Here is a 123,052-nt window from a genome sequence, read left to right as displayed (position 1 = left end):
TAATGTATGTGTGAATATGTGGAAAACTGCATATGCGTTACCCGTGTGGCGTAGGACACATGGGGGCCGTTCGTGTGTGCTGGCACGAAGGGTCCAGAAATGGATATTTATATCTATCTCTGTGTTCTTTTGCAGGAAACTAACCATGTTAAGCGTGTTATAAAATCATTGATCGTAGGAACGACTAGTCTATATATAGGGAGAGAACGTAATTGTGCCACCGATTGTCCTCGTATACCATAATTTGGTACTTGTTTGGGTGAGAAACGCTAGAACGTGCATGCATCTTGGCATAATCTTGAGTTTGATTGATTGTCATGCTTGTCGCGTCGTTTGCTAAAATGTGATGCTTTTACCTTAAGGTTCCTCTAGATTTTGTGTTGTTAGTAGTGAGACCTATACAATCTGCTAGTCTGACCCTGGTTGAGAAGATCTTTCTCAGCGGCTTTGGATCATGTGAGAACTTTTCCAGTAGATCTTAGCTTGTCATTCAAGTCAACCTCTTGATTCATGTCTTGGACCAATTCCAACAAAACCACTATTACTTTTCATGGCAAAGCCTTGAATTTGCCAACAAAGTCTTTCAATCCATCGTTCAATGATCGGCCTATCATTGATTTCGTAATCTATATTGTTGGCTATTTTGATTCTAACACCGGAACTTTGTACATTCCATTCTTGCTCAGTAGTTTTGGATAAATTAAAAAAAGTTTATGACAAAATAACTTTTTGAATACAGTCATTGCAACAATCATGCATCACGTCATTGGTCAGTGCATGGTGTTGCATCATCGTCGAGAATCCATAGATTGACTAACGGGAATGCGTTCGAGTGTAACATCGTGGGTTGTCTTGGATTCCCTCTAACCTATCTTGACTCTTCTGGCCTGTTGGGTTGCTACTCTTGTTTTCTCTTGTGGTGGTGTTTAGTTGCATGACCCTGATGCCGCGACGGAACCTAGGGCCTCATGTGTGTTGCAGCCACATGATGGAGCCACTAGGAGCGCGCTGGTGTCTCGGTATATGTGACATACCTCACCTCAATCCATTCTTATGCAACCCTTACTAGTGTCCTAACTTCTAATACTTACTCAAGGGTATGGGGTTAACGCGAGTTTAGTCACGAGGGAACAGTCATAAGACGCGTGTTGCATTGTGTGCATCGCAAACTCACGTGTGTATGCATCATATTTTATGCATCTCATACATGCATACATCAAGAGCATCATCATTTTTGCATCATGGTGTATGCATCATTGGGCCAGCATCATGGCAAATGCATCGTGTCATATGCACCATTTCATCCATCATTTTATTGCACTGGCATTGCAATCATCCATCTCTAGGGTGCATCATTATCATGGCTATCGAGCATTTGCACTCTGAGTTGGAATATATTTTGTCATTATTCCTTGATTGCATCGGCATAAATGGGCATGTTTTGCAACTAGTATCGTGCAACTCATTCAAATAATATAATTCTGAGCAAGGATGTTCCGAAATTTCCATTTAAACCCATCTTCCGTGCTATCCTCACTTGTTCTCCCAAGCCTTGTGCTGAATCTCACCGACATCCGCTTTCTTCATGTCATGATCTCAGCATTGTGAGAACTGACCATCTTGTCTCATCATCATTCCTTGTTCGGTTTAACTTTTCTTTTAAGATCTGAAAACCTTATTTTGACTCAGTTATCCTATCTAGCTGAAGAACCGTGTACGAAACGAGTTTGATGCTTTCTTAAAAACGATCATCGTCATCAGGAGGCGTCCCTGGCTGCATGCAAGGAGGAAGTTCCTTTCGCTTTAGTGGCAAAATCCTAGATCTGGAATGCGTTCGTAATCTTTGGAGTTCCATAAATGACCCTGATCAAGGTTTGGAGCTAGAAATCTTAAACGCAGTGCTAGTTACGGTTGTTTGTGTTGTAAAAATCCAGGATCTAAGCGTCCTGTAGACATTTTCGTTGACCCGCTTACCCTAGCCAAGTTTCACCAAGTGCTTGTCTATGTCTGTGGTCTGCTCATGTGCCTGATGGTCAAAAGCCATACCTACAATCATGGTGGAACCTCTCTGTCGCTTATTCTAAGGATGAGCTAGTGCAATGCTAATCTCTTTTTCTACCTTGGCGTCAGAATCGTTCCCTTGCGAATCATACCATTGCTTTATCAACCAAATCTGTGGATGGTATCTCTATTTTCTTATATGGGTCATGCTTGTTTCATCTCTACTTTCCTCAGGCATCTGAATGGTTATTGGGCTTGATCTCATGTTGCTGTCCAACCGGACCAAATGGCATGTTGATCGTTTATCAGATAATTTCGTCGATGGACGCAAGCTGTATGTGAAGCTTAAGCAAGAGTTTTATTTCCTGCAATCTGTGGCAGCTAATCTCTGTTGCTCTCATGTTATGCCTCCATTTTTTTTAGATCACTTCTTTGCTACCCCTCATTCTCATAATGCTCATCCATGCATGCTCCATCTGTGCAACCAGGGAATTCTCATCAGTGGTATCCTCAGTAATGGTGTAATGATTAAGGACTGACAGTGACGCGATGAAGCCAAGAGCCTTCTCTGAGTGATCAACACATGGTTGTGCTACTCGACACACCCTAGGATTGAGGTTGCTAATCATGATCCCTTGTACAACTATGTCGGTGTGCTATCTCCTCGTGGGCATTCCCCACATCTATCCTTCGCTGTTCTGCCTAGAGATCTCTATACTGGATCTAAATCTAGTGAGCCTTTCTACTGAAGTTAATTCGAAAGAACTGCTACTGGACGACCATGTTAGAAGACTGCAAGAGGTGGTAGACAAGGGATCCTAGTTAATCTACCAAAATGATCAGGCAACATATGCCATCACCGTGGGAGCAAGAGGGCATACAACGCGTAAAGTTGGAGAAGTTACCAGTCGGACAAAATTGTGGGAGATATCGAGTTTCTTACACTTTGCTTCTTACACTTTCTTTAAGTTCTCAATCCTTATCTGCAATGACCCCTACAATCAACATCGATCTTCTCTAATGTGACTGTTTCCTGCCGCTTTTGGTGGTTGATCTATTCCTCTCTCCTTGAAAGTCTTTCTTCTGAATCTCGGGACGAGATTCTTTTAAGGGGGTAGGGTTGTAACACCCCAGGTGTTAATCACCTGTAGTTATGGTTAATCGTGTATTTGATATCGTGGTTAGCACTAACCTTGCATGCATAAAATCTTTTAATTACATTTTTTTGCTAGCTTGTTAACACATGAAATGATGACTAATTTTCAAATCCAATGACACATGCTTTAAAAATAATTTTTAAATTCTTGCTCAAATAAACTTTTGCCTAAAAACAAAGTTGTAGAGTTTGGAATGGCGAAAAACTTTCGTGTTTATGGTTTTTCAAGTTTCAGTACAAAAATTTGATGAAAACTTTTAATTTTGCTTTGAATAGGACATTAATGCTTTGGTTTTAACATTTCAAATTTTGAACCATGATTTGATCTTCAAATAAAGTTTTGCCTAAAACAAAAGTTGGAGGAAATCAAATTTTGAACAACTTTCATTCTTGGAATTTTTCGAGTTTCTATATGAAATTTTGAGTTTTGGACAGTCAAAATCGAGCTGAGTTTCGTTGAATCATTTTTTTTTTCTCCCGGTGTTTATCTGCTCCCTTCCGCCACCCATGGCCACGTGACGCGCGGCGAGCACCTGCTCGCCGACGTGCTGTGCGCGCCACGCGCCGGCTCCCGTGGCAGCCTGGGCACGAGCCTTCGCGACCTCCCCGGCCTTATCCTCTCTCGGCATCTCTATCCACTCCCTCTCCCCCTTCCAGTTCCTCCCTCCTCTAGCTTGGTCGAGCCGAGCAGAGCCGCTATCGCCGCCGCTCCGGCCATCCTGGGCCACCGCGCCTCGATTCACTCCGCGAGGAGCCGCACCACATCCACCCGCACCTCCTCCCGCAACCTCAGCTCCCGGACAAGCTCTCCCCAGTTGGAATCGACACCCCCGCCCACCGGTCTCCATTAAAGTTTCGTCGAAACTCAGGCCGTCGCCGAACTCCATCTCTCGGCCACAGTTTCCACCAACCAACGGCTAGAATCGACTCCTCTCGACTCGCTGAAGCTCGTGCTCTCCACGTTCCATCGCGTTCCACAAGTTTCCATGCTCGTTCATGGCGCCGCCACCACTGCCGCTCACTGCTCCCGCCGCCGGCGCCTCTCCGGTCGCCCCCAACCCTCAACGAGACCACCCAGAGGTAGCTCTCGTGTCCCTCATGCTCCCCACCCCTCCCCGGCCGCCGGGATGGCCTCCTCTTGCTGGTACAAAGCTCCCCGAGGCTCTCTGTTCCAAAAATCGCGACCAGGGGCTCCACACAAGAATTGGAACAAGTCCAGGGGGTTTTCTGCGAAGTCTATGACTCATATGAATAGTGCTGCGAAGGGTTCCTTTGTAATACATTGGCTGAAACTTTGAAAAATCGTAGTAAATCATAGAAAAATCAGAAAAATGCAAACTAAAATTTGTTGGATTCCTTGTTCTAAGATCTACAACTTTCCTTGCAGGTTGATCTTAAGTTTCTAAATAGTTTTTGCTCTAGTTTAAATGTTAGTTTAAGTGGTTGCAAGCTTTGAAAATGCATAGTAAATAGTAGAAAAATGGTAAAAAGGTAAAACTAGTTGGGATAGCTTTGTTTTGACATGTATAACTTAGTAAAAATATTTAAGCTGCTGGTTGTTTAATGTTTCTGTGATATTTTGATTTAATCATGAATAATGCTTGTTTTAGCTTGTTTATTTAATATCTGCAGTTTTGGAAGCTGAAAAATTATGAAATTTATTAAATAGCTTACTCTTTGCATGTTTAGTTCACTGTAAAAATTTCATGTCCAAAACCTATGCACATGTGTGTAAATCTATTTTTGTTCAGCTTGTCTTGTTTAGGCTAAAATAAATGCTTTATGTTAGAAATAAATGTTGGTAATTTGTTTTTACACTCTTTATCAGTATCTTGTCATGCTAATTAAGTTGTGCTATCAGGTTCTTGCTACATGACAAGTTTTTATATTTATATGGTTCCTAGATATAGTTTTTCTTTTGTTATTGCTAAGAAATGTCTTCCTGCATAGATAATTGCGGCAACTTGTTTTGTTCATGTGCTAACCTTGTGAAATCATTTAGAACTAGTATGTTGGTGGTTTTTATAAAAGTTGCTTATGTTGGCTTGTTAGCTAAATAAAGTCTTTAGTTGCTCTCTCGTGCTTTGCTTACCATACTTGATGTTCCTTGCTATCTTTCTATGGAAGATTTGAGTAGTATCTAATTAAACACCTTTTGGTGCTTAAATCGGTGTGGTGTGACTCGGTTTATCTTGTATGCCTTTTAAATGCCTCGTGTGTTGTTTTCTTTACGTTCATGCATTTGCATCGTTGCATATCATATAGGTACGCTAGATGTACGACGCGTGGAGCTAAAGGATAAAGTCGGAGCCGAACCCGAAGATGATGTTTGGTTGACATATCCAGAAGATGGATGGATGGATCCCGATGTGCACGACCGAAGGCAGGTGCTCGTCAAGCGAGTGTCATCTAACCAACACTAACTAATTCAGTGTTAATCCCAGGCAAGCCCCGGAGCATAACCCTTAACTTCAGTATTCAATGTTTATTTATATAATTATTGTGCATTTACGTTCTAGGAGTTGATGGGAACCGTAGATGCATGATCCCTAGGTTTCCTCAGTTACTCCACTAGTGTGCAGGTCGTTAGTATTGCAATGCTTAATTAGGGCTCGGTAGAAGTCGAGTGATTCCTGTCACTCGCGAGCTATAGGTCCTGGTTACTTATGGAAAAGTGGTTTGAGAATGAATCTGTGAGGAAAGAAAAATGGAGACCGGGCGGAGAGGAATTGGATTATGGATATGGAATGTTTGGAAAGTGGACCTCCGCCTGTGTCGATTGAGGACCGTTCCGTTGTTGGCAGTGCTGATCGAGGATTGAACAGTACTAACCACATACCGGAAGTAGGAGGTAGTCGAAACCGGTAAGCTGTGTACCACCTTACAGCGGTGATTTGAATTCCGCCATGCTACGCTGGGCGTGGGAGTTGGCGGGTGTTGGATAGGATGCCGCCTCCGGGTTCTCCGGGAGTTCACTGCGAGGGGCCCATCACCTGGGTTTTAGCAGGCGTAGTTCAGATGCCGTGGTAATGTGGAAACAGTTGACGCGCGTGGCCCGACAGGGCTTGCATGTGTCGTGTGAGTTAGGTCCACCTTGCAAGGTTAAATCGGATCGATTCGCCGTGACTCGCGGTTATGAGAGCCTTGATCTCTTTGTCACATCGTAGTAAGAAAAGGGAATGAAAGATGAATGGAAAAGATTGGTTTGTGAGTTACTGAAGAATAATCTGCTCCACCATGTGTGCTCTAGATGTTTAGGCGAATTTAGTTAATACTCGCTGTACTAAATGGAGCTAAAATATTGAAAGTAAGGATTCACTCCTAGCAGCATTTCAGCAAAAGAACTCCAGAGCCAAAAAGCCTGGCATGTCTAGATAATGGGCTAAGTATACCCAACGTCGGGTAAGCCTTGCTGAGTATTAGTATACTCAGGGTTTGTTGTCACCCTGTTTTCAGGTAACTGCTGCTGGCTGGAGCTAACCAGGATTCACATCGGTGGGCTCGATGTGACGTCCTCACGTCATCGTAGTAATCATTGTTTTTCTGAACTCAACTTCTAATTAGTTTCCGCTGCATTTTGAACTCTGATATTTTACGTAAACTTGTGTGTAAAACTCCGCTTTGTAAATTAACCTTGAGAACTTTGTCTGCTTGTAATCATCTGTGCTCGTCATCGTGCGAGACTTCTAGTGTTTTTCGATCCTTAAACCGACAGACGTCCGGATTACACCGTTTTAAGTGCACAGTAACTTGATTAACCATTAAGATGATAGTTAGCGCACTTAAGCCGGTTTAATTTGGGCGGTCCTGTTACAATTAGATGATGTATATTCTGCAGAGTAAGACTTGCCATCTTTCGGACCACGGTCCACACTCCACAATCACATATAAACGGCAACTGGCACTGGGAACCTGTTCAGTTCCTTACCGAGCAGAAAATCTTCAACTAGTATGTCGGGTCTGACTCCTGAGTGGTCCATGAGCGTTCTGTACGTAACCAAAGCGAAGCTATAGAGTGATTAGCGGGTGCTAATGCACCCCTAAAAATGGGGGAAAAGTGATTATGTTCAAATTTTACCATAATTGCACCCTCAACTTAATTCTATGCACACACAAGTGTACCCTCCAATTTACTCTAGCTTCGCCACCAATGGCAACCCCCGCCCGTATTGTGTTGTGTTGATGGCCCATGGAAATCGTACAACAAACTGATCCGTACACGCGCTACGCCACGAGTCTCTCTAGCAGTACAAGTGTACAACACTGGAGACCAGTACGCGCGCAAGAGAAATAGGTCGCTGAAAACCTACAGGGCATCCATGGCAGTAAACTGATTGTAGGTGCATGATCTCATTTTATTGTGAAACGGTTTACCAGGTGCAAAGCGGCCATCTCTACAAAGGCATACATAATGGAAATCTGGAAATACACTCGGTATACAAGGGCGGGAAAAAAAAAGCCTAGAATCCTGCGCACGCCCACGACCAGACAGGCATGCATAATCTAAAGGATAATTCAATGGTCCCTCCAATCGCTGCTCAGAACGATGATGAACCATACTAAGTCAGGTGCTGGATCTTGCGCTTCAGCCACATGGCCCGCACATCGCCGCCAAGAGAGATGAATATCTCCCGATTGCCCGGCAGCAGGAAGACGTCGGGGGCAACTGACTTCTCCACCTGCGACAGCTCCACCATGCCATTTAGGATCTGGACGCATTTCGATATGCTGTAGCTGTCTTCATGCTTCGGTAGCTGCCAGTCATTGTTTGAATTCTTGTAGTTTGCTGAGTCATCCATCGCCCGGTCATTGCTATTCCTCTTGTTGGAACAATGCCATGACCGGGGCAGTGCCTGCCACTGCGACACAGCCTGTGGGAACACATGTCTGTCTCTGCTTGAGGCTCTGAGATGAGGTGGGGTTTGGTGGAAAGAAGACTCCTTTGAGATAGGTGATTGGAGATGCGGTGAACGCTCCACCACAAACTCATGCTCACCCTCACTGTGATCCAAGTCTGCACCGGTGTATAGATAGCGCTTACTATCTTCAGCCATTATGCCTTCTGCAGTAGGGAAACAAACATTAGCTAGTAAAAAATAATAGCATTACCAAGACATATTAGGGGCACATACTGATAAAGGATTATTTGAATAATTAGAATAGTCTGAAAGTATTCTGTATGTACCATTTTTTCCAAAAGGATTCTGGCAATCGTCACAGCGGCAAAACAAGGAGCAACCAGTCCCGTCCTGTTCATAACAATGAGTTTGGTAATCATGCCGCACATAAAGATTAAGGAAAGCATTTGAGCTCAAGATGAAACCTGATAGCAATCACAGTATTTCTTTAGGCAACTTGATTTCTTGCAGTTGCAACCTCGCTTTGGTGGAGTTGAAGAAGATGAATGGTGAGCATCTTCCTATAGGTGTCAGAACAAAGAATTATAATTCAATCAAACAGAAATTTAAACAGTTTTGACATCATTGAGTTAGGAACTTATGATAACAACCATTGCTTCAGCATTTGCCTCAGATCTCCTATTAATTTTCAGTGACATACGCTTCTGTCTTGAAAGCAGCACCTTGCGCGTAGTCTGAACTGTTTCTGCATATGCATCTTTGTTGAAACATGGTTGGCATCCACACTTTTCAGAACAATAACCACCTCCAGCAAAACATGGGCAATAACTGCAAATGCAAATGATGATAATATCTGATTGAGATTCACAAAGCATTCTTGTACTCCTATTACATTTATCACAGTGATCCAGAAAGTCATGGTGAACACACATCATGGGGACACCTAGGAGCCCATCTAGGCAACAGTCAGCAAATGAAAATAGCAATAGTAAATAATGGCTAACATTGCAAGAAAATAAATGAATACATATTACATGGCAACAAATTAGGAAATTGAGCTGCAGAATTTTAGTGCAGATCAACCTGTAAGCTCTTTAGACATGGATTACTAATATTACAATAGCTCTATATAACCAGCAGGATTCCACTTTACATCTGATGCATTCCACATGGCTGGGCCTATAAGTAGCCCGAACTGGCCAGAAGAAGACAAACCCTAAATCACCTCCCTCTGGCTCACCCCAAACAAGCTGCCGCCCCTCGAGAGACAGAAATGTATGGGATATTGGGATAGGATAGACACATAGGCGTGAGCTTGCCAGATACTGGCAACCATCCAAGTGAGTGGCAAATTTTGGAAAGCTTGATTTAGGCATCAACCAAACACCTAATTTTCCATCATTTTAGCATAGCAGCATTTCAATCTACATAGTTTGTTGCAATAGAGCAGTAGAACAAGAAGATACTAAATGCACCTTAAGAGGACAATAATGACTTCCACAGTAGCATTTGTAAGTTGATCCCATAGGTATATGTAGTGCTATCTTGAGTTCCATGGTTCAAAGTAGTACAAAGTTATCAAACACTAATGTGCAACAGCGCAAGCAGACGCTAAAAATATTTTTCAGCATGGGATTTTGCATTTGACTTTGAGAACACTGCTAAAACTCACATTTCGCAGATACTTGAAATTTGCATTGCCTACACAATCAGATGAAACCTTTGAAAGAACTGGACCAGAGAACTAGACAAGAAGCTGTAAAAATTTTCCAACTTAAACCAATGATTATAAGATACTAAACTAGCATCATCCCGCAATAATCCGCTATCTCTGTTGCCAAAATGGATGAAGATCGCATAGTACCCAGCATTTCGTTCCCAGCTCTCCCCTAAATTAAACGGCTACGAATTTGAACCACGATAGGAAAAATAGACTCCACCCTCAGACTGACCAGCAAAATCGAAACAAAACCGAGGAAACAGTGGGTTTCTTACAGCTTCAAGCATCTGGACTTCTTACAGGCGCAATGCTTGCACCCATTCCCATCCGCGGTTTCCTCCAGCTTCTGCCTGCTCGAGCACAAAACCCCTCAAATTAGAGGACATGAGATCCCCACGACATGCCCAAATCGAGAAACCAAAGCTCCCAAGGTCCGGGGCCACCGAACCCTCACCGCTTGGGGTCCGGAGTGACTGTGACTGCGAGCTGGTTCATGCTGCTCGGCTCCACCTCGGTCGCCGCCGTGGCGTGCGTTGGCAAGTCCCTGGGATCCATAGCCGCCGGGGGTGCCGCCGCCGGCGACGGCGACGGCGGCTTGACGGAGATCGGGGTGGCCTCCATGGGAGCACGAGAGGGGGGCGGGGAAGGGGTGCGCTCACACACGGGTCCGTCTGGGAAGGAGGCGGCCGCGGCTCCCCTCTTTTAGACTGTGAAGTGGGCCCAGTCGCCGGCCCAACCTTGTGGGGTTTGTTCTGGGTTTTGGTGTTTCTCGGAAAGGTTTTTGGGGTTTTGTTTGCCTTTTTCTTGCTGGGTTTGGGCGTTTGGCTTTGGAATCCGCATGGTTTTGGTTTGATAGTTTATTATCTTTTAATCATGGCAACGTATCTAGTGCAAACCAAGGATTTCGTGCAAACCCGTGCAAACCTACTAAACAAAGTTTCAAAAAATTCTGAAAAAAATCATGAATGTGCTTCTCAGCTTACCTCATCTATATATAAAATTTCATGGTCAAATTCGTCTTACTCTAGAAGTTACAAAAAAGACAAATTTTCTGACAACAATAATGGTTCAAATGCATCTCAAATTTGTCTTTTTTGTAACTTCTAGAGTAAAACGAATTTGACCATGAAATTTTATATATGGATGATGTAATCTGAGAAGCACATTCATGATTTTTTTCAGAATTTTTTGAAACTTTTTTTAGTAGGTTTGCACAGGTTTGCACGAAATCCTTGGTTTGCACTAGATATGTTCCCTTTAATCATTTATGTTTCTGCCTTTTCTCTGGTTGGGTTCAGTTTGTTAGAGATTAGTTTTGGATTTTTCAAACTTGGATCCTTTACAACTTCGTCCTTTCAATGGATGGTTTAGTTAAGTGAAGATATTATTTTGGAGTATTTTTTCCACTACTTATTTGTGGCAATAAAATTTCTCAGGAACAAATTTTGATGGATTTTAATAATTTGTTCTATTGTAACTTGCATATATATATTTTACTATATGTGCTACTTTTAAAATATGTGAGGTGACATTTTATTTAAGGATAGCTCTATAGTCATTGAGCACAGCATGCTAAAAAGGATTCATAAAGCACGAAGCGTAATTGCTTTCCAAAAGATTTTTTTATCAACACGTTGAAGTATAATTACCACAGCGTCAGCTAGTTCTTGTAAGTCAAATTTGCTGCAACCAGAGATGTTAAGGCCACTCTTCCTACTTCCCCACAAAAGGGCATGTGAGACTCAATTCCATGTACAATCATAATACAGAAAAAAAATGAAAAAAATCGAGGTAATCTCAAATAGGGTGATCATTTTCAGAAAGATGCATTCTTCAACAGAGGTAATCCCACCTGCAAAAAAGAAAAAAAAAACAGAGGTAATCTCAAAAGATGCAGGTTTACATCCAACAAAATGCTATGGGTCTCATCTTTTATGAGAACCCATCTGTTTCATCATATTTTGCAACCCATTTAGGCCACCCAGCTGATTCAGCATATTTGGAGGAACCGCATTAACTAGCGGCTTTAAGTCACGATTGTTAGTTAATGGTCTCTTGATGTTCTGGAGCGGCAATTTGCTCCACATTTTGGCAATTCGCTTGTGCTCCTCCAGCATGTCCACCACTTCCTTGACAAGTCTGCCCGATCCCCGAGCGATACGGTTGATCCGCGACTCGTTTATCAACTTTGGATTCTTGTTGTCAAGCTCTACAAGTAGACAACAAGAGTCAAATAAGTTCCAGAATACATGTCCAGCCTGGTTACTTAACAAAAAGTCTTGCGCTAGCTCACCTTTTTCAGTCATGGAGTCCATGATCGTCATGTACCGCTTAATCTTTGCTTGACCTTCCTTTTCCTTTCCTTTTTCAATAAACTGGGCACTAAGACCAGGTATCATAGAAAAGAGCTGCAAAATAAAATTAGATTATTAAGAACGGTTAAAATGTTATAATGAACTAAAATCTTGTATGTGCTTAGTATAGTTCTTGATCATGACACAACAAACAAATTTATTCAAGATCAAATCAATAAAAGGATAGCTAACCTGCCCAAGAGGACCCATATTTTGGAGATTCTGGAACATCTCATACAGAAGTCTAAGAGTGAAAGCTCCTTCAGTCAGCTTTGGCAAGAGTTCATCAGCTGGCATAACATCTTGGATCTTGTCCATCAAGCCAGACAAGTCTCCCATGCCTGATAAGTACAATGAAGTTAGGCAAACTAGAAAGAAGAATTAAATATTGCATGGTATATTCAATTTACTCTACTGACCTAACAGGCAACTAACGAATGGTTTCACATCGAAGACTTCAAAATCTGGAATATGCTCTCCAGTTCCAATAAATATGATTGGGCTTCTTGTAGCTGCAACCCTGGAAGAAAAAAGAGACAAGGATGTGGGGGGGGGGGGGGGGGGGGGGGGGAGCTATCAGAATCTTCTGCCTATTTACTCGTTAAATATATACATAGGAAACAACACAAGTTGGATTATGCAATACAATAAAGAGTAATACTCACGCGCTAAGTGCACCCCCGCCTTTTGCATGCCCATCCATTTTTGTAACAATAACAGCACCAACAGAAGCACTCTGTTTAAATGCTTGCGCCTGATCAAATGCAGCCTGACCAATACTACCATCCATCACAAATATCACTAGGTTTGGTTTCTGCATACGGAAAAAAGATTCAATTATCATTAGTGTTCCAAACGGCCACAACGAATATAACGAAGATTATGGAATTGGGAATACCGTAGCCTCTGAAACTTGGCGCATTTCTTCAAAAAGAGCAGCTTCCTGCTTGTGACGTCCACTTGTATCTACAATAATGAGATCACACTTTTCTTTCCTAAATCTATCCACACCCTCAACAGCAATTTTCACAGGATCTGATTCAACGTAGCTGCAAGAACAGAATAGCTCATCTCTGTAAATTTTGGGTGCAGATTTTTGTAATAATAAATATATTTGGAAGACACTAAGCACCTTCCGTAGAAGGGTATTTTGGCTTTTGTTGCATTTTGTTTCAACTGATCAAAAGCACCAGCTCGGAATGTATCGGCACAAACAAGTGCTGGATTAAACCCTTTGCGCCGATAATAATCTGCATACTTTGTACAAGTTGTGGTTTTTCCAGAACCTACAGTAATGAACAGTTGATCAATTTTTTGTTAAAAAGAAGCGTCTATATTGCGTCATAAGAAAGAACACGACAAAATGATAAACAAAAATAGTGACGTTTTAGACATCTAAACAACAGCCAACATATAAACTTGACTACTATTTTGCTGCAGAGTATTGATTAAACATAGCAAGAACATACAAACTACATCTCCAGACAAATCTACTCTCGTATCGTTTTCATATATTCAAACTTCACACGTATAAGAAAGTAATTCGTGACAAGAGATATAAGAGGCAGCAGAACGGAGCAAGCGATTAGCCAGGTGGATGATACTGACCCTGCAAGCCGACGAACATGACCACGCTGGGCTTCCCTTTGCTGGGGGTGAAGGCCGGCTTCCCTGGATCCAGCATTCTGCATAGCTCACCGACGACGGCCTGGAGAGAGAAAAAAATCGCAAGAGAAATCAGCCTCCATACCCGCTCTGTTAGCAGCTATATATTAGCCCCCGGCCGGATTAGGGATTTAGGGCTCGCGAGGGATCGTTCTCGATCGGGAATATATGTAACGCACCTTGTGTATGATGCGGCGCTTGTCGGTGCCCGCGGCGAGCGCGTCGAGGTTGACGGTGCTCTTGATGCCGGCCTTGACGTCACGCACCGTCTCGAAGCGGACGTCGGCCTGCAGGAGCGCGCGCGAGATCTCGTTGAGGCAGTCCGCGAGCACCTTCTCGTCCACGACGGTCGCGCCCTTCATCCGCGCCAGCGCGCGGGCGATGCTCCCGCCCAGCTCCGCGAGCACCATCTCGGCCGCCGGCGAGACGGTCGGTCGGTCGGTTCGATCAGCGGAGCCGCGCGCCGCGGCGTCTTCTCTCGAGGTTGTTGCTCGCCGACGCCGTCGACAGAGCCACGCGGCGCGGCGGTGCGATCAGGCCGGGCGTGATGAGATGGGGCGGGAGGCGCTTTTGGGGCGACGTGCTTCGGTCTCGGTGGTGTTTTGGGTCTCTCGGTCGCGGCGGCTCCGGTGCTGTCGTGACAGGCCCGGGCGGCGACGAGCGTGCGTGGCGAGGGCCAGGTGCCAACGGAGATGGCCGGGTTTCAGCCGCTGGATCGAGCGACCGCGGCGGATCGGAAGGCGCGGATTTTGCGGTTGCGACTTGAGTTGAAAGTAGAGGTGAGGGGTACGCGTATATATGGAGGTCGAGGGGCTGGTGACTCCTGCGATGACCAGGAAATATAGGACTCGGTTTCCGTCGAATATACGTGTAGCCCAGTTTCCGTGCGGGTCTCGGGCTCTCGGCCGCCGAGTCCGTGCCGTTTTCCCGATGCGAATCTGACAGGGCCTTCGGGTCTTGACCAGGGTTGACCAAACCGGTGGGAACCGGTTCGGTTTGACCGGTTACCGGTCAAACCGGTCCGGCCCGTTTTCGGTTTGGATCGGTACCAAACCGATCCAAATTCAAAATTCAAATTTAGACTAAAAAATTTTCTCGAAAAATTTTCTCAAAATTTTTTCTCAAATTTAGAATAAAAAATTCCTAAAAATACTTCAAGGTGCGACGAATCTAATGGTGTCAAATTTTCTCAAAAATTCGTTTATTTAGTATAGTTTGCGGGGATTTGAAGTTAAACAAAAAAACATGCATACAAAAGTATACAAATACAATGTAAAAGTAGTAAAAAAGGATTGGAGGGTTCATTTAGACTAAAACATATTATACAAATATTCATTTAGTATACTTTGCGGGCAATTGAATTTAAACAAAAAAAGAAAAAAAATTGAATTTGTCCGATTACCAGTTAAACCGACCGGTAAACCGGTCTAACCGGCCGGTATACCGGTACGAACCGGTTGTACTGCGAAATTTGAATTCAAATTTGAATTCCACCAGTACCGACCGGTTTCCGGCCAAACCGGACCGGTATACCGGTATCGGACCGCACCGGTTTGGCCGGACCGGTCGGTAAGTAAAACCCTGGTCTTGGCTTTCCCGGCCGTACGAGGTGAGCGATCCGACGCACCGCGGCGGCCCGCATCGATCAGTCGGGTTTATATTCGGAATAACGCAACCGAGTTTTCAATTTCGCATGCGCACGGCTCTTTGCACGGCTGTGCCACGGCCCACGGTTACCAACAGTGTGTAGCCCACGGTTGCCAACAGTGTGTAGCCGGCCCAACCGAACAACATGCAGGTAGGGTTCAACTCGCCTGCCATTGTTAGGAGTGGTGACCTCTTTACAGTTTAACAAGGTCTTTAAATTTTTTTAACTCAAAATAAAATTGTATAAGATTAGAACCTGGCCCTTTTAAAACCCGACTCTTGAATTTTTTTAATTCAAAATGTTGAACCCTTTACCACCTCTAGCCACGGTGCCACCCCACACACACGGCGCTCTCAGTCACCACCAAAGCATCCGGTCTGCTTCGGCGACCTCGCGCGGCCTACCGCCGCGCCGTGGGTGGCCCGCTCGTACGCCTCGCGGCACCGGCGCTCGCAACCGGGCTTCTGCGGGCCGGCGCGGCACTCGTGCAGGCACTGGTCGCGCTCCCGCTCGGGCCCCTCCTGCTCCTCCTGCTGCTGGCGCTTGGCGCGGCCGTACTCGTCGCACTGCCGCAGGCAGTACCTGCCGCGCGCACTGCCGCCTGCACGCCGCCACCTCGGGGTCCACGCCCTCCTCCCGCACCTCGCCCGCGGAGGCGGCGGCGTGGAGGAGCAGCAGCAGCAAGGGCCAGTTGCCACTTATATACGACGAGGGGTCTGAGACGACAGATTACCACGGCTGCAGATGAATCGGGGCGATGTGCTGTTGCCAGTTGCCACTTATATACCTGTACAAATGTGCCATGTTTAAAGATGTAAGCGAGTGGTGAGGTCAAGCGAGCAAGAACTTGGCCTGCATCTGCATGGCACGCGCGTGTCCCCGCACCGCTTGGTACGTGGAGACGTTGCAGACGAGTGTTGGCTGCCGGATTGAGATTGAGTGTGGTGTCTGTAGCGGGGACTTCCATTCCTGAAAGCCGTCCATCACAAAATTGATGGTCAGATGACTCAGATCTACATAAACAGAACAGTATCTGTGCAACAGTATTTTTCTACTGCAGCTGCTACAATACTATAGGCACAATATCTTTCCTTGTTATTTTAGCACCAGTTACGTTGTGACTTACTGAAGGTTTAAATCACTGAATCCTCCTCCTCCAGTGTTGCCATGACATCCAGTATGATCCATCTCTCCCGGGCCTTGTTGTACTTACTACGGTGAGTGAGGCCCCTTTGACAAGGCTCCACGAGCGACTTTAAAACCGGACTGCCAAATGGGTGCAGCGCAAAGCGCTTCTAGGGGGTGTGGAGGACAGTCGGAGCCCTTTTACTTAAGGATATTTGTCAGAGCTCCGGCTCCTCAAAAAATGACTCCGGCTCCGGCTCCTCAAGTGGAGCGGCTTCTCTGGTGGAGCTGGAGCCGTTTTGCAAACCGTTTGACAAAACAGCTTCACCTGTTGGAATGAGATTGTAAAATATCTAAATTGCCCTTCCCTATATTTTTTTTACCCTTTTCTTCTTCTTTTTTTTTCTTTTCTTTTTTCTTCTCCTCTCCTTTCCTTTTTCTTTCCCTTTTCTCCTCCTCTCCTTATCCATTCGCCCACCTTATCCCGTCGCCTTCCTCGCGCCTCCTCCCGAACTCCGCCTGCGCCGCTGCCACCGGCGTTCGCCCGCGCCTCCTCCTCCGCGGCGGCGGCCTCGCGGCTCCTCCTCCTCCCACGGACCTGTGCCGCCGCCGCCGCCACCGGCGGCCTTCGCCCGCGCCTCCTCCTCCCACGAGCCCGCGCCGAGACCTCCCGAGCTCCGCCCGCGCCTCCTCCTCCTCCACAGCGGCCTTGCGCCTTCTCCTCCTCCGCGGCGGCCTGCCCCTCCTCCTCCCACTGGCCAGCGCCGCCACCTCCCGAGCTCCGCCCACGCCACCCCCGCTGGCCTTCACCCGCGCCTCCTCCCGGCGGCCTAGCTTTGGCCTGCACCTCGCGGCCCCTCCACGAGGACAAGGCGGTCCGATGGGTGGGGGAGCGGCGCGGAGCTGTGCGGAGCCACGTTTTCGTGGCTCCGCCTCCGTCGATGGGCTCCAGAGAGCGAGTTTTCGGGGGCTCCTCCGATGGAGCCGCCTCCCGGCACCCGTTTGGGAGGGCTTCGCCTAGAGCCGCTTGCGGAGCCGCTCTTGGAGCCCTCCCAAATAGGGCCTAAGTGCTCAGACGACTGAGCCGGCGGAGCTAGATATGGTTCCACATGTTCCAGCTCCGGCTCCCCTGGCGCAAGAAGTCCTCCAAACACGGTCTGAATTACTGGGTGACCTTTGCTTCAAAAAAAATTACTGGGAGACCCTTCGGTGCCGGGAAACTTCAGTTCCGGAACTCGAAGGGGTGAACTCTTTTTCTGAATTTTTTTCGGGTGCATGCAGCAGCAGCAGACCCCCACGGTACGGGAACGATCCTAGAATCCTGTCGATTGCTCTGCACGCAGCATTAGGTCTCCCGGCCCTTGTTGTACGTGCTGGTACCGACCTGTGCTAGCGAGCTTCTTTTCACATCATGACCAAAGGTGGCCATCTCGGAACGAAACACATCTGGAGGACCATCCCCGTGCATCGGAAGTCTTCTCAAGGTTAATGATCTCATGGGATCGGCACCGTGCGAGCTCGGCCGCACCGGAATGAACAGCGCTTTTTTTTTGTGAAGAAAGGAATGAACAGCGCTCGCTGGTTGCTTTAGCATGCATCCGGGCACGCTCATGCCTCCGCCCAGGCAACCAATTAACCAAACGTCCAGCGGTTGCATCCCAGACTCCCAGAGCCTGGTCACGGCTTTCGCATATGCAGGAAAGCAAAACCGTGCGCGGCGAAACAGCGCCCTCGCCCTCACGTGGCGCCGGCAGTGCGCGCCTCAGGCAGGCGCTGGTCGAGTGGCCAGTGGCCACCCGAGCTGTCGGACGCGCCAAACGCGCCACGGCGCGGCCACCGCGTGCCTGCCCCGGCCCGTGACCCCCCCCCCCCCCCCCCCCCCCCCCCCCCCCCGCCCGCCGCGCGCGCGCACATGGCCTGCGCGGCCCCGGCCCCCGGCCCCGGGCGAGACAAACTGGGCCCGTACGTCTCCGTCGAGGCGTCAACAGTCTCATCTCTACCGAGTGCAAGCGCCGCGCAGGGCGCTGTCCCCAGGTGCCCGCCGCGCCCCCGTGACCGCGGCGCCGCGCGACGTCCCAGAAGACGGGCGGGCGGCGCCGGCTCGTCGCCCTAAGCAAGGCCGGCGCGGGCGCGCGATCGTGCACGCGCAGGGCTGGAAAAAAACGTTGAGTCGGATGGCTCCAACTCCAACATTCACTTTGCTCGCGTGGCGCCTGGGGGCCTCCCTCCCTGCATGATAGATGCTGCCCTCTCCGGCGAGAAGGCCCCGGTGTCGCTCTCCCCCTCGGGCCCTGGGTCCAGCCACCGGGTGCGGTGCGCGCTATTCGACGAGCAAGGAGGCAGTGACAAGGCCTGCGGGCATGGCGCATAGGGGCCGAGATCTACGGCGGCACAGCCAGTGCCCAGTGATGGCGATGGCTGGGATCTCGGCCGGCAACGTCCAAGCCGGGGCACTGGCGGTGCATTCCCGGCCGGGGATAAGCAAGGAAAATCCTTTATAGGAGAGGAAACCGAATGCGCATGTTGCATGGTCATTGAACTTACACGGTAAGTAAGGCTGTAAGGGTGAGCAACGGACCTCAGGGGCCAGAGGTGTTTGTATCAAGACGGGGATCCTTGAACAATTCTCTCGTCCATGCATTCCTTCAGAAAATTTCGTTTAAAAGAAAACGAGGCCTTGAGCAAAAGAACCGTAGCACAGAGACTCTTGTCTGGACATAATACACAAGCTGCTACCCTGCCCAGTGCCCAGCGAAGAAATAGCATACGATAGACGTGACAGGAGTAAAATTACCAGTTGGAAATTCTAACGGGCAACCTGAGAATGCTGGCTATTAGGACTTTGGGACCAACATGTCAAGTATATGAGACCCTAGTCAATAGTTTTTCAGGTATAAAAAACCATAAACCATCTGTGATTGCTTCAACGAAAAAAAAAAGGTCGCTTCATAGATCATTGTTTAGGCGCTGAAAACATGGAGGAAGAAGTACAATCAAAAGAAATGGAGGCGGGAGGCGGGAACCCAAAGTTTTACTGCATTTTCCAATCGAGTACAGGCTTGTGCTGCTATTCGTACCTTCATCACAGTTACGGCCATGTGAACCAGCAGCCATCGACGCAGATCGTAGGCCTTCACCAGCTAGTGCACTGCCCAAGATACAATGGGCCTGGGCAAATCCCGAAATTTCAATCATCAATCAGAGCTAAGCAATACAATCCAGAGGAAAAGACAAGCTGTCCAATTTTTCCATACAAGTAGCAACCTAGTCCTGAGAGCTGAGGCCCCAATTGTTCCCCTGCTGGTATCTATTATCTCCCTCTCCCTCCTTGTTATTGCTTTCCGGCTCTATTTCTACACTAATGCTGCCTCACGCACCTTGCTTTCATGAGCACTGAAGATGGACATTGAATCGATGAGGTGTGCTTGCTGTGGCCTGAAAGAGGACTGCACCCAGGAATACATAGATAATGTCAAGGGCAACTTTGGAGGGAAATGGCTCTGTGGCTTATGCTCAGAGGCTGTAAGGGATGGACTCGGTAAAGACAGCAGCAGCCAGGATGGAATTGAAGAGGCAATCAAGGCTCATATGGAATTCTGCAGGATTTCGCTGTCAAGCCCAGCGGTCCGGGTAGCTGATGGCATGAAGGAGATGCTCAGGAGGTCAGGGGGCAAGATGAGGCCAGCAACACTGTCAAAGGCACGCCCAGTGTAGCAAGGTAGGTAAGAAGCTTCACAATTGAGGACTGTCAATGAAGATGTTTTTAGTCGCCTTAAGGTGAGTGCATTGATGTGAGAGTCTCTAAATCTACTAAATGTTATCTTCCTATAAGTTTTATATATATATATATATTACGAGGCAGCATGTCAAATGTAAATATGAGCAATCTTATTAATCTGAGGTTTCAAGATTAGTGCATGAATCAAGTGGCATCAACAGGAATACAACTTTTTTGAGACAACATTTGTAGATATTTCATTTTTTTTCTGTTTCCACTTGCTTCTTCCTTTCCATATTTCTTTGTTTTCAAGTCTAGAAAAATCATTTGGTGGCTTGTTTATTTTATTCAATTGGTTCTGATGATTCGTATTCAGAAGCCAATTCTTCCTTTCAGTTCTCGTGGCGTGGAGAGCGAACAGTTATTTTACTCAGTTAATTAGAAGCTTTCTTTTTTTTCTTACATAAAGAAAGTCAACATGAGGATTGAGGAGGCCTGGATAATGAAAGATGTGCATCACATGGTAAAGATATAGTAGCACTGAAGTATATAGGGAAATGTTTAAATTGAGGGCACAAGTGTTCCGAGGATTTGTAAATTTGGAATTTGGTACTATAAGGCATAGTTCAAACGAATGAAAATCCAGTCAGAATAGTATGCAAGCATAACACTTAAATTAGCACTGCTTATAATAGTAAGAATAAACATACTCAAACTTGCCTCAAGCAAGAAGCAACCTCATGATCTGCTTGCACTGACATCCTTAACTATAACTAGAACAGCCCTTGTCCTGCAACCAAATTGTTGTCATTAGCATTTGCAATTTGCATGATCAAAAAAGCCATGGACTCAGAAAAGATAATCAATGGATAGCTATCCCATTTTTTAAAGTGTACAGCTAAGGGCTAATGAATCGCCATGTTTCGAATATTTCAAGGTTTTCGTGCTATCAACTGTATTGAGAAATTATGAATTTAGGTGGACACTAGAATAGTAATTAGTAATTCCATGCACTCCATTCAAAAAGAAGATCAAACTGAAACTAATTTGATCAGATCAAACAAGTTTTTGTTTGCCTAAGAAAAACAAACAACTATATTTTTTATTTGTGGTGTGTACTTTCTTATGATCTTAGAATCTCAAGATATTCACTGAACTTACTGAGCTCATCTAATGATATGCTAGCAGCACTGTCCCCAGATTTAATCAGACGAATCTTGCCTGCACATAGAATAGTTATAAAAAATAAGCCTTTGGCACAATAGAGAGAGACAGAAATAGAGAGATAGTTGGACACTACCATACAAATAAATCATATTTGAATCAGAATCAGAGCTTAATGATTGTTAGTGCATAAAAAACAGTTCTTACTACCGCTGAGTTAACTACAATAACTACTCATACAGAGTTCATTTTGACTAAAAAATGTTACTAGGAAAAGGCTGAAGCTGAATGTTGAATCAGCATACCATCACGTCGTACACATATCTCAGGTATGTTTCTGACTTGATCATTAATGCTGTCATTGTAGACCCTCGTTTCAATATCACCCTCAACATAGACTGCAGAACTGACATAAGGGAAAAGAACAAATATAACAACATTCATGGCGAAAAGGACAAATATAGATGTATCAGAGAGGAAAAGAGGATCTTTTGATCCAAACCACATACTTCTTCACCAGCTTCTGAACAGCATAAGCACCTAGGTGGTCATTATGAACAGCTATTCGATGCCACTGAGCTGGCTTCGGTAAATCCTCGGGCCCAATTACCCTCTGGTCAAACATGCCACCAGTTCCAACGGTAAAAACGGTTACTGTACGCCCATTCCTTAAAATTTTTTGCACAGGCACTTGTCCAACTTTGCCGCAGATGATGGCCTAGCAAGAACCAGAACAGAACTATACATGTAAAATTAGGCTCCTCCAAACCAAAACGAAAGGAATAACTTTTTTTCTTGAACATGAAAGGAATCACTTCAAATAAATATTATAGTATTTCCATTTTATTTATGTTCGATACCCTGTGGACGCCGCGGGATCCCCAGCCCTTTTTGGGATCTACGCTCTGGGGCTGTAGCTCTCTCTTTGAATCTGTATAATCATCGTCAAAGTCCATATCACCCTTCTCATCAAGGTCAGAAAAAGAGACAGTAGAACTCCAAGCTTGAGATTGTCTGCAGAAAACTGCAGAGAGAAAGGTTCAATATAGCTTGTACCTCAGTGCAATTGTATATATCATAGAGTGATTGATCAGTGTATCACAGTTACATATGAGGTGTAGTCTGAAAAAATAATGATGAAACAAATACTACCAGCTGAAATCTTTTGCTGTTGCAAGACCATCCTCAAGCCTTTCAGCAATCCAGTGCTGGCATTACTCATGGTGAATCTACATGAATAGAGAAAAGGAGGTTAGAAGATATAATCACAAATGCAATATTGGGATTTTCTTGCTTCCCTCCTTGAACCTAAAGAAAGCACTAGAGCAATTTTGTTCAAATTCTCACTTTAGCATACTATTCTTCAAAGCTTTTTATGACCTAATGTTAACAGTAAAAAAAGGAACATGACAAAATGATACATCAAGATACCAACTGATCATCTGAACACCATGACTAGAATGATGAGAAATTAGTGCACAGAAGCTAAAAGAAGCTTTAGAACAACTAGATGCACCAAAGTAAACCTTATATATGAATAGTTGAATATTGTGGACAGACTATAAACAACAGAAGACAAAATGGTAAATGTGGAGTTCAATCTTCCTGCTTCGATAAACCTGGTGTAGGTCATTTCTATCCTCAAAGTGATTAAGTGACACATATTTTCATTGAACACTTATTCTTTATCAAAGCATGGACTAATTTTAGGAGTTATGTAACTAATAATGGGAATACATACAATGGCTGACAATCACTGCGTTCGGCAGGCTGGAGCTGGAGGCTGGAGCTGGAATGGTGTGAGAGAAAAATACTGTTGGGCTGGCTGGAGCTGGAGCTGGTGGTTGGAGTGGTGTGAGAGGAAAATACTGTTGGGCTGGAGCAGGGGCTGGCTGCCGAACACAGTGAAAATGAATCCAGTCACTGCTCAGGAGCCATTGTTTATTAAACAATTATGGAGGTAAGACCTGATTGCAAAGTGCTTTATTGCAAGCCTTAACAGTTTCTACTCCGGTTGAACAATATACCTAACACACTATTGACATCCACTTAGTTCCTCCAGCTTTCCGGAGGCAATCCTTCTAATATAAGCTAACACAAATTACACAGATTAAATCTCACTGCAATATCCCTCCAAAAGAAACGGCACAGGCATGTCATCAGACTAGAATCCTGCATTCATTTCCACAGGTTCTCTATCTCTTCTTCTCTGTAATCATCCAGAATCCATGCCCAGTTGTACATTTACATCAAGGCAACCTGGTCACTCAAAACGAAATGTCTACAACCTTATGATGGGATCATGAAAAATAGTCGCAACCACATTATCAAAAAGCGCTTAGACAGCATGCTGGGACTAACATTTACACGAAGGGAACATGCCATAGATCAGATGTCAAGGATAGGCCATTGAGGCATATGAACGAACACCTCTCATGCATGGTGCATAGCAGCTGCCTGCTGTGTCGTGAGCAGGGGCGGACCCAGCATACGACACGGGTGTACGTTTGCAAACAAAATTGAAGTTAGTAGATAATATATTGTAACTGGATGCATATCCGAGTACAAATAATTTTGTCAGGGTTTGGGGTGCTCCGCCTCGAAAAGCGGAAGGAAAGAGAAAGGGAGAACATACCTGGTGGATGCTCGTCGCCGGCAAAGGGCTGGGCGAAGAAGTGACAAATGTCGCCGCCGCTCGCCCAGTCGTCGCTCAACCTGGTAATGGTTTGAGATCCGGACCATAACCACCCCAAATTAGTTACTACTTTGCTCACTGATCGAACCGCACCACACCAAACTACACACCTCAAAAACCGATCCAAACCAATGTTTCAAACCAAACTCAAACCGAACCATATAAGAGTTAGAGTCAATATGCCATATCACAGATCAGAATCAGAAGTACACCTTACAGTAATACATGGTGTTAGGAACACGCAGAATGAGGGGCTAGCAACCAGAGTGCGAGATCGAGCTAGGAATCCATGAGGCTAGCAGGATTCTTATCGATCCATGGGAGAGGGGAGAAGTATCCAGTGGATCTACGGACAGACGGATGGGGAGCTTCACCTTGCAGACGATGTGGAGCTAGTGCCGGAGCAGCAGACCGTAGTTGCGGTGGATGCTGCCGGCCAGCGAGTTCTCCACGAGGAGCACGACGCGGGCGGAGATCCAGAGCTCCAGCTTGAATGGGTCGCAGCTTGAGTACGCCTTGCCGGCAGCCTTCTTAGCGCCCGGCATGTCCTCCTAGTACGCCATGCGCAGCTGCTGCGCTGCTGCCGCCGTTGCTGAGCCGATGAGGACGACGGATGAGATGACGGGATCCATGAGCAAACCAGCCCAGACCGGATTGACCCACTTAAATCATGAATCCAAACCGAACCAATCCATTACCTATCTCAGCCCGATTACCACCAAACTGGTTGGCCCAAATGAAAAAACCAACCCATAAAACTGGTTTTGGCCCAACCCATTAGCAGATTGAGTCGTCGCCGCCAGGGAAGGAAGAGCAAGGACGAGAGAGTCCGAGAGAAGGGAAAGCCGGAGAGGGTTCAAGAAACAGACATAACCTGAGGCCCTGAGCTGAGGGAATCAGATCCTCTGCAGTCGGAACATGATCCTCTGAAGTCGGGGTCGCTGGTGCTCAAAAAAAAAAAAGTCGGGGTCGCTGACTTCACCCTCCAGTCATGCGATATCTGCCGTCCAGCAGGAATCCTACGATGCACCCAGATTGGCTCGCAAGGTGCTCCCTACGCTCGCTCGGCTCTCCTGCCCCAGGCTCGGCTCGGGCCACAGGAGGACGCGCGATAGCCGCGCCCGACGATGGGCTGATTGAGGCGAACAGGACCGGGAGTCCCCGCCGCACGCCGGATTCCTCGCTGCCGGCGTCGCGGACGGCGGGCCGCCCAGCGGCAGCACCCGCGTGGCCACCTCCGCCGGCTGCGCGAACGGCGAGGCGCCTAGCGCCAGCAGCTGCGTGGCCCCTGCGATGGCGGCGCAGTCGGTTGGCCACCCCGCGCAAGCACGCATGGCCATCGGCCGTGCGGACGGCGTGCGGCCCAACGGCAGCTTATCTTGCGAAAGTCAGTCCACGGCGGAGCTCCCAGCGCCAGCAGCAGCGTGCCACCCGTGGCGGCGGCGCGGCCGGCGAGCCGCCCAGCGCCAGCACGGATGGCCACCGGCGGCGGCGGACGGCGTGCGGCCTAGCGGCGGCCTCTAACCATTGCGAATTTGCGATAGTGGAGACAGCTCCCTGAATTGTTTCTGACAATGGTTGGGGAGAAACTCAAAAAACTCTAGCTTCTGCTTGTTTGTGCAGAACGACAATGATTCGAGAGCATGTTTGTGCAGAACTCAAAAACCTCTTGCAAAGCCTTGACACGAAATCAAAAAGTCCTCCCGTCCTCCGGTAGATCCATGGATGGGATGCCGCCGCCGCCGAAGACCGCAACAAACGGAAGGGGCTAGAAAAATAGGGGTCTGGAGGAACAATGGAGGGGATGGGGGAGAAAAGGAATGGGGATTCGACGCTGGAGAGAAGTGAAGAAGATGGCAGCTGGCTACCGCGACGGCGGCGGAGGTCACGGCCGCGACGGCGGCGGAGGTCACAGCCGCGGTCGCGCCGGAGCTCGAGGAGGCGGTGGAGGAGCCAAGAAGCTGCCGCGCGGGCTCGGACCTCCGGGCGTCAGGAACCTCGAGCAGCTTGATGCAGGGGCCAAGGAGCAGTGAGCTGCGACGGCGGCGAAGGTCACGGTGGCAGAGCAGAGCCAGCGAGAAAGAGCCAGCGGCCAGCGTGCAGGAGAGCCGCGAGAAAAAGCCAGCGGCTAGGAGAGCCGCGCGCGAGTGCCAGCACTAGAACATCGTAGGATCACGGGTCCACGGCTGATATCTCGTGACGGTAGAGTACAGTCAAGAAGCCCGACTGCAGGAATCAGATCGCCTGACGTCGGGGCTAGAGACTGCAGTCTGCAGTCACGCCAATCCCACCGCCTGCCAGCAATCCTACGGTGCCTCTCACGATGCGAGCCGAACCAGCGTCGGGAAGGAGAGCCATCGTGAGAGGAGCGAGCCGAACCAGCGTCGGGAAGGAGAGCGTCATCGTGAGAGGCACCGTAGGATTGCTGGCAGGCGGTGGGATCGGCATGACTGCAGACTGCAGTCTCTGGCCCCGACATCAGGCGATCTGGTTCCCACTTTCCATTACTCAGACAGCGCCAAATCTTTGGCAATTACAGACTGAATACAAGGTGGAATGATGTCCAATCTTGGATCATCATCCAAGGAACAGCAGCTACCTAATGCGGCTAGGCTGTGCGCAGCACTGTTTGCCGTCCGACAACGGTGGGTGATCCTCCATTCGTGGAAATTCATGGCTAGTAGACTTCGTAGCTCTGCCACAAGATGCGTCATTGCACTCAAATCATACTCATCAGAGTAGACTGCCTTCACGACTTCCATGGCATCCATCTCAATGATCACCTTGCCAACAACACATTCAAGCGCCGCTTGTGCTCCCTGCATGCAGGCAATAATTTCGGCTTGCATGGGGTTTAGGATAGCCTCCAGTCTACCTCTTCTAGCTGTGACAACATCCCCATCCGAGTCCCGTAGAACGCAGCCCCATCCTCCCGATGCCGATTGGTGATTGAACGCCGCATCGCAATTCACCTTGACGTGGTCTGGAGGTGGCCGCTCCCACTTCTGCGACACTCTGCTGTGAGACGGTCTTGCCGTAGCCTTCTCCTTCTCCTTGCTCGCGGACCAAGCTGCCATATACACCTGGATACCATGAGCCAGGTTATCCGCATCTCTGCCCTTCTCCCCTTCACGGATCTTGTTACGTTCATTCCAGCAGAACCATAGGATTAAGCAGCACTTCAGGCCGGTCTCCTTCTTCATTGCCGTAATCGCCTCTACAACTTCCCTTGCTGAGGTTTTGGCAGCTAGCTGCATTCTTTCATTTTCCAAACCAAGGAACCACCACACCCAGGCCACCGTCTTGCACTGAAAGAACAGGTGAGCTCCATGTTCATCCAGGCGCTGGCACACAACACACTTCGTATCAACTTCCATCCCCTTGCGTTTCAAATTCATACGGAGAGGATGACAGTTATAAGCGAATCTCCATAAGAAATGCTTGATCTTTGGTGCGCACTCGAGGTCCCACAATTTCTTCCACATTGCACTAAAACCCTGATCAGGAGATGAGGCCGAGCCGCCGCCCTTGGAGCTGTGACAGACCCGCCGAGTTAAAACGTTTAATTAAGCGTAACCACCATCATTTGGCGTATTAGCTTAATTAAGTGTAACTTGACATGCTGTTTCCAACCCACAGGCCGATCAAAACACAAAGTATCGCACGAAGGCGAGCGCAGAAGATACCAGCATGATAAAATATTATAAAATAGAAAAATAACATTAAGGCTTTTACAAAACTGTTTTAAATTTAAAATTTGCAAAAAGAAATGACAGCATGGAAGAGAATCTAACTTACAGAGCATTTTTACTAGAGAATAAATAAAACAAACTAAATAATTCGAGAACTACCGAGACGTGAAGATAAGGCGCCACATCGAGCCCACCGATATGACACCTAATTAGCTCCTAAACCTGAAATAGGGTAAACAACAAACTCTGAGCAACTAATACTCAGCAAGACTTACCCGACTATTGGGTATACTTAGCCCACATATCTAGATATGCAAGTCATTTGGCTGGTGGTTTATTTTGCAAAAAAAACATCTAAAAGGTGGATCCTTATTTTCAATATTTTAGCTCCAGGTTCTATATAGATTAACTATAATCTAATATTTGCCTAAACCAACTAGAGCACACATGGTAGAGCAAATATACTATAATTCAAAGTAACTATCATCATAAATGTATAATCTATATTCCATATTGTATCACTACGATGCGGTGCTGCGATCAAGGTGCTCATATCCGAGAGCGACTGGCGGCGAATCGATTTGATTTAACCTTGCAAGGTGGACCTAACCAACACGGCACGCGTATGCCCCGTCGGACCACACGCACCAACCTTTCCCCTCCCCGCCTCGAACTACAGGAACCAGCCCATCGACATATGGTCAGCCGAGCTCAACGTGAGACCACCAAAAGTAAACATATGCATCCCATCTCTCCGCGACTACTCGACTCGCCCCAGGAGTTGGGTGCGGGTTCCTGTACTTTCGAAGAAAAGCAGTACTCGGCTTACCGGTTTCGACTACCTCCTACTCCCGGTATGCGGTTAGTACTGTTCAAACTCAATCACAGGGCTAGACAACGAACGGTCCTTAACCGACACAAACGGGGCTAAACATTCCCCGCCCGGTCTCCAATTCCTTTCCTTTCCTGTATCTTCCAATATTCTATATATTCAATTTATCGAGACATCCTATATCTCGCGAGTAACAGAAAATTACTCGACTCTAAACTATTCTATATCTCGCGAGTAACAGGAAATTACTCGACTCTAAAATATCCTATATCTCGCGAGTAACAGGATATCACTCGACTTCTACCGAGACCTATTAAGTATAGCAGTGCTACTGACCTATACATACTAGTATAAGGCCCAGGAAAACCTAGAGATCATGCAACTAAGGTTTCAAACAACTCCTGAAACGTAATGCACAAGTAATAAGCATACATAGTGATTCATAAATTGAAATAGTAGGACATGCACCGGGGCTTGCCTGAGGGTAACACTAAGTTAGTGTTAATTTTAGTAAGGTCTTGGGCCCTTCCGACCATTGGGCCAGGTCTTCAAGGGTCTTCACAATTCCTTCTCAATCCTGCTTCGCTAGCTCTTGGGCTTCACGGCTACGCCTGTTCCACAGTCACGAGATCGCATGCACCGGAATCTACATGTGTGCATATGCATATGCTATGGGAGAATGCATATATGAATTACATATTTACAAAAATAACCCATAACTGAGGAGAATTGCTAATGATTCGGACCAACTATCCTAACCCTATCCGCTCAGCTGCTGCCACACCGGTCAGACCGGTCCAAATTACCCCAAGCACACTACCGGTTAGACCGGTCCCTCCGACCGGTTAGACCGGTCCTAACCGAGCAATGTCTTAAGTATATATATTGCAAGCTACAGCTACTAGACTCTTTCTTTACTCAATCAACCTCGGGGTGAATTCAGAGAAGTAATACATAGGAAGCTAAAATAATTAGACAACTCTAAGAGATTATTTAAAAGGATAACCTTAATTGATTGGGAAATATGCTAGTTTAGGTACAATTCATAATTAAGTACTAACTTTTCATATAAGAAGCTAGTTCTTATTACTAAAACTATTTTTTAAGTCTACTCATGATGAACTTAACAATTAAAAAGCTACAAACTCACACATCCGGAGACTCCGGGTTTTAGCCCAGATTGTCCGGCACACATTTCTGGAGTATCCGTGCATTCTAATGATGAATAAAAAATTTTTAGCATAATACTACACCGATAAAATATTTTAATTGTACGCGCCAATATCTTTCTCAAACATAAACTAGTTATTATCTAATAAACATACTAGTACACGGATACGTTGATTACCATACTAAACAATGTTTTCTAGACTTGTAACTTTTACAGCAGATTACACATTCCTAAATCGAACTACCGCCTAAATTCCACAATTTTCGGATTAACAGATTGACATAAACAATTTAAATAAACCTAAACACCATTTAAATTCTAACAAGGGTCAAAAAGGACAATTGACAAGAATAAATATTTTTCCCATGTAGATATAGATGCAACCAACCTAACAAAACTAGTTTGATATTTTTACCATTTTTCCTTGATTTGTTAGACAACCTACAAGTTTTTGCTAATTGAATAAAAAAGCTCCCACCGGTCCGACCGGTATATACAACCGGTTAGACCGGTCGGAGACGACAGCCATGACACCGGGCCTTGGCCGGCGGTGCGGCGAGAGGTTCTCGCCGGCGACGAGGCTAGCCAGCAGCAGGGTAGGGCGCGCGCGACGGCCGGGCCAGCGGGGCGGAGCCGGCGCGCACAGCAACGCGGTGCAGGGATGCGCGCGTGCAGCTCGCAACGAGCAACAGCATGGCGATGGCGGCGACACCATGAATCGAGCGTGGAAACTCGCGGAACGCGCAAGAACGAGGAGAGCACGAGCATTAGTGCCTCACCTAGCTTCGATTTGAGCCGGTGGACGAAGAAAATGGTGGCCGGAGCTAGGAGTTCCACGTCGAGGTGGAGCTCGATGGCCATGGATGGCTGGCGGCCGGAGAATCCTTGTTTCCCGGCCGTGCGGCAGTCGGGGCTCATGTCAGAGGGGCTGAGGAGGAAGCTAGAGAGGTGAGGGAGCTTCGGTTGGCGGCGATTTGAAGATGGTGGGGCGGAGGTTGGGGATTTGGCCGGCGGGAGCGAGCTGCTCGAGCTCGCTCGAGGAAGAAGAAGGAGGCCGGGGAGCTGAGCGTGAGAGAGAGAGAGGGGGAAAGTATCAGGCGGCTGACTCGGGATAGGGACGAGGACGTTCGACGCCGGGGATGGCCGACGCGTGGCGTCGCACGCCGGCGACGATGCTCGAAGCGCGGCCACCGGCGCAACCGGTCTGACCGGCCGGCGACACCGGTCCGACCGGTCAGAACATGGGGTGTTACAGGAGCTGTCTTGAAGCAGCTCCTGTCTATACACCTTGTATGCACTTTTAACTGAGAAGAGGCCTTTTTTGTCATAGTGCCAGGCTGCAACATTACTCATACCGCCATGAATTGGAATAGCAACAATCAATTTTGCATCCTCCTCCCAAAAAATTTCCTTCACCATTGCAACATCCCACCAGCCTGAAACTGGATCCATCAACTCCGACACGGAGCGCAAAAGGCACGCCCCCCTTGGAGTGATTGGTTTCCGGGTGCCATCGCGAGGTAGCCATGGGTCGTCCCAAATGTTCAGGCTCTCCCCATCACCCACTCGCCATATCAGCCCCTTCTTCAGTAATTCCACCCCCTTGCAAATGCTTCTCCAAGCATATGATGCCCCACTTCTAACTTTTGCATCCAGAATGTTTTTGCCATTGAAGTACTTAGCCTGGAAAACTTTAGAGCAAAGTGACTCCGGTGTTTGTAGGAACCGCCAGGCTTGCTTACAAAGCATCGCCATATTAAAGCCATGGATGTCCCTGAAACCGAGCCCCCCTTCCTTCTTTGGTTTAATCATGAGCTCCCAATTGACCCAATGAATTTTATGCTTCCCTTCTTGCTGGTTCCACCAATATCTACAGATCATGGCACTAATATGGTCGCACAGAGTTTTTGTGATATCAAAACACCCCATAGCGAACGTCGGGATGGCCTGTGCAATAGCCTTGATAAGAATCTCCTTCCCAGCCCATGACAGAAATTTTTCTTTCCATCCTTGTATTCTCTTCCACACTCTATCCTTCAAGTATTCAAAGATTTTTGTTCTTGAGCTGCCCACGAACACAGGGAGACCCAAGTATCTTTCATTCATTGTTTCCTTCGCAATTTCCAGGATATTCTTTACCTCACTCCTCCTTTCCTCTTCAGTATTCCTGCTAAAAAGGATTGCTGATTTCGACTTGTTAATCATCTGCCCCGAACACTGCTCATACACCTCCAGGATGTGACGAAGGTGACTAGCATCCTCCCCCTTTGCGCGAATCAAAATCAAGCTGTCATCGGCAAAGAGAAGGTGAGAAATACTAGGAGCTGCCCTGCAGATTCTAACTCCAGCGATCAGGCCATCCTCTTCAGATTTGTGCAGTAGGGCTGAAAAACCTTCGGTGCATAGAAGGAATAGATAAGGTGACAAAGGGTCACCCTGGCGCAATCCCCTCTCTGGGCGGAAACTCTCAGATAGCTCTCCATTTACCTTAATGCGGTAGGTGACAGTTGTCACACACGTCATAATGAGTTGCACCCATAGTTCACAAAACCCCAGTCTCCTCATCATCGCTTCCAAAAATCCCCATTAGACACGATCATATGCCTTGCTCATATCAAGTTTTATTGCAGCATAGCCCACATTCCCCTTCCTCTGGTTAAGCAAAAAGTGAGTCATCTCATAAGCGATCAGTATATTATCAGAGATTAAGCGGCCAGGTACAAAAGCACTTTGATTTGGTGTAATCACATCAGGTAGAATGCTTTTCAATCTATTAGCCAGAACTTTCGAGATTACCTTGTACACCACGTTGCAAAGGCTTATCGGACGTAAGTCCGTTACTTTTTCAGGACACTGCACCTTCGGGATTAAGGCAATGGTAGTATCATTCCAATGTGCTGGCGTATCACCCCCATTCAAGACCCCAAGAACCTCTTGAGTTATCTCAGGACCCACAATCTCCCAGAACTGTTTGTAAAAAACAGCGGGCATACCATCGGGGCCTGGCGCTTTCAAATCACCAATAGCATCCAGCGCCCTTTTCACTTCTTCAGGCGAGAAGTTCCTAGTGAGCTCATGATTCATCTCCGCAGTTACTTTGGGGGACACAACTTCAAGGAGATGTTGTATGTCCCCCACAGTACCCGCCCTGAAAAGCTGCATAAAATGGTTAGCAATAAAACCCTGCTTCTCTACTTCCTCCGACACCCAACCCCCATCCTCCTTTTTTAACCTACCAATTTTGTTTCTCCTTCTCCTCTCCTTACACCAATTATGAAAAAAAGAAGTATTTCTATCCCCCTTCTCCAGCCAATTTACATGGGCCCTTTGTTTCCAGTAAATGTCAACTTGCTCCTCAAGTTTATCCAGGCGATAAGAGAGAACCGCCTCTCTCTGAACCGTGATATCCGAAATGGGGAGCCTCCTGCATTGTTCAATTTCTTTTCTAAGTTTTTTCAACCTCTTCTCAAGATCCCCCAATACATTACCACTCCAAGAATGTAGACTACGAGCCACGTTTTTTATCTTCCCCATCACCGACCCTCCTCCAGCTCCGTGCTCCTCCCAGGCCTCCCTTATAACACTCACACATATCCCCCCAGCCCTGCAGACGGCTGCTTCCCCCTTGCCGCCCTCTTCTCCTCCACCACCACCGGAATCGATCCGAGCCTGATATGTTTAATCTTTTGGAGACCACAATAGAGCGACTCCACAGCAGCAGCATTAACGATAGATTTGGAGATGCACATATAAGAGACCGATTTAATTTGATGAATGAAAAGAGAAACTGAAAAAAGAAGTATATCCTAACATTTAGCCTTATTTTCTGAAAAGTGGAACGTTTAGCCTTATTATTTTGTGCTTTTTTAGCTAGTGTGACAAAGCAGCTTGCTAGCTAAGAAAAGATTCTAGCCTCCCGCTATATTATATTTTAGCTAGTGGATACATATCAAATCCTCATTGTGATAACCCTGAGCACATTCATCCAGCAATTCACACTCTTACATGTGGTTTCAGTTCTTTTTCTCTTTTCTGTAAACAATGTGTATCCAGCTTATACATATCCTTACAAACCATGCCTCTCAAAGCATGCAAAGGAAACTGAATCATCTCATGTTTACAAACATGAAGCCTGAGCTACCAACAGAGAGCTAATGTTTTCGCATGTCAGGCCAACAGGTTGTCAGTATCTCTCACTCATAAAACTACAGATAAATGGACTTGCATCTTCAAGCAGCATCAGTATCGCCTGTGGATTTCTTGTATTCAGGCTTGAGCTCATGCGTCCCCTGGTTCGGTCCTCGTTTGTTGTATACACAGAGATCATTCAGTATCTCCTTCAGGAATTGCTGCGCAAAGTTGAGGACAAACGATAACTGCATGAGCTCTCAGAGGACAACAAACGAAAAATCCATAATTGAAATATGTTTGTCATAGCATATGCATTTCCTTACAAAAATACAAAAGATCCCAGAAAAATACCTCCGGCTGGTCAGTTTCTTGCACTAGCGCCTTTAGTGCCCAATTAGGCTGCCTTTCAAAAAGCTTGAATATAATATTTTCCATTTCCGTGCGATCCCTACGAGTTCTTTTGACATCAGATGGTTTGGCTGGTGTTTGCTTCTTCTTCTCCTGACAAGCAAAAAATGTGCAGGTCATGAGAAGCTATAGTTGATATTTGATAGTCCAAGATGAAGAGACTGATGGCATGATTGAGATTGACAATGTGATGGAAGATCAAAAGGAAGCTTAAATTCAACAATACAAACTGTTTCCCAAGCATCCACCATATAGGTAACATAAAAATATTGATCTCCCTCATTAAGGACAACAGCAAAATGTATAATTTCTAAGCTGTTGAAGTGCAATACGAAATTACCTTTGAACCAGAAGGTATTAGACCGACCATGCCGGGCATTGGTCTCATGCTCATGCCGTGGTCATTGTCAAGTACCTACAAGGTATCAATACAAGGGTAAACCACAATACTTCAGAAGATCTCATAATAATGAAGTACAACCATCAAACCACTCCACCTGCACTTGTCTGGATTTAACCATATATTTCTGTGTTCTTTCACGGCATAACTTTCCATAGTTCACCAAATTATCACTGTGTGGTTCCATGTCAAATTTATGCTCAACTTTTCCTTCACATGAAAGTTTCCCTGCAACAAATAGGGCACTATTGGAAGAACCCAAAAATCATTCAAGAATCAAAAACCAGAATGGCTGGAAAATTGTAACTTCCCAAACTGGTTACAAGCAGTAAACCTGCATGCGAACAGTTACTAGTAACACCTACCTGATGCCAGCTGATTATTTAAAAAAGAAAAATAATTAAATCAATCTGGAAACAGTTAGCTCAGATAACTTTAACTGTTTGAGTGAAAAACAAATGACCTCATTTTCCTATTTCTTTCTATACAACTTTCTTAGAAGATAAGTAAACATGCATAGATTATGTGAAAGATTCTGAGCATCAGCGTGAATTCCCTATAGCATACATAGAAACCTACTGTGAACCAAATAATCAAGATATATTATAAAACATAATAACGGCTTAGCCACATTTTTGTTAGACAAATGGTAGTTGCGCGTATGCATTAATGCATAAATCACTACAACACAAAAGGTAATAAAAAGGGGAGAAGTTTGATGAATTTCTATCCCACAAGAATATTTCGAAAATGCAGCCGTAGCATTCTTGTAGAAAATGTGCAATACTAAACATATGCCATACACATAAATAGTTTGGCATACTTGACTGTTTCCACAAGATTACAATTGTACATGTGCCAAAACAACATCACTGTCTAATTATAATCATATAGGTACAACAAAGAGTTAATTGACATCTTACATGCAAGAACAAAGGCAAATCATGTCTATCTGAACAGTAAACTTTGTCTCCAATCATCCACAGAGAAGTGTGCAGTAAAGCAGTGTAAAGCTGACGAGGTGTGAATTTGGATCCTACCTTGGTTAGATTCCGAGAAAACACACATGGGCACGAAATCTTGGAACATGTTCAAAGAGTAGCTTTTAGGTGTATTGCCAGTGTTAGTTTGAGCCAACTCCATCTTGAACTGTAATTCCAATAGCATGATGAAGTTCAATAATAGGCCCCAAAAGCAAGAGATGATGAATGAGAAACAAACACAGAATGAGCAGATATAACACCAGGGAACGCCTGCTACAGGCAACAGCTATTCAAATTAAACATCTAAGGATTTGTAATCACTCAATGCAATTTGCAACAAGACTGGAGTACTGTTCATAGTGTATGTAAACTGCAGAGACTACACTATCAGCTCAAATGGGAACACTTGCTTTGCTTGAATATCAATTTAATTCGTGCCACCTCCTACAACAAACTACAGTCGATTCCACCTCTTGGTCTTCCTGCCAAATATACAGTTCATCTGGGTACTCAAAACCAATCCTGGAATCTGAAAGCAAATTTACAGCTCCCCGCTCCAGTGCTTAAACCTATGCACATTTTTCTCCTGCCCTAGAGTGTCCAAGTACAAACACCTAAATCATGCGATTCACTCAATCAGGCACGCGATTTGTTCAAGTATGCGCTTTCAGTGTGGCGGCCAGTTAGCCAACCACAACAATTTCACGAATTCCCCATCCAGTTTGCTCGAGCATATTCTACAAGTCAAACTTGAAGCACAGAGGGCGGAGGGGACGACTGAGGTGGCTTGCCTGGAGGGAAGGCTCTTGCTGCTCTTCGCCGCTGGGCAGGTCGAGGGAGAGGACGACCTTGGCGACGACGGGGTTGGGGTTGGCGGCGTCGGAGGAGGACGAGGCGGAGGCGGCCTGCCAGGCGCGGGAGACGACCGGGGGGCACTTCATGAGCCACACAGAGCGGTCGGCCCGCGCCGTCTCCAGGTACTTGGCTTCCTCGCCCATCGGGTCGTCCCGCCGCCGCGGCGCGATCCCCGATCCGCAAGCGCAAGGCCCTCGCTGTTCCTCAGAGGTCAGGACTGGGAGGCGGGGCGAGCGGCGGCGCTAGGGCTCGGGCTCGGCGCGCGACGGCCGATCTGACACTGCGGAGAACGAAGGCGGAAAGCTCGGGGCTAGGGCTCGGAGAGCGGAGTGGTAGGTCAACAACTCGGCGGGGCCTACATGTCCGCGTCAGGTTCATTCGCGGAACCCACTGGTAGTGATCGGTGCCTGAGAGCGAAGGAACGAGCGAGACCGCGGAGAACGGCGTGACACGGCACGGCGGCCGCTGACATGTGGGCATGTGGCCGCGGCTGGCCGGGGTGGGTGTGGGTGCGCACACGGTTGGATTAGACTCGAGCGAGGTCGTTAGCAAATACCAAGGCCGAGCCGCGCGTGCGCGCGCGCGCACGCGATGGCCGATGGGGCCGGTGTGCAGAAGCACGGCAGTTTGGCACGCGGTCGGCAGCCTCAGCTGTCAGCTCCGGCTTGAAGCAGCACGAATCATACATCTGCACGCTTTTTCGGAACAAAAGAATTGCGTCGGCACATGCTCTGCTTGATGGCCTAAAGATGTTTGGAGGAGGAATCTTGCTCCCTGGGTTTCCCCGGATCCGGACCTGGCTATCCGGGCAGGTGACAGGTCGAGATAGGACTATTTTTCCCGCTGCCACAGCAACCGATCACGGCGGATCCTCCGCGCTCCAGGTTTGCATGCGCTGTGTTTACATGCGAAAATTTTACGAAAAGTGTTCCTAAAAATCATTGTAGTATTTTTCGTTTTTATGTGGTAAATATTGTCCTACCATGGTATAACTAGGCTCAAAAGATTCATCTCGCAACGTACATCCAAACTGTGCAATAAATTATTTTGTTTACCCACATTTAGTGTTATATGCATACGTCATTTGCTATATTTAATATTTCGATGTGATTTCGATGTGACGAAAAGTTTAGAAACTTTGGAGTAACTAAACACAGCCATGGTGCCGCGGTGCCGCCACCACTTGCGGCATGCGTTTAATGCTGCTGGCGAGCGGCGCAACAGCGGCAGCCAATCGGCAGCGAGCAGGGGCAGATCTAGCGTGGGGGCTCAAGCCCCCCTACCCCCAGAAACTCCATGGAAAGTATAGGCAAGAAGGAGGGAGAAGAAGGGGAAAGAAAGGAGGGAGGAAGAAGAAAAGGGGGCTGGAGGAAGAAGAAAAGGGGGCTGGAGGAAGAAAAAGAGAGATGAGTCCCCCCAAAGAGCAAATCTTGGATCCGCCACTGGCAACGAGTGGCACAGCAGCGCAGCGAATGGGAGCAGCCCCGCGCGTGCCTCCGCCCGCTTGCGTCGGCGTCTGGCGATACGTTCGCTTACTTCTCTCTCCTATTTTCTCTCACACACCTAGGATTCCGCCGGTTCCCCGTTCACTATAAAGTCATTCACAGTGTTTGGCACCCATCAAAATGCTAGGGATAACCACCTCATGCCTTAGTAAAGTTTGCCTTTTCTCTCTAACGTTTAGCACACTTTCTCCTACCAAAATCTGGGGCCCGCAACAAATAAAAGGAGGAAAGAAGTTACTGCAGTTGGGCGGGAGGCCAATGGCAATGGAAGATGAAAGAAAAAGCACAAGTCCCATCAATGCTGCCGCAGTAATATTACTTCTTTATTCTAGAGCACCGGGAGCTTATTTTTGCACCGCAGCTAAGCCTTTAGCTCTAACACCTATCCACCCCGTTCGGCTGGTGGACAGCCTCCAGCCTCTACAGTATTTTCCTCTCACACAACTCCAGGTCCAGCCTCCAGCCACCAGCCAGGCAACAGTGTTTTTCTCTCACACAACTCCAGCTCCAGCCTCCAGCTCCAGCCTGCCGAACAGGGTGAACTTTTTCAACGTTTGGCAATACCTTAGCACCTCAAAAGATTCTCTTAGCACTCTGTTTTCTTCAACACTAGAGCTGCCCTAATATTTGCTCTTAGGCCTTGTTTAGTTCCCACCCCGTAAACACAAAAATACAAAATTTTGTAAAGAAATCTTACTAATTTGAAGTACTAAATGAAGTCTATTTACAAAACTTTTTACATGGATGGACTGTAAATCACGAGACGAATCTAATGAACCTATTTAATCCATAATTTGCAACAGTAATGCTACAGTAACCATCCGTTAATTATTGATTAATCATGGATTAATTAGCATCATTAGATTCATCTCGCGATTTACAACCCAACTGTATAAAAAAGTTTTGTAAATACACTTCATTTAGTACTTCAAAATTGGTAAAATTGCCTCGAAATTTTTTTGTCTTTACACGCCGACGAACTAAACACGGCGTTAGTAAAAAGAGGCCCGCGGATGGCGCTCACCTGACACTGCGCCCCGAAGGCGCGACAAAGGCGGTGCCGAAATCTAGAACTGTGGAGCCCAACAACACACCCGGGGCCCCACGACCGGAGGCCTGGGCGTCGGCTTCGTGGCACGCCCTCTACCACGTGGATCAAGCGTGCGCCAACTGCCTGCAAAGAGCTGAGCTGCTGCGCCGATCCGTTATCCTTTTCCCACTTGATCCGTATCCATCTCAGCTTCAAACCCCGGCGCCGGCGGACCCCGAGGGAAGGAGCACCGGTGCTTTAGGGCGTCCCCAATGCTAATAAATAGCACTAATTACGTGGTTAGAAATGAGAGATAAAAGAAAAAACTATTTTATACTATTAGATTCATACACTCCTCTCATATGTTTTTGGGCTACGTGAAATATATCAGCTATTTGTTCATCGCTAATGACTACTCTCATTCTCTTATTTTTTTTCATTGCCACATCAAATTTAGCGAGCTAAACAGCTAAACATTGCGAACTCCTTGCTGTCACCGTACATGGTTTGCCATGTCCGCACGAGTGCACGGGCACTGCGGCGGCAGACAGGCTGCCAGCTTGCTTGACAAGTCCACCACTATACTTATTGGTTATTACTGCGATGCTTATCTCGCGGCAAAGCTCGAGCTTTACCCGAGCCCTACGATTCCAGACGATCATCACGCCAACACTGTTTCAGGGGCATTATACTACGTTATCGTCGCGTTAATGCGCATCCAAATCCAAGCTGAATTCGTTGCCTCTCCTCTCCGCTCCCGTTGTTTTCCCGCGTCCAAAGCTTGTGGCCTCGGCGACTGACGGCGCCCGGACGGCGAATCGGATCGAAATCGAATCGACATCGACCCCAGCTGGTGGGGCCCCGCAGCACCCGCCATTGGCCGGCGCGCTGGCGGAGGCGGAGAGCGTGTATAAACAGGGGAGCCTCTCCCACCCGGCGAAAGCGAACGCCGAGATCTTTAGCGCTCATCCATTCCCCCTCCATAAGCAGAACTACTAGCCAGCCGCTCTCGTCTCCACCCGCAGGTTGCGGAGGCCAAGTTGCAGGGAGGGCGGAGAAACAAACTAGAAAGGATGGGGCAGCAGCAGCAGGTGGTGATAGTCGGGGAGGAGCACTGCGGCGGGGAGGACCGGGAGCTGACGGTGCGGAAGACGACGCTATTCACGCCGGGGGACGGGCTGGAGGCGTACGACCACCGGACGGGGGCGCTGGCGTTCCGCGTGGAGACCTACGGGCGCGGCGGGGCGTGCGGGGGCGGGGCCGCGGCGGGGGACCTCGCGCTGCTGGACGCCGAGGGGGAGCCCGTGCTCACGGTGCGCCGCCGCCGCCCCAGCCTGCACAACCGCTGGGACGGCTTCCTCGGGGACGGCGCCGCCGCGGGCGGGGGCGGCCACCAGAAGCCCCTCTTCTCCGCGCGCCGCTCCTCCATCCTCGGGGCCGGGACCGGCGCCGCCGCCGTCCTCGTCGACCTCCTCGCGCCCGGCGCCACCGGGGAGTTCCACGTCGACGGGTCCTTCCCGCGCCGGTGCTGCCGCGTCGTGGCCTCCGCCAGGGCCTGGGGCGGCGCCGACGGCGAGGCGGAGGAGGACGTGGTGGTGGCGGAGGTGCGGCGGAAGGTGGACGAGGACGCGCACGTGGTGATGGGGCGGGACGTGTTCGTGCTCTGGGTGCGCGCCGGCTTCGACGCCGCCTTCGCCATGGGGATCGTCCTCGTGCTCGACCGGATCACCGGGGACGAGGTCGACGGAGATCTAGGAGAGGACCCCCTCGAGGCCACCTCGCCGGCGTAAGCTTTGCCTGGAGCTCCCGCTCGCGTGCTCCGCCTCTGCGTGATGTAGTAGCACACTTTACAAATACTACTACTTCTTTGGTGCTTCGTCTTCTTCGTCCAAGTTTGGATTTCTCATCTCTGGCTTGTGAATCGAGCTTGTTGTACCTTTGAGCATGATGTGAATTATCCTTTGACGATTCGGTGGCCTCATTTTTCTTACATTTTCTTGACCTTGGATCGCCTCGAAGAAATAGTCGCATCACGATTTTCTGGTGGGTGATCCACCCGAGTTGCCTCCATCCGAGGTCAAAGGGTGGAAACCCTGCTTGTGGCAGTGAAGTGAAGCTGGCTCTTGAAGTGTCGAGCCGAGAAAATGAACGGTCTTTTTACGTGGGTGGCAATGAACGGGCTGCACAAATGCTGTCGACGGCAGCATCGCGTCCCTTTCCCCTTTCCGCTATGAACTGGGCAGATGAGACGAGACGAGACAAGACAATTGACGCTCGAGAAAGCTGGAATTTTCTTTTCCTTTAGAGAGAGTAAGTATATACAAATAGCAACATCAACATATCCCGTCCAAAAGCGTAGTGATGCTAATCACTAGCGTATCAGAGGCGACGTCAGATTCCATCTGCCATACGGGTGACAGGTTTCTGAATAAAAATGGACGAATACTTTGTCCCAGGGAACGAAATGCCCCTTCAATGCAAGACGTCGACAAAACTCCAGAATATGCCCCCACCCCCTCAAAAAAAAAAAAAACTCCACGACATGACAATTGGCTGCAAATATCTACTTGTAAGAAATGAAATGAAATGGAAGTATCTTTGGAGCAGTTCTACACATATCATCTTATCGGCGAACTTTTTGTCCACCATCTAACAAAATTGACGACAAGCAATGAAGCTACATGCCTACATAAGTATAGATTTGTACATTTTGTAAACCTAATGAAGTTATAATGTATTTAAAGTACCTTTGGAGCAGTTCAACACATATCTTATCGGCACAATTTGTTCAGCGACTGACCAGGAAAAAAGAATGTAACAATAAATAATAAGAGGCATGCATCTCGTGCATCTCAACTATACAGCTTTTCAATGCCAGCATATAGAAACAAGATGATTCTGCTGGCATGTCCAGAACACACAGTCAAGAAAGAAACTTGGGGAACCCCTTCTATGTCAAGAATCAATTTGAATTGCAATTCTATGTCAAGTGAGAGGTTTGTTTCTCATAACCTACGAGCCACCACTACTGTTGATGCCAAAGTAGATGGTTTTGCGATTGAATGCGTTTATAGCATAGTCGACACGGATCTGACCTAGGTCCGTGTTGAAGTGAAGTCCGTATCCAAATCCAACACCAAATCCTTGTTTCCCTTGCCGTAGAGCTGGATTGCCTGCAATCAAGTGTAAACAATCGTTGATGGTATAAATTCTATGGGAATGAATTATCTGCCGTAAGACCATAGAAATTACAGCCTCTGACGATAATAAGGCACAGTGAAGTTAAAAACTGCATGTTCCATAACTAAAGATAAGTACGTAGTCATCTATTATCAATCATGTAATTTTGCCGTATTTCTGTAAGTGCCGTGTACTATACAACACATTGATGTCTTTCATGCCAATTATTGGTTTTAGTTCAATCTGGAAGATATCACATCTACACATTTTGACAAAAAAAATCTTGCAAGACATCTTGATTATCACATAGAGCAGGGTGAATAATTTATTTCAGCTTCTGGTGAATTGTAAACTTTGCGGTCCCTGCCATGAATTCTGATTACGTAAAAGATTCTAGTAAAATTTTAAAAAAGAAAAGAAACAAAATTGCACAGAAATTAAGAAAAACGCTGTTACTTTCCTGGGAATTATTCAATTAATCTCAAGTCCGTTTTGAAACAAAGAGAAATTAGTAAACTAGTATACACAGAGGAAGCAACGCCCACGCCCTTACCAGGAACATGACGAGCAGATCCCAAGTCACTGCCACAGTCCATGAAAATAGAACCCTCGAGATGTTTAGCCTTCACAGAAACATAAGTTTCAATACTTTGTTTTCAATCCAAAGAAATATGGCTATTCTGAATAATAGGCACAATGAACTGATGTTGGTGGAGACACTTCCATGGAAAATTCTTAGTGAGAGTACTAGCTTTGGCAACATGAGCCTAAGTGCTGACATTTTTCTTCAAAACTTTTAGTGACCATTGTTTCTCTCGAGGTAGAGCCTGGTTGCTGATTTCTGATAAACATATATTACAATTTTTTATCCCTGATCTGAACTTGCGATTAATTAAAAGATTCAAGAAAGCTTCCAAACTTTTTCCAAACAAAATAATAATAACGATTCCACAGCTGTGTGATCAGTTCTTCAGTAGTGGCGTTGCAGGTAGCTGAGAAAGCACCACCGCAACTTACAAAAGTGTATTTCACATTCAATGAATATCATCAAAGAGAAATCAAAATATAGATATTACACCACTCCACATCAATGAGGGTGAGTGTTATGGGGAGGCCAGAGGGCCAGCCCATATATCCTTCACAGCGCAATATTAGATAAGTTCATTGGTTTGTTAGGATAATTATCAGGTATGACAAGTCATTTGAAATCAAGCAATGAAGAAGAATTAATCCCCAACTCTCCCCAACAGTCTAGTCTCCCTCCAAGCCGACGCACGGCTAATCTTCCTGGTAGTTTTTGCCCTAATGATCTTAGGATCATAACAGGGAGTACCCAGAATCAGCCCTTGTCTAGTGCTCTAAATAGTGTGCCACGACAAAGGAGTGATGCGTAGAAACACCTCTCAGAATTCAGATGTCGTAGCATAATGCATTAATCTTCAAATGATCAACATGAACTACCACAGAACACTAACAGGCCTTCAAATATGTATCACATGATTATCTCAGAACATGCAAACATGTATGATGTATCATAGCAAAAGGGTGCCTAGCCTGATTGGTTAGGTGGCCTCGGCAGCACTCCTCAGGTCCTGGGTTCAACTCCCGGTGGGAGCGAATTTCAGGCTGAGGTTAAAAAAATTCTCTCGCCTGCCTACACGCCAAAGCACATGGAAATAGGTCCCGGCTCACCCCGGCCCGCTCTCACACGGGTTACGGTATGGGTTACGACGCCCCTGTGTAAGGGTGGGGCAGGGGTTCGGGGGGTTTCTCGACCTGTGTGAGAGGTCTTCTTCTTACATTAATGCTCGGGGGCGGCTTGCCCCTCGCAGGCCGAGTTTTTTTTTATGATGTATCATATGATAAACTACAAAAGGAACCTGTTAGACCTAAAGTTTAAGAATCAAGAAACCGCACAATCATAAATAAGTATTTGTGAATTGCTAGAACAAGCTGCAACTTCATTTAACTAGTCAAAAGTAAGCGCTACTGCTTCTAAGTGCTGTTGCAACTGCTTCTGTTCATCTTTCTTTAATATGGTTCTCATTCACCTTTGTTCTAAGTATCAATGTTTTGAAGTGGTATAAGTATCAAACCAAAATTCATAATGTAGGCTGTATCTATTTTACATACCAAGGGAATCGTATATTCACAGTTAGCAACTAGACATAGTCTTCCAGAACCAACCGCGCCCTCACCGTAGCCTCGGACACTACCAAGTCCACCTATGGCAAAAGCTTGATATGGTGCCATGTCCCCCACAATAGACCCACCTGTCAGACTGTAAGATAGAGAGAAATAAAGAACCATCAGAGAAGAGCATTCTAGCGAATGAATAGTGGGGGCTGCATTACCTGGTAACCAAAAATGTTGGGCCCAACTTAATGCCTTTTGAAACTGCACATTTAACTCTATTGAAGGTCAGTGATTTTGGTACAAGTGGCAATCCTTGTTCCATTTGGAAGTGAACCTACCAATAAGAATTATTGTGTAAGGTAGGCATTACGTTAGAAATTGCATCATAAAGTAGGCATAACTTACTTTTAAGAAGCTATTATCATTAACATCTGCATAATCAGATTCTTGCTTCAATATGATCATGTTGTCATGGAGGTTACCACTGCAGGACAAGACTATTAGGTATTGATAAGCACTTAAAGTTATATTTTTTTTAAAGCAATCCCCTACAGAAAATGAAATCATCACCTGCAGGTCAGAGGAAATCCATCGTGGCCTCTGGCAATGGAGCGGCCCTGGTTATTAACAGGCCGGATATGCTGCCGGGAATAGGCAGCAGATAAATATTTTTTTATAAAATGGTATTAACGCTAAAAAACGTATTTCAGTAGAGGCACACCTCAAACTTAACACTAGTTCCAGAAGTCCAGTTTGATGTTGCTGGTTCATTAAGCTCCAAACCAAATGACAGCCGGCTAAGGTTTATCCCTCTGCTCCCTGATCGTGTGAAGTTATCAGCCGGGAACCCATGGACTGCAACTTCTGGTGTCATTGAGTGCTGATTGCTCAAACCATGGGAAAGTGAGAAAATTTGTGGAGAGTCATTCAGAAGATCATTGTCGTGGGGTTTCTAGGGGTACCCACAGCCGGGTGGCGGAGCGCACCCGCCTATTCCCAGTGAGGGAGTACTCGGGGAAGTACTAGGCGATGGGGCTGAATCTACGCTAAGACAAGGACTCAAGAACACACGATTTAGAGTGGTTCGGGCTGCCGGAGCGTAATACCCTACGTCCACTGGGAGATGTATTGTTCTTGGTGTGTATGAACCTATCCTCTGCTGGCCTTGGCTCTTTTGCCGCCTGAGGTTTTCTAGCGGCGCCCCCCCTTTTATAGATCAAGGGGGAGCGGATACATAGGACGTTGGTGCCCCGACAGGTGGGCCCAACGTGACTGTGGCTACAGTGGTAGCGAATCTTTCCTCCGATATGCACACTGCTGCTCTTCTGACTCAGGGGGGTCTTTTCTTGTCCCGTCAGCTAGGCGCCCGTTGGAGTAGCGTAGCTTGCGGCGTGGCCTGCTGAGGCTATTATGCAGCGTCATAATGGGCGAAGCTGAGCCGTCGTATCCATCTGTTACGGCAGACTGGCAGACGCAGTATGGGCGGCGCCAGCGGCTCCACTGCCTTGGTAATACGCGATCAATAGTATCCCCTGGTCAATGAAACGCCTCAGCTTCTGCTATATCAATGCAGACGTTCACCTACCGCAATAAATGCAATGGTGGGTGAACGTTGGTATGGAAACCCAAACGGCCATGTCTTGCAGACACGTGGCGGCCCCGGACCACCCCGACGCGGGGCGTCGATCTCTTCCCTTAGTGAGGGGTCCGGTTATTATACAGGGGGTCCGGGACCCCATGAGGGTCCGGGACCCCGCGGGGGTCCGGTCTCCGTGGGAGGTCCGGAGCCTCGGCTGCTCGCACATGAGTTCCTGCCTCTTCCGGGACACGTGGTGTCTCCGGACCTTTCCCAACTGTGGAACGGTCCGGAGCGTTGCTGGGAGAACAGGACTCCGGACCTCAGGGGTCCGGCTGTTTGGATGTAGTTAAGGATAACTACAAGACCCTTGCCCAGACACAGCAAGAGGGGGTACCCCAGTCCTGGGGTACCGACAATCATCAACAATGTAGGTTTCCCGGTGCTTCAGCTTTACTTCAGAAAAGAAACTTAAAAGGATAGCCTATATAAATTGAACACAATGCCAACCTGAATCACAAATGATTGCTGTGACAACCACTCAGGCCTTGGGCGCCTAAAGGCAACAACAACGTTGGAATCATTGATTCCCTTATCCAATATAACATCCAACTTCTCGCTTCTCCCAAAGAGGCTTGGGTGTTTGAGTGAGATCCTGCAGGCCAAACTCCAAAACTCACAATATGGTAGTAAAATTTCAAGCAGTAATGAAGACATATACACACATACACAGAGAGATGAATAGGCATGACGCACAAATGCATAGATCTAATACAATGGCAGAGTGAGAATCTGCACGTGCATTAATAGACAAGACAATGACGCACATAAGCAAGAGCGTGCAAGCACAAACATGTCCAAAGCACCGAGAACAAAAGACATATGCACAGAGATAGGCAGACACCAGATCCTGTAGTCTAAAGTGCCCATAAACGAAATTTACCAACGAATGCAAAACCTAGACAAGCCTACCTTCCAACAATTTGTGCTAGCGCGACGCCAGAGCTCCTGAAACCACCCAGAACACGAGAACGTCAGGATCCGAAAAGAAAAAAAAAATGAAGGCATGCACACACGCGTTCGAGCTCTCCCTAACAGGCAAAAGACCGAGCACCTGAGGGGCGGCAGCAGCAGCGCCTCGCACAACATGTGGGTGAGGTCGAGTTGCATATCCACCTTGGCTGCAGCATTTCCACGAACAGGTAACCGACTCCAGCATATTACGCGCGCTTAACAACCCCGACGAACAAAAAAGACAAAAAAAAAAAAAGGAAAGAGCAATGACCTTTCCCTGCGTTGACGCTCTGCTGAGCTCCCATGGCTGCGGGCGCGGGGAGGCACACCTCATGCGAGCTCAGGCACGGCGGCGCTCCGCGCGATGCGTTGAGAGGGATTTTGAGCGGGAGGAGAGGAGGCGGTGGGGGCCGTGGGTGCCTTGCGTGGGGCAGGGGGAGAAGTGAGGCTGTGATAGTGGGATTGCTTAGGTGGGGTTCCAGCTATAAAGCGCGGCTTCCTCGAGTTCTCCTGGAGCGGATGCCTTCTCTTTATAAGAAAGAAAATTCACCAATCTGTTAATTTTATTTAAAACTTTTACATTTTTTTGACGAAACAATGAATAGGCACGCATGCTCACATAATATTAAAAAAAATAGCGTCATATAACTCCAAAATAAATAAAAAAATACGACCATAACGAATCGAAAATTCGAATTGGATCATAAGCTTTGAATTATCTTCTAATTTATGTTTTCTTCGATCATATATCTCATCCTTTCTATTTGCCATATGTGATGTGTTGAATATCTCATATTTGCAGAGTACATGATCTATTCGCCCTCAAGGGATCATATCATACTCAATCCGCTACAAATTATAGGTCTTTTTAACTTTCTGTGTACATATATTAAATATACATACACCTAAAGTAAATTAAATCTAGATGCGGTTATTTTAGATCGAAAGAGTTACGAACTTACGATATTTTGTAGCCCACTATTTGGTGAGAGCTCTAGCTCTAGTATTGTGATCTCTAGTAGTCCCAAATAGTAAAGCTAAAAATAATAACTTCATCAGTTCCCAGTGCATTATTATCGAAGAGAAGTCGGTGTAAAGGTCGTGCCAAATACACAGCTCTACAAATATTAGTCTAGCATGAGTGGTGTTTATACGATGCCCAAACATATCGAGCTTAGGTTTTGACTGCACCACGGGTGCCGCACCATTTATCCACCGCATTTTTGGCGAGTCGCGGTGCAAAAAATTAACTGTGTGCCGTTGGCGAGATGTAACGAACACCATATCTTTACCTTCTTGACGTCTTCCTATTTTGATCATGATGACTATAGGATTTTACACTTACCAAATACATCTGTGCGAGGAGATCATGATTCTCGAGACACTCACCAAATTGGTATGGATCAGACTCATGTCTCACCTGCTAGAAGCACATGTCTACTATATTTAGCCAACAAAATCTATTAACATTTATGTATGCTATTGAGATGGCCATCGGAAACTAAGTGGTGAAGGAAGCGATTGCGATAGCACCACAATTCATCGTGGATCACTGCATGAGCTAGTGTGTATGTCTTTGGAGAAGATTATTGTACCATGATAGATAACAACAGCTAAAACTATGAGATAAAGAGAAAATTACCATAGAAAGAAAGTAGAATATGCCAACATACAACTAGCATGTAGCATAGCTACTGGGATGAATCGAAATGAGCTATTTATATCTATGGTGAACATCTAGCAAACCAAAGAAAGAAACCTAATAGAGATAGGATTCGGCTATCCATTTTGAAAAAATCATGAATCTATGGCATGCTCTTATAAGGACTGCTCGTGTTTTTAGTGCTCCTTTGTTCATACAATCCTCACCTACACATATAATACGTATTGTTAGTTTATAAAAAGATGCTAATTAAATTAGATATAATCAAATACTGTTATTTGCCCATTACTCACTGTTACATGATTTTGAATTTTATTATGATGACTGACATATATTCCATATTCCCTCCATATTGCAGAGGAAGCCGTTTCGGACATCGATACGGTCTAAAAAATTAACTTTGATCACTAATTTTTTACTATAAAAATTTATAAAATATAATTATCATATACTTTCACGAAACTACATTTCAGAATGAGTCTACTTATACCACTTTTATATTTTCAAACTCAACTTACAAAAATTTATTTATAGTCAAAGTTTAAAATGTTTGATTTTAAGATAAACTCAAAATGACTTTTTTTTACAATACGGAGAGAGTATTGTTTGACTGCCTGCGAATCAAGCAAAACTGTACACCAACATTTGCATATCAAAGATACTCCCTCCATTTCAAATCATAAGTCATTCCAAGAATCTTGGAGAGTCAAAGTTTTTCAAATTTGACCAAATTTATATGACAAGATAATAATATTTATGATACCAAATAAGTATCATTAGATTCTTTATTAGCTAGTGCATCTATTTGATGTCATAAATCTTTATATTTTTTTCTATATTTTTGGTCAAATTTTGAGATGGTTTGACTTTTAAAGATTTTTAGAATGGCTTATAATTTGAAATGGAGAGAGTATAGCTTAATAAAAATGGAAACGGCCAAGCTTGCCGAATTTTCTGGGTCTCAATAGGCTCTACCTCTACCAGCTCTGGCAACCGCGCGAGCTATCACATCACACCGAACCGAACCAACTCTTCAGTCCCCTTCTCCTTCCGACCCCGAGGGGAAAAATCGGACAACTCGGGTTCCCTCCCTCGTCTCTCCTCTCGCGTCCCCTCGTCGCCCTCCTGCTGCCCGATTCGAGGGCGCGCGCCATCCCCACCGCTCGCAGCTCGCCTCGCCGGCCGCGCCAACCCTCGAGCTCGTGTCGGGAGCGCCCAGCTTCTCCACGGTGGCCGTTCCTCGGCGGCGCCCGCTGGTGGGCGATGCGATCGGATGAGTTGGCGGCGGCGGCGGCAGCGCTTCGTGGAGCGGAGGAGGAGGAGGGGGGCCTTGTGCTGTCCCGCGGCGGCGCTACCCCCGCCGCGCCCGCCCCTCGGAGCCGGTGATGGCCCCGACCGCGGAGCCACCTTCGCCGCCGCCGCCGCGGCGCCCCCGCACGGGCCCGCCCCCGGGGCTGAAAAACCTCGGCAACACCTGCTACCTCAACAGCGTCCTCCAGTGCCTCGCGTCCACGCCGCCCCTCGCCACGTTCTGCCTCGCCTCGCGCCACTCCAACCTGTGTACGGAACCCTAGCGCGACCGCTTTTTCCCTTAAGTACTTGTGTTTTCTCAATTCGTCAGGCGGTTGATGTTCGTGTAGGTTTGTTTGCTTGTAGGCAAGAAGGTATTCCCGAACAGGGACAAGGAGTGTGCATTCTGCGTGCTCGAGCGCCAAATCGCGCGGCTTCTAAGGGCAGATGCAGGGGCACTCGACTCGCCAGCGAAGATCATCCGCTGCATGCCCCTGTTTGCCGAACACTTCAGATGGGGGCGCCAGGAGGATGCGCACGAGTTCCTCCGCTATGTCGTAGACGCCTGTCACACTGCTGGTCTCAGCATGCACAAGCGGCTACCTGCGGCAGTTGCCAATGGAAACTGTGGTGAGGAGGAGGGCCGGGGGCAGGGTACATGTATGATTATGAGGGAGACATTTGGTGGGGCGCTGCTCAGTCAGGTGAAGTGTCTTGTGTGCAAGGTAGAGTCAAACAAGACAGACGAGATAATGGATATCAGTCTCGATCTACCTGGGAGCAGTTCTGTTGCTGATGCCCTTGCCCGCTTCTTTCAGCCGGAGATCTTGGAGGGTGCAAACAAATATAGTTGCGAAAGGTATCTTTTTAATGGAACAAATGAGGTTACATGTATTGTTGGATTTTTCACAAATCACATGTTTGGGATGCAAAAGCCTTTCAGGACACTTTAGGCTTTGTTTGGAAACATGATAATCCCCTTCAACCCATAGGTATTGGTAGGGATTGAGGTGGAAATTAGTTCATTTTCCACTGCATTCCACATGTATATACTGTAGGAATTATCACCAGCCGCTTTTGCATTGTAATTAACTAATTATCCCTGTAGAAAAAACTTAGTTTGAGCCTCTTGAAATTCACCTGGCTACTTTTTAGAGAAGGAAAAGCTTACTGCAGTTGTTGAAATTTTATACATATATACATTTCACACTGAGGCAAAAAAGATCACATATAACCTCGGTAACCTCACCTGTATATGCTTTCTTAATAAGACAGTTGGTAAAAACACACCCTATTGTTCTCTCTGGATTAAATTGAAATTGTCAAAATATAAAGCAGCTAATGTCAACTTTAGTATTTGTTTCCAGTATATTTAAAACTTACTTTGCTATCGCCTTTCTTGATGCGATAACAATTTCCTGTGATTTCTTTTCATTCATTCATCCAGATATGTTTCTCCTGTATTTCCAGTTCCTAAGTTCCAAAATCCAAACAGGATTTAACTCTGATTTTGGTTATGTCAGGTGTAAAAAGCTCACCTCAGCACGGAAGCAAATGTTTATACTCAGGGCACCTAAGGTGCTTGTCATACAACTCAAGGTTATTGATACTCAGTCATTTATGATGTTTTGTTTTGGAGAAAAACTTGTTCTTTTTTTTGAATATGGTTAGGAGCTGTTGCTGATGGTCTGTGTTTTTTTTTAATAATGCTGTTAGAGGTTTGAGGGGATAAATGGTGGAAAGATCAACAGGAGTATAGAATTCAAGGAGGCCCTTGTTCTTTCTGACTTCATGTATAATAAAAACCAGGTAAAACATGAAATTTGGACTGCTTAATCTTAGAATTTTCCTTAGGCATCCAAAATTTTAGAATGCAGATATCTGTGAAACTTATTTATTCACCTGTAGTGGGTTGCTCATTGAGACGAAACCACATGTTAGCTGTTTGTTTGATGGTTTTTTGGGTATGCTATAATTGCTGCCATCAGTTTGTAGTTTGTTCGAGGACTATCACAACAACAACAACAACAACAACAACATAGCCTTTTGTTCGAGGACTATGTTTGCAATAATTTTGGATCAAATTTCTTTGAGTTAATTGCAGCAAATTTCAAATTCCGATGAACTTAAAAAAAAGATGCACACAAACTAGTTTATAATAACTTTGTCTAATATCTATGATATTCACTTCTGTGGATTTTGTCTGAGCTAGCCATTAATTTTTTGAGCAAACTATTTGCTTAGGCCATGAACTTTATTTGTAATTGTATTTAGTCCTTGTGTGTGAGATCTAATTATCGAAAAATTGAGTTACAAATCTTTTTTAGCACTAAAATGGCTCTGCTGCATGGGAAAGGGTATCCTTTCACCTTGAGCCCTAATTTTCTGTCCTCTGTTTTGATGTAACAAGCTCTTATCTTTGATTTTGTTTTTGAGCTATTTGCAAGTTCTTGTGCAACCATTTTGCTTCTTCTATTACCAGCGAGAAAAACCACAAACTCCTTCCGTCCGAAAATGTGAGGTCTTGGACACAATACGGTTCCCACTTCCCGATAGACTCAAATCCAGTGATGCTATGTACATACGGCCAATAGTTTTCTTTTTTTCTTTCTTTTTTTCTTCCATAAAGGTTATATATTTGTCAAATTACAAAGCTTCGACTGCATGCTTTCTGCATAAATTTATGAACAGCAGGAGATTGAATAACTTCTTCAATCCTGGAAACTGTATACTTGCTCATTATATCTTAACTAAGTAGGAGTATATTCGTGCTCATTGTTGCTACCCATGCATGGGATCTGGTTTAATTTGGTTTTAGCATTCATTATGTGGTGCCCCAGAAGGATACTTTTTGGTATTTAGGATCGATGCTACAAAAGGATGGTGACATTGATGAAGATGTTAGGCATAGAATCTCAGCAGGCTGGTTGAAATGGCATCAAGCTTCTGGCGTCCTTTGTGACAGGAGGGTGCCACAAAAGCTAAAAGGTAAGTTCTATAGGACAACGATTCGCCCGGTGATGTTATATGGTGGTGAATGTTGGCCTACAAAAAGGCAACATGTCCACCAACTGAGTGTAGCAAAGATGAGGATGTTGCAGTGGTTTTGCGGGCACACAAAAAGGGATAGAGTCCGGAACAAAGTTATTCGGGATACGGTCGGGATGGCACCAATTGAGGAGAAACTTACCCAACATCGGTTGAGATGGTTTGGACATATCCAACGGAGGCCTCCTGAGGCGCTGGTGTGTAGTGGGGTTCTAAAGCGGATCGATAACTTGGGACGAGTCAGTTAAGAGAGACCTTAAGGAGTGGAATATCTCTAAAGAGGTAGCTTTGAATAGGAGCGCTTGGAGACTAGCTATCAACATGCCTGAACCGTGACTTTTGTTTCTTTTGGGTTTCGTCTCTAGCCTACCCCGACTTGCTTGGGACAAACGGCTATGTTGTTGTTGTATTCATTAGCCGTTTTCTTTTGGTTCCTACTTTTGTACTAGTACACTTAGTAGCCACCGAATAATTATTGTATTTAAAGACTTGTATTTAAAGACGACAGTTGAGCTATATATACTTGATTATAGTTATCTACAATTGAGCTATAGAGCATATTACTTATTGATGCAGCTCTAGGGAACCAATTTTTGTTTTGGTTAACCATTTTATGTATTTTGTTTTGGTGATAAGTCAAGTTGAATTTAGGGTTGTGGTAAGAGTAAATATGAGTGTGATAGGGGTCAGATGTCAATATGAGTGTGGTGAGAGTAAAGTTGTCATGGGCATTGGGTCCACGACGATAACTAGACCTAGGCTATGCTTTTCATGGCCGCGATCTATGTCTTCTCCGGCGAGGTTTTCCCCTCTACCGCAGGCTTGGTTGTTTAGAAGAGATAGAGAGAGAGATTAGATTGGTTGATAATTCATTGCTTGATTAAAAGAGATACAATCCCATCCTTATATAGATGGGCTGATTTGACCCTTAAGAAACCCTGACTTAACCCTTAAGAAACCAATCTCTAAATTTAAGGAAATAATAAACCAAGCTAATCTAATCTTTCCTAATATCCTAGACCTATTACTGTTCATGTCGTGAACAGTACTTCCTACCCACGACAAAAGTCACGTAATGAACAGGTTCCTGTAGAATTTGAATTTCCCCTGTTGGGACTTCTACCAATCTGCCGGTGCTTGGGTGCCTCTTACACTATTAGTTCGTTATGCATGCTTGTATCAAATTGCTTTCTGTATTAGTTGTCAGTTATTTATCTCTTATACTGGTTTTGATACTCATGGTCATTTTTACTTCACGAAACTGTCACCAAAGTACGTCAGTCTAAATCACGACTCAAGGCCATCTAGTTTCAAGGATTTTTTTTGACTAGTTAGGTCTTGTGTGTATCATTTTGGCATAGCATTGGTAGGAGGGTACAAGAGTATCAGAGAGGCGCAATGGCAATGTGGACTGTGAGATTGCTTTCAGGGTTTTTACTCACTTGAACTATCTTTCTCTGTGTTTGATTGTGGATCACTCAAGCTCCTTTGTGAATTATTTTGCTTTGTTGTCTGTATGAATGTATTAACATTGCTGATTTGCTAATTGTACATTGTACCATTACTGTCTGTAATAATAAAATTTTCATCTAGTCCAGGCATGATGCTTTTCCATGTCTTTTTTTCGTGCATATGTTACTCATAATATCAACAATATTTCATATCAGTTATCCCCCTTGATTGATTAAAATATGTATCGCTTTGCATGGAGCTGCAGGATTCACAACCAGCATATAATCTTTTTGGTTGTATCGTCCACTCAGGGCTCTCCCCTGAGTCTGGTCACTACTATGCGTATGTTAAGGTAATAAAGTATTCAATCAGTATTTAGGTTCCTTTGATCCTTTTTTTACATCTATCTAAAATATGAGTAACATGCATTATCTACAGGATGCTGTTGGTCGATGGTTTTGTTGTAACGATTCTCATGTCTCCCTATCAAGCTCTCAGAATGTTTTGTCTGAGAAGGTCTATATCCTATTTTATATACTGAATTCGAAAAATCAAAAGCCTAGTCCAAATGGTTGCTCTTCTACTGCAGCTAAACCTTTCAGCACCAATGGAAATGGCATATCAAGCTCCTCACCTAATGAGACCTTGAAGATACCTTTGGTAAAACAAAATGGTTCATGTTCTACCAAAGGTAATGCCCTGCTGCCCCTGAAGAATGGCAAGATTGCATCAGGTCCACTTATCAAGCCAATTCACTTTAAGAATAGTGGGACAGAGAAGGTTAAGTCAAATGGCAAAGAAAACCTGCCTTCAAAAATGAACCCAGAAGTTAATGAGAGTGCTATACAATCAGAATCAAATGGGCGCAAGACTGGAAAATTTGCGGAACCCAGTAAAAAGGATGCCGATGGTACTATGTCTTGTGGAAAGATTGATGATCATTCAGAAAGAATATTGCAGGATGCAAATGGAAATGGCCACTCGATTCGTTCCCAATATCTTGGCGAGGCAAGTAATGGTAATGCCACATGTGCTCAACAGTATTCTGAGCAGTCATCTGGTGCTGTTACCTCTAAAAGTCCAGTTTCACACCATGAAGAGTCTGCTAAGGTAAAGGATGTGGTGAATTCATCCAAAGATAGCGTGCACCTGAAACGCCAACATGAAGAAGACAAGTTTAAGGAAGTGTAAGCCCTTCATCGATGTTTTGTTACTTTTGATATATCCTTCCATGAAATATGATCATCCATTCCTTCCAGTTGCCTTTTGCACTTTGAAGACATTAGCAACTTCCAAGTTCAGTCATGTACTCATTATTATTTGATCCTTTACAATGAGAATTTAGAATATATTAACATTGAGTTATCCATACTTCCTTGGTTTGCACATAAAACTTTGTATTTTGAACTACTAGCATCTTTGTTATTTTTGTAATTCAAATGATGCAGGAGAGCTGGGTGTCATTGTGTTAATAGAGGATAGTCTGAAGTCAAGAACTAGTAGCATCTAGGATGGATAGTTGGTAAATGCTGGAAAGCTAGCTGCTGCAGAACATGATTCATTTGAGCTTATTTTGAATTAGTATCAAGTCTAACTGTGCTGATTTTTGCATACTTGCATTGGGCTTAGATGTTCGTAGATGTAGGAGACAACTTGCCCTAGTGTTCACTGTTTAGCAATCAGACATGAAGGCTCTTGCCTCATCAAAACCCTATACCTAATCCATTAGACATTTTTTAGTGATCCATGTATGAATTACTGTGTTACCATTTTTACACTAGCTGCGGTCACACACTCTTTTCTCCCATTAGATGTATATGCAGACTATATCTTTGTCTGATTTGTAATAATTTTGTAATACTAATGACATGTTTTGTTTAAAAAAATCTAGGCTTGTTAAGTCAGCTTCTTCTGAGCTTCGGCTGTCTGTTTGGGTGGATGATGTCTCCAATTTTATGCGCTCACTAAAGAGACGGCGAATTCAAAACTCAGGCATTCCTCAAGATATTGATGCAATGAGGTGATGTGCTTTTCTGTTGTTAGTGGAAGAAAATATCTTGTTTTGATTGCAGGAAGTTTGCTTTTTAAGATTCTGTAGTTTTCCTTAGTTTTATTGTATATCAAAGTTCTTGGTTGGATTAAATACTCTCAAGATGTTTCCAGATTCATGTTCTAATGCTATGCTTTTATCATGCAATGCAGGAAGCTGCTAAAGTCAGATTCTGAAAGAATATTTAGGTCAAAAGTTCCGGAGTCACTGGTGGAAAGTCTAATTCAACGCCTGAGATCATACTTTGAGGGCATATATTCGCCACATGCTTAATTTTTTCATGTAGTTCTTCAGAAGCCACTTAGGTATGCATCTTTATTTTTTTGGTTGATACAAAGAGTATGTTGTGTGGGTTTCTATAATTGTTTAACGTGGAAATACTTGATTGCCCTGATACTTGTCATTCTCCTTATGCCTGATCACCATTAAATATTCTGTTGCCTTTTATCCCTGAAAATTTAGGTGCCAATTGGATCTTGGTGGTCAACTATCCAGCTCCTTGCGCGGCTTATTTTTGAGGACATTTTTGTTTTTCTTGCTGAGTTTGAGACAAGGAGCGGCGAAGTTTCATGTACAATATCCTTTTTGATGCTATTCCCCATGCAATAGGCACCGCCTGGATCCCCCCCCCCTCAAACCAACCCACCCCTGGTATAAGGTAATATAGCTGGCAGATTAAAGCATGATTTGCCATGTTTTTGACCCTTTACAAATGAACTTTCAACCTTTTCAGGTCCTTGATTTTGGACTAAGTTCATTTGTCGGGGGAACATTTGATAGAGACATAATGTAAAATTTTGGTGTAATCTCCGGATGCAAATTGGCCTGAGAATATACTCGAATTTTGATAATTCTGATGGTACGCTAGTGGAAAATTGACTAGGGAAATGGTTCGTGCGTCTCTGTTATGAAGTTGTGTACTTTTGGTATGTCGTCATGCTCTTGAACCGCGCCAAGACGCAAAAATGCCAGTCATGTTGAGCACGAGGCCGAAGCTACGATCTCCAAGGACGCAGTGTTTTGTGTTTCAAGTTGATTCAAAGCTTATTTTAGAACATTTGTCGTTTTATTTCTTTGTCAACGTTATTTGCTCTGGAACCGCCCAGCGCTGATGCGTTTGGAACAATAGCGTAGCCATCAGGCATTTGTTCTTGCATGATAACTTGATAAGAGAGGACAGCAAATGATTCGAGAGGTGAACAAGTGGAGAAGTGGGAAGAATAGTTCGTGTCTACTCGTGGAATCGTTGCTATAGTTAGCGTATCGTTTTCGCATTCGAACCGAGCCTTCGCATCTGTACCTGCTATCTTCTCAGCAAAAGATGCCGTTTGTGATCGATACATGCCCGGGTGTTAGATTGAAATAAACAAAGGGAGTGTTGTGGGCGAGCCTGAATCGGTTGGAAGTTCGGTACGCCGTACCCGTACGCCTACCCCTTTTTTTGCGAGAACCCGTACGCGTACCTTCAACCAAACCAAGAAGTGTACCGGTGCCATCCGAGGCCGCGCGAGCCGCCTGATCGGCTGATCCCGCGCCCGACGGCTCAGATCCAACCAGCCGCTGTCCGTCGAGGCGTCGGCGCCGTCGGCGACGACCAGACCAACCACCCTGACGAGCATCACCCGGGTAACCGTTACGCGTGAGCTGTCATGCTCGAGCTCGGACTAGGCAGCGACCTGTACGCTCGACACCGCCAGGACGCGTCCCACCGAACGGCCGGTCCGGCCGCTCGTCGCTCGCGTCCATGCCACTACGTCGTCGACTGGTGAAGGGGCGTGAGCTGTGCGATGCTTGCGTTTGTCCTCGCAACTCGCGAGCCACGCCCGCGGCAACGGCTGGAGCTCGTGCCACCAGCCAAACCCGTGATTCCTTTTTTTTGGGCAATTGAAGGCACACCATGTTGCACCACGACACCACGCAAGGGGAAAAAAATTGTTTGGGGCCCAACTGGAAACCTAGAGGTTTCATTCGGAACTTTTTGGCTCTCTTAAAATTTTTTGGAGAACTGCCACATTTGCTCACCATTTTCCAATTTAAAACGGGCTGATTAAGAAGCCACTCTAACAAGATTCCGTTTGGATGGAAAGAAACCCGTCCTGCTAGCTCTGCGTGCGAGGTCGCCGTCAACCGCTATCGCCTTGCGAGGGAGGAGCAGAGCATCTGAGCTCTGCGCTGGCCGCTGGACTGCCGGAGGCGCCCGCGGTGAGCCGGTGACCACGAGACCGCGGCATCCTTTTCTCAGCACAAAATGACCGGAAAACCAGCCGCTTCCGCCCTCGTTTTCCGCACCCGCACCTGCGCTGCGCTGCTGCGGGGGCAGCGGCGGCGGGCCTGCGCCGCGGCAGAGATGTCCCCTCCCGCCACCGCCGCGCCACCGCCACTGCGCTAGTCTAATCAACTCCCTCTACGTCTCGAGTCTCGACACAAAGCTGCCTGCCATGCCGCTCCCGGAGGAAAGGAGAAATTCAAAGTCCAGTCCCACACGTCAGTGATCCAAAGTCACTATGGTTGTGTTTAGTTGCAAAAAAATACAAAAAATGTTTGCGCAAAGTACTGTAGCACTTTGAATCTTTATGCATAGGCTAACAATGCTTAAAAGATTCGTTTCGTAACGTACATCAAAATTATGTAATTAGTTTTTTTATTTATCTATATTTAGTACTTTATGCATGGGTCATTTGCTATATTTAACGTTTCGATATGATTTCGATGTGACGAAAAATTTAGAAAGTTTGAAGGAGTTGGGAGTAACTAAACACAGCCTATGAAGTACTGCAGACGAGGAGAAGGGAAGGGCATCGGGCATCAGACGTCGCCCCGTCAGTACCGTGCGTGGAGCACAGTGCCCACCCACTCAACCCAGCACGTTCCCGTCTGGAACCTCGAGCTTTGAACTATTTTCAGATTGCCCCAATAGACAGGAAGAAGCCCCAAAAGACATATTCTCTCTGTCCTGAAATGTAAGATATTGGAGAGTTTAAAATTTGTATCTAAATGTAAAGCATATTAGATCTTTTAAAAAATGATAATCTCTTTGAATTTGATGCTAGTTTTGTAATGAAATCAATTGCGGTAGATCAGGAGAGTAAAAAAGATATTCTAATCTTCTTAGTTTTGGTGTAGGTAGAACAAAAAGACATATTAATAAGGAGTACAAGCATCTTTTCTCTATCTCCATAATCTGTCTAAAAAAACTTAGAATACCATGCGTTCCATGACAGAGGGAGTAAATCATCAATTATTTATGAGTAAATGTGAGCATATATACTATATTAAAAACTGCTATGTCCATTCATGATGATTTTTGAAAAAAAGTCTAAATTACTCCCCTCAACTATAGCCAAAGTCTGGATAACCCTTTAAACTATTATTTGGTTCATTTTACCCCCCAAACTATACCATTTGGTTCAAATTACCCCCTAATATAATTTGTCCTTTTCATTTCTCCATGCATAACTGGAGTTTTAAGTTAAAATTTTACAACATAATAGTACACACCATAACACATGTTAAAAAAATAAATTATAATTTTTTTATCATTATTTGATAGGTTAGAATATTTAATAATAAATTAATCATTGGAGTTCAAAATTATATGGAAACTTTTTCTAAATATGCATTGTGATGTCTACTACTATCCTGCAAAATTTGAAATTAAAATTCAACTTGTGTACGGAGAAACAAAATAGATAAATTGTGTTATGAGGTAAAATAAACTAAATGACATAGTTTAGGGGATAAATTGAACCAAGTTATAGTTTAGGGGGTTATCCAGACTTTGGCTATAGTTGAGGGGAGTAATTTGAACTTTTCCACGATTTTTTGTGCTTCTTTTAATGGATGCCAGCTTTCACGCTCACTTTTAACTCAACCTATCTTGCAAGAAATTTGTAGTCTCACAAAAAATATTCACTTAACTGAAATTTATGACTGCCTTTGGTACATTTCATGTGGAGAAATAGCTAGTTCTTGGCCTTACATTAGAGGCAGTCAATTTCAAACAAAACTTTATCCAGGCCCGAGTGTTTAAATTCACAATAATATATGGTAATTTCAGGGAGCTCCTCAGCTCCAGGGGTTTCTCATCTTCCCAAACAAGAAACTAGGAGCAGACAATAGAGTGCGAGCCGACCTCCTCCCCATCTCTCTCTACTCTCTCTCTCTACCGCTCCTCGTGACGTCGCGTGCCCACGTCTCCCACGCCCCCTGTCCCTACTCCTCCTCCTCCTCCAGATCCGGTCTCCCCAGCCGCCGCCGATGTCCGAAGATCTAGCGGGATCCCGCCGCTGGCGGTGCGACCTCGGCGGCGATGACCGCTGGCTGTCGGGGGCCGCCGGCGACGACCACTTCGACCGCCTCCCCGACGCGCTCCTCCTCGTCATCTTCAACCGCATCGGCGACGTCAAGGCGCTCGGCCGCTGCTCCATCGTCTCCCGCCGCTTCCACGAGCTCGTCCCCCTCGTCGACTCCGCCCTCGTCCGCGTCGACTGCGTCATCCCCGACGAGCCCCCCTCCTCCTCCTCGCCGTCCGCGCCGTCCTCCCCCACGGCCTCCGTACGCGCCCGCGGGGTCTTCTCGCAGATTGCGCGCATCGTGCTCGGCGGCATCGTGAAGCCCATCCAGGCGCTCGGCCAGATCCTCTCACCTGCCCACTCTGCCTCCGGCTTTTCAGCATCCTCCGCTTCCTCGTCGTCATCCTTCCCCCCATCTTCGACGTCGTACTCGCCGTTGCCTCCTGGGGACGTGTCACACCACTCGCCCTCGGAGGTGCTCCGCTCCTTCAAGGAGCTCCGCCACCTTCGCATTGAGCTTCCGGCGGGTGAGCTTGGCACGGACGACGGCGTGATGCTCAAGTGGAAGGCTGACTTCGGGTCCACGCTCGGCAGCTGCGTCATCCTCGGCGCATCCTCGGCCTCGCCGTCCCCTGCTGGCTCAGATGGCGCGAGCACAGCTCCCTCTGTTGACAGTGGCCGCAGCGAGCCTGAGGAATGTGACGATTCAGGAAGCATCCCGGAATCCTTCTATACAAATGGGGGGCTGAGGCTGCGGGTGGTGTGGATAATCAGCTCGCTGATTGCAGCAGCAGGGAGGCATTACTTGCTGCAGCCAATCGTTGCTGACCACACAACGCTGGAAAGATTGGACCTGACGGATGCAGATGGGCAGGGAGTGCTCACCATGGACAAGTGCCAACTGCAGGAGCTGCGGGTGAGACCGGTATCATCATCTGCGGCCTCACACCGGACCCTCATGCCGGAGCTTAGCATGTGGCTGTGGTACGCACCATGCATTGAGCTGCCTGGGGGGTTGGTGCTAACTGGTGCGACTTTGGTAGCCATCAAGCCGAGCGAGGAGGCAACAAGGGACATGGTAGGGAATGGGGCTGCTACGGCAGCCTGGGTTTTAGATGCATTCGAGGAGCCATACAGAACAGCAGCGAGGATGCTTCTCAAGCGGAGGACTTACACCCTTGAGATGAATTCATTCTAATCCATAGAGGAGGTGGCATTTTGGAAGCTTCATATATGAGAGGTACACTTCACACTAAACTGAAATTTGATGTTTGCCTGATTTTTGCTTGTAGTTGCTGTTCTGTGTATCAAGTAAGTATTCTTGTGTTGATGTGATACGAGTCGATTACAACCAGATAATCACTAGAAACACACATTTGTGTAAACGTGATGAGTCAAGGTATCTTTGATTGGATTTATGCCTGCCTATGTAAGTTTTTGCTTGTAGTTGCTGTTATGTATATCAAATTAAGTATTCTTACGACGTCGTGATACAATGAGTCAATTACAACCAGGTAACCACTAGAAACACACATTTATGTAAACATGATGAGTCAAGGTATCTTTGATTGGATTTATGCCTGCCTATGTAAGTCTAGCTTGTGTTGTATCTTAAAAGTAAAGTATTGCAAATTTTGTGTTTTAGTTTACTCAGGTGGAACTAAGTGTCGGGTGGTCAGGACTCAGGGCCATTGCTGCCTGGACACCCATGTTCCTTTTTTTTTCCCCAAGTCAAATGCCAAGCACCTGTGTCAGATTTTAAGTGGTATTTGGTTTGTAACTATTTTTTTTTGGCTGAAACGAACACACGCACGTGAGTCGGGCACCAACACCCACACCAGTGTCTATGTAACACTGGCCAGGACTGTTCAATAGCCATCCTATTAGGCACACCTCCCCTGGCCACACAGCAGCTCCTTGTAAAGGCCATATGGCAAAGCACAAAAGAGCAGAAGATCAAAGGCCCTGGGCTGCAAAGAAGTACATGACTAGCTATTTCGCACAAATCCACAATTCATTGGCTCCTTATGACAGTTTTATTGCTTCACCATGCTTTCCACTGGTCTGCTCACCGACCATGCCGTTTCTGGATGCTGTGAGCATGCATATTTGTTGTGATCTCTGTGCAAATCAACTTTGTTAAGCTAACAGTGTTTCTGTGCATTTCTTCATAATTCAGTTCTGTTCAATATTTAGTTTTGCATATGGATTATTACGAAATGTTCTTATTAATCATTTGCATTTAGTCTGTTCCTGGTTCTGCTATTGTACCAACTGCTAAGTGTAGGTATTCTGCTTCCTTGCTCATTTTAGCCATCCAGCATCCATTAATTGACTATATCACTATACAATGACCCTTCATTCTGATTCCTCTTTTGAAAGCTTTCTAATCCAAGCTTTGAAAATACACCATTTTACCTCTCATCCCCACAGAATCTTACAAATCTTAGATACCCCTTGCCAGTAGTCCAGTGGCGACTAATGAACAAGCCATCAACCGGTTTCTTGGAGATATAGATATATTCTATAATTGAAAACATCTTCTATTGCAACTAAAAATGTCTCCTTTTTTGGGTAATAAGTAAACAGGTCTTGCTGATCAAGACCTTTATCTAGAAGTAAACAGGTCTTGCTGATCAAGTTTAATTACTTTCCCAAATCCCTTGGGTGGTTGCTACAGATGCATTTGGGTGTGTTTGGGTTGCGTTGTTGTGGTTGGACTGTCACAATCACTGGATCAGAATCTGGCCTATTCTGTGGAATGCAGCTGTTTTTATACATGATTATAGCTAATAAGAGGCCCATCACGGTCTCACAGATTGCCAGGCCACTACTGGTTTCGAGTTATCCATTAAAAGGACAAGGAAAATTAGATGTTCGAAGTTTGTGGAAGTCAAATTTGTGTGTAGGGTAGACAGATGGACTGCTCAGTTTTAGAAAGGATATAGTATTTCAATATCTTTCAATCAAGTGGAATCATCAGTATGGTTCAGTGGTCCCGTAGCCTATAGAGCACATGCATGCTTTTGCTGCAGTTAAGTGATTAACTATTTTCTACAGATTTTCCGAGTAATACGATAAACCTTTTTGCCCTACAATTTATTTTTTCAGTGGACATTGCATAGCAGTCACCTAACTTCATTAGATTTACTCAAGGACCTTCTGTTTTGTGTTGTAGTGAATAGTGGGAAATTTTCTTTGTGATGGGATTAGATTAGGAAGGGACCACCTGATGTAAGCTTTGTCAGGTTGTTCATGGGTCCTATGGAACTCTTGGAGCCCCCAAAATAGTTCCAAATTGATTTTAACAAAATTTATGTTTCAAAAACATCAAGTTTACTTCAGTTAACGTTCACTACCATGTTAACTGATAAAAATATGCATGACTAAAATACGCTAAAAGCAAAAGTTGATGGATGCTATATTTCCATGATGCATATATAGTTGTTCCAGCAGCGTTATAAGTTAATATGTTATATGTTTAACATGGAGGTTTTGGCGATCAGCATTGCAAGTTTGGACACCTTTAACACCCGATATAAAATTATCACTTCTGACGTACTATTGAAACCTTCTTTTCGTTTCAGGATGTTATACCTACAAGGGTCATTTCTGGCTGCCTTTTTATACCCCAATCTGCACTATTCTGGATGTGTTCCAATTGTGTTGGATGCATTCCTTTCCATGCTGAGGATCTGCCAGCATTCAAGCAAGAACATGGATGGAAATGAAGAGAATCCGGGCGTTAATTTATCGATGCTGGAGTAGAGAGGCAAAGCCATTGTTGAGCTGGTGTTTGCTCTGAGGGAACTCCCTTATCACTGAGATCAGATGTGGTGGCATAGATAAATTTTTTTTCTTATATGTATCCACATCAAGGAACTAACCTTATGTAATTTCTGCTTTGGATCGCACTGCTTATTTGCATAATAGCATCCGATGTGCCCTGTAAATCAACATGTGTCATGAGTATACTCATAGATTGGACTGGAGTTAGCAAAAGCTGAAAACTGGTGATAGTACTTAAAAGAGGATTTGCAAGTGTTTTAGACTTGTATCGTAATACTGCGAATCTGGAAATGCTGTAGCCTTCAGATGTGAATCTGCGTAAGTGCTCGAGTATGCTATCTGGACAAAGTAGGGAGCGTTGCATCAACTCTGCTGGTTCGGTTTGAATTTCCCCTAAGTACTTTCGCTGCCCTGTATTCTGGTCTAACAGCCCTTGGTATCTGTTCCTTGTTGCTGTGATATGATAGACAGTTTTCTTGCTTGGAATTTGTTCCTTGTTGCTATGATATGATAGACGGTTTTTGTTGCTATGATATGATAGACGGTTTTCTTGCTGGAACCTGATCGTCGCCTGGTAGAATCCTTGCCAATGGCCACCGGGAGCAGATCTGCAGTCCCGTACATCTATTGGCTAATGATACCAGCCGACCAGTGTCGCGGCGAACAACTACTGAGCAGTGATTCAGTGAACACCGTGCAAGGGTCGGCATCAGTGTTCAGGAATGGAACGCGCGGTGCCCTCGGCATCAGGAGTCGGGAACTGTGGCCGGCTGGCCGCGCAAGCTTGCCCCGGCTGCTGCGCCTCCACAAGCGCCGGGAACACCGACCACCCTGATGTGAGTTTGTTTTTCGGGGTTTATTTTTTTTGAAAGATTCTGAACCTTACAGTTCGGCGAATATTAATAAAAAAATTGATTAAGTTTATAGGTAAACCGAACCCAAAAACCGTACACTGCCGTACATCACAGCTACAAAATCTACAACTATACCTACAACTATGGTCAATTGGATTGGGACATCGATAGACACCGCACAGTGGTCGGTTGGATTGGGGCTTCAACACGACCACACACTCAAACTCAAGAATCTGCCGGGTCAAATTCAAGAATCTGTCTGATGGGATTGGGACATCGACACGAGCCACACCGCAACTCTACCCGGTCGGATTGGGACATCGACACGAGCCATCTTCCGCGGCCAACGCCACACCAAGCTCAACAACCACCTCTCCTCTCTGCAGATTCTGTTATGGATTCAAATATCGATGCTTTTGAATACACATCTCGGCAACTCTGAACTACTACCGTAGTATGGAGGTCGGCTGTATGCCTTGTGTTGAGCTTGCCACTGAACAGTGTGACACACCTGAACTGTCTGAAACTGAAAGACTGAAATGAAATGGACTGAGTTGCTCCTGGATGGAGAGATGAATCAGCCCATCATTAGCAAACAAATCCTTCATTTCCGACGTCCCCGTGCCCTGTTGCGCACGGGCACAGCCGCACAGGTGAAAGAACAGCCGGCCGGAGATGGGATCTCCGAGGTACCCGATTACTGTCTGAAACCTGAACGGTACCTGACGATGCAGGCTTTCAGATTCAGAAACTGCACTGCGTATGTGTCTTGCGTCTATCAGCGGCGGCGGCGCAAATTAAACCCGGCGGTGCTGGTGGACGAGAGCTGGGCACAAGGACGTGTGACCACTCCGATCCCCGATTTCTCTTTTTTTTTCGTATTATAACGAACTCCACGAGCTGTGTTTTTCAGTATCAAATTTCGTGTGGTGTTTCATAACTTGGCCCTAGATTTTATCATCGCATTTTGATCGAGAATTTTAGAGGGATGACCCCAGCGAAATGTCAGGAGCAAGGGCTAGTAGTAGTACTGGACACCTGGTGCAACAGGTTCGAGATGGGACACGTCGTTTGACGTTTGCAACATGGCGTCAATTGAAATACTTTAGCAACCAAACACATACAGAAGGACTCAGGTTTTAGTTTGAAGTTTGCCTACTCCGTTCCCCCTCAATTATATAACTCTGCAATTTTAACAACAGTGTAAATACTAAGCAACCTTTGCAACCGTAATTTGCAAGAACCAGCTGCTAAGATTAGGTGGTACATTTTGTCATTATAGCTAATCATGGCATTTGGTGTAACTACAAAGGGTTCTTGTACCATGCCTAATTGGGGCATTACAAAAGAGGTGGTCAAATACTTTATATGGCTCTTAAATTTGCCTTTTCCAGAATAACATAGTAACTTCAGTTGGAGCAATAATTAGTACTCCATGTGTTATATCTTAAATTATTTTAGTTTTCTCCTAATTTAAACTTCTCCACCAAGTTTATACAAAAATGTACAAAAAACGTACAAAGGAGCTGACAAGTGGGCCCACCCCACATCCATGTCAGTGAAATCATCCTTCAAACAATTTTAATAGTTAGATGGTCAATTTTTTTTTTGGGTTTTAAAGTTAGGTGGCTAAAACCAAAGTCCTGCTATAGTTCGATAGTCAACAAGAACTTTTTCCTACTTTGGTGCAGGCTGACTGCACTCTAACTCTCTGAGAAGGGAGGACATGTGTATTATGGGTCTGTTTAGTTCATTTTGCAAAATTTTTTTGCAAAGGAATCTTGGTCATTTGAAGTACTAAATGAAGTCTATTTGCAAAACTTTTTGCATAGATGGGTTGTAAATCGCGAGACGAATCTAATGATGATAATTAATCCATGTTTAATCAATAATTAGCGGATGGTTACTGTAGCATCACTGTTGCAAATCATGGATTAAGTAGGCTCATTAGATTCTTCTCGCGATTTACAGCCCAACCATGCAAAAAGTTTTATAAATAGACTTTATTTAGTACTTCAAATTAGGAAGATTCCTTTTCACTTTAATGCGTTTACGACTTTTTTGCGTTTACATGTAAATAACTAAACAGGGCCTATATATCAAGGAAAGGTGAGAATGGATTTGGTGCCGCCGGAGGATATTCCTCACTGCCTCAGTGCTCTGTAGACGGTTTACTTTGTCCAGTAATTTGCGTTCTCAGAACTTGTAGGAATCTTAGCAAGCTGAAAAAACTAATCTTAGCAAACTGGATAATTACTAGACGCCAATGGCAATCGAGCTACCGGGGCCGTTCCTAGCAGCTCGGACGGGCCTTAAGGAACGGTGACGTGGCCGCAGCACGGGGAAGAAGCAGAACACGTCGAATTCTACACGCGTCGCTCGTCCATTGGCCGGCCACCGAAGGCTCGCCTCCCATTGGCCGGACGCCACGGCCCGCACCTGTCACAGTGGCAGCCGCCCTAGGCTCACCTCCTCCGGGCCCAGCCGTCAGTGAGACGACTCCGCGCGGTGAGCCCACCGGGTGGGTGAGCGAAAGCCATTCCGCCTCAGGCTCCCTGTTACTATTAAGCAGCCTCGCTCGCGCTTCGCGACGACCGGTAGAACACGAGCGGGCGCCTCAGAAGTCAGATCGGATCGTAAGCTTCTGCGAGTTCCCGTCGGGAGCCGCCAGGGATGGCGATTCGCGGGGAGTCTTCGTTTGCCCTCGCGGCACTGCTCGCGGTCGCCTCTGTCGCCGCCGTCGCCGGCGAGGTCTTCTTCCAGGAGAAGTTCGAAGGTGATACCCTTGATCCCACCCCTTTCGCAGCGCGATCCCGTTTGTTGCGATGCACCCAATTACTTGGATTGGATCTACACATCTAGTAGATCGATGAGTGCAGTGCCTGCGAACTGGTTTGGTGTTAGTTTGGTTGGATCTGTGGGGTTTTGGCGTTTCCGTGGGGTTTATGGCAGTACTTGTTTAGGGGTTTAGCTGTCTAAGAGTGTTGTGGGGGCCGGGGATCTGGTGTCGTTTCCGTGGGATAGTTTAGGGTTTAGAATTTTTCTGCCCATTTGAGGATGCCGGGTTGCTGCGATCCGGGGCATTCGGTCGTTTTTCTGTTGATCGGAGTGCATTTGCTCGCGGGATCTAGGGGCGTTTATCTGTAGTGTTCGGTCATCTCGGTAGGCCACATCACTTTAATTACTCGCTGGTTCTGATTGGACCTACTGGTTGTGGAATGTCATGCTAGTCGAATTCTCTGGTCGATAATTGTTGTCTGTTTATTTCTGTTATGCAGTTATTTGACGTCTGATAGTTGTATTCGATAATGTGATGACATTTACTTCAATTCCTCTTATGAGTCGGATCAAATATAACATATCTGTTTGTTCTGAAACATAGTTTGATTTTAGGATTTGATTAGGGAATGCTATTAATCAACCTAGGCCCCATTATGAGTTATCATGTTAATTTTTGTTGATTAGGTCCATGTTCTGCATTTACCAGTTTCAGTTTGTGCCATCAGGTATTCAGGTGGGTTAGGTCATCCATTGCATTTATCAGGGCTACAATCATAAGCGGATACTTCAGGAGTCTTTAACAATTTGCTTGCTGATTTTATTTGTTCTTATGATACACTGTGCCTGGCATGTTGCGTTGTATAAAAGGATCCTGTTTATGCCCAGATGGCTGGGAAAGTCGGTGGGTCAAGTCCGACTGGAAGAAGGATGAGAACATGGCTGGTGAATGGAACCACACCTCTGGGAAATGGAATGGAGATGCTGAGGACAAAGGTGAATGCACAATCCCTTTAAACACCTTAGAGAAGAAGATTGGTGATTTCAGTTTATTATGTACTGAACTGTGTTTCTTGTTGCAGGTATCCAGACCTCTGAGGACTACAGGTTCTATGCCATTTCGGCGGAGTACCCTGAGTTCAGCAACAAGGGTAAGACCCTGGTGCTGCAGTTCTCAGTGAAGCACGAGCAGAAGCTGGACTGTGGTGGTGGTTATGTAAAGTTGCTTGGTGGTGATGTGGACCAGAAGAAATTCGGTGGCGACACACCTTACAGGTAGCTTTGGACTCCATTCTCTCACTCTTTCCCCCTATTTATCTTATCATGTAGTTAACTTGGTACTTCTTTATTGCAGCATTATGTTTGGACCAGATATCTGTGGATACAGCACCAAGAAGGTTCACGCTATCCTGACAAAGGATGGCAAGAACCACCTGATCAAGAAGGATGTGCCTTGCGAGACTGACCAGTTGACACATGTGTACACTTTGATCATCCGCCCTGATGCGACATACAGCATTCTCATTGACAATGAAGAGAAGCAAACAGGCAGTGTCTACGAGCACTGGGACATTCTTCCCCCAAAGAAAATCAAGGACCCAGAGGCTAAGAAGGTACAGCTATGATATTGGTTGCTCTTTTTGAACTTTCTTCTTGTGTTTCTTCAGAAATAACAGTGGTTTTGTATTATTGATGGGCAGCCTGAAGATTGGGATGACAAGGAGTACATTCCTGACCCCGAGGACAAGAAGCCAGAGGTAATGTTTTTTTTTTGGTATTGTGTATATACGTTAATTATTTATGAAAAGTCTTACCTGGCCATAGTTGAGAGATCTATTTTGTCAGATATTTGCTCTTGCTTTAGCCACTAGTTCCTTGAATTTCTTTGAAAATATGCAGTTAGAAACAAGCTATTTCCCCCCCTGCAGCATGGCTCATTTCCTTTTTCCCATTACTTTCAGGGCTATGATGGCATTCCCAAGGAAATTCCTGACCCTGATGCTAAGAAGGTACTTAACCTGGCAATTTAGTATATATGTCATATGATGATAACAGTGTGACTTTTCTAAAATGTGGCATTGCAGCCTGAGGACTGGGATGATGAGGAAGATGGTGAATGGACTGCCCCTACCATTCCCAACCCAGAATACAAGGGACCATGGAAGCAAAAGGTATTACTGTTCCTTTGATCTAACAAACACTTAATCAGTAATGCGCATTCTGATGTCCAACAGAAAGTTCTTTCTTTTGCCAGAAAATCAAGAACCCGAACTACCAGGGTAAATGGAAGGCACCTATGATTGACAACCCAGGTATGTTCCCCTGAAATGAATTCTGTTTGCCTGCTACTGTTCAGCTAGTGAAATGTGAATGCTGATTCTTGTGCTTCACAGATTTCAAGGATGATCCGTACATTTATGCTTTTGACAGCCTCAAGTACATTGGCATTGAGCTGTGGCAGGTTGGTTTTGGATAGTCAGCAATTCATTTCTCTTGTCAAGATGGCAAAGGCAGTTAGTTATGCCGGCTTCTTCTATATACAGGTTAAATCAGGTACTTTGTTTGACAACATCATCATCACCGACGACCCTGCATTGGCTAAGAAATTTGCAGAGGATACCTGGGGCAAGCACAAGGAGGTTTGTTTTTCTTTTTGTAACCCCCATCACTGATCACTACCTCATGGTTGATCCAGCATGCACTAATTATGATGAGTTTTGACTTTTGACAGGCTGAGAAGGCTGCTTTTGATGAGGCTGAGAAGATGAAGGAAGAGGAGGTAATTTTTCTAACCCATAAAACATTTTGTGCTGAGGGGTAACTGTGAATTGCCCATTATGGTATAATTTGGTTGTTCAATGTTGTTGCCGTGCATCCTCTGGGTCCTTGTTGAAGTAGGTACTAGTTTTCTGATGATATGTGGTCAGCTTTCTGTGGTAGTGCCTCAGGTCAAGCCAATTGATATATGTTTAAGCACATGTGAGTTTAACTGATAAAACTACCCTGTCACTACCATAAAACCTAATCAAATGGTGGTAAATTATACAGTGTGAGTTTAGGTTTTGACTGATACCCCTGGCTCTGCTTTTTTGGTATTTGTCAAACAAATGACAAAATGTTGGATGTCTGAAGTCCTTGTTTTTTTTCTTCTGAAACGCCATGTTTTTCCCTGTTCTTTTGAAAATTTGCTTGTCGTTGATTATGAATATCTTTGTCAACAGGAAGCTGCCAAGGCCGGTGAGGACGATGATGACCTAGAGGTAAGCATTACATCTATCTTATTCTTCCTGGGCCATTTACTTTTGCGATGTACTTGATCTAAATTCTACATATATTAACCTCAGGATGAGGAAGATGATGAGAAGGTAGATGAGGACAAAGCTGACTCTGATGCTGAGGATGGCAAGGATTCTGATGATGAGAAGCACGTAAGTTGCTCATCCATGCAAAATTCTCAGTTCTGACAAAACAATTTCAGACGCACCAAATCTTGTCCTGACACTATGCAATGGATGTCATTTTTCCAGGACGAGCTCTAGATGGCGAGGATGAAGGGGTGGCCGCCAACCTTGGAGCCGTTGGCCAGGATTTACCAGTTCTCCCATTTTTCGTGATCAGAAGCTTTGACGCGTGTAGAAACTTTGCTAAGAAGCTGAGGGACAATTTGGGTCGCTGTAGCACTTTGTAGTTTGCCATTTTTCCCCAGAAAGAAAAAACTGATAGCACTGAACAAGGAAGATCTTCACCAGAAACTGCTATCTTCCGTTCTGGCGATCGCTACAGCGCGCGAGTGCCAGAACTTTGTTTCATGTAGGCCTGTGAAATCTTGAAAGGGCAAAGTTCTGGCGCAGGCGTGCGGCGCTGGGATCCTCTGCAGTACTGCTCGAGCGCTAACCTAGCGCACCCTACCCCTTTTATCCCTGCCTAATTGCGCACGGCTCATTTGTGTTTGAGCTACGCAACAACAGTAGGTATCTACTGCTCATACGTGGATGTTATTGTAAACGTGGGGTACAGGGTGGACCTGGGCTCCGGCTCCTCCCCCACCCAAAAGAAATTAGGGAAAATTGGATGTGTACCGCTGGTCTCGTCATCCAACGCCGGCGGTCTCTGCATCCTGTCTTCGACGCCACCGTCGACGTCGGTCCAACTGTGCCTCCTCTGAGGCGTCACAGCCACTCTACCCTTCTGCACCTCCGGGCGTGACGTTAGAAAAACTATCAGAAGTGGTAAATTTTAAAGAAGCAAGATCTTTCGATCTTATATAGCTAGAGATGATATGATCTTTTAGTGGTACATATCTAATTTTTTTAAAGAAATTTTCAAGACCGTCAGCCATCCAGTGCTAGAAAAACGTCCTCAAAACTGAGCCTGAGCTCATACATGATCCATCAAATATACTGCACCAATCTTTCGGCAAAAAGCTAGCGAGAATGACTGAATGATCGGTGCAGTATATTTGATGGATCATGTATGAGCTCAGGCTTTTTGTGGAGAACTCCGCTTTTTGTGGCTGTCATGCCTGGCCCAGCGCTCACGAAGCGCCCAGGGAAAATGGCCGATTCTGCGTCACATGAATGAGATGCTACCATATCGATTTTCTTGAAGAGGGTCTGTTATGGGCGCGTTTAGTTCCCCATCCAAAAATTTTTGGATGTCAAATCAGCACTTTGACCGGATGTCGGGAGGAATTTTCGGACACTAATTAAAAAACTAATTTCAGAACTCACTTAGAAACCACGAGACGAATCTTTTGAGGCCTTTGACCGCGTCATTAGCACATGTGGGTTACTGTAGCACTTATGGCTAATCATGCACTAATTAGGCTTAAAAGATTCGTCTCGTCATGTACATCCAAATTGTGTAATTAGTTTTGTTATTTAATTATATTTAGTGCTTCATACATGTGTTTAAAGGGGAGTTGAAAATTTTTGGGAACTAAACGCGCCCATAGTATGCTAACTCCTAACCTGAGAAGCTTTGCTAGCTAGATCCTTTGCTAGCTAGTTTTACTGTATGGGAGACCTGCTATATGTCTCTTGCCTTTGGCTTAGGCACTGCAGAAAGTAAAATGCGGCGAGTGCCGTCTCCTCGCATGCCAGCTCCTTGAGCTTTCACTATTAATTTCAGATAACGTTCGCCACTAATCTCCGATCACCACGTAGGACATTGGTTATGGATAGATGACATGTTTAAAGTCTCACTAGCTCCAGAGTTTAAAGTAATCAATAGCATGAATGTGATATGTGACAAAACAAACCATATAAAGTATTTTGTGCGCACGAGCAAGAAAAAAAGAGAGGTTTGAACATAGCAAGCTAACAACGTAACACGAGGAAACACTTGACTATTCTGAGCCAAATGGAGTGTGCCCCACTCTCCCCTGGTGCAGCTTTGCCCTGGTGAAAAATTTCTTGATTTGCTACGATACCATTATTCCCTTCTACCTCCCTCTTCTTCTTCTTCTTCTTCTTCTTTCCCCCCCTCTTCCTCCTTTTTCTTCTTCTTCTTCTTCATCTACAGCTGAAAATTATTGAGGGAGTTTTGGGAGGCTTCATGGGCTGCATGGGGTAGGGGGCTCCAGCCCCCCTGCCACCAGGCTGGATCCGTCCCTGCTTTTGTAGCTTTGCGCTGCTAATTTTTTAATTACTAATTGCCTTTTTAGTGTTTTCACAGCATTGACAGTAATATCGTGTAGAAGCACGATCATGTAAAAGAAGAAAAAACGGCGACCATGTAAAAGAAGAAAAACCAGCAGATGAGTTGGTATAATAGCAGAGATTACCATTGAATTTTTTTTTATCAACATAAGCACTTCAAGAAACCTAGATGAGTTGGTAGTAGTTGCTACAAAAGATCATACAGCCTTCTAGTACAAAACAATGCAACTAGAATAAATGGTTGTGCTAAGAAAAGAGTAAGACCAGTTTGATGTTTGCCCGGGTAATAATGGGGGCAGGATAACATACCGAGTCAGACCATTCACATAAAACATCACATGTAAATTATTCATTGTATTAGAGCACCGCTGGTGAAACACTGTCCTACAGTCAAAGCAACACGGTAATGTCTTGACAGTTTTCATGTCGATGAAACAAACAAATAGAACAAGGCTGGATCAGCAAACCAGACTCTGAATTATCTCATGTAAGAGACATCATCTTTCTTCGGCAAATTCTAGTGTGTCCAAGCACAATAGGGTGAATGGAGGCAGACAGTGAGACACCACATACAGAAACTAGCGCTACGCCATAGCACCAGCTTCTTCTTTCCTCTTGCGAGCCCACCTCGGGCTAACCTCGATGAGCCGATGCGGCATAAGCTGCCGCTCCTTTCTGGTTAGCTTCTTGTAGTTGCTCACTCTGAGTTTGGCAATCTTTGCCTCTTCCTCAGCTGTAGCTTCTCTAACCACCACTGTCAATCTGCACCTTGGTCGCACCATGACACCGCACCTCCCCTTGGCATGGTAAGATAGCCTCTTCAGGTAAAGTCCCTTTCCCACAAAGGCCTCCTCTGCAGGTTTTCAAAGGTTGCCGGAAGTATTTAGTATATATCAAATGAAGTGGATCACACATGCTTTATTTAAGAATCTTACCAACAATGAGCTTATCAGGATCCAATCCGTGGTTGTGAGATGCATTGGCACGAGCAGAATGGATCACCTGCGGTAATTAGTAAGATGAAATACTGGTAGAGTTTTTGGTCATTTTGACACTATGTGTTACAGGAAGCAGTTGAGTAGTCAAAAGTTCACTAAGAGGACCTGGTAAACAGTTTTGGCAGCCCTTTTAACTGTCACTTGCAGCTGCAACAAGGCATCTTCCACACGCATACCTCGGACCAGATTCGCTACTAGATTCACCTTCTTTGGGCTCTAAAACAGCCAGAAAGCTTCATATATAAGAGATATAAACATCTGATTATACTAAATTACAGGGGGGGGGGGGGTGGGGATGTGCAGTATATCAGTTGATGCAAGCCGTGCAACCTTCTTCTGTGGTTACCATATATGCTTAATATTTGTATCAAGTGTTTTAGTAATTCGAATTGAACTGAAGTTAAGTAATAGTGCAGCTTCTAGAAACTCCAATATCGATTTGGCAAGTTCAATTGAAACCTCGGGACTAAAAGGCTTTTGGTGATGATGGCGTAACCATTGAAACGGCATGAAGCTATAGTTGGCTATTTCAGAGAACACACAGGCTACATGCAGCTAATTATGATATTTTTTTCACATTAATAGATATGCCATTGGGGACATACTCACATACCCAATAAATTGTTCCACGGAAAGAAATAACTAGTCCTGCAGTGTTGTTACCTGTTTGATATCCTTTTTTATGGCTTGGACCCTCAATCGCTTAACCACAGCCCCCTTTTTGTCAGTCTCTTCACTGTCACCCAGTGGTGGCGTCAAAGGAGAAGAAATAGGAACCATAGCATCATCTGCAAGCAAGTTCCTTGTAGTTGATATTCCCTGCAATGAATTGCCAATATCCATACAAATAGTTACCCTAGAAACTTAAATACTTAATAAAGAATGACAATGTAATTCTGCTTCATATATAGAACCACCATACAATTGAACAATTATAGAAAGTATTTTGCTAAAATTTTCTGTTGGTATCAAACAGAAATGATTGCAAGGTTCTAATCAATTATTATATAAAACATGCTAGTTGCACCAGAAAGAAAAACATAGATCATTTACTACGGCTTTTCCTTTCTTATTCTCATAAAAAAAATAGAGTCACAAACATATAAGAAGCACGAGGGAAGCGAATTACAGCATTGCGGATAAACTGATGAAAATTTGCTGGGATACTCCTTGAGGCAAAGGCTTGTGCCCTGAATAGATTTGCATATTGACCTACATGAAAGCATCACAATTATAAGCTACAAAAAGATATTCCTGAACAAAGATCCATACTTGGAGAAACTGTGAAATCAGCAAGTAGATTGATTGACATAACATTTCACTACTAGTGGTTAGATCTCTACCACTTATAATAAAGCTAAAAGGGACATGATGCCAATATCAGATGGAGAAATAAGGAAAAAAAAATATCTCAAAAGCATTGACTACCTGACTAACGACCAGCTAAATAAACAGAACCCGATCATTTGATACAGCTATTATCAGCACAGACAACTATCTACATCTTCAAATTAGAGCAAGCCTAAGTTTTCGAGGCTTCAGATCGAACTGAGGATGCGTATGAATACAATACAGCATGAGGCGTCAAAGGATCAAAGCTAGGGGGGATCACGCGCTTACCTAAGCCGGATGTCGCATTTCCGCTGCTGCTACAGATGGTCGGGAGCACACCGCCATCACATCTCCCCGCCGTCTCCGCTGCGGCGCCGAGCCGCCGAAGAACGGCGCGAGCGCCCACCGCTCGCCATACCGCCATCCCCGACACCCGCCACCGGCCGCCGCCGCCGCCGAATATCGAGTGCGAAAGGGAGAGAGGAGGGTCAGTTCGCACGCGAGCGAAGGGGCGGCGAGTCGGGTTCTCTGGTTGAGTTCGGCCCATTGGCTGAGATAATTGTATAGGTTTTGTGGCCAGGTGAGCTCCCACGGTGGGCCGAGCAAAGTTGCACGGCCCAAAAATCATCCAGTGGTGTGACTGGTGACTTTTTTTTTCAGCAAGTGTGACGGACTTTTTTATCACAAGAAATTGAAGTAAGTTACACCCATATATAGTAGCATAATAACTTAACAGTTGCTTGCAGATTAGTCCAACAACTTGTAAACTGCTCTATATGGGGTAACAACTACAGCAAGGTAAGTTTGGAATACTTGTAAGTTATAATACCATAATATTTTCTTATGTCCGACCATATTCTTCAAATTGTTAAACACTCAATCCCGCATTTAATTCACGTCGTCACATATATTATGGTTCACATCAGGTAGATCAGGTGCTAGATTTTCATATGCTTCATGATGTACATCTTTGCAGATTCATAACCTAAATATTATCGAAAATAAATAACAACTATTAGACTTCAACCCACTTTCTCTGTTTACTTTCTAGAACACGAGATTGGTCCCTGACAGAATACACCTTCTTCCATCTCCTTCCAATCAATTGAGTGGTTCCGGTACACCTCAACGTGATATAACTTTACAACGTCCAATACTAAATTAAACGAAGCTAACGCTGAGCAAAATTATCTTATGTGAAGCATTCCTTCTAGCTAGCATATAGAAGGAAAAAAAAAGCTCTAAAGAGAGTAGTAAGTTGTCACCTAATTACCATCTGCTCACTCGCGAAAATAGTTGGTGGAAATTAGCTCTCTAAACTTCTATTTCCAGTCCACCAAAACTGATGCTACCATCAAACAAGCAAGCAATTTGTAAACCCTTCTTCTAAACTCCTGCTTCACACCGCTAACCAATGCAGCAGCCGTAACTCTGTTGAGTGTTGAAGCAGGCGAAGTAAAAAGCCTTTAGGAATAGATAGAGAGATAGGGAGCCACGAAGGAAATGAGGGGAACAGTTTTTGTGTGACGGTTGCGGGGAACAGTTTTTGTGGTGTTTGCAGTGAATTTTTTTTATTCTTAATCTTTTTTTAATAATATTTTAAGTTTAACCCGGTTGGCATTTTATTTGCACACCATAGCCCGTTTGGTCGCGCCAGCCGTAGTGGCGCGGCTGACGCGACAGAGCCGCCACACTGGCGGGACGACCCGGCTCTGTGCCACGTGGGCGCTGACGTGGGCGTCCCTGTCGCTCCACATGCAGTGGCGCGACAAGGTTTGTCGCGCCATGAGGGCTGGTACGACAGGGCTAATGACCTGGGCCAGCGCCGGCCCCCTTCCTCCCCTTCCTCCCACTCTTTCCATCTCCACCCCGACCAGAACACCGCCAAGCGCGTCGCCGACCGCCGCCGCTGCCCAGATCCCCGCAAAATCCGGCGATTTGGGGGGGGGGGGGGAAGTGGGGAACGATTTCCCCCACTTTTCCTCTTCGTTTAACCTTGTACATTAGTAGTTGTTAGTGATTTTTGTTGTTTAGGGTTAGGTTCTTGATGTGAGAAATAGTGTTGTAGTTGCTAGTGTAGTCATGTTTGGAGGTTTAGGTGGTACTCAGATGGTACTCTGCTCGCGATTTTGATGTGAGGAAGTAGTTGCATGGATCGTTTAACATTTGTTCTAGGATTGAGTAGTGGAAAAGATAATGAGGGTTTGATTTATGAATAATAGGCAATGTGGATTTGTTTGTGTAGGTGATTTCTTTGTATAAGCGATCAAGGTATAGGCAATGGATGAATTAGTTCGGTTCTTTCAGGGGGTATGATTAAGGAAAATGGAGAGTTTGAGAATATGATAGAGGATGTTGAACTTTTCGATAGTTCTTCATCGTTCAAGGATTTGGTAGATCGAGTTGTTTCAAAGCATTCTTGTGGCATTGATGAAATATTTCTGAGGGGCAGATTTGATTGTGGTAAAGCTAGAGCACATTATGTTATGTTGACATTGGAATCGGAGATGCATTGGAGGAAGTACAAGAATATAGTAGCTCGTGCAAATGTAGTTTGTTGGGAGGTGGTTGTTGAAATAACCCGTAGAACTAGATCACAAGAACCAGTTGGGATAGTAGATGAAGTTCCATTTCGTATTGAGAATATAACTCAAGAGTCAACTGTTGTAGAAGATGTCCCAAATCTCACTTCTGCTAGTGATTTTGTTTTGGATTATGATATAGCCATCACTTCTGATCATTTCAACAACGGTACCTTCGAGGAGGAGGATGACAGGGGTGCTGGAGAGGATCATGATATTTCTTTAGGTTTTGAGGACAATGAATACGATAGTAGTGATGACGACGACGATGATGAAGACACTGGGGAAGAAGAACCGGAGGATAATGCTAGGGTGCCCCAAGTAGAGCAGGAAAATGATGACAGCGATGGATCCAACGCTAGTGATGAGGGAATAGGTGGTGATGAGGAGTGTAGGGATGAGTCAATGGGTCGGGCTGTTAATAACGCTGATGAACGATTTAGTTATACCGCTGAAAAGTTGCGCATGTTGAAGCTAGCCCACGTTGAAGTCCCGGCGGTTTCAAATGCTAAGGATCTTAGCAGGATCCATAGAGCCATTTGTGTCTCATACATTTTTGAAAGTGAGTCTGTAATTGATAGTGACAGTCCAGAGATTCGCAAGGGCATGAAGTTCAATTCACTTCCAGAGTTGCAGTTTTTCTTGGCTGATTATGCAGTGCGTCATCATCGTCCATTTAATGTGGTTCATTCGGACAAGAGAGTACGGTACGATGTGCTATGCAAGCAGGGATGCCTATGGGGTGTTTGGGCATGGATTGTTAGGGGCACTGGTCAGTGGAAAATCACCAGAGTAAGACAGCCTCACACATGTGCATCCTCGAAACCAAAGCAAGTTCACGCACAGTGCATGGCATGTTACCTAGCACATCGCATTCTTGGTATTATTCAGAAGTACAGTGACACATCAGTTCCTTGGCTTATGGAGTTAATTTTTGCCTTTAGTTGTTACCGGGTGAAGTACTCGAAAGCATGGCATGCAAAACATCATGCTATAGCTCTGTTGTGGGGAGATTGGCTAGAGTCATATGCAAGGGTGCCCAGAGTTTTGACGGGCATGTCCCTCTTCAATCCAGGGATTAGGTGGTTCATCTACACGGGAAATATGATGCTCCCTCACAACAGAGTGTACAAACACATTTTACAAAAGGTGTTCTGGTGCTTTCCCCAATGTGCTGAATCATTCCAGCATTGCCAACCTGTGATCCTCGTGGATGCCACATTCTTGATGGGTAAATACAAGGGGACACTAATGATGGCAGTTGCCATGGATCCTGAGAGGCAACTAGTTCCGCTAGCATTTGCTTTGACCGAAGGAGAAAACAACGATAGCTGGTCCGGGTACATGAAGCTGGTGCGGCGGTATGTATTGGGTCCCTCCAGGCAAGTTTGTATGATATCTGACCGGCACCATGGTCTCCTAAACTGCGTTAAAGAGCACATGGATGGATTTCCCCCTCTTGTGCACACGTGGTGCATGCGACACTTTGCAGCAAATATGTGGAGGCGTCCGAAAAAGAAGAAACTAATTGGGAAACTAAAGTTGCTTTGTTCAATGTGCACGAAGAAAGCTTTTGAAGAAAAACTTGCAGATTTGGAGAAGGAAATGAATGAGATGGCCAAGGAGTGGCTGAAAGGCGAAATGGCGGACAAGGATAAATGGGCTCTTGCTTATGATGAAGGGGGGGAGCGGTACGGTATCATGACCACAAACAACGCTGAGTCATTAAACAATATATTCAGGGGTATTCGTTCAAGACCTATTGCAGGCATTGTAGAGTTCTCCTTTGAAAAGTTGAACGAGTACTTCGTCGATAGATGGGGTAAAGCCCGGAGTTTGTTGGATAAGGGTCAACAATGGGGACTAATAGCGGAGGAACACCTTAAGGATGCTGAGGATAGATCGGTGAACCAACTTGCAGCGCCTTACGGCCCTGAAAGAATGATTTATGGTGTTAGAGGTGCAGGTGGTACAAATATAGGAGGAGAGAATTATGGAGGACACCATTACAAAGTGGACCTCAGATCTGACGAGTGCACTTGCATGACACCACAGTTGTTACACCTTCCATGCTCCCACCTAATAATGGCTTGGAGAGCTTGAGGACTTTGTTTGAAAAGCCCCACTTATTTGAGTCCGTACTACGCTCGGTCGAACACAATCAACATATGGGAGTCCAGTTTTGAGCCTTACATCGATCCATCCCAATGACCCGAGTACAAGGGACTAGAGTACGTGCCAGATGCATCATTGTTGAAACCTAAAAAAGGAAGGAGGCGGAAGAAAAGGCTCAAAGGTGACATGGACGAGTCGCAAGGTTGGGCTAGTATGGACTATGGCACCGGTGATTTCGATGAGGACAGGAGCCAGAACTGTTGTTCCAAGTGCCATAGATTTTGTTCTCGGTGCAAGTGTAAGAAGAAAAAGAAATCGAAAAGGAAAAGAACGGCCCAACCTAACGCGAGAAAGAGAATAAGGCATAGCACACGGGGAGAGGTACAATAGTTTGTGCTTAGCATAAATAATAATTAGCAATACAAGTTTCAATAGAGGTCATTGTTACTCTACATTCGCTGTTGTACTTACCATCAACAATAACAGTTGCAATAAAATTGATTGATCGTCTACATTTAGTGTTTTACTTACTATGATCATTTTAATTACTATTCGGTTCATTTTATTTTGGTTTGTACTGATCAAGTTTTGATTCGTCACTACAGGATGGCACACCCCACGTTCCCCCTACTGAGACGTTCTATGACTCCAACCACCGAGCACACATCCTAGTTGACCGTGGCGAGGTTAGTATTTGTTTTACCCAATACTTCATTTTTATTTTTTTTCTGCCCTCTAACGACTCCTTTGCTACCATATCAGGTGTTGCAGCCCCTCCGCGCACGTACCCACTCTCCACTTTGGTGGGATGAGCGGTATGTGCCATACCTTCGCCGGGCCGAGATGCTTCCTCTGGCTCGTGTTGTCTGTGCGGGGCTCCCAGTTATGGATGCACCTCTGCTGACTGCTTTTGTGGACCGTTGGAGGCCAGAGACACATTCATTTCGTTTACCTTGTGGGGAGGTCAGCATCACTTTGCAAGATGTGGCAATGATTCTTGGGCTACCTTTAGAGGGAAATGCAGTGATCGGCATAATTCAGACTGATGGTTGGAGGGATATGGTGGAAGCACTGATTGGGATTCGACCACCAGAACCACCTGAGGGAGTCAAGGACAGGAAGACCTCAGGGGTTAGCTCGGCTTGGTTGAGACAGGATTTCAACCATTGTCCTCAGGGAGCACCTCAGGAGGCTGTAGAGCAGTATGCTCGCGTGTGGTTGTGGCACCTGTTTGGGGGCTTCTTGTTTCCTGATGGTTCCAGGAACACTATCTCATGGATGGTCCTTCCAATTCTGGGACAGCAGTGGGAGAACATTGCTCAGTACAACTGGGGGTCGGCAGCACTAGCTTGGCTTTACCAGCAGCTTTGTGACGCATGTCGGCGTGCTGCAATGACTTGAACCTAGGAGGTTGTGCATACCTCCTACAAATCTGGATTTGGGAGCGGTTTCCAGTTGGCCGGCCTTACCGTGGAGAACTAGAGGTAATACTTGGCTTACCTTGTGAATTTTTGGTTTAGTGCACATTATTTGTTGTTGTTAACCCTAATATTCCTCCGTTTGCAGCCGTGGCCGCACCATGATCCTGAGTTGAGGCCCACTATTGCTTACTGCTGGAAGAACATTGGAGCTATCAGAGGGGATCCTGTGCGCTGCTACATGCGTTACATGGACGACCTAGATTGCCTCACACAAAATCAGGTACTAATATGCATCATGTTTTGTAAATAAATGCTTATGTCCCCACATGTTCTAATGCTTGCATGTTACGTAGATATTCTGGATACCGTACAGTCGAACCGAGCTGGAGGAGTTTCAACTGAGTTACATGTGCACAAGAGATGCAGAACTGTGGAAGACTTGTGTGCCTTTGATTTTCTTCTTTGTAGTCGAGCTCCACTTGCTGCACCGTGTGAAGAGGCAGTTCTCAAGATTGCAAGACTTCCCTCCGGAAGCTATTTCGACATCCCAAGCATTGCATAGGTACATTGTATTTAACTCGAATTTCATTTTTCCTTGCATATATAATGTCACTAATAGACCGCTCATATGTCAGAATTGACAGGAAGAAACGGTACACTGAGAATGATTGGCGTGTCAAATATGCAGTGCCACTGGCTTAGTGGGAACAGAAACAAAGGATGGATCTGGAAAGTGGACCGGCACATAGGCACAATCATTACAAGGAGTACCTACGTTGGTTTCATTCATTGACCAGAGTTTCAATCAAGCCGCCATGATCAACTGATCCTATAGAAGACCATGCGGACACCGACGATGATGATGATATCATCAACGAGTACGATGACATGACTCACACTGGAGTGCAGCCCGAAAGGGGCCCTTTGCAGAACTACATGGTACATCACGCTATTTGAATGTTGTGTCCTTAGAAACATATTCACAATTTCAATTATGTTAGGACTCACTCAATCGTATCAGGCACAACAACTCGGGCGTCTCGCTAACGAGGCAGGCGTGGCAATGGCTCATGCAAGCGAAGGAACAATGGAGGGGGCCACTTTAGGGCATTTGTCGAGGTTACCATATTTTTGTTCAATCATATTGTCACCATCTTTGTAATACTTTGTTATGGGTGTTGCCTAACATTTTTCGCCTGAATACAGAGGGTCTGCTGGAGTTGCAGGCGGATGGCCGCGAAGCTTAATTGCATGGCTCGCCCTGACGAGGCCTTCGGTCCATAGGCACCTAGTGCAGGAGCTTCAAGTGCACGTGGGCCTACTTCTAGCACACAGACACCACTTCACTACGGTAACATGACCGCTACAACTTCTTTGCCTTCCGCTTCCAGAAGTCATTCGTGATCTACTTCGAGGACGACATCACGTTCCTTGTTAAGGGGGAAAGCTATCCAATCACCCCAAAGCAGTGAAGAGTCCGACCAGCAAGAGAACTCAGAAGATGATGACCCAAGCTATCAGGTTCTCAGGATGTAACAGATGTTTGATGCTCCCCATCAACGTAGACTCAGGGCGAATCGAGCCAGGTCAGCATGTGTAATTCAAATCATATAACTAAAATGTGATGATGTAGACAACATTCCTCTTAAAGATGCCTCAATACTTCGAATTTTTGTTGCAGGCACCTCGAGACTCAGGGACCACTTCCCCTCCGCCTCGCCGACAATGGCGATCTCGTGACCACACCGACGTTGGTAGCGGGAACGTGCTCCCAACAGCCCCTGGAAGGCAACGGCGTGCCACTGATCCTTTCAGCCCTCCCGTCCAGCGCCGCCGCCGTAGATGAAGAAGCAGTGGCACTATGTGCCTCGAGCTATTCTAAATAGGTCAACTAGAGCTTTAGTGAACTTTCTACATTTGTGACAATTTATTTGTGCTTGTGATGGACAATATGTGGTTCCGATGGACTATTTGTGCTTGTAAGGGACTACTTGTGCTTGTAATGGACTACTTGAGCTTGTGATGGACTACTTGTGCTTGTAATGGAGTACTTGAGCTTGTAATGAACTATTTACTAGATATCATGCATTCAGCTCCTTATGGAACTTGGATTATGCATATGGTGATTAAGGTGCCATCTCAAAATACTATACATGTTTGTGTGTATGAAATGTATTGAGAAATGTTCTTCATGTAGTACGACCATAGGATTAGAGATTTAGAGGCTGTACATAGAGGCTAGAAAGGTGCAGCCTTCCTTGTTTCCTTGGCCAGATTTATGCTGTACAGTGTTGGAGATTGTGTGTGTGTGTTGAACATTGATATCCAGAGTGGGTTTGGTCTATGTAAGTAATGGAGGTTGTGCTAGACATTGTTAATTGTCTCCCTATTTTTGTGTTCTCTTTTAGATGTTATCTTGGCTCCTGGGTTTGTTCTCTGAATTCTAAATCATGTGATGCACATTTTTCTTGAACACCATGTGCATATGATTTTGAAGTTATTTTATTCCTAGAAACACATTATCTTTTGAAAAAAATGGAGTATTGCTTTTCTTAAAGAACCCTAGCTGCTGTGGTTTACAATACTATGATCTTGGTGTTCAATAGGTCACCTCATGTTTAGTAGACCCCATTCAATTCTTTTTCTCGGTGTTCTGTGATGCCTTTGTCGCGCCAGCCCGAGTGGCGCGACAAGCCTGTTCAGTCGCGCCACCAAGCCAGAAATGCAGCCCATTCTGGGCTGCGAGAGAGGTTGGAGAGGCAGAACGGCCTTGTCGCGCCATCTGGCCTGGCGCGATAAAGAGGCACTATCACGCCAAAGGGAGTGGCGCAACAAGACTGTGCAGTCGCGCCACCCCGTGAGAAATGCAGCCCATTCTAGGCTGCGAGAGAGGTTGGCGCGGCAGAGCGGCCTTGTCGCGCCATCCGGCCTGGCGTGACAAAGAGGCCCTGTCGCGCCAATGGTAGTGGCACGACAAACCTGTGCAGTCGCGCCACCGCTCTAGAAATGCAGCCCATTCTAGGTTGCGAGGGACGATGGCGCGGCAGAGCGGCCCTGTCGCGCCAGGCGGGTGGCGCGACAAGGGCAAGTACAAAATGACATAATAGGTTCTAACTCATTTCGTGCATACTCATTTCAATACCTTTCACCCTTCCTGTCATCGAGCTCAATACCATTCACCTTCACCGTTGCAGACTAGAGCTCACAGTGTCTTCCCCGTATTGGCGGCTTGCACGAGGAACGGCGGCGCACGGATGCATGCTGCGCCAATTCGAGACCCGCAGCGAGGCCTACCGCTGCTGCGCTGCAGCATGCGTGCCTACAAGAAAAGCATTACCGTGCCATTATTGTAGACAGAATTACCGTGCCACATAAAATCATTGCACAAACGATGACCCAGCCGGCTGGCCCCAAATCCTCGTGCCAAAGAAAATCATATTTTTTGGCACAGTCATCCAGCAAGCAAAGCATGCAAGAAAAACAGTACTCAGTTATGTTTCTTCCCATGTATGCATGGATGATGATGTTTCTTCCCATGTATGTATGGATGATGCTACCGGTTGAATTGAAGCTTTCTTCCTCCTATTATAGTTTTGATCCACACTTGTTGCCCCTACTCGAGGCAAGAACAGGAGCATCATCTTTTGTACAGTGAGGTATGTATCATGAGACAGACAGACCTAATGTCTATCATACAAGCCTGATAAATGACTTTGGTCAGCAGACTTTGCAGTGAATAGGCTTTTTAGTGAATAGGCTTTTCAGTGACTAGGCTTTTCAGTGACTGGCGTCTACGATGCCTAGACATTTCAGTGATTTGATGTTTCAGCCAGTCCTCTTTTCAGTAAATAGGGTGTACGAGATAGGCTTTTCAGTGCCCAATCCTTTCATGCGCAGCTAGAACTTGCCTTTTCATATAGCTTGACGCGTGAAGCAAATTGATTCCACTGGACCAACTGCGCACCAAGTCCCGGGTAGTATAAAGGGACCCCAAGCATCTCGTTGCCGTTGAGCAGTATAGCGAGCCATCCAAATAGAAACTGAGAGAAACCATGTCGTGGATGCAAGGACCCATCGATCCGCCTCCTCCGCACCCAAACTTAGAAGTAAGAACCAGAGCATTCTACGGTGCGTACAATGCCCTTCCAGTACAATTCTGGCCACCTTGTCATCATGGAGACGACGCGGTTGTACAGGTCTATGAGCTTTTTGGTGATGCAGGATGATGGTTCTTCCGTTGCCCTTACTATGAGGTTTGATATATTTCACATCTCTGTTTTAGTTCATGTTAGTCAATTTCTGTAAATAGGTAAGCATCTAACTCATTTTTATTTAATGTAGACTTCTGATTGTGGGTTCACTTACTGGATTGATGGTGCTATGGAAGTTCATGTTCAAGAATACATACGTCACCTGCACGTATTGAACCAGCAAAAGGATATAGAGATCAATATGAAGCATGATCAAATCAACCAACTTCTGATTGAGAATCAGGAGAAGTCGACTATGGCCGAGCGCATCACACAATTGGAAGAAGAGCTGCGCCAGGAGCGTGCCAAGAACTTGATGAGACACTTCATGCCACCGACAGTTTCGGGACGGCGGAACTATTATGGTTAGTGGACATAGATTTCTGTGATCACATTACTGGCCAACAACCCTATGACATCTTGTATTCTCTATCAACTTATGCATCTCTACTTGCGAATGTAATATCAAATTATCCATCTTGTATTTCTATATCCATGTTTTAGGTGTCTAGTACTTTTCATTGCAATCCGGAATTATCTGTCCATGTAACATGTGTATGTTCTGTCACTTGATATGTACGGATCCATCTAACATCTCATGTTGCACCCTAAAATTGTAGTTCAAACAATGGGGATGACCCCTCATTACATAACACACGATACAAACTACATAAAGTCCAAATTTAATAACCATACAAAGTCCGATACTAGAAATAAAGTCTCATACACATAAATAGGTCAAGCACATAAATAGTCCAACATTAAAAATAGTCCATCACACACATAGTCCAATCATACATAGAGTCCATACATCTATAAATAAAACAACCTAATCAGATTCGCCTTGAATCGAAAGCTCATCATCTCCCCAATTGTCATCATCTTCATCATCTTTGTCTATGGACAACTCTGTAGCTTTTCTCTTCTTTGTCTCGACTTGTGAAACTATCATCTCTACTTCCGCTCCATTAATTGCCCACCACTCGTCATCATCTCCATCATCAGGAACGCAGTCATGGTCAAAAGCATTCTTCCCTTTGTTTTGAACTGCACTATTCCCTTGGTTATCCATTACATCTCTGTTGATGGGCAAGTCTTGGACCACTGCCTTCATTGCCTCAATCTGAGTAGCCCTCGCACGTACTTCCGCTCCGGCCAAGTCAGCCACAAGTGCTTTCATCGCCTCCAATTGTGCCTCTTTCGCAATTTTAGCTTTCTTTGCTTTCAACCTTACCGCATTAACATCAACACCTCTTCTTGACCCTCGACCCACTGAAAGTGGTGTTCCCACGTTCCATTAGGGAAAACCTTTGTGAAATCACATGCTTGACGTACCGCCGCACTTATCTTTTCTTCCGAGTATCTGCTTCTATTCTTCCTCCAAAAAGTAATGAGTTCCTCTCGACACTCAAGACCCATTTTGCCTGACATTCCATGTTTGGCTACTAGATCAAGGGCAACTGGACCAAAAAGTATCGTATCATCTGGAAGAGGAACTTTGTGCTCATGCTTTATTTTGTCCTTTATTTCAAGGGTAATTTTCATCTTCATGGGTTCGGCTCGACGACCCAACTCACACCTTAGATCCTCCCTTCCAGGAAAGGTCTCCCAGTCACAGGTTCTTCCCTCCTACACAACATCAAATGTATTGGCCTAGCCCAACTCCGTTGGAACGACACCCCTTCGAGCCAAAATCCTACATTTGCAACGTGGTCTTGGAACCCTCTCATATGGCCATTTCTCCTTACCACTCTCAAATTCTTTAACTTGGTCCTCAGTGTAGTACCAGTGACTCTTGCGGCCGTAGATGTACTCCTGAAAGTCACATAGAGGCCATCCATCCTGCATAAAAAAGGAATATGCAATATGAAGATACTTGGTTAAATAATAGGTGATGCTACACCAATTAAAAATCTTAGCTACCAAATCTTACATGAGTGGTTAGCATGCAACGGAAAAATGGAGTGAATTTTCGAGGGAGCTCAAGGTTGGGATGCTGCAGCTTGCAAGGATGTCCACAGTAGCAAAGGGGAGGGTTCTTCACGCGGATGCATGCTGCTGCCTGCTTTTCTTCATTGGTCATTGGAGGAGGATTAGGTGGAGGAGGCACCACCTCTTGAATTCATTGAGTGGCTTTGTCTCACTATTATCATGTGGGAAAATCCGGATCTTAGGGTCAAACTTGTCTAGTCCATCAATTCATTGAAAGAACTGGCACAACTTTGTGAAGTAATATGTATCTCTTCCGGCACTCAATGTGTTCATTTCCCACTTAACTGAACACATGTACTAGGCTCTACCGGCTGTAGTCGGCCACCTAGATTGCTTCACCTCTGCCGGAATACCGCATTCACAATTTGGGACAGGTAGTGCAGGAGGGACAGGGGCATCCTCGCATGATACTGTAGGATACCGTATCTCAACCTTACGTTTGCGTTCCGCCATCAACCTGATGACAGTGTCATTATTGGACCACCAAAAAAGTTAAATTTCACTACTCAATCCTAGAATTCATATTAATCGATGCATGCACGTACTAACTCACGTTCAAAACGCGAGCAGAGAACCATCTACGTATCATCTAAACCTCTAATCATGAGACAACTATCAACTATACAAGACATCCTTGAACGATGGACAACTATCGAAAAGTTTGACATCCTCTATCATATTCTCAAACTCTCCATTTTTCTTAAACATACCCCCATGAAAGAACTGAATTAATTCGTCCATTTACAAAGAAAGCAACTACACAAATAAATCTATGGTGCCTATTATCGATGAATGAAACTCATAATATCCTTCCCGCTACTCAACACTAGAATACGTATTAATCGGTGCATGCACGTACTACCTCACATCCAAATCGCGAGCAGAGTACCATCTACGTGTCATCTAAAACTCTAATCATTAGTACACTATCAACTACAAGACTATTTCTCAAATCAAGACCCAAACTCTAATCATCTTGAACCACTAATAACTACTACTGTACATGGTCAAAGGAAGAGAAAATAGGGGCAATACCTTCGGGGAAGGGTGGGGAACGATTTCTCCCACTCCCCCTGTGACACCTCTGGTGTCAGTTTAACCAAAACCAGTCAATTAACATAACTTCACACACAAATGAGCTAAGAAAACTTAAATAAGAATCCTATGTCTAGTTCTTGCAAACTTGTGTGTAAATGTATGTGTGCATGTGTTTGAGTGCAATGTGTTTGAAAAACAATAATTGGTACACTTTTAAACTTGACTTGACATGTGTGGTAATAAGGCAATAAAATACACCTTTCATAATGAGCTATAAACTTTCTATGCAAATCAAATTTAAACTGGAAAACCTATCAGTTGAAATGATTAATGGAACCATTCTTTGATTTGTGAAGATCTGCTAGTTCAAACAAAATAATAAAATGAGGCCACAAATATTCAACGCACAAGTAGTTTGAAATCTTGAAATTTCTTTAAGGAAAGAATACATAAAACATACTTACTTCGGAGGTCTAGTAAGAAAATATTTAGTCCTTCCTTAAATAATAAATTGGAGTTGTGAACAAAATAAAAATTCGAACAAAGGATTAAATATTACTTTAGCACATAATGTCAAATATTTATACAAAACAATAATGCATCCTTGTATATGAGTATGTGTGGATATAAAACTTGTTCCTTTAATATTCTTGAACTTTCATGCTCAACTTGTCATAAAAATATAGTATGAAGACACACCCATATTTTTGTGACACATAGTTTAATTTAAAAAAAGAGACTTTTTGCTAATTCAGAATTTAAACAAATCAAATAAATAGGAGTTCAATTTCTAGTTGTTAGGAAATTGAAATAACTTTCAAAACAATGCAAACATGCATAGAAAAATGAATATACATATTCACCATATCGGGTTAAACAAAAGTCTAGTTGAAGCCTAGGAGTAAAAGTGGCAAAATACACATGGAATGATAAATACTTCAAATGACAGTTTTTGAAATAATTAAATAACTCTCAAACCATTGCTTGAATGAAAAAGTGCATAACACGAAAGTTGTAGATCTCGAAAAACTGAGCAAAAGTGGTATTCAACACTTTTTCATTTGAGGCCAAGAAGAGGGAGAAAATTTGAAATTACAGAACTGATTTTGGAACTTCGATTTATTTACGAGACTGCCCCTGACGGCTTCTCCTACCTCTCGCCTCCCTGCACCACGCCTACGGCGGCGCCGTACGCCGCCGGCGCCACCTGGCCGCCCACGCGTCGCACCCCGGCCCAAACCGCCCTCGAGCGCCCACGGTTTGCCCCCTGGCCGTCCCCTCTGGCTGCACGGGCGAGAGGCACGCGTCCCCGACCCCCTGGAAGGCCGCCACGACCTCCCGCGCCATGCAACGCTCGCCGTCGCCTACCTCCGCTCCCTGCCCGGCCGAATCAATCTCCCCCGGATGGCGCACTGCACTCCCAGGAGCGCCCTCCCTCTCCTTCACCGCCTATAAAACGACCCCAAGCCCCCTGCGCGCGCCTAGAGCGCCCCAGCCACCATTGCCATGGCTGCCGAGCTCGGCTCGCCGCGGAGCCCCCTTCTCCGGCCGCTCTCTCCCCAAACCAACCCCCTGAACGGATCGCCCTAGACCCAGTGAACCTTCCCAGCCCGGCCGCCCCTTCCTTCCGACGCCGGAGCACCACCGCGCCGGAATAGACACGCCGCCGTCCGCCCCTCTCCGTGGAGGCGCCGCTGCGGACCACCTCCGCTCGACCCAAGGCCACCGGAAGGTAGCACGCGAGCCCCTCTCCATTTTCCCCTCGCCGCCGGCCAACCCCAATGCCGGGAACCGCCGCGCCAAACCCTCCTCTGTTCTGTGACTTCCGCCAGGGACCTCCCTGGAGAAGAAACAAAAGTTTCAGGGGTCCAAATGAAAAGTTGCAAATGAACTCAAAACAGCAAACTTCAAAAATGCCTAGAAAATCGTATAAAAATCAGAAAAATACAAACTAATTTTTTTTGGAATCCTTGAAACAAGATCTGCAAGGTTTGTTACATGCATATGTTCATAATCTATCTACATTTTAATCTACGAAAATGATTAGATTAAATGGGCTATGTTTGTTCTAGGTGTTGTGCTCAGTAACCATATCTGGTTTTTGGCTAGGTGATGTCTTGCAATGTTTCTAGTACCTGGTAAAAATTTGAATGACTTGTGACACAATTAACTAGGTCAAAGTTTCAAGATTCCTAAATATACTAGTATTGCTCATGTATTAATGCTGGTAGCAATAATGAGGTTCTATGTATGAAACTTTTTCCTTGTATTCATGTCCCTAAAAAATTACTATTGAGCAAGTTTGAGAAATTTTAGATCAGTCTAACTATATATTTGATTTAATGCTTGTTTAGTAACATTTAATTATGATAAATAGTTCCTTTGCTTAGAAAAATCTAATAATATGTGTGGAACTCTCTTTTAGTCATATACTTATGTCTGTAAAGTTTGAGCTTCATGTGATGAACAGAACTGTAGATGTAAAATATGTATGTTATATCATGTTTAGTTTTGCTATTTTTGTTCTGGAAGAAATCTGTCATTTTTGGCCTTCATATTTGTACAGGGTACTAGTTTAAATGAGGTCTAGCTATGGTAAAAGTTTCACATGCAGTACTGTCAATATTAAAGTCCAAATGAATATGCATGTTCATATCTAGTTTAAATGCATGAGTAATTCATATTCTAGAAATAATGCCTGAAAATTTTACTGAAGCATGTTTAGTCTATTTTTAGGCTCTGGTAAAAATTTTAGAACCATATCCCTAGTATGACTCTCTGTGGAATTAATCTTATTTAATAGCTTGCTAAATTTGTTCATTTTATCACCTCTGATGTATAAGTATATAAAATCTGGAAAAATTACAGTACTGAGTAGATGCTATGAAGTTTCTCCCGAAAAATTTGTAGCACCAGAACCTATGTAAGACGTTCTGTGCAAAAAGATGAAGCAACTAGAGTAATCTACTTACATGAATAGTTATGGTAAATTGCTTTATGGTTAGATGCTGAGTTTTATACCATAGATGTTAAAGTTTGGGATCTGTGTTACTTTAGTTTTTCATCACTAGCTCATGAGTAAATTGGTTGCTATGAAATAGTGAAAGTATGCTATGTTTTAATGATAAAAATGAAAACCAAACCACACAGCTCTTTTATGAAACAAAGTGAATTTAAGAACTACTCTATAAACGATTGCCCAGAAAATAAAGTTAACTAAGACCACCACAACAAACACATGCTATATCGGACTACAACTTTATAGTGAAGGAAAGAAATATGTTATATCATGTTGTAACAATATCATTTCTGCATGCATATAGAAACGGTAAATCTACTCGACGGTGATTACGAGTTGGTGCCCGCGAATACTACTGTAACACCCTAATTTAAATTTCAGTAATTTATAATAAATATAATTGGCTTTATTTAATTTTCTAAGGTTTATTGTGTTAGACTGGCATTTAATCTAAAATTTTGTTCCTTAAGTAATTAAAATTTTATCATAGGTTTAAATCTTGATGTTGCATTCATGCTGGAGCATCTCTTTTATTTGTTTGAGTGTTAGTGTTGAATTCAAATTTGAATTTGAATTCGAATAGTATTAGTTTGGTTTGAAATAGGAAAAAAAGAATAGAGGAAGAAACCAAACCCAAACCTAGGAAAACCCAACACAACCCAGTCCGGCCCATCACCCCCTTCCCTTTTTCCCGAGCCCAGCCCAAGGCAACCCAAACCTCTCCTTCCGCTCGGCCCAGCCAGTCCCCGCGGCCCACGCTCGCGCCAGCGCTTCCCGCTCCCGCGTCACCAGGCCCAGCGAGCCAGCGCCGCTTCCTCCCTGACGGCCCGGCCCCGCACGCCAGCGTCTCCTCCCGCTCAGCGCTCGCTCGCGCGCTCGCCCGCCCGCGCCCCACTCCTCTCCCTGCGCACCCGGGCCCACCTGTCGGCGCGGCTCACCCGCACCGCGCTCGCCTGCTCCGCCACTGACCGAGCGGCCCCACCCGTGAGCTCCACCTTCCTCGCCGCGCAACGGCCGCGCCGCGTCCCCGTGATCTCCGGCGACCTTCCTATTCGGGCGCGCCCCCCAAGATCCCCGGCGCCCCTTCTTAAACCAGCCCGCGGACCCCCTGCACCTCATTCCACCCCACCGCCGCCCCAAAACCCTAGCCGTGCCGCCCGTGTTCCCGGAGCCGGAGCAGAGAACCTGCGCCGCCGTGGACACGCTCTTCCGCCACCGCTCCGTCTCCGCAAGTCGACGCCACGACTTCGCCTTGGAGTCAGGAGCGCCGTCGACTTCTCCTTCCTCGACTTCGACCACAGCAGCGCCCTCCTCCGCGAACGCCGGTCCACGCTGCGCCGCCGTACCTCACCCCCAACCCCGCTGCGTTCATCTCCGCCCGATTCAGGCCACGGTGAGGACCGTCTCCACCTCCTCTCTCTTTTGCGTTAGATACTAGAGCCTGTAGGCCACCCCGAGGACCCTGCGCGCCGCGCCCCGGCGAGGTTCGCCGTCTGCGCCGCCGCACCCATGTCCCGAGCCCCAAATCCTCTTATTTGAGCACACCCGTGGATTACCCATGCCGCAATAGAGCTCCACGGCCAAACCCCATCCCAAATAGCCCCCGGAATGCCGGATTGGGCATCTCCGACGAGCCCGCCGCCGCGGGAGCCCTGTTCCCGGCGATCCCCGCCGCCGCCGTAGGCCACGATGGCTCCCCGCCGCCGCCGTAGGCCACGATGGCTCCCCGCCGTCATATCCGAAGCAAACGCCCAGGATTAGATCCCACGTACCCCTTCGCCCGGGACCGACGGATCGAGATCCAACGGCCTGGATCCAAGGAACCGGTTCAGCCTGTATTTTTTCTAAAGAGACCCCCGGTTTTGTTAGAATCAACCCGCAGTCCGATCTTATTCAAAAATAATTACGCAGAGGTCCTGTTTTTAGCGTTTGACCCCCTGAGCTTCTTTAAAATTGAACCCACCATCCAGCACCTGGTCTTTTGCACGCTAGCCCTTAGATTTAATAGTTAATTACGTTCAGGCTCTCGGTTTTTGCAGAAAACCCCCTGGAACCTTAGTTTTTATCGCAGATAGGTCCCTGAAGCTTGTTTTTGGCCTAGAATTTGCGTTTTAACTCCGTTTTAGGCGTTCTTTATGTCCACGCGATCGTTGTAATGCGTAGAATAGTTTTAGACTAGTTTAGTGTGCTGTCTTTATGTATTGATGTACTGTTTCTTCGTTTTTAGTAGTGTTTGCTTGTATGCTTATTATTGTGCATTGTTTTGGCCATGTGTTCGTGAGTAGACGTTGATCCATCTGAGGAGCCCCAGTACCAGTACCCGGAGCAGCCGTCTTCCGAGCACTTTGAGCAGCAGCAGGAGCAGTACGAGGAAGGCAAGTATAACATGAACACCACCTATCACTTTAAATACAATTTCATACTGCATTTAATATTGTATGCCTATAAGGACTTTCCTAGCCACTTTATATCCTTTATATATACCTTTGGGTTGCATTTTGGTTAGTTGTGCTAGGTGCCGCGCTATAACACACTCTGGTCCTTTTTAATTAATTTGATTAATGGTTTACTTGAACTTAATTCTGAGAGTGGCCCTCTGTGTGGATGAGTGGCTCACGTCTCGTTAAAAGATGGTTTTTGTAGAAGCATGGTTTAGGGGGCCAGCACAGTGCTTAGTGCTTGGTTGGCCACTCTCCATAAGGACCGGTTCATAGAGCGACAACCTGGGACAACAGCGCTACCACAAGGCTAGAATGGGATAGACTTGGCTTACTAATTAGGTCGTTTTGGTTTGGAGTAACTTACCTGCGGGGCAAGAGTAGTAAGCTTCAATGGTCCCTGCTCCTCCGGCTTGGTCTGTGCTAGGATTGCGCTCCGGTGCTGGTACCCCTGGAGGTGGGCCCCATCGTCGCTGACCTAACTCTCGCGGTTACGCCTTACCAACGAGATTCTTTGTAACGGCCTCGTAGTGAGTCGCTAGTCATCTCACCTAAGGAAGTGTGATAAACAACTGGCGTAGCTCACGACTTGTGGGTAAAGATGTGCAACCTCTGCAGAGTGTAAAACTGGTATACTAGCCGTGCTCACGGTCATGAGCGGCCCAGATCCTCCTTTTGATTAGTGGGGTTAGCTCCTTCCGACGAGGGGGTGCCTCTCGGGGTTTTGGTATGGTTGTGGGTTGGTTCTCAGTAGTAACATGATTAATTCTGATTAATTACTATGTAACTAGGTTAATGGTAATTCATCAACTTGTAGTAATTAGTTTTAATAAAATTTTGCCAAGACTTAAAAGCTAATGCAGTCAGTCAGCCAATCTTAGAGCCTCATAGTTTGTGTTATACTTGTTGAGTATGGTTGTGTACTCACTCTTGCCTCTTCTCTACTTTTTCCTCTGGGATACTCTACTGCTGCTCAGTTCCTGCCGACGCGAGGAAGTTTGCTCAGCGCTACCAGGACTACGAGGACTTCTAGGCATTCGTCTCCCAGTCGACGTCCCTGTGGCGCCCTGCTCAGCTTCGGAGAGTTTATCGTATTTTGTACTTCGCTTCCGCTGTATCAGACATTTTGTCATTAATGTAATAAATAACATTCGTACTTCGATTTATTATGTCTTATTCGTGATATGTGCTATGATATATTGTTCATTCTATTGTATATACGTGTGACTTGATCCTGGCACGTATATGATTGCTCGGTTTATGTCCTTTTATAAACCGGGTGTTACAACTACCACTCCGGAGAGTGTCTGTCTTAATTATACTGACTTGAATCAAGACCCGAACCAATGTTCGGAAGAGCCCAAGGCTACTTTTGAACAGTGCCCAAGAAGGCAAGCCCCGGTGCATAATCCCATTATTTTACGCCTTATATTCATCTTACTATTTGTGTATGTTGTAATAATTTTATTGCGCATTTACGTTTTCTAGGAGTTGAACGAAAACCTTAGGTGCATGATCCCTAGGTACCTATGCTTGTTATACGGATCTTTTTCTCGACTAGTTGCCCCGCTAACTAGGTACGGTAAAAGTCAAGAGGTTTCCTGCCTTTCGCGAGATTATAGGAGTTGACTGACTTTAATTCCTGCTGAAATATAAGGACAACGGGCGGGGTTGTGTAGTTGTGATACTCCGCTGGTGTAGTAAAAAATGGCTAAGGTCGCGGTGTGTGGCTCATTTCGTTAAGTGTTTGAAAGTACTATCCACATGCCGAGAAATATGGTAATCGGTAAGCTTAAGTACCTGATTGGACCAGCGAGTGGAACGATCTCGCACCCTCCTGGTAGAAGTAGGTTTATTTTTTTGTCCGGACGTACGGGTGCAGAGACGTCGGGCTCTGTAGTCGGGGAGGGTGTGCCGGATCCACGGACTGGAAAGAAAGGGGGAAAGTTGTGTGGGTGACTTGGTTCCCATACGTGTGGTCTAGGTTCCCCTGGCCAGGTTGAAATTCGATTCAGAATCGTCCGCCTCTCACGTCATGAGATTGCTTAATGTTAGTATTAATGTAGCTTGCACTGATCTAGTGTATATATAGAGTACTTACGATCAGTATATTATGCTTCGTATAATTGTCAGGGTCCATAAAACTTGTGATCACCGCAGCGAATAGATACGGGTAATAAGTAACTGCACCATTTAGTATCGGTATTAGAGATATATTGTTGTATTTCCTTGTATTGAGTTTACTTGTACTCCAAGACATACGGCAATATATAATAGAGGTCACCCCCCTCCTTTGGGTGTGTGGTGTTTCCCAATTCTCTACATGGTATCACGAGTCCGGGCCAAACCCTAGGCCGGTCGTGCCCCTCTCCCCCCTCCGCTGCCCTAACTCGCGCGGCAAACCCTGCCTGCGCGCTCACCCACCACCTGTCGCCGCCAACCCTAGGCTACGGCACCTCCTCCTCACCCCCGCGCCGCCTCCCTGGTCGGCCCCTCCTCCCTGCGCCACCTCCCTAGTCACTCCTCCTCCCTGCGCCCTCCCTGGTCGGCTGCAGCAGCATCAATAGATTGCATCTGCAACAATCTGTTGATGTCCTGTGTCACCAACGACGGTGACACCCTCGACGATGGTGACTCTCTCCTCGACGGCATCTCCTCCCTCTTCGTCGATGACACCCAGCCGCCGCTGATCCCCATGGCTGCGTACGCCGCCGTCTCTATCCAGGCGCACGTCCTGATCAAGCTGGAAGTCCGCTCCTCCAATTACACCAAGTGGTGCAGCTTCTTCGAGGCCATGTGCGGCAAGTTTGGCCTCCTCAGCCACATCAATAGTGCCCCTCCTCCTGATCCATGAACTGATGCATGGAACGAGGTCGACTGTGCCGTCCGCAGCTGTCTCTATGGCTCCGTCACCGAGGACGTCCTCGACTTCACCATGGCCGCCAACCAGACAGCACGGGACCTTTGGGTCGCCATCTCCAACCACTTCCAGAAGAACAAAGCTCCTCGTGCCATCTTCTTGAGTCATGCATTCCACGCAATAACTCAAGGGGATATGTCTATCCACGAGTATGCCCAAGCCCTCAAGAAGGCCGCTGATGCTCTTCGCGATGTCGATAAGCCTGTTGCCGATTCTGAGATGGTTCTCGCCCTTCTCGCTGGGGCTGATTCTCGCTACAGCACCACTGGAGAGATCATCACAGGAGACGCGACCATGACCTTCTCCAGGACTGTAGATCGGCTTGCCCTCCAGGAGCTCCGCCTAGCAAATCAGTCAAAGGTGGCTGCCTCCTCCGCCATGATCTCCTCCTCCTCGGCTGGATGCGGCTCCTCCTGCCAATCTGCATCATCTTCGACCTCTGTCACGCAGCAGCAGCAGTAGTGCCCTCCTCAGCAGTAGCAGCAACGCCCACCTCAGCAGGGCGGTCAGCAGCAGCAGCGTCGCAGGAGGGGCAGACGCTCCAACAGCGGCCAGCAGCAGTAGCAGCAGTCGCCTCGCACACCTAACCCTAGCGGTCCTTGGGTCTGCATCAACCCATGGGCTGCTTTCCAGGGTGTGCAAGGTAGCAGCAATGGCGCACAATTCCAGCACGGCAGTCAAGGCATTCTGGGCGCCCCTCCTCAGGCTCACGCGGCGATCACCACCCCTCAGGCGCCAACTCAGTCCCCTTTGTGGGATTAGGCTGGCCTGATCGCTGCCCTCCAGCAGATGGCGCTCGAAGGCAATGCATGGGTGATGGATACTGGAGCTTCTACTCACATGCACTCCTCGGAAGGTATACTTCTCTCTCACCTCCCAGCTGCTTCCTCTTCGATTACCATAGGCAATGGTGCACATATCCCTGTCACGTCCCGAGGTTCTTCCGTTCTAGCCACAGATACGTCTAGATTCATTCTGAACAACGTGCTTATCGTTCCATCCATTATTCGCAACATACTTTCTGTTCGCCAATTCACTCGTGATAATCGTTGTTCCATTGAATTTGACGCCTCTGGTTTTTCTATTAAGGACATCTGGACGGGACGAGTGATCCTTTGCTGCGATAGTACCGGCGACCTCTACACCATCCCATCAGTCGCCCCCGCAGCCGCAAAAGCCATGCTTGCCGCCTCTTCATCGTTGTGGCATCGTCGCCTTGGTCATCCTGGTCCAGCAGTCTTAGCTACCTTAAAACAAAACAATTTAGTTTCATGTAATAAAGTAGATCGCTCGCTTTGTCATGCATGTCAGCTTGGCAAGTATGCGCGTCTTCCGTTTGCTACTTCTACTTCTCAAACTACTTCACCTTTTGAGATAGTTCACTGTGATGTCTGGACCTCGCCGGTTGCTAGTATTTCTGGTTGTTCCTACTACTTGGTTTTGTTGGATGATTTTTTGCACTATTGTTGGACGTTCCCGCTTAAGCACAAATCCTATGTACATCAGCATTTTGTTGATTTTACTGCTTATGCTCGCACTCAGTTCGGCCTTCCCGTTAAGTGCTTTCAAGCCGATAATGGGACTGAGTTTGTTAACCACGCCATGCACACCACCCTGCGCGCAAATGGTGTTATTTGTCACCTCTCATGCCCTTACACCTCTCCACAGAATGGCAAGGCCGAACGCATCCTTCGGACTCTTAACAATTCAGTGCGAACCCTCCTCATCCATGCCTCTATGCTGCCCAAGTATTGGGCTGAGGCGCTAGCAGCAGCCACCTATCTGCTTAACCGGCGCCCCTCCTCCTCCATTAGTAACGTGATTCCCTACTTTCGCCTATATAATGCTTATCCCTCTTAGGATCACTTGCGTGTCTTTGGTTGCATGTGTTATCCTAATCTACAGGCCACCTCTTCACACAAGCTCGCTCCACGCTCGACCGCATGTGTCTTTTTGGGATATCCGCCTGATCATAAGGGTTATCGCTGTTTTGATCTTACAACGCGTCGCATCATTATATCTAGACACGTTGTGTTTGATGAGTCCACCTTTCCTTTCGCTCGTGAGACTCATCCACCCACCACCAGCTCCTTTGATTTCTTACTCGGTCGTGACTTGGATATTGCACCTCTGTTTACTAATCATGCAGCTGGTGGCTCTCCTACGGCTGCTCCGTCTTCCATAGACGTTGAGCAACCGTGCTCGGCACCTGGTGGGAGCGGTGTTCAACCCCCATTAGGGCCCTCGGCATCTTCTTCTCCGGGAGGGTGTGGTTTCGTGCCCCCGTCCGGTCCTTCGGCGTCTTCTTCTACGGGCAGGACGGATTCCAGTCCACTTCCTTTGCCAGCAATAGCAGCTGATCCACCTGCGCCTCCTGGAGCGTCTGGTGCTGCTTCTGGTGCGCCTACTGGTGCTTCTTCTGGGATGCCTGGAGTGCCTAGTGTTGCTGTTCCTGCTCCTGGAGCGCCTCCTGGTGGTGCTGTACCTAGCGGGCGCTTCGGTCAAGTCTACACTCGCCGATCAGCAGCTGCTCCCACTACTACATCTGTTCCTGGACGCTTCAGTCAAGTGTACATCCGCCGACCAGCTGCTGCTACGGTGCCCTCTTCGCAGCCTGGTCGCCCTCTTCGCGAGCTCCCTCTACCGCAGCTGCAGGGCCACTACCTAGTCCCTCTACCGCAGCTGCAGGGCCACTACCTAGGCCCTCTTCCGGCGCGGTCTTCAGAAGCTCCTCCTAGAGAGCTTCCTCCACTTGAGCCTCCCCGACGTCCGATGAGTGGTTCTCCTCCACCGCCGGTCCTTCGCCGCATTACTCGACTCCAGTCTGGTACAATTCAGCCAGTTAGTTACAAGAATTTGTCTGCTGATCATGTTGTTGCTTCTCCCGTTCCGGCCAATTATCGCAGTGCACTTGCGGATGAAAAGCATCTAGGCCCCTAATTCGAGTTTTGGTAATTAATGACAATGGTTTGTGGATTAACGATTTCATTTGAGATAATGAGTATAGGTTGATCCATGGATGAAAGAGATTTGGTTGTGAACGTATGGAGTTTTGGAGATGATGAGCAAAGCTCGGGCTAAAGGCAAAGGTATAAAATAGGGCTTTTGTATTTTACCGGTCACAAGGTGTTTAGTGGAGGAAAAGTGACCGGATTTGTTGGATAGATAGCCATACTATCAAGAGGGGTTGTGTACTCATGCTTGACGGGTCTTTAGTGCCATTTTGCTCAAAATATCTAGGTGCATGCATGAGGGCTAACAACGTTTTGAAAAGATTTGAAAAAGAACAAAGTTGAGAGCTGACTGCACAAGCGCAGATAGTCCTCCCCTGGGGTGCGGACGGTCCGCAATCGTTCCAGAGAGCATGTTTGGCTCTGGTGGTTTTTAGAAGTAACTTGGGGACAATCCGGCTCAGGTAGGCGGATGGTCCGTAGCTCTAACTCAAATTGTCCCAGAGGGTGTTTTCTCTGGTTGGGCTTATGGTCTGTGCTGCGGACGGTCCGCACCTGGGGCGCGGACGATCCGCCTTATATTTGGCAGTTTGTACCAGAGACATTGTTGTCTCTGGTGGATTTCAAGGATGAACTGTGGACGGTCCGCTCCTGAGTCACGGACGGTCCGCATGATACTTTCAAAGTTGTACTAGAGACGATGTTCGTCTCTGGTGGTGTGGAACACTCACTGCGGATGGTCCGCACCTGGGACGCGGACGGTCCGCCAGTGCTTAACGGCTAGTTCTGACACGCATTAAATGCACTCTGACTCACTGGTTTATAACGGCGAACGGTCCGGTTTTTGAACTGCGGACGGTCCGCGACTTCGCTGAAAAGAGTGTAATGGCTAGTTTTTGAAGGGATGTCTATATATACCCAATGCCCGGCCATTGGGTGTCTCTTTTGGCCATTTGGACTGCATACTTGACATCATAGAGCTAAGACATCCCTCACACACACACACACACACTTGCTTAGAGATTGCATTCTTGAGAGTGTGAGGGCCTTCTAGTGCATTGCATCAATAGTTTGAGCTTTGTGGCACTAGGGAAACTTCAAGCAAGTGTCATCGACTTGTTACTTTTGGGAGTTGCCGCTCCCTAGACGGCTTGGAGAAGAGGATTTCGTGGAGCTCCTCCAAGGAGATTGTTGAGGAGCCCCGATTTCGGTTGTGAGAGGTTTTGTGCTCACCTCACCGGAGTGGTGAAGAGCAACTCTAGTGGAATCGAGGTGTGGAGCGGTTCCTTGATTCAAGCCGGCTCAAGATCAAGAGGTTCTTGATAGAGGAGCGGTTGATTCTTGGAATCCACCTCAACGTGGATTAGGGGTGACCAGCAAGTCATCGACACCACGGGATAAATTCTTGTGTCAAGCTTGGTTACTTCTCTTGCTCACTTTAATTCTTATTTTTACTTTGAGCAATTTACTTTACTAGAGCTTGATTTGTATCTTGTCACCCTAGGTTGCAAAACCATCTAGAGATAGTAGTAGCATGACATAGGGCTTTCCTTTGTTACTAATTAAATTTCTCTAGTGTTATTGGTTTTAGATTTTAAACCGCCTATTCACCCCCCTTAGTCGGTGTTCTTGATCCTATAAGTGGTACCAGAGCTAAGTACTCCATTAATTATGGATTTAACCATCTTGGAGTAGAACAATGACTAGTGATAATGGGATTCATGTTTGGAAGCCACCGTTCTTTGATGTGAACAATAATGATTATTGGAAGACTAGGATGTCAGCTCATCTCAAAGCAATGAGTAGAAAGCTATGGAGAGTAGTAAGTGATGGATATGTCATTTTGGACTCAACAAAAATGTCACCCCTAGATGAGGAAAATGAGATACTAAATGATCAAGGGGTTAATGTGCTCTTTAGTGCTCTTGATGTGATTGAATTTAATAGAGTCAAGAGCCTCACAAATACAAATGACATATGGAAGAAGCTCATGGAAATTCATGAGGGCACATCAAGTGTGAAAGAGGCCAAGTTATATTTGCTTAAGGGCAATTTTAGTGAATTTACCATGAAGAAGGTTGAGAGTATAGCCGAGATGTTCAACCGGCTAAATGACATTGTGAATGACCTCAAGGGACTTGGATTTGGGGTACCGGATGGGGATTTCAACCACAAGTTTCTTAGATGTCTTCCGGAAAGATATGACATAATTGTGACCTTACTTGTAAGGTCAAATGTGAAGACCGCAACTCCCACACAAATATTGGGAGAAATTCTCACCCATGACATGTTCAAGAAATCTCAAGATGAAGCTCATGGTGGAGAAATTGATGTGAAAAAGAAAAGTGTGGCATTCAAAGCTCAAGATAGCAAAAATGAAGAAGAAAGTGGGTGCCAAGAAGAAGAATCGGATGAGGAGATGGCTCTCTTTGTCAAGAGATTCAATAGAATGATGAGCAAGAAGAACTTTGGCAAGAGAGGTCAATCATCAAGAAAAAATTCTTTTGTGGACAAGACTTGCTTCCAATGTGGTGAAGTAGGTCATATAATTGTCAATTGTCCAAACAAGAAAAATGACAAGAAAAATGATGAAAAGAAGAAGAAAAAGTTCATCAAGAAAAAGGAGAATGGCCAAGCTTATTTTGTTGAATGGGATTCCGATGCAAGCTCCGATAATGATGATGATGATGATGATGATGATGATGATGATGATGATGATGATGACAAGCCATCCAAGGGAGTTGCCGGGATCGCCATCAAGGAGGCTCCATCACTCTTCTCTACACCACATTGTCTTTTGGCAAAGGGTGGTGCAAAGGTACAACAAGATGGTGAACTTGATGAACTTTCATATGATGATCTTGTTGAAATGCTTAATGATGCCGATGAATTCATGACAAAAGAAAAGGCTAAGTAAAGGACTTGAAGTTGAAGTTTACTTCTCTTCAAGATTCCTATGAGGAGCTAAAGACTTCTCATGAGAATCTCAAAGAAACTCATGAGAAGCTTGAGGAAGCTCACAATACCTTGCTTAATCATGAAAGAAAAGCAACATTGAGCATTGGTGTTAGTTGTGATTTAATTAATGATAAATCTTGTGGCTCTAGCTCTACTAGTTCTTCTTGAACCAAAATTGATAACCCATCTTGCAATGAATCTCTTATTATGGAAAATAATTTGTTAAAGAAAGAGATTACTTGCTTGACTAATGATTTGAGAAAGTGCTATGATAGTAGAGCCAAATTTAATCATTGTTGGGCAAGCCAAAAGTTCACCTTGAACAAGCAAGGGTTTGGATATATTCCTAAGAAAGGGAAGAAGGCTTTTGTGCAAACCAAAACTACTTTTGTGAAGAGTAGTGGTAAGCCATATTGTGAAAAATGCAAGAAGGTTGGTCATGTTGAGAAGAATTGCACCAACAAGAAAGTCATATCCTTTGATTCAAGTTACATGCTTATGAAAAATTCAAATGGCAATGTTAGTGCAAAATTTGTTGGGATACCTATAAATGATGCTAAAAAGAATGCCATTTGGGTGCCAAAAGTCTTGGTCACTAATGTGGTCACTAACGTTCAAGGACCTAAGAAAGTTTGGGTACCTAAAAGAGTTACCTCCTTTTTTAGGTGAATTACAAGTCCGGAGGAAGACATTGGGTGCTTGATAGTGGATGCACTCAACACATGACCGGAGATCCAATGATGTTTTCCTCTCTAGATGAGAATGTGGGTGGCTATAGTGACATCATCTTTGGTGACAATAGCCGGGGCAAAGTCAAAGGAGTTGGTACAATTCCTATCTCAAGTGATCATTCTCTTTCAAAAGTTTTGTTGGTAGATTCTCTCAAGTTTAATCTCTTAGCGGTCACCCAACTTTGTAATTTTGGATATAAGTGTAGTTTCACTAAAAATGATGTGGTAGTGACTAGCTTGGATGGAAAAGATCACATCTTTACGGGATTTAGACATGAGGATGTATATATTGTGGATTTTGCTACCAAAGAGGCAAACTTGTCTACTTGCTTGTTCACTCAATCATCCTTGGGTTGGTTATGGCATAGAAGGCTTGGTCATGTTGGCATGAAGCAACTCAACCGACTTTTGAAGCATGATTTAGTAGTTGGCTTGAATAATGTGAAGTTTGAAAAAGATAAGTTATGTAGTGCATGTCAAGCCGGAAAGCAAGTTGCAAATACTCATCCCACTAAGAGTGTCATGTCAACCAAGAGACCATTGGAATTATTGCATATGGATTTATTTAGTCCTACAACATATAGAAGTATTGGTGGGAATTGCTATTGTCTTGTGATAGTGGATGATTACTCAAGTTATACATGGGTTTTTTTCTTCATGACAAGGCCGATACATATGACACATTCAAGAAATTCTTCACAAGGGCCGAAAATGAATTTGAGCTCAAGGTGAAGAAAGTGAGGAGTGACAATGGAAGTGAGTTTAGAAACACAAGAGTTGAGGAATGGTGTGATGAGAAAGGAATCAAGCATGAATTCTCAACCAAGTACACTCCGGAACAAAATGGTCTTGTTGAGAGGAAAAATAGAACCTTGATTGATATGGCAAGATCAATGCTCTCCGAATACAATGTTTCAGATAGCTTTTGGGCCGAAGCAATCAACACGGCTTGTCATGCCTCTAATAGATTGTATTGCCATAGATTTCATAACAAGACTCCATATGAGTTGCTCATTGGAAGAAAGCCAAATATCTCATATTTTAGAGTGTTTGGTTGCAAATGCTATATTCTCAAGAAGGGGAACTCGGTTATCAAAGTTTCAAAGCAAATATGATGAGGGTTTTCTTCTTGGATATTCATCTTGTAGTAAGGCTTATCGGGTCTACAACAAAACTCATGGCATTGTTGAAGAAGCATATGATGTTGAGTTTGATGAAACAAATGGTTCTCATAATGAACAAGAAAATCTTGATGATGTGAGAAGTGATGGTTTGAGAAATGCAATGAAAAATATGTCAATTGGTGATGTTAGACCAAGAGAAGAAGATGAAGATGAAGATGAAGATGGTCCTTCTATCTCTATTAGAGTTAATCCTTCAACTTCTATCTCAAATGATAAAGCACAACAAATTGTACAAGACTCAAGTAATGATGATTCTCAAGTACAAGATCAAGTTGGTTCATCTAGTGCACCTTCTTCATCAACTCAAGAACACATTGTTCCTCAAAGAATTCATCATATTCTTGCAAAGGATCACCCAGTGGATCAAATCATGGGTGATATTAGTAAGGGTGTCCAAACTCGATCTCGCATTGCTTCATTTTGTGAATATTATTCTTTTATATCTTTTCTTGAACCTAACCGTGTAGATGAAGCATGGAAAGATCCAGATTGGGTGAATGCTATGCATGAAGAATTAAATAATTTCACCCGGAATCAAGTTTGGGATCTAGTTGAGAGGCCCAAGAATTATAATGTTATTGGCACTAAATGGGTCTTTAGAAACAAGTAAAATGAAGATGGAATGGTCGTGAGAAACAAGGCAAGATTGGTAGCTCAAGGCTTCACTCAAGTTGAAGGTTTGGATTTCGGTGAAACTTTCGCTCCCGTTGCTAGATTAGAAGCTATTAGAATTTTATTAGCTTATGCTTGCTCTCACAACATAAAACTTTTTCAAATAGATGTGAAAAGTGCTTTCTTGAATGGCAAGATTAGTGAACTTGTTTTTGTTGAGCAACCTCCCGGTTTTGAAGATCCCAAGAAGCCAAATTATGTATACAAGCTCTCAAAAGCTCTATATGGTCTTAAGCAAGCTCCACGAGCTTGGTATGAAAGATTGAGGGACTTTCTTATCTCTAAGGGCTTCAAAATTGGTAAGGTTGACACTACTTTGTTCACTAAAGAAATTGGTAAGGATTTGTTTGTTTGTCAAATTTATGTTGATGATATTATCTTTGGATCAACTAACCCAAGTTTTTGTGAGGAATTTGGTGAAATGATGTCTAGGGAATTTGAGATGTCAATGATTGGTGAATTGAGTTTCTTTCTTGGACTTCAAATCAAGCAACTCAAGGAAGGCACCTTTGTGTGTCAATCAAAATATGTGAAGGATATCTTGAAGAAATTTGGTATGGAAGATGCAAAACCAATCAAGACTCCTATGGCCACCAATGGGCATCTCGACCTAGATGAGGGAGGTAACCCAGTTGACCAAAAGATTTACCGTTCTATGATTGGTAGTTTGCTTTATTTGACCGCATCTAGGCCCGACATCATGTTTAGTGATTGCATGTGTGCACGATTTCAAGCCGCACCTAGAGAATGTCATTTGACCGCCGTCAAAAGGATCTTGAGATACTTGAAATATACTACTAATATTGGCTTATGGTATCCCAAAGGTGCTCATTTTGATTTGGTTGGATTTTCGGATTCGGATTATGCGGGGTGCAAGGTTGATAGGAAGAGCACTTCCGGTGGTTGCCAATTTCTTAGAAGATCTCTTGTTTCTTGGTCTTCAAAGAAGCAAAATTCCGTGGCTCTTTCAACCGCCGAAGCGGAATATATTTCGGCCGGAAATTGTTGTGCACAATTGTTATGGATGAAGCAAACTCTTCATGACTATGGTGTGAAATTTGATGAAATTCTCTTGTTGTGTGATAATGAAAGTGCCGTGAAGATTGCTAGTAATCCGGTTCAACATTCAAGAACCAAGCATATTGATATCCGCCATCATTTTCTTAGAGATCATGTAAACAAGGGTGATATCAAGATTGATGGTATTGGCACGGATGATCAATTAGCCAATATATTTACCAAGCCTTTGGATGAATCTCGGTTTTGCAAGTTAAGAAATGAGTTAAATATCATTGACTTCTCAAATGTGGCTTGAAAACTAGCACATGTGACATATGGTTCTTTCATGCACTCTTTGTTTCTTTTTTCTGATTTTTTGAGGTATTTTGAGCCATTTATGAGTTTTCATGATTTTACTCGATTCATTTTTGAATTCTTGTTGTAACTTGCTCATATGAGTCTTTTGAAGGTTTTCATGCAAGATTTGAGATTTTTGGATTTTTATATGAGCAATGATCCCAAATTGGAGTTGGAATTGAGAAAGTTGGCAAAATTCTGGACTGTCTGAAATTTGGTACAGCGGACGGTCCGCGGGTAAGAGGCGGACAGTCCGCCGTTCATGAGAATTGTTCACCAGAGGCACTACAGAGAAGTTCTCATCCGCAAAATTACACAGCGGACGGTCCGCCAAAGGACCGCGGACGGTCCGGTGTAAGTCCGCGGACAGTCCGCCAGTGTTGGGAAGAATTTACCAGAGCCAGTTTCAATCGGGTGGCAGTGTAAAGATTCAAAGGCGGACGGTCCGCCAGGATACCGCGGATAGTCCGCGACTGGACAGAATGGTGGGGTCGGCCAGACTTGACTTATAATGGATGTCCCTCTCACTTCCCTCCACCAAACCGCACACAACATCCAAAAAGCTCTCTCTCTTTCTCTCTCAAGCACGTGGGGAAGACGACAAGGTCAAGGCTTTTTTGCGTGGTTCTCGGACGGTCCGAGAACATCCCCGGACTCTTCTCAAGTTTGTGCATCATGTCCTCCCAGTATTTTGACGAATCCCTAAATCTTGTTCTTGGATTTCTTTATTGGAAAGAGTTAGGTTTAGATGCTCCGATCTATTTTTGGACCATGGATTCTTGAAAATACTTGGGGGATCTTGTTCTTAGTGATGAGGAGAGACTATAGTTAAAATTTGGTTGGTGGATTTGAATCGAAACTCAAAATATGGGTGAATCAAAGTTGAGGGCGATTTTGTGTTCCTGCGCAGAACAGATGGGTCGCGGACAGTCCGCCTGCTGGACGCGGACGGTCCGCCGTGGTAGTTCATGAACCGCGGACAGTCCGCGTTCAGAAGTGCGAACGGTCCGCAAGTGTCAGATTTTTCAGATGAATGCTGAACTGACTTATATCATTATGGATTGGTTCTATTGCTTTAGTAATTGTTCTTATGGTTAAATCTTGATCTCAAGCCACCCCAAAAGATCATCAAGGCCACTGCTTCTAAAATCAAGAAGGCTATGACTTCCAAAAGATAAAGAGACAGTGATGACTCCGATGATGTGGACTATGCTCCAAATCTCAGTGAGATGGCTGCATCATCTTTAGTGGGAGATGCAGGTGATGAATCTTCAGAGGAAGAGATTGAGGGGGTTGAGGATGATGTTACAGATTTGATGGGGCTAGATCTACCTAGCTGACAGTGGACTGCAGAGAGCTATGCCAATGCTAGAGCAGTGGATCAGTTCAGCTTGCCTCGTGACACCAACATCCTCTTCTTCAAAACTGAGATACAAAAAGATGCTTACTTTGGTCATCTAGTTAAGAAGAATGTATTCAAACATCAGACCATTGACCTAGGCTATATGAGACAACATCAAGTCATGTCTGATCTAGTGGACAGATTCGTGCAAATGTGGTTAGCAAATTTTCTGCAGCATAGGTGTGATTGGAATGAAACAGTCATACGTCAATTCTATGCCACCCTAGAGATCAACATGGTTGAGGAAACATTTCGGTGGACAACTGGCAAGAGAACCTATTATGCTACATTTGCACAATTTGCTGAGGCTAATCAGTTGGATTATGATTTCATCTCTGGTGAGCAAAGTGTGAATGTTGTGTTAGAAAACCCTCTAGATGAGAATGACTACCCCATGTACTATGAGCCTGCACATCTTGGTATTGCTAGAAGCTTTGGGGGCACTCAGGGTCTGAGGCATCATCCTGCAGTGATTAATAAGATTGTCAGAGTCACATTCATGCCTAAGAGTGGCAACAAGGACAAGATTAGAGGGTTCTATTGGAATGTGATATCCCATATCATGAACGGAAATAGAATAAATGTCATTGCTCTTATTATGGATCAGCTTGCAGATTTAAGGCTTAACATGGAGATGAACTTATATTTTGCTCCATACATTATGTCCATCATCAAGGTCAAGTCTAGTTTCAGAGGGATATGTGAAAGCAAGCACACACCTTTTAGGCCATTCAAGAATGACAATGCTTTTCTTTTGAGGCCTCTGACTCCTTTCCCTGGAGATGATATGGATGCTGAAGCACAGGAGCAAGATGGTGCTGATGATAGTGATGATGATGCTCACATGGGAGCAGCTGCAGCTCAGCATGCTATGCCACCACCGCATCCTCCTATACAGCAGCAGTGGGCTCCTCCAGCTGGCTACTTTGACCCTTACTTTGCATCCATGCAGGAGAGCATGTCCTCTCAGATTGCGGGGTTGGCTAGTCAGATGCAGAATCAGATGAACCTAAACTTCGAGAACATGCAGCAGCAGATGTTCCAGCCCATGATGGCTCAGATACAGGGGGTTCAGGAGAGTTTACACTCAGACATAGCAGCTCTTGACTCACGCTTTGAGGATTTGCCCTCTTCTGAGCAGGTTGAGCAGCTTGAGCAGAGGCAGGAGCAGCTAGAGAAGCGCTTTGATACTTTCAGCACAGCCTTCACCGGGTTTTCGGACCACTTCTACTCAGTATTTCCGGCTCCAGTGCCGCCTCTAGAGTTCTACCCGCACCAGCCGTTCTACCCACCACCACCTCCTCCACCGCCGATGGATTGACTTTCTTGGCAATTGATGCCAAATGGGGAGAAGGAGCTTTGGAGTGCTTGGATCTAGGGGGAGCTCATGGACTTCTCATGGAGATCATTCGCTTTCGGCTTCCGCTTGCTACTCGTGTTTATTTGTGTTGAACTATTGCATTACATGTTTATGATTTGGGTCTTGCATGAACTCTGTTTGAGACTTGTGTTTGGATTTGAACATTTGGTTTGTAATGTGTGATGAACTATGTTGGTTTGGGTTACTCTTATCTATTTATGTTCATCTTGTGGTTGTGAGGTTGTGCTAAGCAAGCTAAAATTCATATCATATATATCTTGTATCTTGTATGTCTTGATTTCCACTTGTAGGGAAAACTCCGTCAAAAGTTTCAAATATATATATGTGTACTTGGTATTCATGCAAATTTATATGCACATATCAAGGGGGAGTTCTCTCTACTCATCGAACTTGGTGAATTTATTCATACCATATTCTGAAATTTTCAAGAAAATGAGTAAGTTCTTCCAAAGTTCAATTCCAAGTCCACATTATGCCTAGTGTATAAAGTTGACTTGAACACTTTTATCACTCCAAAATTTAGTGTTGTCATCAATTACCAAAAAGGGGGAGATTGAAAGCATCTAGGCCCCTAATTCGAGTTTTGGTAATTAATGACAACGGTTTGTGGATTAACGATTTCATTTGAGATAATGAGTATAGGTTGATCCATGGATGAAAGAGATTTGGTTGTGAACATATGGAGTTTTGGAGATGATGAGCAAAGCTCGGGCTAAAGGCAAAGGTATAAAATAGGGCTTTTGTATTTTACCGGTCACAAGGCGTTTAGTGGAGGAAAAGTGACCGGATTTGTTGGATAGATAGCCGTACTATCAAGAGGGGTTGTGTACTCATGCTTGATGTGTCTTTAGTGCCATTTTGCTCAAAATATCTTGGTGCATGCATGAGGGCTAACGACATTTTGAAAAGATTTGAAAAAGAACAAAGTTGAGAGCTGACTGCATAAGTGCGGACAGTCCTTCCCCTGGGGTGCGGACGGTCCGCAATCGTTCCAGAGAGCATGTTTGGCTCTGGTGTTTTTTAGAAGTGACTTGCGGACAGTCCGGCTCAGGTAGGCAGACAGTCCGCAGCTCTAACTCAAATTGTCCCAGACGGTGTTTTCTCTGGTTGGGCTTATGGTCTGTGCTATGAACGGTCCGCACCTGGGGCGCAGACGGTCCGCCTTATATTTGGCAGTTTGTACCAGAGACATTGTTGTCTCTGGTGGATTTCAAGGATGAACTACGGACGGTCCACTCCTGAGTCGCGGACGGTCCGCAGGATACTTTCAAAGTTGTACCAGAGACGATGTTCGTCTCTGATGGTGTGGAACACTCACAGCGGACGGTCCGCACCTGGGGCGCGGACGGTCCGCCAGGGCTTAACGGCTAGTTCTGACACGCATTAAATGCACTCTGACTCACTGGTTTATAACGGCGGACGGTCCGGTTTTTGAACCGCGGACGGTCCGCGACTTCGCTGAAAAGAGTGTAACGGCTAGTTTTTGAAGGGATGTCTATATATACCCAATGCACGGCCATTGGGTGTCTCTTTTGGCCATTTGGACTGCATACTTGACATCATAGAGCTAAGACATCCCTCTCTCACACACACTTGCTTAGAGATTGCATTCTTGAGAGTGTGAGGGCCTTCTAGTGCATTGCATCAATAGTTTGAGCTTTGTGGCACTAGGGAAACTTCAAGCAAGTGTCATCGACTTGTTACTTTTGGGAGTTGCCGCTCCGTAGACGGCTTGGAGAAGAGGATTTTGTGGAGCTCCTCCAAGGAGATTGTTGAGGAGACCCGATTTCGGTTGCGAGAGGTTTTGTGCTCACCTCACCGGAGTGGTGAAGAGCAACTCTAGTGGAATCGAGGTGTGGAGCGGTTCCTTGATTCAAGCCGGCTCAAGATCAAGAGGTTCTTGATAGAGGAGCGGTTGATTCTTGGAATCCACCTCAACGTGGATTAGGGGTGACCAGCAAGTCATCGACACCACGGGATAAATTCTTGTGTCAAGCTTGGTTACTTCTCTTGCTCACTTTAATTCTTGTTTTTACTTTGAGCAATTTACTTTACTAGAGCTTGATTTGTATCTTGTCACCCTAGGTTGCAAAACCATCTAGAGATAGTAGTAACATGACATATGGCTTTCCTTTGTTACTAATTAAATTTCTCTAGTGTTATTGGTTTTAGATTTTAAACCGCCTATTCACCCCCCTTAGTCGGTGTTCTTGACCCTACAGCGGATCCTAATTGGCGAGCAGCTATGGCAGATGAGTTTCAGGCTCTTGTTGATAATGGTACTTGGCGCCTTGTTCCTCGGCCTCCTGGAGCTAATGTGGTTACTGGCAAGTGGATTTTCAAGCATAAATTTCATTCAGATGGTTCTCTTGCACGTCATAAAGCTAGATGGGTTGTCCGTGGATTTTCTCAGCAGCATGGCATAGATTATGATGAGACTTTCAGTCCTGTGGTCAAGCCTGCCACCATTCGTACTGTTCTTAGCCTTGCTGTATCTCGTCATTGGCCTATTCGTCAGCTCGATGTGAAGAATGCCTTTCTGCATGGACATCTAGATGAGACAGTGTACTGCCAGCAACCTCCTGGTTTTGCTGATCCTTCACATCCAGATTATGTTTGTCTTCTGCAGAAGTCGCTTTATGGGTTGAAGCAGGCTCCTCGGGCATGGTACCAGTGATTCACTACATATATTCGTCAGTTGGGGTTTGTTCCGTCAGTCTCCGACACTTCCTTGTTTGTTTACAAGGATGGCGCCAACACTGCTTACTTGCTTCTCTATGTCGATGACATTGTTCTCACTGCTTCGTCGACAGATTTGCTTCTCTCCATTATTGGTCGCCTTCATGCAGAGTTTGCTATGACTAATCTGGGTGATCTACATCACTTTCTGGGGATTTCTGTCACCCGTACTTCAGAGGGTTTATTCTTGTCCCAGCGACAGTACGCCTCGGATCTGCTACAGTGCGCCGGTATGAGCGAGTGTCACTCTACCTTGACGCCAGTTGATAGCAAGTCCAAGCTGTCTGCTACAGATGGTCCTCCGGTTGTGGATCCTTCAGAGTACATGAGTATTGTTGGTGCACTGCAGTATCTCACTTTGACTCGTCCTGATTTGGCCTATGCTGTTCAGCAAGTCTGCTTGTTTATGCATGATCCGAGGGAACCACATCTTGCACTCGTCAAGCGGATTTTGCGTTATGTCAAGGGCACTCTGGACGCTGGTCTTTCTTTGGGAGTTGGCTCTGTCGACACACTCACCGCATATTCTGATGCTGATTGGGCTGGATGTCCTGATTCCCGACGATGCACCTCAGGCTACTGTGTATATCTTGGAGATAATCTGGTATCTTGGTCCTCTAAGCGCCAGACTACAGTTTCTCGTTCCAGTGCTGAGGCTGAGTACCGGGCAGTGGCGCACGTTGTTGCTGAGTGTTGTTGGCTCCGACAGTTGCTTTAGGAGCTTCATGTTCCCCTCGCCAAGGCTACCGTTGTTTATTGCGACAACGTTAGTGCTATATATATGACTTCTAATCCCGTCCATCATCGTCGCACAAAGCACATAGAGATTGTTATTCATTTTGTTCGCGAGAAGGTGGCTTTGGGAGAGATTCGGGTCTTGCATGTCCCGTCTTCTCATCAGTATGCTGACATCATGACTAAAGGACTTCATGTCCAGTTGTACACTGATTTTAGGACTAGTCTTGGTCTTTGTTTAGCTCCACCTACGACTACGGGCGGGTATTAGAGATATATTGTTGTATTTACATATATAGCTCCACGCCATACGACAATATATAATAGAGGTCACCCCCCTCCTTTGGGTGTGTGGTGTTTCCCAATTCTCTACAATCGGCAGTGCCATTACCTTCTACTTATGTATGGCTGTCCCATAGCCTTATATAGCCTCTCAGGTGTTTGAATTGTTTGAAAGTATTTATGTAAAATGTTGTGTAAATTGTATTTTCACAGAGCTAAAGGGTTCTTTGTGAACGATCTGAGCAATTAAGAACAAAAGGATCACCAGCCTAGTTATCTGAAGGTGGTTGAGTCACGTAGCTTCTAAAAGATCTTTCAAGTAGGCTGAGCTCAGTTGTATTTGTATGAACTTTGTTTTAGTTGTCCTTTTCGAGCATCTGAGACCTTTATGTATGGAATAAGCTTAGAACAACAATGGTATAATATTCGAACAGGGAAGAGCCTTGGTAATGGTAAGTAGTAACTGCGCTAGAAAACAGAATACTGGGAGTTTGGACCTTTGGGCTTGTCATTTTGAATGTGGAAAAGCTATCACCATATTTCTATCGAATAGATCCAGGCCAATTTTGAGGCTAGCTACCAGCTATAAACGCACTTGATTATTACCATTCTGCTGTCATGAAACATAAAAAGTTACATTTTTGCAGTACATCTGAAGTGAGTGATACTAATAGGTTCTCAGACAGCATTAGAGCTATCATTTTCCCTTATACTAGTATTACTCTTAAGTTTGATAGCTATGCTTTCATTCATGTCAGTACTTTATAATTATTTTCAGTATATGGTGCCTAATACACCTGGCTTATAAAGTTCCTTTGTATATCTACTATAGCTCTCTATCACCAATCTTTTATGAGAAGTCATAGTACTGTTGGCCAGAATGAGGCTTTATATTCATCAAATACTTTGGCTAAACGCCCTAGGCTTGAAAGCAGCTTTCCTAGGTATCCACAACGACCGGAGGAAAAGGACTGTGCCTTCTATATGAGGACCAGAACCTGTAATTATGGAGAGGCCTGCAAATTTTGAAAACAATCGGATGCTCTAGTCTAAGAGGAGAGGGGGTGAATCAGGCACTATTAAAACCTTAACCTATGGCTCCAACTAGTTTGCACAAAACTTAAACTAGATCAAGCTATCTAGATGTGCAACTACGGTTCACCTTAGTGTGAAACTCTCATCACAAAAGAGTTTTACAACCTATAGCCAATCCTAGTAAGATACTACACTAAGAAAGTAAAGACACACAATTTGCAATATGAAATGCGGAAGCTTAAAGGGAGGGATGAGAGGAAGCGAACTCTCGACACGAGGATTTATCCCGTGGTTTGGATTGCCACAAAGGTGCCCCTACATCCACATTGTTGAAGCACTCACGAAGAGTATCGCTTCCCGGCAATCAAGTCTCTTCCGTGAACACAATCAGGGTCACCTTGATCCCGATCTTCACTAAGGGAGATTGCCCACGAAGGAGAGGTCTCCGTCCCCCGCACAATATCGTCGACGCCGCTCCACACCAAGCCGGAGGGTCGTTGACTTGCCGGAGAGCCACCAATTGCTCCAAGGGGCCAGCGTACCGTAATACAAGTGTGGTTCACTCTAGAACCAGCCACAAGGATCTCAACCTTGCTTGTTCACTCACTCAAGAGCTAATCTAGCACTCACACTTTACAAAGCTAGTGCTAAAACCTAAGGATATGATCAATGAGCTCTTGTATGGCTTGGAGGTGTTCTTGGGTGTGTGTGTATGACTTCTAGCAACTCCATCAAACTCCAAATGGCCGGGGGAGCACACATATATATAGGCCTCCAAGTCGAACTAGCTGTTTGTAGCCGTTGGCAGCTTTATGCGCAGGCATCGGAACTTCCGGTGCAGAGGCATCGGTTCTTCTGGTCACTCTGTGCTCTGAACTAGCCGTTGGCTTCTCTGACACGGCCGCATCAACTTCAGGATCCATCGGTTGAACCGATGTTTAGGCGTCGGTTCTTCCAGTGACACTTGATCCACAGATAGCCGTTGCACCTTGCTGACGTCATTGCACCGACGCTTGCTTCGATGGGGCATCGGTTCATCCGGTGCTGAAAGCTTGGCTGCTGCACGCTTGACAACGTCTCTGGAACATAGTACGTTGATTGCACTGATGCTTTACTTGACACCGTCAGTTCAACCGGTGCATCACTTCTTTCTTCACTTGATCTTCAGAGGCGCTCAGTTTTGCACCAAAGCAGGGCGTCGGATCTTCCGACAACCATCGGATGCACCGATGCTACAGGCATCGGTTCGTCCGGTGCTACTGGTTTCAGTAGAACTCGTCCAATTCAACGTTTCTTTGAGTTCTTTCTTCGTGTTTTGCTTTGTATGGCCTTTTTACTTCATCCCTGAGATCTAGAAATGTTCACTTAACAAAAGCATTAGTCCCATTGATTGTGTTGTCATACGATCACCAAAATCACTCGAAATGGCATAAATGGTACCCAATGTATGAGCACATAGCCTATGAACTTAGATATGAGCATTTAAGTTCAATAGAGCATGGCTCAATATGCATGAAAGCACAATTTATCTAATCACTCTTATAGAATTGTTTGTTCACATTGATCGTGAGAAAACATTCTCTTAGAGTGTTAATTCCATGTGAGACTACAAAAGATGAACTTGCAAACATGTTAGTCTCAAAATCACAAACCATAGGATGAACTCCCCCTAAATGTGTGCATTTAGTGTTTGAATCACCAAGCAAAAGTATGCACATTGATTTTGACACAATTGGGAAGTTTACCCTATAGCTTGTGTTCATGGTACACATATGAAATACATACCTCATGAGGTCCATGTACCATGAAGGGTAACCTTGTGTAGTTTTCTACACACTTATCAAACCATGTAGCTTGCTCATGGGTTAGAATCATGACACAAGCAACCCACCATATATAACACTAGGTGATGCAATGTATGCAAACAACCTAGCAAAAGCAATGGAGCTACATGATGCTTGAAGTGAAATCTAGCTACCATTACCTTATGGGGGACTTGGGCAACAAATGTCCAAGTTGTGAGATTAGCTTATTTTGACTTGAGCCTTCACTTCAACTAAGCTAAGCCTCAAAATTCCCCGAAGCCATTATTGGGCTTTAAGTCTCCTTTGGAACCCACACCATTTGAGGCCCCTTCATGTTGGTGATGATGTCCTTGGGCACCCAAATGGAGTGGTTCCAACTTCTTTCCTTCTTCCCAACCTTGTGAGCAACCACCGTGTCATTGGTCTTCTTTTTTATTACATAGGAGGTGCTATTGCTTTTGTTCCTCCGGTTAGGCTTGGTGTAGATGAGAGAACTCTTGATTGTGAGCTTCTTTTTGTTCTTCTCATCCGGAAGCTTCTTCCTTGGTTGAGGACACTTGTTGGACTTGTGGCCTTCTTTGTGGCACTTAGAGCAAGTCATGGTGGACCCCTTCTCAAGCTTCTTCACCATGTCTTCACGGTTATCTTGAGAAGGTTGGACATTGCTCTCTATGCTCTTGCCCTTCAATCTATACGAGTCCTTCATGAGCCTTTCCACTTCTTACTTGAGCTCATCATTCTCCTTGGCAATGAGATCATCACATGATTCTACAACAACATTCTCATTGCATTTCTCATTGCAAGGGTTAGAGCAAGATTCATCAATTAAATCAATGCAAGAAGTTGAAGCATCTACCCTAGAGATAGGAATTGCACAAGGGATAGTTTGCTTCATTTCCAAAAAGTTATTAGTATCATTAATGCTTTCAAATTTTAATTTAAGCTCTTCATGCTCCTTGCTAAGCAATTTGAATTTGCACATCAAATCTTCAAAATTTGTAGCAAGAGAAGCATTTAGATTTTTGAGAGCACTAAGGTTTTTTATTTCCTTTGATTGCTTCTTAATGACTTTTTGGTGCTCATGAACAAGGTCAAGAAGTTCATCAATTGAAGGAGAGTCAGAGTCATCATCACTTACATCGCTATCCATACCTTTGGCCATAAAGCAAGTGTTGGATGATGATCCCATGCGGGTGGTGAATTTCTTGTTTGATTCATCACTTGAACTTGCACTTGATTCTTCACCACCGCTAACTCATTCACCAAATATGGCAAATGATTCGTGCTTGGGCTTCTTCTCCTTCTTTTCCTTGTTCTTCTTTAACTTCTTCTCAACCTTCATGAGTTGATGGTGAGGCCCATCTTTGAGAAAGACCATATACCCCATTGAATTGATTTCCTTCAAGCATTTGTTCATCTTATTTACTAGCTTGTAGAGGTTGGGGTTCATTGGCTCTTTTTCATCATTTGAGGAGCTTCTTGCATCCTCTTCTTTCTCATCATTTGAGCTACTTTTGATGGCCATCTTCTTCAAGTTCTTGAGTTGTTTGCATGCAAGTGCGCTATGTGTAGGTGAAGAAGATGGCGCCTTTGTCTTAATGTCATTGCGTAGCTCATGGGCAATCACCTTGTTGAGGATTTGATTTGGTGTCATCGTGTCGAGCTCTTTCTCATATAGAATTGTGGTCACCAAATCATAGTTCGGCCTTCGGAGTGAGTGAAGGATCTTGCGAATGAGTTCCAAATCTTCAATTTGCTTCACACCTAAGGAATTAATCTCATTCACAAGAGTGTTCAAGCGTGAGTACATAGATTCGGCATTTTCATCATCAAGTTGCTTAAAACTATTAAGCTTATCAATGAGAACATGATATCTTTCATTGGCAACATCCTCCGTGCCCTCATGGTTCTCAATGATAGTCTTCCATAGCTTTTGAGCATTTTCACAAGAAAAGACACGATTGAACACATTGTCACTAAGAGAAGACAAGATAATGCATTTAGCGGTGACATCATGTTGCTTCTCTTGTTGACCATTATTTTTTACATCTTCACTCACCACTCTCCAAACATTTAACCCGGTTGCTTGGAGATGGGTTTGCATTAAAATCTTCCATCAATGGAAGCCCGTGCCGTCGAACCGTGGAGCGGGTCTAAAAGGATCCATCCTTTCCCCCTAAGAGCTAACTCACTAGGCGGTGAAGCCTACCGATCTAATGAGCCGGTAAACACAAATTTGCCAATGGAATTGGTTTTCTTTGTGAGAGAAGTGAGTCCCGGCTCTGATACCAATTGAAAGCGATCGGGTGCTCTAGCCTAAGAGGGGGAGGGGTGAATCAGGCACTATTAAAACCTTAACCTATGGCTCCAACTAGTTTACACAAAACTTAAACTAGATCAAGCTATCTAGATGTGCAACTACGGTTCACCTTAGTGTGAAACTCTCATCACAAAAGAGTTTTGCAACCTATAGCCAATCCTAACAAGATACTACACTAAGAAAGTAAAGGCACATAATTTGCAATATGAAATGCGGAAGCTTAAAGGGAGGGATGAGAGGAAGCGAACTCTCGACACGAGGATTTATCCCGTGGTTTGGATTGCCACAAAGGTGCCCCTACATCCACATTGTTGAAGCACTCACGAAGAGTATCGCTTCCCGGCAATCAAGTCTCTTCCGTGAACACAATCAGGGTCACCTTGATCCCGATCTTCACTAAGGGAGATTGCCCACGAAGGAGAGGTCTCCGTCCCCCGCACAATATCGTCGACGCCGCTCCACACCAAGCCGGAGGGTCGTTGACTTGCCGGAGAGCCACCAATTGCTCCAAGGGGCCAGCGTACCGTAATACAAGTGTGGTTCACTCTAGAACCAGCCACAAGGATCTCAACCTTGCTTGTTCACTCACTCAAGAGCTAATCTAGCACTCACACTTTACAAAGCTAGTGCTAAAACCTAAGGATATGATCAATGAGCTCTTGTATGGCTTGGAGGTGTTCCTGAGTGTGTGTATGACTTCTAGCAACTCCAGCAAACTCCAAATGGCCGGGGGAGCACATATATATAGGCCTCCAAGTTGAACTAGCCATTTGTAGCCGTTGGCAGTTTTCTGCGCAAGCATCGGAACTTCCGGTGCAGAGGCATCGGTTCTTCCGGTCACTCTGTGCTCTGAACTAGCCGTTGGCTTCTCTGGCACGGCCGCAGCAACTTCAGGATCCATCGGTTGAACCGATGCTTAGGCGTCGGTTCTTCCGGTGACACTTGATCCGCAGATAGCCGTTGCATCTTACTGATGTCATTGCACCGATGCTTGCTCCGATGGGGCATCGGTTCATCCGGTGCTGAAAGCTTGGCTGCTGCACGCTTGACAATATCTCTGGAACATAGTACGTTGATTGCACCGATGCTTTACTTGACACCGTCGGTTCAACCGGTGCTTCACTTCTTTCTTCAATTGATCTTCAAAGGCGCTCAGTTTTGCACCAAAGCAGGGCGTCGGATCTTCCGACAACCATCGGATGCACCGATGCTACAGGCATCGGTTCTTCCGGTGCTACTGGTTTCAGTAGAACTCGTCCAATTCAACGTTTCTTTGAGTTCTTTTTTCGTGTTTTGCTTTGTATGGCCTTTTTACTTCATCCCTGGGATTTAGAAATGTTCACTTAACAAAAGCATTAGTCCCATTAATTGTGTTGTCATACGATCACCAAAATCACTCGAATTGGCATAAATGGTGCCATGTTCGTTACAAATTTGACCATCTACAATGGGTTCCAGAGGGTGGGGTTCCGAACTGGAAAGAGGTGACTATCTGTAGTTATTTTTTATAGCAGTCGATATTTTTTTTTATTTCAAATGTTAATTCTATTAAGCTTATTTGTTGTTTGTTTTTTATGTGCGTACCTTTATGGCTTTATCTATTTCCAAAACCATTCTTGTATCTTTGTTAGTAAAACTGGCCACATAAATATAAGGCAAGAACACAGTTAGCTGGCTCTATTTCTGCGTTTAAGTGTTAAACAGATGCATTGCAACAACATGTTTTTTTGTTTTTAAAAGCAAGCTAGTTAGCTGCAGCCTGCAGAGTAGCCATTCAATCATGGTTGACAGAGCCTAATCCTAGCAGAGAATTTTTCACAGACTTCATCAAGTTTCTACAAATCCAGCCACTTGTGAGTTGTAGCATCCAAAGTGGGAAGGGGAACAGATCGTTGGTAAAAAATACTTTGTTTGGGTTTTTTATGCACAATATATGAAGCTGGAAAAGGCTCCAAAGTACCCCCTACTCAGTATTTATAGAATGGCATTGAAGTACCGCTCTTTAACATACGGTCCCCAACTCGTAGTTGGTGCAATATTGTATGGTGTTTTTTAGTGAATATATACTATATACATTGCTTGTTTTTCTGTTAGCTAGGGAGATTGAGGTAATAGTCATTAATGTGTACGCCAATGCTACACTTCTAGCAAATGTTTACTAATCAACAATCTAAGGTTGCATTAGGTGTGCTGGTCTTTAAATTAATTTCCATTTCACTATTCTTTTTTGTGTATATTGAGCGATTCGCATCCTATCTCCCTCTCTAGTATTGTTGTTGGTGACCTGTACGGTGAAGAAGCCAAGTTCCTACCATACTTCAGTCAAAGCTTACTTCTACACCTGTCCATATTTTGATTTAGAATATTGTATTTTGAGAAAGGAAAAAAAAGAACTTTTGTCTCTCTTTGATAAAAGAAATGTCTCTGTTTAATTCATGACAAAAAAGTTCATATAGTTTTAATCACATTCAGATATTCCTCCCTTGAGTGTGTGATTGTGTGCATATTCTTCCTTCTGGAGGGGTACATACAATCTGTCCGATGCTCTCTTTCTTCAATACGAAAATATGCTGCTCTCCTGAGTGTTTGAGGGGAAAAAACCCCTCGAGTTAGATTTGTTATTGATATATTGAAACCTTACAATTCCTGAATTTGCTCCTGATGTCTGTTTCCCCTTCACTTCTCATGCATATCTCTTGCCTCCTCCCTATCCTCTTTTTGTCCATGATGCCCCTTGGAATTGCTTTTCTTAACACCCATACACCTACAGCACCTGCCATTCCCCGTTTTCCCTGGCTATATATGTAAGGTGTGTGCAAGATAACCATTTTGAGGAACGAGAGTACTCTATCATGCCTGTGATGAGTGAATTGTCAACCGTGTGGTGTGATCGTGCGCTTGGTCTTTGGATTGCAGGTACACGGGCGTCGAGTGTCGACGAAGAGTTGCCATGGAGGAGCTCGGGCCGGGCGGCAGCTGTGGCGTTCACTCCTGGATCGAGGACGCAAGCGGCGACGGAAGGTGGGTTTCTTGGTTTGCGCCACAAAACCAAGCAGGCGGCCGGTGGTTGAAGACGCCAAGTCGTGAAGGCACGGGCGTCGGTCTCGGGACTGACGGAGGCGACGGGTGTCGACGGCGTCTAAGGCCTCACTGCGGGCGAGGAGGTGACGGGCGTCGGGCGGCGTCTAGGGCCGTCAGAAGGCCGAGGCAGGAACGGCGTCTAGGGCCACGGCGTGGAGGCGGGAATCTTCCCGCGCGTGAGGTTTTGGCGGTTTTCTCAAAACCGGCCACCTACCCGGGTTTCGCGGACCCTCCAAAACCGCGGACCAGTACTTCGTCGACGTGGCGGCATCGCAGCAAAGACTTCGAGTCGAAGAAAGAAACTCCGCCGTCGATCGAGTCTGTACAGCGGGCTGCTGTAGACCCGACCGGTCTGACCGGTCCCCTGGACCGGTCTGACCGGTCTAGCCGCAGCAGCCAAGTATAAAAGCCCCCCCTTCTC

General features: G+C 45.4%; 11 protein-coding genes and 2 long non-coding RNA genes across 21 annotated transcripts; 7 read left to right on the top strand and 6 right to left on the bottom strand.

Moving 5' to 3' along the window:
* Positions 1–3,620: 3,620 nt before the first annotated feature.
* LOC120698180 lies at positions 3,621–5,675 on the top strand. The gene is made up of 2 exons (XR_005684741.1): positions 3,621–4,237; positions 5,423–5,675. It is a non-coding gene; the product is annotated as an uncharacterized LOC120698180 (long non-coding RNA).
* Positions 5,676–7,483: 1,808 nt separating this feature from the next.
* On the bottom strand, positions 7,484–10,419 carry LOC120698178 (protein tesmin/TSO1-like CXC 3). The gene is made up of 6 exons (XM_039981709.1): positions 10,191–10,419; positions 10,012–10,086; positions 8,667–8,844; positions 8,481–8,576; positions 8,343–8,406; positions 7,484–8,219 (listed from the first exon to the last, which is right to left on the bottom strand). The coding sequence occupies exons 1-6, from the start codon at positions 10,355–10,357 to the stop codon at positions 7,717–7,719; spliced, it is 1,083 nt and encodes a 360-aa protein (XP_039837643.1). The 5' UTR covers positions 10,358–10,419; the 3' UTR covers positions 7,484–7,716.
* A 996-nt stretch (positions 10,420–11,415) lies between these two features.
* Positions 11,416–14,560, bottom strand: LOC120698177 (signal recognition particle 54 kDa protein 2-like). Its single transcript, XM_039981707.1, has 9 exons — positions 13,935–14,560; positions 13,699–13,798; positions 13,223–13,376; positions 12,989–13,139; positions 12,756–12,904; positions 12,510–12,610; positions 12,283–12,431; positions 12,030–12,144; positions 11,416–11,945 (listed from the first exon to the last, which is right to left on the bottom strand). Exons 1-9 carry the CDS (start codon positions 14,163–14,165, stop codon positions 11,662–11,664), a joined length of 1,434 nt encoding a protein of 477 aa, XP_039837641.1. The 5' UTR covers positions 14,166–14,560; the 3' UTR covers positions 11,416–11,661.
* A 4,765-nt stretch (positions 14,561–19,325) lies between these two features.
* Positions 19,326–25,045, bottom strand: LOC120698173 (single-stranded DNA-binding protein, mitochondrial-like). 5 transcript variants are annotated; one of them, XR_005684738.1, is made up of 10 exons: positions 24,903–25,045; positions 24,046–24,120; positions 22,563–22,639; positions 22,271–22,434; positions 21,920–22,128; positions 21,716–21,816; positions 21,408–21,467; positions 20,967–21,036; positions 19,606–19,696; positions 19,423–19,495 (listed from the first exon to the last, which is right to left on the bottom strand). XR_005684738.1 is itself a non-coding variant. In XM_039981703.1 (8 exons), the coding sequence occupies exons 3-8, from the start codon at positions 22,630–22,632 to the stop codon at positions 21,020–21,022; spliced, it is 621 nt and encodes a 206-aa protein (XP_039837637.1). In that variant the 5' UTR covers positions 22,633–22,639; positions 24,046–24,120; positions 24,903–25,045; the 3' UTR covers positions 20,768–21,019. The 5 variants fall into 5 exon arrangements, 2 of the variants coding, with proteins under 2 accessions (XP_039837637.1, XP_039837638.1); XR_005684737.1 differs by having other exon boundaries at positions 19,326–19,974; XR_005684736.1 differs by having other exon boundaries at positions 19,326–19,696.
* Positions 19,880–23,396, top strand: LOC120698175. The gene is made up of 2 exons (XR_005684739.1): positions 19,880–20,305; positions 23,180–23,396. It is a non-coding gene; the product is annotated as an uncharacterized LOC120698175 (long non-coding RNA).
* An 8,715-nt stretch (positions 25,046–33,760) lies between the features above and the next one.
* LOC120698172 (general transcription factor IIF subunit 2-like) lies at positions 33,761–36,955 on the bottom strand. Its single transcript, XM_039981702.1, has 6 exons — positions 36,514–36,955; positions 35,780–35,888; positions 34,837–34,967; positions 34,680–34,754; positions 34,283–34,432; positions 33,761–34,149 (listed from the first exon to the last, which is right to left on the bottom strand). The coding sequence occupies exons 1-6, from the start codon at positions 36,718–36,720 to the stop codon at positions 34,030–34,032; spliced, it is 792 nt and encodes a 263-aa protein (XP_039837636.1). The 5' UTR covers positions 36,721–36,955; the 3' UTR covers positions 33,761–34,029.
* Positions 36,956–40,029: 3,074 nt separating this feature from the next.
* LOC120698171 (protein LURP-one-related 5-like) lies at positions 40,030–41,093 on the top strand. The gene has a single exon (XM_039981701.1). It carries the CDS (start codon positions 40,186–40,188, stop codon positions 40,900–40,902), a length of 717 nt encoding a protein of 238 aa, XP_039837635.1. The 5' UTR covers positions 40,030–40,185; the 3' UTR covers positions 40,903–41,093.
* A 727-nt stretch (positions 41,094–41,820) lies between these two features.
* LOC120698170 (outer envelope protein 39, chloroplastic-like) lies at positions 41,821–47,525 on the bottom strand. Its single transcript, XM_039981700.1, has 11 exons — positions 47,290–47,525; positions 47,119–47,185; positions 46,977–47,012; positions 46,515–46,659; positions 45,150–45,308; positions 44,999–45,069; positions 44,834–44,912; positions 44,647–44,762; positions 44,426–44,573; positions 42,846–42,915; positions 41,821–42,285 (listed from the first exon to the last, which is right to left on the bottom strand). The coding sequence occupies exons 1-11, from the start codon at positions 47,321–47,323 to the stop codon at positions 42,125–42,127; spliced, it is 1,086 nt and encodes a 361-aa protein (XP_039837634.1). The 5' UTR covers positions 47,324–47,525; the 3' UTR covers positions 41,821–42,124.
* Positions 47,526–49,709: 2,184 nt separating this feature from the next.
* LOC120698169 (ubiquitin carboxyl-terminal hydrolase 25-like) lies at positions 49,710–57,677 on the top strand. Of its 2 annotated transcripts, XR_005684735.1 has the most exons (10): positions 49,710–50,241; positions 50,338–50,830; positions 51,495–51,570; positions 51,688–51,780; positions 54,737–54,823; positions 54,910–55,658; positions 56,363–56,491; positions 56,674–56,826; positions 56,984–57,179; positions 57,255–57,677. XR_005684735.1 is itself a non-coding variant. In XM_039981699.1 (9 exons), exons 1-8 carry the CDS (start codon positions 50,067–50,069, stop codon positions 56,792–56,794), a joined length of 1,923 nt encoding a protein of 640 aa, XP_039837633.1. In that variant the 5' UTR covers positions 49,710–50,066; the 3' UTR covers positions 56,795–56,826; positions 56,984–57,590. The 2 variants fall into 2 exon arrangements, 1 of the variants encoding a protein (XP_039837633.1); XM_039981699.1 differs by having other exon boundaries at positions 56,984–57,590.
* Positions 57,678–60,621: 2,944 nt separating this feature from the next.
* LOC120698167 (F-box protein At5g46170-like) lies at positions 60,622–64,907 on the top strand. Of its 2 annotated transcripts, none has more exons than XM_039981698.1 (2): positions 60,622–62,053; positions 62,459–62,571. In XM_039981698.1, the coding sequence occupies exon 1, from the start codon at positions 60,779–60,781 to the stop codon at positions 62,009–62,011; it is 1,233 nt and encodes a 410-aa protein (XP_039837632.1). In that variant the 5' UTR covers positions 60,622–60,778; the 3' UTR covers positions 62,012–62,053; positions 62,459–62,571. The 2 variants fall into 2 exon arrangements, with proteins under 2 accessions (XP_039837632.1, XP_039837631.1); XM_039981697.1 differs by lacking the exon at positions 62,459–62,571 and adding an exon at positions 64,401–64,907 and having other exon boundaries at positions 60,628–62,053.
* A 3,092-nt stretch (positions 64,908–67,999) lies between these two features.
* Positions 68,000–72,014, top strand: LOC120698164 (calreticulin-like). Of its 3 annotated transcripts, none has more exons than XM_039981694.1 (14): positions 68,000–68,232; positions 69,123–69,230; positions 69,317–69,509; positions 69,589–69,847; positions 69,935–69,991; positions 70,196–70,243; positions 70,319–70,405; positions 70,489–70,546; positions 70,628–70,695; positions 70,778–70,873; positions 70,966–71,013; positions 71,456–71,494; positions 71,579–71,662; positions 71,762–72,014. In XM_039981694.1, the coding sequence occupies exons 1-14, from the start codon at positions 68,130–68,132 to the stop codon at positions 71,771–71,773; spliced, it is 1,260 nt and encodes a 419-aa protein (XP_039837628.1). In that variant the 5' UTR covers positions 68,000–68,129; the 3' UTR covers positions 71,774–72,014. The 3 variants fall into 3 exon arrangements, with proteins under 3 accessions (XP_039837628.1, XP_039837629.1, XP_039837627.1); XM_039981693.1 differs by having other exon boundaries at positions 68,039–68,232; positions 69,105–69,230; XM_039981695.1 differs by lacking the exons at positions 69,935–69,991; positions 70,196–70,243 and having other exon boundaries at positions 68,037–68,232; positions 69,105–69,230.
* Positions 72,015–74,215: 2,201 nt separating this feature from the next.
* Positions 74,216–76,758, bottom strand: LOC120698166. The gene is made up of 6 exons (XM_039981696.1): positions 76,513–76,758; positions 76,022–76,104; positions 75,556–75,711; positions 74,998–75,108; positions 74,830–74,896; positions 74,216–74,747 (listed from the first exon to the last, which is right to left on the bottom strand). The coding sequence occupies exons 1-6, from the start codon at positions 76,646–76,648 to the stop codon at positions 74,479–74,481; spliced, it is 822 nt and encodes a 273-aa protein (XP_039837630.1). The 5' UTR covers positions 76,649–76,758; the 3' UTR covers positions 74,216–74,478.
* Positions 76,759–97,669: 20,911 nt separating this feature from the next.
* LOC120700696 lies at positions 97,670–98,461 on the top strand. Its single transcript, XM_039984937.1, has 2 exons — positions 97,670–97,884; positions 97,972–98,461. The coding sequence occupies exons 1-2, from the start codon at positions 97,670–97,672 to the stop codon at positions 98,459–98,461; spliced, it is 705 nt and encodes a 234-aa protein (XP_039840871.1).
* Positions 98,462–123,052: the final 24,591 nt, after the last annotated feature.

The sequence above is a fragment of the Panicum virgatum genome, chromosome 3K, assembly GCF_016808335.1.
Source record: "Panicum virgatum strain AP13 chromosome 3K, P.virgatum_v5, whole genome shotgun sequence".
Classification (NCBI taxonomy): Eukaryota; Viridiplantae; Streptophyta; class Magnoliopsida; order Poales; family Poaceae; genus Panicum; species Panicum virgatum.
Note: the sequence above shows the minus strand (reverse complement) of the source record. Positions and strands in the feature narration are given on the sequence as shown.

What these genes read in the sequence shown, in the direction of transcription:
- LOC120698178 (XM_039981709.1), bottom strand. Translation starts at nt 10,357, where the DNA reads ATGGAGGCCACCCCGATCTCCGTCAAGCCGCCGTCGCCGTCGCCGGCG. An exon ending in GTCACTCCGGACCCCAAGCG is followed by an intron (nt 10,087 to 10,190) that starts GTGAGGGTTCGG and finishes GTGCTCGAGCAG; the next exon opens with GCAGAAGCTGGAGGAAACCG. An exon ending in AGGCAAATGCTGAAGCAATG is followed by an intron (nt 8,577 to 8,666) that starts GTTGTTATCATA and finishes TGACACCTATAG; the next exon opens with GAAGATGCTCACCATTCATC.
- LOC120698177 (XM_039981707.1), bottom strand. Translation starts at nt 14,165, where the DNA reads ATGGTGCTCGCGGAGCTGGGCGGGAGCATCGCCCGCGCGCTGGCGCGG. An exon ending in CATGTTCGTCGGCTTGCAGG is followed by an intron (nt 13,377 to 13,698) that starts GTCAGTATCATC and finishes TCATTACTGTAG; the next exon opens with GTTCTGGAAAAACCACAACT. An exon ending in GGCGGGGGTGCACTTAGCGC is followed by an intron (nt 12,611 to 12,755) that starts GTGAGTATTACT and finishes TTTTTCTTCCAG; the next exon opens with GGTTGCAGCTACAAGAAGCC.
- LOC120698173 (XM_039981703.1), bottom strand. Translation starts at nt 22,632, where the DNA reads ATGAGTAATGCCAGCACTGGATTGCTGAAAGGCTTGAGGATGGTCTTG. An exon ending in GTTCAGAAGCTGGTGAAGAA is followed by an intron (nt 21,817 to 21,919) that starts GTATGTGGTTTG and finishes CCCTTATGTCAG; the next exon opens with TTCTGCAGTCTATGTTGAGG. An exon ending in GATATGTGTACGACGTGATG is followed by an intron (nt 21,468 to 21,715) that starts GTATGCTGATTC and finishes TTCTATGTGCAG; the next exon opens with GCAAGATTCGTCTGATTAAA.
- LOC120698172 (XM_039981702.1), bottom strand. Translation starts at nt 36,720, where the DNA reads ATGGGCGAGGAAGCCAAGTACCTGGAGACGGCGCGGGCCGACCGCTCT. An exon ending in TTTCTCGGAATCTAACCAAG is followed by an intron (nt 34,968 to 35,779) that starts GTAGGATCCAAA and finishes TATTTGTTGCAG; the next exon opens with GGAAACTTTCATGTGAAGGA. An exon ending in TAATACCTTCTGGTTCAAAG is followed by an intron (nt 34,433 to 34,679) that starts GTAATTTCGTAT and finishes TTTGCTTGTCAG; the next exon opens with GAGAAGAAGAAGCAAACACC.
- LOC120698171 (XM_039981701.1), top strand. Translation starts at nt 40,186, where the DNA reads ATGGGGCAGCAGCAGCAGGTGGTGATAGTCGGGGAGGAGCACTGCGGC.
- LOC120698170 (XM_039981700.1), bottom strand. Translation starts at nt 47,323, where the DNA reads ATGGGAGCTCAGCAGAGCGTCAACGCAGGGAAAG. An exon ending in CTGCTGCTGCCGCCCCTCAG is followed by an intron (nt 47,013 to 47,118) that starts GTGCTCGGTCTT and finishes GGGTGGTTTCAG; the next exon opens with GAGCTCTGGCGTCGCGCTAG. An exon ending in ATCTGCTCGTCATGTTCCTG is followed by an intron (nt 42,286 to 42,845) that starts GTAAGGGCGTGG and finishes ACTTGATTGCAG; the next exon opens with GCAATCCAGCTCTACGGCAA.
- LOC120698169 (XM_039981699.1), top strand. Translation starts at nt 50,067, where the DNA reads ATGGCCCCGACCGCGGAGCCACCTTCGCCGCCGCCGCCGCGGCGCCCC. An exon ending in TGCTTGTCATACAACTCAAG is followed by an intron (nt 51,571 to 51,687) that starts GTTATTGATACT and finishes TAATGCTGTTAG; the next exon opens with AGGTTTGAGGGGATAAATGG. An exon ending in TCATGTATAATAAAAACCAG is followed by an intron (nt 51,781 to 54,736) that starts GTAAAACATGAA and finishes ATGGAGCTGCAG; the next exon opens with GATTCACAACCAGCATATAA.
- LOC120698167 (XM_039981697.1), top strand. Translation starts at nt 60,779, where the DNA reads ATGTCCGAAGATCTAGCGGGATCCCGCCGCTGGCGGTGCGACCTCGGC.
- LOC120698164 (XM_039981693.1), top strand. Translation starts at nt 68,130, where the DNA reads ATGGCGATTCGCGGGGAGTCTTCGTTTGCCCTCGCGGCACTGCTCGCG. An exon ending in CTTCCAGGAGAAGTTCGAAG is followed by an intron (nt 68,233 to 69,104) that starts GTGATACCCTTG and finishes GTTGTATAAAAG; the next exon opens with GATCCTGTTTATGCCCAGAT. An exon ending in CCTGGGGCAAGCACAAGGAG is followed by an intron (nt 70,874 to 70,965) that starts GTTTGTTTTTCT and finishes GACTTTTGACAG; the next exon opens with GCTGAGAAGGCTGCTTTTGA.
- LOC120698166 (XM_039981696.1), bottom strand. Translation starts at nt 76,648, where the DNA reads ATGGCGGTATGGCGAGCGGTGGGCGCTCGCGCCGTTCTTCGGCGGCTC. An exon ending in ATCAGTTTATCCGCAATGCT is followed by an intron (nt 75,712 to 76,021) that starts GTAATTCGCTTC and finishes AATTCATTGCAG; the next exon opens with GGAATATCAACTACAAGGAA. An exon ending in TAAAAAAGGATATCAAACAG is followed by an intron (nt 75,109 to 75,555) that starts GTAACAACACTG and finishes TGGCTGTTTTAG; the next exon opens with AGCCCAAAGAAGGTGAATCT.
- LOC120700696 (XM_039984937.1), top strand. Translation starts at nt 97,670, where the DNA reads ATGTCCTGTGTCACCAACGACGGTGACACCCTCGACGATGGTGACTCT. An exon ending in TTCGAGGCCATGTGCGGCAA is followed by an intron (nt 97,885 to 97,971) that starts GTTTGGCCTCCT and finishes TGCCGTCCGCAG; the next exon opens with CTGTCTCTATGGCTCCGTCA.